The sequence below is a fragment of the Natrix helvetica genome (assembly GCF_964273705.1).
Source record: "Natrix helvetica genome assembly, chromosome: 1".
Taxonomy (NCBI): Eukaryota; Metazoa; Chordata; class Lepidosauria; order Squamata; family Natricidae; genus Natrix; species Natrix helvetica.
Genome location: NC_138548.1, coordinates 246,983,441 through 247,127,619, shown reverse-complemented (window position 1 = coordinate 247,127,619; position 144,179 = coordinate 246,983,441). Strand labels below are relative to the sequence as shown.

General features: G+C 42.0%; 4 protein-coding genes across 9 annotated transcripts in view; 3 read left to right on the top strand and 1 right to left on the bottom strand.

Annotated features, from left to right (window-relative positions):
- Window positions 1-11,313, bottom strand: part of TMEM94 (transmembrane protein 94) — an 82,462-nt gene extending 71,149 nt beyond the window's left edge. For 2 of the 4 annotated variants that reach the window (XM_081937843.1, XM_081937844.1), the window contains exon 1: window positions 11,020-11,313. In XM_081937843.1, coding sequence (XP_081793969.1) covers window positions 11,020-11,061 — 42 coding nt within the window. In that variant the 5' untranslated portion in view covers window positions 11,062-11,313. Of the gene's footprint in view, window positions 1-1,750; window positions 1,882-9,900; window positions 10,058-11,019 lie in introns of those variants that run through there. The other 2 variants (XM_081937845.1, XM_081937846.1) reach the window with 2 other exon arrangements.
- Window positions 11,314-36,665: 25,352 nt separating this feature from the next.
- GRB2 (growth factor receptor bound protein 2) lies at window positions 36,666-105,599 on the top strand. Its single transcript, XM_081968249.1, has 6 exons — window positions 36,666-36,782; window positions 36,887-37,155; window positions 89,527-89,624; window positions 97,809-97,931; window positions 98,682-98,850; window positions 103,511-105,599. The coding sequence occupies exons 1-6, from the start codon at window positions 36,710-36,712 to the stop codon at window positions 103,694-103,696; spliced, it is 918 nt and encodes a 305-aa protein (XP_081824375.1). The 5' UTR covers window positions 36,666-36,709; the 3' UTR covers window positions 103,697-105,599.
- Window positions 105,600-117,882: 12,283 nt separating this feature from the next.
- On the top strand, window positions 117,883-129,171 carry SLC25A19 (solute carrier family 25 member 19). Its single transcript, XM_081934769.1, has 7 exons — window positions 117,883-118,576; window positions 118,904-119,093; window positions 120,615-120,770; window positions 121,619-121,789; window positions 123,648-123,831; window positions 124,368-124,498; window positions 125,870-129,171. The coding sequence occupies exons 2-7, from the start codon at window positions 118,962-118,964 to the stop codon at window positions 126,068-126,070; spliced, it is 975 nt and encodes a 324-aa protein (XP_081790895.1). The 5' UTR covers window positions 117,883-118,576; window positions 118,904-118,961; the 3' UTR covers window positions 126,071-129,171.
- Window positions 129,172-131,567: 2,396 nt separating this feature from the next.
- Window positions 131,568-143,719, top strand: MIF4GD (MIF4G domain containing). 3 transcript variants are annotated; one of them, XM_081937899.1, is made up of 6 exons: window positions 131,568-131,719; window positions 137,583-137,719; window positions 138,197-138,306; window positions 139,875-140,030; window positions 140,398-140,490; window positions 142,046-143,719. In XM_081937899.1, the coding sequence occupies exons 2-6, from the start codon at window positions 137,638-137,640 to the stop codon at window positions 142,271-142,273; spliced, it is 669 nt and encodes a 222-aa protein (XP_081794025.1). In that variant the 5' UTR covers window positions 131,568-131,719; window positions 137,583-137,637; the 3' UTR covers window positions 142,274-143,719. The 3 variants fall into 3 exon arrangements, with proteins under 3 accessions (XP_081794025.1, XP_081794023.1, XP_081794024.1); XM_081937897.1 differs by having other exon boundaries at window positions 138,170-138,306; XM_081937898.1 differs by having other exon boundaries at window positions 131,568-132,047; window positions 138,170-138,306.
- Window positions 143,720-144,179: the final 460 nt, after the last annotated feature.

Genomic DNA, 144,179 nt, shown 5'->3' with positions numbered 1-144,179 from the left:
TTCCTGTACCCCTCCTCAACCTACCTAGCCACCTCTCTGAAGAAAGGAGACAAGAATATGCCACTCGTTGGAATTACATCCCCTTTGGTCCAACAAAGATCTCTCAACATTGCTTGTGACTCACGCTGAGGGAAGTGTTAGTGACAAGATTGTAATTTTTATTCTTGTCTCTCTTTGCCCAATTGTCTTGAGGCAATGTCTCATATTGCCAGGCATCAACTGCAGACAAACTTCTCATTAAATAAAGAAACAAACAATAAAACGGCAGGATGCTCAAACATGTTAGCAGTTCGATTTCCACTTTAATTGAGAATTAAAGTGGGCTGAGTGGGGGCAAATGAAGACTTTCCTGATAGGTCCAATGAAAAATTAAATCCGATTTATCCTGTTAGTAAGACGTTGCTATCATTCATAGGTGGTGCCTTCAGCTGACTCTTGCAACAGCAAGCCTTGAAATGGAAGTCAGCAACACAATATCAGTCAATCATACAATCGGTTTTATAAGCTGCCAGTCTCAGATTGATTTAAGATAGGGAATGTAGGAATATCAATTTCAAGTAGGAACAGCTTCATAGCTCTTCCTTCCTATCAGCATTCTGAGCAAATTAATTTGGAGAAGGATGCAGATTAAACAGCCATGGAAACTGAATTTACAACTAAGCTTATTTTTGATATATATTTCCCCAGCTTCCCTTTGCCTGACCTTAAAAGCTTATTTCTGGTTAGGGCTACCAGCTCCAGAGAGAAAAATATAGATTAAAATTAAGAGTTTTCCATATAGTTTTGCTGCCATTTTACGGTCATCCAGATTACTCAGTCACTAAATGACTCAAGTCACTAAATGGAGTTATCCGTATAGAAATCACTGTTTTAGGTTGTACATGATTCTGCCACCTTAGTGAACTTCATTCATTTTCCAGATTCTCTTCAATGGAAACTAAAATGATGAAAAATACCTAATTACTCAACTCTTTGCCCACTGAAATCTACTTAAAATACATCCAATTAACCACAAGTAAACCAATAGAGGTCAAAATATAAGGATAGGTCAGTGGAAAAATGCACAAGACTGATCAAGAGATTTCTATTCCATATATTTTAAGAGTAGTAGTAACAAAAAGGTGGTTTTTCCATATTAAATTAGAAATTAAAAATGCGGAAATTAAAAAGAGAAAATAGAAGTGGACTTTGGAATTGCACAACAAAATAAATTATGGTAGATCATGAGCCAAGAAGCATTTCATTACTTAACTAGACAACCCATGAGGTATTGAGTCATCGGTTCAGAGATATTTCCTTAAAGCAATTGTAGAGGGAGCAATTTCCAACTTCCTGTCAGCTTCTCCATTGACTTTCCTTGTAGAAAGCTGGTAGAAAGTATTGGAAATGATCTCCATGTCTGGCCACAACAATGAAGCAGTGTGGCAGCAATGAAAGAGCCAAATTTGTCAAATTTCAATCCTATGGGAACTGTTTTTTCTAGATTTGGGGCACATTTCTCAGCCTATTTGAGGTACATTGATTCAAAAATTGTTGCCCTGTATGATACGCTATTTTCCTCAATGGAACGTTACAATGAAATAAGCAGAAGAGTTTTAACCGTGTGTAGATGCTAATTGTATGCCTTTATTTTATCCTCCAAAGTTACTATGTCACACTTGATGGGCCTAAATTCTAATGAAACAAGTACTGAAGCTAAACGAGCATTAGATGTCATCCTACAGTAGATAAGCATGATCAGAAAACCTACCTGATGCTTCTCCTTGGAGTCCATGGTTACTCGGGGCACTGTACATACCCCGAAAACCACAGGAGCCACTCTAAGAGAGGTCCTCTTCCAAATAAAGTATGAGGTCGGCTAATGGATGCTTGTGACACCGTCTGAGGAAACAAATAGGGTAAGAATCTTTTTTTTTCTTTTGCATCTTTAAGGAAAATACTTTACACAATTTAAGATCAAACCGATATTCTGAAAGAAAAATATCACTCTGATTGTATTTTTTCAGCTCTTGATTGCATTTTCTAAAGCCATCGGTTAAATGGCTAAAAAAACAGCATAATGACTAGAATAAGGTCTCATGTAAAACATAATACGATGAACACCTTGGCACTTGAAAGATTTTCTTGATATATCTAGGAGAACTGCCAAATTCTGCCTCAGAACAAGAAGCCAGATTTCATCAGGTGCAGGAAGAATGGCAGGCTTTAAATGCCAGATAGGATAGAGCTGGCTATCATTAATGGCTATTTGTTTTGTCTTTTATTTTTTATCTCTAACCCAAATCTCTGCACAAATAATCTCTGCAGGAACAAATCTTTTTGAAAACAGACCCAAAACTTGTTTGTTAAATCTGAGGTATCATGAGCTAGACCTCAGGTTCTAAAAAAAAGGGGCCAGAAGATCATCAACATGCCATATTTTAAGCATGATTTGGACTATCAGTGTCTAGCTAGGAAGCTTCCTCTCCCAATTTGCATTTTTATACCTGTGGATCATGGTCTAGTCATAATCTGCACCTTAGCCTATTATTAGACCAGTGGTGGGTTCCATATCCCGTTGCAACCAGTACAGTTGCAACAGGGCCCCGGTATCCTCTACATGAAAACGCATGTGTCATACCTTCCAGCAACACCTCCATGACGCTCCAGCTGCTCGGCAGTGTCACGCAGGCGCTGTACGCACCATGTGTGTGTGCGGAAGCGCCAGAGGCTTTAAAGGACAGATAAGGCGCTCAGGCGGGCAGATGGGCCCTCCCGAGCACCATATCGGAATGATACCCGGTGCTCCAGGCAGGCTCCGGTACGCCCGTACCGGGGAGTACCACCTGCAACCCACCACTGTATTAGACGCTAAAGCATGATACAACTCTTTTGCCTTGGTATATAAAATGAACCCTAAGCTTTTAAAAAAAGTTTAATTCTGTATATATACCCCAGTATAGTTACAGATGCTACGTCCTACAAATAGCTACAATTCAAGTAATAATTATAGCAATAGCACTTAGACTTTGCAGCACTCTACATAGTTAGGTGAAATAATGCATTTAAGTTCTTTCTACTTTGCTATCTAATAAAGTATCTAGGAAAATACTTTAATACTATCAATAATAAATAAGTTACAATGGAGACATGTACATCTTCCACTGAAAATCCTATCAATGTCAACATTGTTATCACTGCTGAAAAAGGAGCATATCTAGAGAGCTAAAAGAGACAAAGTTAATATGCATTATTCAAGAATCTCCATACGTGATCTCAAAAATAGGATGAAAATGGAACGTTGCTAACCAGGATTCATTGTGGGCAGACCCTCTACCAAATAAATTACATAAAAGCAGAATAAATTAATAAAATAAATACTGTATATAAATGTTGATCTATGCGGTGTCTTAAAAGTTGCAGAATTTATTTATTTATAAGAATTTATAATATCACTGTGCATTTTTCTTTGTCCTTAACAAAGAAGGATCTTGCTGTATCCCCTAGTAATGCTTTTTGTTATATTCAGATGCCTTCATGCTGTCCAGTCTTCAAAATGGCCATCCATGTGAAAAACACATCATATATTCATTTTCGTTCTTGCAGCATAGCATCAATCAAAGTATTTTTGGCTTAGCTTCCTCCATCAGTCTAGTTAGAGAATAAAAAGCAGGAAGACCAAAGGAAGAAAATCAAACCAAACCAAAATTACTTTCAGGAGAAGTTGACTGTGTGGAGAATCTCCTCCTACAGTATCTCTATGCTACAAATTAGAAAGGGGCAAGGGCTTTTCCTGCCCACCATCTCCGTCATGGCCTATATGTTAAAGGACAACCTTTCTCTGGAAATTAATCTTGCTCTGAAATTCACACATTGATCTACTGTATAGGCGGCGCCTAGGAGTAGAGCCTTCTCTGTGGCGGGCCCAGCCCTGTGGAATGACCTCCCTCCGGATATTAGGAATACCTCTGACCTCCGCTCCTTCCATATTAAGCTTAAGACCCACCTATTCCAAGCAGCTGGCCTGGCTCAACTTTGATTTAACCATATCGCTCCTGACGGGTTTTTAACTGGGTATTTTAATTACATTTAATTTCTAGGGGTTTTAAATACAGTATTTTAATTGTTTTTATCAATCGATCTCCTCCTTATGTATGTGTGTATGTTTTAGTGTACCTTTGTTATATGTTTGTTTTGTTTACATATTTATTTCGAATGTTTCGTTGTACGCCGCCCCGAGTCCTTCGGGAGAGGGTGCGGCTAAGAAATAAATATATTATTATTATTATTATTATTATTAGATAATCACCATCAATCATCATCCTAGCTTTGTTCCCCCGCAGGTGCAAGGCCCGCTTTTCAGGTCAATATTATCAATATTATTATTCGTAATGCGTTTACTAATTAGATTGCTATACTGCTACAATCTTAAGACGTTTAGTGGCACTCAAAAACACAGCATAAAGCTTTCATATTAAAATAATTGATGATATAGTAAGTTAAATTTAAAAAAAAACACGCTTTCATTCTCAAACCAGAACGGCATACAATTTATCCGAGGGCGTTGCTTTGATAATTTATCTAAAAACATCTTCTGGAACAATCCTTTCTCATAACCACTCATAGGAACCAACCACTCTTACTATAGGTAGGCTATTAGATCCCTATCTAACACCCAGATGAATCTCTAAGCTCAAACAAAAGACAGGGCTCCACCATCTGCACTATGTATATCTAAAACACCAGGTATCTTGTTCTCCCTGCCACAACCAATGTATTTTTTTCTGAGTCTTAGTTGATAAGCTGACTTTTTCTACTAAGCCCCACTGAACCCACCTAGGAGAGGAAAATGCTAGTTGTTTATGGTTTCCCCGTCCCCCTCTTCATGTATCCCATCCAACCACAGATGGTATCACCCAATGTTACCACTTTTCTGGGCTGCTGTTTTTCTTAAGTGTCACTTCCATTGACTACACAAGAGAAGCTCTTCCCTGTCACACTTGCATCCCAATTTTGCACACAAGTACATAAGAGGCAGAACCTGCATCATTTTGTCATTTTCTCCCCTTGTCTCTTATGGATGCTCATAAGCAAACTCCTGTTGAGTCTGCTACTCTGTAACTAATTTGAAGTATAACTTTCTGGTAAAGAGACAAAACAAAAAGGAATTAGGGACATGATGGAATAAGAATGTGGTAAGAAGTTGCACATGGACATTCCATAGAGATCCAAACACCCTGATCAGACAAAAGCCTATTGCAAAGAAGCTGCCCATTGCTCAACAATTATGCAACAGGAGCTAAAAATTGAGCAAATTCAGCAGCTCCTGAGGAATAACCTATTACATATTTGCTACTACAGTTAGAATGTGCACTTAGGTTTTTTTTTTAGAATGGGGTCAATTCCATTGTCGAAGAAAAGAGTTGTATTGAAAACGCAGACTATTAGGAAGTGCACATTGTTTGGTGCGGCTTCAACCAATACTGTACCTTACATAAGTCAGAATTTTGCTAAAGACTAAAAGGGGAACCAGTCTGCCGATCTGATACCTTGGGTTTGAACATGAGAATCAAGAAAAATATTTTGGGGAGAATCCAAGTCACATCAATACTTTCTGTGGTAAATCACTGGGCAAACAAATCTATTTACCTTTTTTACAACAACAACAACAACAACCCCTAGGTATTTTAAATAAACTCAAACCTATCACTTCTGCAATCTCTGAGGAAAAATGCAGGTGAAAACCACAAAAAAAGTTATTAATTGGGGATTAAATCTACCAGTTGCCTTTGCAATTGTTACAAGGGAGGCATTAAATCTGCCGTTGGATAGCCATTGTCTTAGCTATTCTTCTGCTTTCTTTAATAAAGAATTATCCTGGATAATTGTTTGCAGTTTCAAGCCATCCTTAGAGTTGGGAAATCTTTTCTAACTTTCAATTGAAGTCTGCCCTCCTACAATTTAAATCCATTATTCTGTGCTCAACATCCTGGAATTAGAGATTAGGCCTTCTTCTTTATTAATACCGATATAGGTGAATGTCTATGGAGATTCTCAGTCATCCAGATCATGGTTGTCTCAAAGGTGCTTTTTTCAAGAGGCAACTGAATTGGGGGGGGGGGGGGTTGAAGATGTTTCGCTTCTCTTAGTTCTGAGCTAAAAAAGCTTCTTGGATGAGAAGCGAAGCATCTTCAAAGAAAAACCAGGAAGTCCAGTTGTCTCTTGAAAAAAGCACCTTTGGGGACCATATAGGTGTTTGAAAAATGCTATTGGATTCCCAATCAATCACTTTCTTCAAAGAAAAAAAATATCCAGATGCCTCAATCTCATAAAATCCCCTAATTATCTTGGGTTTTTTTCTGCATCTGTTCAAGCTTGCCTGAATCCTACTTAAACTGTGATATCCAAAATTGGACACTAATTGAAGGGGAGTATGACCAATGACAATTATAATGTAATTATAATTCCCTGTAATTTGGAAATAGTACTTCTGCTGATGTAGTCTACTGATTCTTCCATGCTAGACAGCTTTCTCTCCATTTCCAAGCCCCAATTTCTTAAAAATAAGGTTGAACCTAAATTTCAATCACCTTCACTTTCGTTGGCTTGTACTTAGAACTTGGTATGATAAAGGTATGATTAAGTTACAAAAAAAGGTCAACAGAAATAAGAATTGCCACAAGCCTCAGCTTTGCCAAAAGCAGAGTTCAGCTGTTCCATTTCCAGCTAAATTTGCATTTTAGAAAAATGCTGAATAAGCTCTTGAAATAAACCCGTTTTGAAGGACTGTCATGCCAGAACTGATGCAGAAGTAGCACAAAGTGTGTAAGTCCTTTTAGCAATCACATCATATTACTGAGCCATATTTAGCTTCAACTACTATGCCAGGTGTTGTATTACTATGTCAGAAGTCTCATGTTCTATAATTTGTTACATGATTTCTTTTTCTTCAATGAACTAGAATTACACAGATCTCTATTCAATATAAATTTCTTATTTACAATCCAGTTCTAAAAAGTTAATTCTGATTTTTTTTCTGCCTTCTAGGGCAGAGATTCTCAGACAGACTGGGGGTGGGGGGGTGCTGCAACCCACTCCCATTCTGGTCATAGACAAGCAGCTGGCATCAGACAAAATCACATGGGAGGCTTCCTGAGTGCTACCCAATACAATCCAGCCAGGATCGAAGTGCTTTTGCCAACTTATCTTCACCCTCTTTCAAGAGTGCCATGTTTCCCCAAAAATAAGACGGGGTCTTATTTTCTTTTGAACCCCGAAATAAGCACTTGGGCCTTATTTTCAGGGAGGTCTTATTATTTTAAGGTTCGGGAGGCAGCGAGTGTGGTCACTTTATGGCTGCTGCTGTGTTACAATATTTTCAGGAAGGGCTTATTTTTGGGGAGAGCTTAATTTAGCGCATGCTCTCAAAAGCCTGATTGGGCTTATTATCCAGGGAGGTCTTATTTTCAGGGAACAGGGTAGTTCTTCCCAGCTTCTTGAGAGCATCACCCTGGATCCTGATGCTGAGCTTCTGCACCCATTCCCAGGTGGGCCAAGTGCTACAGCCCTCCTATTTCTTGTAGGAGGGGATTGTCTTGCAGGAGATCAGTGGCGCATTAAAAAAAGGGGGAAGGCAAGATTAGCAAAAGCAATTTGATCCTAACAGGGCTACTTGGCGGCACTCAGAAGTGAGTTGCGCTTCCTGCTGAAGGCTGTTGCTACAAATGCAAAGGCTACTGACAGCAAGTCTTGGTTCTGGGGGCAAGTTCTAATGATTCTGTTTTGGGTGCAAACTCCTAGTTCCTGCTCTGCCTGGAATGGGGGATGTATTAATGTGAGGGTTATGGCCTCACAGAATTTGATAATTCACTTTAAGATATTCGTTATCCAAACATCTCCCTGGCCTTAGGTAGAGGGTAAGACTAGAAGACCTCCAAAGTGGGTTGCTGGGGGGGTCACATGGGTACGGCCGATCTTCTAACTAGGATTCTGCCCAGTTCAGTGAACCCCCAAATGCCACTCCTGGCTGGCCATGCCCGCCCCTCCCACCCCACCCCACCTGTCCCAGGAGTCTCCACACATCCTGTTTATCATGCCAGGTAAGTGCAGGGTGCGTGCGGAGACTTGAGGAGAGTGGGAAAATACCGGAGGTTCCGGAAGTCTGGAAACGGGCCTGTTTCCGGCCTCCTGGGGGTCTCTGGAGCCAGGGAGAAGCAGTTTTTGCCCTCCTGGAGGCTCAAGGAAAACCTCTGGAGCCTGGGAAGGGTGAAAAACGGGCCAACCAGAAGTTCCGGAAACTGGCCTGTTTCCTGCCTCGAGCCCAGGAAACAGTTTTTGCCCTCTCGGAAGCTCGAGGAAAGCCTCTGGAGCCCGGGGAGGGCAAAAAATCCCCCCCACTGTGATGCAGGAGACTGACTAGGCCCGTTGCTGCAATTTTTGAAGCCCACCCCTGCATATAGGTAATAGTTTCAAATGCATCCTCTCTGTTTCATTGCCATGTTCTTAATAGCAATATTTAAGAGTTTCCAGTCTCCAGCACCACTCCAGATTGTAGGAATAATATTGTGGGGTCCTCAATACTCTCCGAGTTTAGTTGTTTCTTGCAGACCTTTCATTATCAAATGAAGTCTATTGGGTTTTTTGGATAGTCTATTTAATCTTCTTTTAACTTTTATAATGTGTGTTTTTATGTTGTACGCCACCCTGAGTCCTTTGGGAGAAGGGCGGCATATAAGTCCAATAAACCACATCCACAAACCACAAGTCAGTGAGAAATAATATAAGCATTATTTTGATACTATTTTTGAACCAGGTATAGACTAGCAAATTAATAAAGTAGTGAAATATGGTCCAGAGACATTTCTGTTATTTGAATTGCCATAGTATTTGGGAATGATGTTGGAAGACACTGGGCATACCCCCAGTTTAGGCAACAGGTCTTCCTTCTGTCTTCCAAGGTCATTCTCACATACCATCACAATACTTCAATATTTTATTCATCAGAATATCTGAAGTACTTGTCTGTTGAAGATGTATTATATTTTTAGCATTCCAAGAATCTACTAAGGAAAATAATAGAATTAAAAAAATGAAATTATTAATCTGATAAAGACTTCACAGAATAACAGATTTTGAAGGGACCTTTGAGGTCTCCAACCCCCTGCTCAGACAGGAAACCCTACACCATTTCAGACAAATGGTTGCCCAATCGCTTCTTAAAAACCTTGTTGGAGCACCCACTTCTGGAGGAAAGTTGTCCGACTGATTAATTGTTCTGTCAGGAAATTCTCCTTAGTTCTAGGTAGGATCTCTCTTTCATTAGTTTCCATCCTGCCTTCAGATGCTTTGGAGGACAGATTGACTGCCTCTTCTTTGTGGCAGCCCTTCAAATACTGGAATACTGCTATCATGTTACCCCTTGTCCTTCTTTTTATTAAACTAGACATACCCAATTCCAGCAACTGTTCTTTATATGTTTTAGCCTCTAGTCCCCCTAATCATCTTTGTTGCTCTTCTCTGCACTCTTTCTAGAGTTTTATATTGTGGCGACCAAAACTGCATCTCCTGGAAAAATGGTAATATTGTTTAAATTATTTCACTCCAAATAAGATCAAATACAATCATTTGGCCAGAATAAAGTAAGGTGAGAAGAAAACTATAATTAACATACCATTTCCACCACTGATTCTTAAAATATATACAACATAGCATTGGGTGTCTATCCCAGGCAACACACAGACATGAAAAACTAAAGTAAACCACAGAGAGTTAGCATAGTGTTTAACTGTAATTTTGCTTACTACTCTGGTTATAGCCAGCAATTACATCTAGAAACACTAAACAATCCACTTGAAACAATTTACTAACTATACATTTTAAAACGCAAGTGCTAAACTAAACTTGGAGGGGAAAGAAGTATACCATTGACTGCAGTGCTGAGAATCGATTCTCATCATAAAGGCACATTTTAGGGATCCAACCTCTGCATTATTTAGTTTAAGAAGCCTTCTCTGAACGCATTCAGGTACTGAAACGATTGATTAAAGCAGATGTTCTTCAATTTAGGGGGGAAAGAGTTTTAAAAACCAGCCGGAAATCCAAATAAACACAGAGAGATTTGTTTACAAAAACTCTAAACCATAGTTTACTGAAGTAATCCAGATACCGAGTTTACACTAAGCCAGGGTGACATTTGAGTATGTTTCCATATGTAGAAAGCTGGAATCGCTCAACGAATACTTTGCGACAACGGAGACCCGAACTAGCCAACTAGGGAAACCCATCGCTGAAAGACACGGCAATTGTTCAGAACTTCCTGTAACAATTCCCACACGCACCGTAATGCGGCAATGCGGGTCGCCTATTTTATCCTATATAAACTCTCCGTTTGAGTTTACTAATTCGGAAATGTTAAGACTGAACTATGTCGAAAGCAGCCAGGCCTTTTTTTCTTTCTTCCAAGGGAAAAACAGGGGCCGGCGGTAGATAGCAAAGTCTGGAAACGCCAGCAATTTTTGCCGCTGCATCGCCGCCGGGTGGGGGGGGGGGTGGATGCAGCTGCGCCAGAGTCAAAGAACAACTCGGCTCCGACGCTTCTGCAGGGCACGTCTCAGACGTGCATAGTAGGCGGCGAGGATTTTGCAGCTGCAAGGGACCGCGTTGTGCGGGAACTTCCTATTGCTCCTGCAGTGACGTTCCGTCTCCGTTAGGCACGGCTTGAGCGGCGAGAACAGGATCCATCCGGCCTACCGTATATTTCACCCATATTTTGGGAGGCAGAAGCACAGTCCGTATATAAAGCAGCAGCAAGAACTTGATTCTTGGCTGTTTCTCCGGAAGGCTTCCTCGGCTTTGCGACGCCGTCTCACCCTAACGCTTGGCAAAGCCCCATTCAACCAAAGAGGGGGGCGTGTGGGGATGCTTCTTGGTGGGGTTGCTGTGTTAATTTGAACCCCACTGCAAAGACCAGGGCTAAAATCAAGGCGGTGGGTAGCGCGACCTTCCCCCTCGCTCTTTTTCGTGAAGGCTAAACTTACTCACCAGCTTAATCAGCGTTTTTTCCGTCCGTAGAGTGGCGGGCATATCCTGGGGAACCTTCTTCCCACTAACTCTTTCAAGAAGCCCCGAAGCAACCCTTCACTCCACCTCGTCCAACATCGCTAGCTCCGCCATTCTTACTACTGGCAAATAGCCCGCTTTTCCCTCCGGGGATTTATGTGTATGATTTCAAGTACAGTGAAGCAAACCTCGTCTGGATTGGCTGTGTTTGGCTAATATTTTAAGCGCTTTAGCGGTGGTAGGTTAAACTAGGGAAAGGATTGACGCTATTCTTCCGCCCTTCTTACCATTGCATTTGCGAACGGTCTATATAATATGCTCTAAATTTTAGCTCTAGTGGCTGGTTTAGGAATTGAAACAGGAGCTGGTTGTTGATCATAGATAGCAAGAGTTTCTTTAAGCAACAGATCTTTATATGATTTCTCACAACCTTGGCGCACAGGCTATTTCATATTGAAAGGGTTTAGCTTATGAGACAGTAGGTCCTCCTGTTAGATGCTATCATTATTTGTTTTAGCATCTCTTTCTTTATATCACTGAGATCCTATATTCACACAGGAACTTCTATCACAACTGGAAATACTGTATTGCTATCTTTTCATTGTTCATATTAAGAAAGCAGAAGTCACTATTTTCAGCATAGACAAAAGTCTAGAATCAAACCACCATATTTTTCAATACTGCGTGTAATATTGTGAATTTTCCTTTTCACAAGGTCTGGCAATTTATTTTCCTCTTCGTGTTTTTATTAAATGCATGATTACAAATTATATTGAAAAGCATATTTTAAAAATATTTAAAGTACAGTAATAAATAACAATAAATTAAAATAATAACCAAACAAAACCATCCATTTATAACATTGACAAAGGGAAGCCTTGGATGAACAAAGGAAGCATCAATAGGTCCCTAAAAGACAAAATACAGGTAATCTTAGATGTCAGGTGAGAAAGAATGGACCAGAGAAGAGGCCTATCTGTGACTAATGGCAAGATGACTCCAGGTTGTGTTTCATATAGGAGGCCTTCTGATATTTTAGCAGTTGTTCAGGTCTACAGGTCACAAAGCAGCCTGTGAAGATTCCTGTTCCCCTGTTGCCTTGTGAAACCATGATTGATTTGCATAATATGAATATTTGATACACTTTAGAAAAACCATGGTTTAGTGTGATCTGTAAATCTTATCTATAAATAAGAGTTAATGCACACATCAGATTGGGATGTAATGAAATTAGTTTGCATTTAATAGGTATTATGATTAATAAACAGTTAATGGCTTAACATGTACAGGGCAAGCCATGTTGGATTATTCAACAAACCATAATATTTAAAAAAAAGCATGGCTTAGTGTGGTATGGAGCCAGCCATTCTTTATTACATTGGGGCAAAAGGTATTTTGGTAACTTGTAGGTGCAACCTGTTCTGGATACAACATATCTCGCAACAAGTGGAAATCGTAAAAGAGAAAGTATACAATTTTCTAATGCTATTTTGTCTTGTTTGGTTTTTAGAACAAGACAGGACAATTCTTTGTAATAAAGGCCAATCTAGTTCTCACTTACCATAGCACCTTGATAAATACATAAATAGCTGTCTAACAGCTGCTGAAATTCCAAGCCTACTTATCCACTTTCCTATTGTTGCCAAGAGAATTACATGGATATCTGTTCATGGATGTGTAATCTTCGAGAATCCACCTTGTGTCTAGGGAGAAGGCTTTACTTCTTTTTTAATCTACAATGCTACAAATTTCGTTCTACTAATAAATATAGCCTGTTCGGGGATGGGTCCATTGTCGAACAGGAAAAATGATCAACATGCAGCATCTTCCATGCACATGCATACATACTTATGTTTTATACACACACAAACACACATATTAAGATGGACAGAGAAATAAATGAATCTTTTTATCAAGATAGCATGTAAACAGCAGATTCACATTTTACACTTTTATTGGTCTATTATTATCTTCAGATCCTGTTGTAAAGCAAAAGAAAGAATAACGTATTTGGGGTCTTCTTGTATCATGCTCCTTTGTTTTTTCATAATATTTTGAGCATTTCTGTATTGTCACAATTCCATTCTCTAGTCCTTCAAATTCAGAATGGTGGTCATGTGATTAAGGCATCAGGCTAGAAACCCAGAGATTGTGGGTTCTAGTCTCCATGCACACACATGCGCACACGCACATACACTCCTTCAAAAGTACTTTGAAGCAAAAACAAAAATGCTTAGAGCCAAGTCAACTTCTTTTGAGTAGTTGTCATTATTGCTGTTTTTTGCAGATATGGAAAGCACAAAAGAGAAACTTAATAACTAGTGATTATTTTTAGTTTATGTTGTATGCATCTATATGGTCAACTGTTAAAACTCTGAGCAGTTGCTAGGATGCAATGCTGAGTCTTATTTCCTCTTAAAAATTATGTGTGAAAATAACATGTCTAAGGGGAGGGGAGGATTAAACCAGAGGTGGTATTGAGGGGAGACTGTACACATGCTGAAGAATTAATGACCCAGAAGGTTTGCAAAGTTTCAACATTTCAAAAGAAATACAGTGTTATGGACCCAAAGTTCTGCCAAGCCTAATTTCTTAAATACTTTTGGAATTTTTTTCTTAATTGCTTTTTAACTATGAAGAACCTTCCAATCTTCAAGTCTGATAGTAGAGTAGATTTTGGGTGAATTGAGTTTAATCCCAGTGGTGGGGTTCATATTTTTTAATTACTGGTTATGTGGGCGTGGCTTGGTGGGTGTGACGGGAAGGATACTGTAAAATCTCCATTCCCTCCCCACTGCAGGTGAAGGTTACTACAAAATTCCCAGTCCCTCCTGATCAGCTGGGACTCGGGAGGCAGAGAATAGATGGGGGCAGGGCCAGTCAGAGGTGGTATTTACCAGTTCTCCAAACTACTCAAAATTTCCACTACCGGTTCCCCAGAAATGGTAAGAGCCTGCTGAATACCACCTCTGGTTTAATCCTTAGTGAAACATATATTAGAAGAGTTAGAAGTTTAAAGACACCAAAAAAAAAAAAAACACCCTCTTTTGGAATAAACAGTAAAAGTGTAATTAGAACATTAATTTTGGAAAGTTATAAACAGAGTAAGGGTGGATGGATGGATTTGAATAAGAGTTTAACATTAACTATAAGAATCTTTCCCATGGGAAAATGCTGTTGCTTTCAATTCCTAAAATAACACACAATAGGATAGGATTTAAAATGTTTGGCACTAGAGGGAACCCGAGGGGCTAAAGATTACAACTAAAGATTAAATTTGACTCACTCATACATGATAGAGTAAAATACTTTAACATTGGATATATCGGAGAATATTTTTAAACCATGCACGCAAGAGAGACTTCTTTTACAGATAGGTTATGTTTAAAAAGTGTCATGGAACACATTTTACCAGGCAAACTTAAGACTGATCTGCAAAGGGATTTAAAAATGACAAGCTATGAGAATGATATTAGCAAAAGATGCTACACTGGATTTACAAATAAAATAGCTGTTGTCTTAATAATTAAAAAGGATGTACAAATGGCAGACGAAAAGAATGACTTGGATAACTTTCTTATATTAGATCTACAAAAGAGACTTATTAAAGTTCTGAAGAGTTTTGTAAGAAGGGACAAAATAATTTAAATTAAAACATTATTTGAAGGGCATATTCTTGACAATTTGTGTCAGAGTTTTGTGGCGACTTTTCTTGTATGGGAGTACACTTTGTAGGGAAGCAAGCAAATTGAGGAAATTGTTATTTTCTTATGGTACTCCTCAAGGACATCCCTCCCTCTCAGGGAGAAAAATGACATAATTTAAGTGAGTGTGCATGAAAAAAAAGTATCACAAAATAATACAAACAGCAAAATAGGACTAATAAAGGAGAATATTTGTAGCTCAGGGTTGACATGAAGGGTCTTTGGAGCACTGATGATGTTACCTAGTTTGGGTAATGAAATATCTGCAAGGGAACAACAAGAAAGTTCAGAGAGCACCAAGTACCCTTCAGCAAAATAGGATGTGGTAAATCAGCAGAATGTTGTAGTAGTACCTGCAAATCCCACAACCGGAATCAGTATTGTTAAGTATTTGCCGATGACCTCTGAGCTCATCACCTTATCTCTCTTTGCTTGAGAAAAGCAAAGACCAATCCAGGAGCAAGGTAGAAAGACAGAAACCCCTTTCACAAGAGTTCTGTATGTACCACTAAGACAGGGGTGTCAAACTCGCGGCCCACGGGCCAGAAGCGTCATGCGCTGGCCACGCCCACCCTCGTTTTAGTGAAGAGGGGGAAATTTGTGATACTTCATATGACGACAACATGTCAGTGTGAGTTTGACACCTTTGCTCCAGTGGTGGAAATTTTTACTGCCAGTTCTGTGGGCGTGGCTTTGTGGGCCTGGTGTAGCTTTGTGGGCATGGCAGGGGAAGTATACTGCAAAATCCCCATTCCCTCCCCACCCCACTAACTTGCTTTCCCATTCCGTTCTCCTGTTCAGGGCAACAAAAGAAAATCAGTTGGGAGGTTGGGGGGCAGCAGGGGCAAGGCCAGCCGATTTGCCGTTTCTCTGAACTACTCAAAATTTCCACTAACAGTTCTCCAGAACTGGCTGCCCTCCTCTAAGGAAACCACTATCATTCAGAATCTATCAGGAGCATCTGCAGGATTAGAAACTTTTATGAAAGTGTTGCAGTGCCCTTTTTACATGTCTGTGCAATGTCACAATGCACATGCAAAATGGGTGTAGCTTTTCATTATAGCATACACAAGTAGAAGTGGAGATAAAGGAAATTGTTTTTCTAAGGCAGAAGTTCTAAAATGCAAGTCATCCCTTCTATTACGATGGGACATAGTAATGCATAAAATTGGTTTGTAATGCTGTAGCCCTAAGCATGCTTATTTAACGAATTCCATCATAGGGAAAAAACTAAATTGCTTTGAAATAAAGGTAGGATACGTGGATGATATTATAATGCTATAATCATACATGAATTTAACTGGACTGAAACTTACCAATGGTTCTTTTTCTCAAGAAACTTGTGTGATGTGAACAGTTTCGTAATAAGCAGAAATCTGCAAATACAAAATTTCCCGTCAGTGAAGATGCATTTTAGAAGTTTCAATTCCTAATTTGAAATTCTTATACTTAAAGCTGGTGAGGACATTGGAGGAAAAAAAAGTACCACCAGCCTATTCTCAGAATAAATATTTTATCTAATATTTATTTTAACTTTATCTGAGAAAATACAGGTCTCTTCAACATAACACCCAGATTTGCCTTCTTAGCAGTACTGTTCTGATCATCTTCATGCTATTGTAAGATGCTAAGCAACTGCCCCTACTTCCACACCCTATCACCAGGCAATGTAAGCAGCAGTAGAATCCAATGAAATTGAGTGGCTAATACATTTAAACAAACAAATAATAATCCATGACCCATTGCAAGCTTGAATTTTATATTCACTCCTTGTCTCCTTTGCAAGGCGAGAAGGGGCTATAAAAGCAAGCTTCAGGACTTATGGCAAAGCTGCTGCTCAGTTTGGTAGAAAAGGTTTAGGGGAGGGAAGATCTATGGCCGTGATGGCGAACCTATAGCATGTGTGCCACAGGTGGCACACAGAGTCCTCTCTGCGGGCATGCAAGCCATCGCCCCAGCTCAGTTCTGCCATGTATGCACATGTGCCTATCGTCAGCCAGCTGATTTTTGGGTCTCTGCCGTGCATGTGCAGGGGGGGGTTTCACGGTGGGGGGCACACACATATTGCATTATGGGTGTGTATGCACGTACATGCACTTTTGCACATGCGCACGCGCTTTCGGCACTTGGACATTGTTAGCCATCACTGATCTATGGTCTTAGCTTCTAAAGACTGAAAGTGTCATGGGAGAGACTACTCTCCCCAATAAAAACTCACCCCATCTCATATCTCTGAGGAAACAGCATGAAATCTGGTGCAGCATTTCCTCTAACATAAGACCCAAGTTTGTTAAGTTGTGGAATTAATTGGCTTAGTTTTCCTAAAACAGCTGAAAACCACAGTGCAGGGAAGTGCAAGAATAGCACTAATCCCAGATTGCCACAGCCCTTATGCGTGGAAGGGAGCCTAGATGGCCAATATAATTTACAGATTACTTCTGGGACACAAAGAGGGAGGGAATGTCTCTGAAGCTAATGAGATTTGCTTCTGAGTAAACATACATAGATTCCTCTAAACCCATGATGGCGAACCTATGGCACACGTGCCAGAGGTGGCATGCAGAGCAGGGTGGGTTTCAGCCAGTATGGGCGTACTGGTTGGTGAAATTTAGTGTGCCTTCCTGTACCTCATCTTCCGGAGGCCCCATACCGGAACACTCCCTCCCCTGGCCTGCCCTCCCCAGTCACTCTCCCCGCCCGCCTGCCTGGTCACCGCTCACTCGCTTGCTTGCCCTGCCCGACCACACCATGTTTGCCCTGCCCACTCACTTCCTTTGCCCGCCCAGCCAAGACTCTGAAGCTGCAGGCAGCCGGGGAGGTGGGGGGGATGCTTCCCAACTGCCTGCCCCTTCCAGAAGCAACAGGGCAGGCCCGGGGATGATCAGCAACCAAGGGCTACTGCCACGTGAACGCTAGTGGGCGCAGCACCTGCCCAGACACGGCTGTAGCTGGCAACAGGACGCAAAGGAGAGGCCATTCAGCAGAGTGTTCCGAGGTCAGTGGGTTGGCGGGGAGGTTGCGTGATGCTGGGGGCGGCAAGGAGGTGGGACATTGAAGCCACCCTGTGTGCCTGCAACAGGACACGGCAGCTGCTGGGTGGCTGCTCCATTGTGCCCCATTGCTGGCAGCAGTTGGCTTTCTCCTGCCAATCCTTCCTCTCTGGGCATCCAGGCAGGCCCTGGATCGGTCAGCAGCCTGCGTGCCACCACCATGTGACCGCTCTGGGGGCGCAGCCAGGAAGGATCGCTAGGAGAATGCCAACTGCATCCAGGAGTGTCCCCAGGTTGGTGGAGTGGTGGGAAGATTGCGTGGGGCTGGACTGGAGGCGGCAGGTAGGTAGGGGTCAAGGTTACACCCCCGTACTGGCAAAAAAAAAAGAATATCCCATCGACCCGGAACTGCGTCGCAAGGTAAGGGAAGCAGGTCTTGGGCGAGACCTTCCCTCCCCTTTCAGAGAGCCTGTGTGGGAGAGAGGAGGCAGCCTGGTTTGAATGTGGGCAGGGAGCAGCAGTGCCTCCTTTGCTTGTTCAGGCGGGCAGAGAAAGGAAAGGAACGCGAGAGCTCCTTCGCACTTGGCTAGCGCATGACTCCTTTCTTTCTCTGCCTGCCCAAACGAGTGAAGGAAGCAGAGGGAGAAAGAAAGGAGGCGCAAGAGAAAGGAGGCGTGAGAGAAAGCACCCCCGCCACCAAAGGTGAAGGAGAGCTCCTGCGCCCTCGGCTATTGCACGCCTTCTTTCTTTCTCCACCTGCCCAAACTAGTGAAGGAGGCACTCACTGGCCACTAAACCGCTCGTTCACCCACATTCAAACCACCCTGCTCCCTCTCTCCCAGCATGGGCTCTCTGGAGGTGGAGGGATGATTCTTTCCAAAGACCAGTTTCTTTCCTTCCCTCCTACGGCTGGCAAAATAGATATTTTCACAGCAGCAGCTGACAATATTGTGCAGGCAAGCTTTCGGCATGGGCTCTCTGAAGTGGGAGGGAAAATCCCTCTCAAGACTTCCCTTGTCCTGGTGGCACCCCAGCGATAGCAGCTGACAAGGGAAGGAGGAATTCTGGGAGTTGAAGTCCACAAGCCTTAAAACTGTCCAAGTTTGAACATTCCTGGGGTTTTTTTTGTAAAGGGTTAGGGGTGCAAGGGTCTTGTAACTTGACAGCTTTAAGACTTGCATGCTTCAAATGCCAGAGTTCCAGAGCCAACATTCTGGTTGCTAAGCAAGAGCGTTGTTAAGTGAGTTTCACCACATTTTACAAGTTGTCCACACCCACCCGGTCACTGAGCCACTCCCACAAAACAGGCCACACCTACAGAATAGGTTCTAAAAAATTTTGAAACCCACCACTGATGCAGAGCCCTCTCTGTGGACATGCATGTCATCGTCAGCTGCTCTTCTGGTTTCTGGTCCACATGCACGCTGGCCAGCTAGTCTTCGCAGCTGCAGGAGCACAGGAAAACACCCTGAAAACAGTCCCCAAATGCCCCAAAACTAGGCTGTTTTTTGGGCCCATTTTCAGGCTGTTTTTCGGGCCAAAAATGGCCTGAAAAACAGCCTGAAAAGCACTCTGGTGTGCACACATGCACACGCATGCATGCACATTTCGGTTTGGGCACTCAGTGCCAAAAAGGATTGCCATCACTGCTCTCAACTGTCTGTGAACCTTTTAGTAACCTATGGGAGTGAGGGGGGGTACTATATATTACATCAATTCAGAATCAAAGGGTAGAATTATCAGGGATGTGCATTGGCACACATGTAGCATTGATCAGGAGCACTTTAAATCAAATGTATTATTTCTACAGATCACATGCCAGCTGCAGAAAATGTGAGCTCATGAAAAGGGGCAGCTGCTTTAAAGTGATCATGAAAGCTACTCTGAATCACACCTTGTCTTACTGGGTGGGGCTTTGGCAATATTTGCTGTATATAAGATATTTCCACCCATTGCGGGGGGGGGGGAGTGCATATGATGCACCGAAAAATACGGTTTATGTACATGCACAGGGACATATAAACAACACATGTAAATAACAAAATAATTTTGAAAGGAAAAAAGTCACAACGTGCAAACAGTCACCAAATCTATGTCTATGGAGATTATCAGTCATCCAGGTCATAGCTGTTCAGGCCACTAAATCTATATTAGTGCAGTACAGACTGATAGGGATCAATAAAACTTCAAAGGAAGTCTGATATTTAACCCAATCAAGTCTGTGCTAAGCAAAATAAGTTTCAGTGTAAGTAAACTGTCACAAAGACAAACTCTGTTTATGCTAAAATGCTGCAAATCCAAAACAATTACAGTGCAGAGAAAATGTCTTTTATTTTTTGCACATACAAATACTATGTACAGGTTTCTATGAAATTGCAAGACAGCAGCTTTTAACAACTCTGGAAGCTTCAGAAAGTGTCATCCAAAGGACTTATCCAGGCATAGGCAAAGTATGTTTTTTCACCGTGGTTTATTGATTATACCACAACAGTAATGTCCACACAACATGCAAAAACAAAATCAAAACCACACCACATTGCAGTTTAGCATGATGAACCCAGTCACTGTTGATACAGATGTTGCGTTTGTGAGGATGAAATAGAGACTCCACTAACATCTGATTTTCCCTAGTATTTTATTTATTGTCAGCCTGTAAAATTGCTAATTAATTTCTTCATTTCTTGGACATGATACCAGGGTAACTTTCTCCTACGCTATTAGGACTGCTAGTTTTCAAATGTTATGCTAATACAGGTAGTCCTCAGCTTATGACCACAATTGAGCCCAACATTTATGTTGCTAAGTGAGAAATTTGTTAAGTGAGTTTTGCCCCATTTTACGACTTTTCTTGCCACATTTGTTAAGTGAGTCACTGCAGTCGTTAAATTAGTAACATGGTTGTTAAGTGAATTTGGTTTCCCCATTGAATTTGCCTGCCAGAAAGTTGTAAAAAGTGATCACATGATCCTGGGATACTGCAACCATCATAAATGTGAGTCAGTTCTCAAGCGTCCAAATATAAATCATGTGACCATGGGGATGCTGCAATGGTCATTAGTGTGAAAAATGGTCATAAGCCATTTTTTTCAGTGCCATTGATGCTTTGAATGGTCACTAAGTGAATTGTTGTAAATCGAGGACTATCTGTACTGGCATATGTCCTATGGAACAATTTTAGAGAGGAGTGGCTATTTAGAGCCACATGCATAGACATTTAGGATGACTATATTTGCAATTGCTGCATATATGCAAACCTGTAATATACATGTAATTGTGTGCAATTTGAAAATATTTATATGCTTTTTGCACCTTGAATTACACTTAATTTTATGGACAAAATTGATTAAATTATGCTTACATACAGTACGGCCAAATTTGTATATTTAAGTCTTGATTATCTCTGTAAGTTAGGACTTGGTTTGGCTAAAAGGGTGTTCCCTGTTCAAAATGTTCAACAACCCAATTTTTCATAGAATATTGCCAATAAATGAAATACACATTGAATGATAATGGTAGGTTTAAACTGATCACCTTAATAGGTAAATAATCAAAACCTTTTAAATACATACATACAAATACTTTGCCTTCTGGAAAAAAAGGGAATCCTGGAAAATACAAAGAGATGTTAGGATTACTTATTTCTTGTATTGTTTGGGTACTTTCCTAACTACTATTAACTTTCCCGTGATAGCAGATGCATCCTTATCTAGGCAATTTTATTGCTTAGCCTGTCAGCATTCCTGATAACAACAAAATCAGTAGTCCAATGTATGCTAGGCTAGACTATGCTGGGAATTAATCTGAGTTCAGTCTCCAGTGGCAGAGCCAGGTAAGATTGCGTCTAAAGAGATCAAACTACTGTATTATTCGGTATTAAACTTCATAGATCCAGATAGTTTATCTTTAACTATGCCCCTCGCCCTTCATCCCTGCCCATTCACCCAGACACCATTTGACCTGGGTCTTTGGCTGCACAGCACAAGAAGCCACCAGCCAATGGGGGAGCAATCGGTGGCGGGCGGGCGGGCGGGCTATGGAAGAGGGCAGCGTGCCATCATGGGGGCCGTCAGGAGTGCGCCAGGCAACTGGCAGTGGTGGTGTCTTGCAAAAGTTACTTTCTGCAACTACATTAAAACTTAGTTCTTGTTATGTATTGTACAAAACCATTAAGACTATTTCTATAGGATAAGGGCAGGATAAGGTATATAATATGTGTCAAAGGGGCTTCCGGTTCCGGCGGCTGACGGCAACAGGCAAGTCCCTTGCCCGCTCCGGCTCACCGGTGGGCTCTCCCACTTCTTGGGGGGCACAGGACACCCCGGAGAGGCGTCCTGCCAAAGGAGCGGCTTCGCGGGGGATTCTGGCATCGGCGGCGGCTGGTGGGGGCCCCCCCGCTTCGCTCTAGGCATCGGTGAGCAGTTTCAGAGGGCGCTTCGCGTCTTCGCAACAGGCTGATCGGACGAAACAATAGAAGGAAGCAGCAGCGGTGTGGTGAGGCGCTTCCCCCCTTCATTCCCTTTTTGGACTTAAAGGACTTTTCAGCACTCTATAACTTTAACTTTCGGATTTCCTTGGAGGCGCGGCTGGAGGGAGGGGGATTTCTCCCCCCCCTTGGACAAGCGGCTTGAAATAATTCTGCTCTCAGCCCCAGGGGAAGGAGGAGGGGGGAGAGCCAACCAATGATGCCTCATCCCTGCAAAAGTGATTTTTCACTGAATTTAGCTCCATAATTTATGGATGATCTGAGAACTTTGGGAACTTTTTAAAACTTTGTTATGCCTCTGAGCCCGAAGCTGGCAGGGCAAGATGGCACACTTCCGTTGTCTTCATAAACTCTGAAACCTGACTCCACCTTTAAAATTCAGGCTTCCGGTCTTTGTCTCCGTGCCACCCAGAAGAATCTCCTGTGGATTGTTATTCTTTGAACTCTCTGGGGGAAAAATTTTTCTCTATTGCCAGACTGACTAGAGAAATTCTCCTCTGCCTGGTTCTTCTGCCTCCTGGACTCATCTGGCTGCTCTGCTTCTCCAGCTGTCCATTCTCCATACTGACTGATCTCTTTATCTTATAAACTATGTCTCCTAAAAGACCACCCCCTGGAAAACCTGGCTTTGCTACTTCTGCCCCGACATCTGCAACATCCAGTCCTGCCACACAATCAAAGATCACAGACCTGATGCAACCTAAGAGCACAGAGATGGATTTGCAACAAATGCTGCAGCAACTTATACAGGGCCAGGAAGAAATCAAGAAACAATTAAAGGAAATGAAGGAAGAAATTAAAGAGAACCAAGTCCAAATCTACAAGAACTCACAGAGACTGGACCTTGTGGAGGGTGGGGTGGCGGAGGTGAGGGGGGGGGTTGAAGCGGTGCAGAGGGGAAACAAGGAACTTGATATCCAGCAAATGAAAACAGAGTTTGAGAGAATGTCCTTTTATCTTAGATTTCAAAATGTTATAGAAGCAGATGGGGAAAATATAAGGGACATTATGACTAACATCTTGGCTGAATACATCCACAAAGAAAAACAACAGATGGAATGGGAGATAAATCTGGTTTATAGAGTGAACTCTGCTTATGCCAGAACACACAATGTACCCAGGGAGGTCCATATTAAATTCCTTAGAAAAAGCACAAGAGATGAAATTCTGGGTGTACAAAGGGGGCAGGCACTAACATACCACGACAGGGAGATAACCATCCTGAAGCAGATCCCCAAGAAAATTAGGGAAAAAAGGAAAAGTTATTCGCAATTGGCGAATAAATTATACCAGAAGTGGGTGTGGTTTAGATGGTTGATGCCTGAAGGTATGCTGATATTCTGGGAGGAGACAAGAATTAGAATTAACACACCGATAGAGGCACAGGCCTTTATGGAAAAAAACAAAACAAACCTAGAAAAAACAGAAGATCCCACAACGGACATGCAGGACACGGGAGGGGCCGGAGCTCTGCCAGCGGGGAGAGAAGGGGCAATACCAAGAAAGCTCAGATCACAAAAATAAACAAGAAAATTTCATATCATAAACTGACCGAAAGTAGTAATGGAATTATATGTGGAATATATACTACAATGTGTAAACTGATTGAAAATATTAATAGAACTAACATGCTGATTATATATGATTATGTATCAATGTTTTATACTTAGATGTATTCTATGAGTTTGGAGGGGGGGGTGCCTGCCACACTTTGCAACTGCCAAAATTTGTATACCTTTCCATTTACCTTTTCCCTTATAAATGTTAAAAAAACCAATAAAATTCTTTTCAAAAAAAAATGTGTCAAAGGTATACCAAAGCCAACCTCTTTGCATATTTTGACAACTGTTAGCAAGGTATAGGATGATATCTTAGTTCTTTCCACATTTTAGGTAAAGGAAGTTACAAGCTTCTAAGGAAGGGGGGGAAATGCCATAAAGCTCTCTTCTCTAATAATAATGCTTTTCATTTTATTCAGAACTATTTCTATGCTATGTTATAATTATTATTTGGATTTTTATTGGTTATTTTGGGGGGGAAATCCATATTATAAAAAAACTAGTCTCTGTAGCAGTCTGTTTAAAATAACTATCCATGTTACATGTAAATGCAGAATATTCAGTCCTGAAAGAGAAGAAGAAGAAGAAGAAGAAGAGGAAGAGGAAGAGGAAGAGGAGGAGGAGGAGGAGGAGGAGGAGGAGGAGGAGACTATTTGTAAGCCTTGACTAGTGGAACAAGGAGGAAGTGAACTATTGTTTCTGCTGCTAAAGATTTTGCATACTGAGATTAATCTGGTTCCATGGAAAAATATGATTAACTTTACTGCCCTGTTCCTAAGTTAAGACCTGTTCTCCCTGCAGTATTTTGTAAAATATGGTGGATGGTACAGGAAGTTTAACAATGAAAAGTATTTGCTTAATCGAGGTCTATCTTTTTCAGTTGAATAAGAGGATGATAATATTTTACTACCTAATACAGTTTCTTGTTTTGGTCATCTGTTAAAATTAGTTAAAATATGAGCATCCTAAGTGCAAAGCGAGTGTATTGCAATAGCCATCAATTTAACCAGCTTTGAATAGGTAAGAATTTTATCCAAGTAAGAGAATTGGCTGCCAAATGTGGAATAGATCTTCTGACACTCTCCTAGTCTGTGAGGGACATAGAGAAGGTTATTTGCCCACCTTCTCATCACGTTCTTGTACAGCCATTTGTACAAAAATTAAGTAGGCTGCCAGCAGAGAAACAAATTGTCCTCTCTTACTGTAGCCCATTGTCATGCTGTTCTGGGCATGCAAAAGGAAAAGCCCAACTTATTTGGCCAGCATAGAAATTACTAGAACAGCAGCAAAAGCATGGAGCTTCATTCTCCAGTAGCACATAGTGTTTTTATACTAGGTAATTCTTTTATGCCTATGTATCAGTGTTCCTAGAAACATTTACTGTTTTTTTTCTTGTTTGATCTATACACTACTATTTATTCAGAAGCTATATATTGATTAGATCTCGTTTCTTCCGCAGTATCAACCCTGTGAGGTAGATTGGCACTGTCCAAAGTTATCTAGTGAAGGTCTATGGTTGAACCTGAATTTCTTCAGTGTCAGTTCAACATCATCATAGAGATGTAATGAAAAAATCTATTTGAGTGAAGAAGGCTAACATGTGATGATTGTCAAAGCTTGAAACAGTGATATACAGTATTTAGAAGATAGAGTTTTAGGTTTACTGTGTATGGATAACTCATAATCCTCTAATGCTCAGTGCTAAATAATAAATGCACTGAAAATTACATCATCAAAGGAAAGCAATATTATGGTTAAACGACTGTTGTTTAATCATGAATCTACATACATATACACAAGAGAAAATGGTTTAATTGAAAAAAATATTTGGGGATGAAGAAATAATTTGCTATTCAATATTTATAAAGAATGTATAAATATTTATAAAACACTTTTGTAGCCATGAGCATCATTTTGTAGATAAATGTATTTCTATTTATACATATCTCACCTTTCTTTTTCTTTTTCTTTTTTTTACAAATAACTCAAGATGATGAACATATCCAACACACCTTCCTCCTATTTTCCCCACAACAACAGCTGCGAGGTGAGTTGGGCTGAAAGAGAATGAATGGCACAAAGTCACCTAGTTGGCTTTCATGGATAAGATAGGACTTGAACACAATCTCCCGCTTTCTAGCCTGGTCCTTAACTACTAGACCAAACGGACTCCCATAATGGTATGGCACTAGTACGTGTGATTTATAGTGCGTGAACTACCAAAGTAGTATCCAAACCTTGCTGATAAAGTACGGCCGGACCATTTGACATAGACCAGGTCATAGTTGTCATAGACATAGACAACTATGATCTGGATGACTGAGAATCTCCACAGACATTACCAAACTGGTAATTTACTAGTCTTATGCAGGATTAAAGATGCTTCAGTTAGCAATACCTAAAGCCTTTCTAGATCAGACAAGTGAAAGAGACCTTTCTACTCCTATAATCGCCAGTCAGAATCCCACAGTAACTAACTAGCTTGTCGTGCTAGTAACTTCTAATTTATGAATAAAATTTATATTCCTAGGAATTTTAACCTTGGAATTGGAAATTATGGTCCGAGCTAGTACCCTTTAGCAATGTTCTGAATAAATTTGTCTATTTTTAAAAAAGTCTTATAAACTGTTATCATTACATACTGTGGTATCAGACTCTCTAAACTGGCGATTCTCAACCTGTGGGTTGGGACCTCTTTGGGGGTAGAACGACCCTTTCACAGGGATCGGCTAAGACCATTGGAAAACTCATATTTTCAATGTTCTTAGGAACCAAGACACCAATTTTATGGTTGGGGGTCATTACAACATGGGCAACTGTATTAAAGGCATTGGGAAGGTTGAGAACCACTAAACTGTTAAAAAAAAAACAATTGGTTTTGTCTGCCTTTTATTCCCCACTTTTTAGCCTCATTGGATAAGTCTGAATTTTGTTATTATGAAATGGGAAGAAAAAATGGATTTCTATCTGTTTTCTCCACCATTACTGTCCTGTGCCCCCCCCCCCCCCACAAACTTTTTGAATGTATTCTTAATTATGTACCATGGGACTTATCCTTTTTATAATTGCTTGTACATGCGCATCTGGCTAGTTTCCATATATATCACTAATAACTGAGGTAATGAGTTCAAAATAACTTCCTTCTGCATTATTTATTTCTCCTATTAACTCACATTGAATTTACCAAAAATGCAGTTTGGAAACTGAGTCATGTGCAAGTAGAGGAAATTGTACGCATTTCCTTTACAGATCATTTTGTAATATGCATTCCTGCAATGACTTGGGCAAAAGGTTTGCTCTTCAGAGTTTCATATTCACTGCCTATACTCTATATCCGTCTATACTCTATATTCAAACAAATTAAGTGACAGGGTGAAAAATGTCGTATTAAATCATGTCAGCAATTTCCTGATGAGTCTAGCTTTCCTTACTATTGTTTTGTGTTTAATATGTTATGCCTCATTTATGCTTGTAAAGTGAAATTATATTGTAAAATATCTATCCAAATAAGACTGGAAGTTTTGTAAATTGTTTTGCTCAATAAACATTCTTGCCTTCATTCTTATCCCATTGTTCTCTCAATGTTTTTATATGTCTGCTTGCTGTTGTTTTTAGTGTAATGCTAAAATCTCTGAATAGTTTGATTCTTGGAAGCCCATTCAAGACAAAACAGTCCAGCTGTTCTTTATTGAAAACATTCTGGCTCAGGTAGACAATGAACTGTCTTGGTATTGTATTACTGTTTGCACAACAATAATAAAATTTAGATTTGTAGATCTGGTTTTTAAGCATTATACTATTGTAATTAATGTATTAATGCCAGCAGGTACCAACTACAAATCCATCAAGCAACCACTAATGCATTTTGTGTAGTAGAAAGTGAAAAAAAGAATTATCAGCTGAGTGTCCTCAAAGTTTTTAGAATATCAGAAAAAGAGGAGTTTCTGCCTTGCTAGAGAGGAAAAAAATCATAACCTTCTCCCAGGTTTCTGTTATGCAAGTAGGAGGAAAGAAAAAGAGCTGTATCTAACCTGGCATAAGTATTTTGATTGGATTCTCACATTGCATTAAACCATAAAGTATTTTGGGTTAGCTTGATGAGTGAATCAATTCACAAGAAGCAGGATGATAGAATGGATATTTTATACAACACAATAAAGTATATTGGGGTTGGATCTAAGAATGATGTCTGTGACTGAATTTCTTTCCACCTTATTTACAGTTTGCAGCTGTGACTTGTTTTAAGTTAGTTTCTCAGAGTCTAGTCTACTCTGCAGTTTTTAATCAGGTAAGAAATAGCAGGAAAGTAGCAGGAACACTCTTAGAAGCTTTGCAATTTGCATGAAACTATATATGTTCCTTCGTTTAATGAAACTGTAACTCCAGCTACTGTGATTTAGAAACCGTAGACTGTATTTTACTATTTGTGATTCAACAAACAAACAACCATTTAGAAGAATGATTTACAGTTAAAACGTGTGTTTGCTTGAATTGTAGTGATAAAGAATAGTGTTGGGATTGTACAATTTTCCCCAATTCTGGTTTGGAAAAATATTATATAACTAATCACAATTTATATCCAATTTGTAATATATATAATCACAAATATGTTTTTATCCTAGGTTTATATTCCAGATTATGTGTGCTTTTACATAGAATGATTAGTTCTAATTGTAGTTCTAATTCTAGCAACCTATGGAAATTGCTTATAAACATGACTAAGACCATAGATTTATCATATTTATGTGTGTGCCAGACTTTACTTAATGTATTTTAAAATATATGCAATTTGGCACAGGAATTAAAATCCTCTGTTAGATATATATTTGATTGTTATGATTCCATGTCTAGATTATAGACAGATTGCGGTTTCCTTTGTGACTTTGCTATTAATTAGACTAAAATGTTTAATGGATTCATTACCATAGTATATATTTTATACATTTAACATATGTAAAATATGTCGGCTAAATTTGTCTTATTTGAGTCAAAGAATGAGAACCTTCAGGTACTAGTCATTCCATCAGCCCTCAGTAATTTTAGACCAATATTCTCTTTCAGCCTTGCCTACCTCATAGAGTGGACATTGTGGAAAAAATAAGCAGGAACAATAGGTATGTTGCCTTTCTGAACAAAAGGCACGTTATAAATAAAATTTATAAAATAAATACTGAAGGGAAAATGCTAGTACTGTAAAATGCCTGTTACTTGCAACTTTATCCTGAAATTGGGTATTTTCTCTTCCTACGCTTAATTCTTTGAACTTTGAACCAGGCGCTCTTACTTCAAAGTTATTTTGTCTCTACTTCATGGAGATTAAAACAACAAATACATTGAATATATACATAAATGCATACATCTATTATTTGATAGAATGCTAGACAGTGGTGAAATTCAATTTTTTTTACTACCGGTTCTGTGGGTGTGGCTTGGTGGACATGGCAGGGGAAGGATACTGGAAAATCTCCATTCCCACCCCACTCTGGGGCCAACCAGAGGTGGTATTTGCCAGTTCTCCAAACTACTCAAAATTTCCGCTACCGGTTCTCCAGAACATGTCAGAACCTGCTGAATTTCATCCCTGATGCTAGACCTATTTGTCATTGTGGAAAAATGATAGAAGCAGCAGTAAGATTTCAATTATAAAAATCCTATGAAATGTTTTGAAATGCTGTTTGACTTCCCTGCACTATAGTCTGGACTAGAGGACTTTGAACATCCCTGGATGAGTCATGTCCACTGGATGTAGTATGACTTTATTCACAGTAAAAATGGATAGCAGTGGGAGGTTAGTTGAATAGATCAGTCCTGAGACAGAGTTGAGCTGAGGCAGAGTTGGGATGGGTTTCCGCTACCTGATGAACAGCGGAGACATGGATGGGAGTCACTAGCAAGACAATGATCTGTGACTTTACCTTTACATATGTTTTTTTTAATTAACAAGTTTTATTGGTTTTTACAAATTTTTTCAAGGAAAAGGGGTTAAAAAGGGTATAGAAAATTTTGACAGCTACATCGTGCGGGGGAAAGCAGTCCCCCCAAATCTCGCAACTTTTACAGAAAAGAATAGAAAAACATCAACATTTGAATAGATATTAGCAGTTTTGAATTTAACACTAAGTCATCAATATATTTCAATCATTTTTTTATATCATTTCCGTAAAGGTACATTATAACAACAATTGCAATAATGTTTCAAATCACTTTTGTGACCTGAGTCTTCTGGTTGTTGCATCCTCCCCCCCGTCTACTGGCAGAGCCTCAGCCCCTCCCTCCTTCGTCTCTTGTGTACCATCCCCCATTTCATCTAGGAGAGCATTATGTTTTTTAGTGAAAGCCTCCGCCTCCACGACTGTGTTAATTCTAATTCTGCTGCCCTCTCAGAAAATCAACATGCCTTCTGGTAATAACCACCTAAACCAGACTCCTTTATTATATAATTTTTTTGCTAAAGAGGAATATTTCTTCCTCTTGTCTCTTACTTTCTTTGGAATCTGTTTAAGAATGGTTATTTCTTTATCTTTATATTTTAATGGTCCTCCCCTTTGAACTCCTAGAACCTCATCTCTTGTGGTCTTTCTGAGAAATTTAACATGAACTTCCCTTGTGTGTTCTTGCATATGCTGAATTAATCCTATAAATCAAGTCAATATCCCACCAGAGCTGTTGTTTATCTCTATTGATGTATTCTGCTAGTATTGTGGTCATAATCTCCTTAAGATCTTCGTTCTCAACTTCTGGCCGATTTTGGAACCTAAGGAAAAAAGACATCCTTTCGAATTCCATTTTTATCATGTGGTTTTCAAATTCTACGTTCCCCCTTTGGATTGTCTTAACCTCCTCCCTCATCCCAACCACACCCTCCTCCAGTACACCTATTCTCTGTTCATTTCGTGTGGCTTGTTGCGTTTCTCTGAGCTGATCATTTAAGTCTTGTCAGTTGTTTTTTCAGTTTGTCCTGTCCCTTTAAGAGAGATTGAAGCATCTGGTGAATAGATAAGTCCTTTGAACTCTCTTCGGGGGCTTTAGGTTGTAGAAATGACCATGTTAGCATTCTAAATACCATGCAGAAATAAATCATTGTCCAAGGCAAAATCATCCTTAAAGGTCTGATTTATTCGTACAGGCAAGTTAGCACATCTATGGAATTCCAACACTGATTTTCTTCTTGGAATTCCACCCAGTTGAAATTTCATGATCTATCCCCACACCCCATAATCCATCACATGTTCCAATCATCATCTTCCACGCTGGCATCTACACCCCTCTGCTTCCGGTCAGGTGTGGAGGTGCAGAGACAAAAGATGACCTTGGCTTCTATAAAAGAATGACAACATACATTCCACAATCCTACTCCTTTCTATTCCCCCCTCCCAAAGGTCCTAAAAAGAACATAACTACAGGCCTGACAGACCCCAATTGTGACTGATGAGTAATCGGACTAGATGTAGAAGATGTCGGGGCCGATGAGGCCTTGCCAGGCGGTAATTTTTTTGGACCCATCATGAAGCTCAGAGATAGTTATAAATCTGTGCAAAGAAATGGCATCTGTGGGAAAGCACAGCTGGTAGAGATCACAAGTCAGGCAAATCCAAAAGAGAATAAATCTTCTAATGCAGCACCAGATCAAATAGATGAATCAAAATATTCCAAATCCAAGGGAAAAGCGTATTTAGAGAGGCTCCTGGAGATCTCTGGGATGGAGACTAATTCAGAGCCATAAAATCTTCCAAGGGAGGAATCTCATTCATAAAGACAAAGAAGAAGGAGGAAGTTGGCCATCTTGGCTCAGCCTTTACAGGTGGTCAGGAAACAAGTCCAAAGTTCCCATACATAGTTTAGAGAAGAGTCAGTTGAACCATCCTTTCTCTCGCAATTGTGGTCAAAAATTATTCTTCCATTGTTTAGAGGAAGTGAAAGTAAGTTTTTTAACTCTCTCTCTCCTATGAGAGGGAGAGATTTTGCAAGTGCCGCTTTTCCAAGGGGGGTGGAAATTCCCCACCTCCAATCTTAGCTCTTCCAGAGGTTGAAACAAAGTTCCAAGAAAACTGCAGTTCATCAATTGAGTAAAACAGTAAGAGACTTGGGGAGACTTCCCACCTCACTGTACTTCAGCTGTGTCCTTCTAATTGATCGTTTCCTTCCAGGCTCCGCTCGGCGAAGATGCGTGGCGGCATGCAGCGCCGCCGCACACCCCCACGCTTCCCGGCTCCTGGGGCAAAGCTGGAGACCCCCCTGCGGCCGCTGCCGTTCCAGGGGGTCCCAGCAAGCCACCCCTACAGCAGGGCGCCCCTCCAAGGCACCCTGTGCTCCCTCTAAGCTTAAGGGGAGCCCACCAAAAAGGCGAGCAGCGGACGCGCATGTCCGGACTGGAAGTCGTCTCACCTTCACATATGTTTATGGAGGCAACCAAGAAGCAGCAGATAAAGAAATTCAGTATGCCATATTTCAAGAGCTAAGTATTATTAAAATGGTAGGAAGTAATGAAAAAAGTCTGCCTTTTTTCTATGAACAGCCTCAGCCTGCCTCCTGTTTTTTAGCATTTGAGCTTAATTCTACAAAGCTGGGAGAACTTCAGTGTTCCGCTTAGTAAAACCAAAGTTGCTATGACTTGTTTTCCTGAAAATAAGACCTCCCTGGATAATAAGCCAATCAGGCTCTTGAGCGCATGCATTAAAATAAGCCCTCCCCCCAAAATAAGCCCTTCCCAAAAATATTGCAACACAGCAAAAGCCCCTGAGGTGACCACACTCACCGCCTCCTGCACCTCAAAAATAATAAGACCTCCCCAAAAATGAGGCCAAGTGCTTATTTCGGGGGGAGGGGGGGGAATAAGACCGTCTTATTTTTGGAGAAACACAGTAGTACTGCTGAGATAGGTATTTCTCGTCACTCAGATCCAGCAGAGGATTTGATTGGCTTCAAATTTATTGAATAGTATAACAATTAATGTAAAAAGTAAGGCTCTTTCTGAAACACTATGGAGTTGATTATGCATTCTTTAAAATGAACCATTTGTTTGAAGTGGTGTGTCTGTAAAAGTTTATGCAGTAATGAATGGGTTAGTTTGTAAGCTGCCACTATATAGTTATGGTTTATGTTTATCATATTTGAATATTTTGTTTTTCATCTTGTGCAATAAATTCAAGGATGTTTTTTAATTGTTTGAACATCAGATTTCAAACAGAACTATGCTAAAGTCTGTCTGGTAAATTTTTAAAAGTAACTGGGCAATTCAACCCATGCTTTTCTTTTCAAAATATCCTCTTCTTTACAGTATGGCCCTTTTTAAAGTTCTGGCACCGCTGTTCTTTTTCTCAAAGGATACTATAAGCAAGACCCGTTGCGGCTCTGGAAGGTTGGGAACAATATTTTCTCCTACCAGTGGAGGAATAGTGTGGTAGAGGCCAATAGCATAGGGGGAAAGTTTCATTTCGCCTCTTTTTGAAAGAAAGCTTTTTCCCACCTGAAAACTTGTCATAACATGTTTGTAGTTTACTATGTGAAAACTGAGCATGATCCTGTGTTTCACTTGAAAATAAATGGATTCGACTTTCCCCTCACATTTCCAACCCTGCATTTTTGGACAATTCTATTCAGGACTGTCAAGTCCTCGGACTTACGATCAGCGCAAGTTTAATACTTCTGGGACTGTTCCCATTGGCTGCGGCGCATCTGTTTTCAGGCGGGAGAATCGCAGCCTTTTGATTGGTTGCTCGCCTGACAGCCTCCATATAAATAGCTGTCAGGCACCTCCTGTCAGTTGTTCTGTTACCAGAGTTGTTAGTTAATAAAGCATCTTTAGAACCACGTTGAGATCTCGTCATTGCTTCATAGAACAATGCACTGGCGACCAGGATGGCGACTTTCTCCACCGCTTGAATGTTCGCCAAATTCTGCCCTGAAAGGGAATCTTGGGAAGCGTTTCTTGAACGCTTCGAGTGTTTCTTTCAGGCACAAGATTTTGTGGAGCTGTCCACTGACAGGAAGAGGGAATTCTTCCTTAGCTCGTGCGGGCTGGAGATGTTCGCTACGGCTCGAGTTCTGGTAGCACCAACCCCTGTTCATGCCGAGCAGTGGGACATATTGTTGACAAAGCTTAAAGGGCACTACATCCTCACACCGTCCTGTTTTGCCCGCAGGCATTCCTTCCGCCAATGCACACAGAGGGAGGACCAGACTGTCAACCAATATATTGCATCTCTGAGGGCATCGGCGGTGAATTGCGAATTCCCTGACCTAGAAGAGGCGTTGTTGGAGCAGTTCATCTATGGAGTTCCGTGATATGAGACTCCAATGCAGGCTGTTAGCCCGGTCAGAACTTTCCCTCAAGTTGGCCGTAGATGAGGCTTGGGCTACTGAGATGACAGAGCACACCACATCTGTGCTTCAAAAGTACCAACAAAATACCGCCGCCTTTTCGGCCCTTTCCTCTGTTCATCATCAAGATGGGGAAGACTACCAGGACTCTGAGGGGGGTGATGAAATCAGTCGCCTCAGAATGGCTAACAACCGAGGCAGCTATTCTGTCGCCCAAGGGAAAAGTTGCCTGAGCTGCGGGGGAAAACATCTCCGCTCTCAATATAAATTTAAGTTCGTGGTCTGCTGACGCTGTGGCAGAAAAGGACATTTAGCCCAAGTGTGCCACGTGCCTCTGCCATTCCAGGCTCCTGCCGACGATAAAACCAGTGGCTGCCATCGTGATCGCACCTACAAGCCTCGTGAAGACTGCTTCGCCGTTTCTGACGGAGACAGTGTTTTCGGTGAATGGTCTGTCAGCTCGGCCATGACCAGCCACCATGACGGGTCTAAAATTCACCTCAATGTGACCATTGAACGACTGCACTGTCTAATGGAGTTGGACACAGAATCGACTAAGTCCATCGTTTCCTGGGACACGCTCCGCAAAATCCTACCTTCAGTCAATAGTCTTAAGGACTATCAGGGCAACTCAATTCCTATTATTGGCTGTGGGCACTTTAAGGGGACACACCTTGCTTGTAGTCGTAGACGCCGTATCTAAATGGATTGAAGTGTTCCCTATGATCTCTACCACCGCCGACACCACTATTCGGGTGCTCTCAACTTTGTTTGCCACACATGATCTATCAGATATGGTAGTATCTGATAACGGGGCTCAATTAGCTTCTGCCACGTTCCAAACTTTTCTTGCCACCCTGGGCATGAGGCATGCCCTCGTGGCTCCCTATCATCCTGCAGGGAATGGCTTTGCCGAGCGGGCTGTGCGTTCAGTGAAAGAGGCTATAGGCCATTTAGACAAAGGAAATCTGCAATCTAAATTAGCTTCCTATCTCTTAGTGCAGGATACCACCCCATGCCAGGCCACGGGGAAAAGCCCGGCAGAGATCCTCCTGGGCCGCCGGTTGCGCACCACATTGGACAGATTACACCCTTTGTATGTGGCAGTGGACCCCCAGGCTGGGACTGGTCTACTTAGGTCTTTCCAGATTGGGGACCGGGTATTTGTTCAGAGCTTTACAGGCAACCCTAAGTGGGTGCTGCGGCAAGTGACTCAAATAACCGGACCCTGTTCCTATAGGATCCAGCTCGATGACGGATGACTATGGTGGTGCCATGTGAACCATTTGCGCCCCCACCTGCTGGACGAAGGCCAGAGTATTCCGACCAGAATTGACGCCAGTGTGACTCCTGACGCCGCCTACCGGCACACCACTTCTCCACTTCCAGACATGCCGGCACCAACACCCGAGGCGATCTCGGCAGAGAACTTACCTGGACGGGCAGCTTTGGTCTCGGGGGCAGAGTTTCCAGTTGACGTTGATTCACCAGAGTTGATTCAACCGCCGGTTAGTGGGGCACTCCTCCTCCTGCGACAACCACTCAGGAACTGCGGAGGTCTTGGCGGTGCACCGTCGCCCCACCTATTTAGCAGACTACACATGCATGCTTCGGGGGAAAGGAGTGTCAAGTCCTCAGACTTACGACCAGCGCAAGTTGGTCTGTTCCCATTGGCTGCGGTGCCCCTGTTTTCAGGTGGGAGAATCACAGCTTTTTGATTGGTTGCTCGCCTGACAGCCTCCATATAAATAGCTGTCAGGCACATCCTGTCAGTTGTTCTGTTACCAGAGTTGTTAGTTAATAAAGCATCTTTAGAACCACACTGTGATCTCGTCATTGCTTCATAGAACAAAGCAAGGACGTACCCTTGGCCTTTAAATAGAAAAGGGAACGCCATGTCCCGTTACAGCAGGAGGGCAGGAATAAGACCACGGGAGGCGCTTGATTTTTGAATTAATTCTGCAAAGCTAGACTTTTGGTGGAGAGTTGGAATCTCTTCAGAACAGGAGAATACGTGGGTGACTTCAGGGTTTCCCCTTAGAAACCTCTATTTATTTTATTTATTTATTTAGTTTGTCACACAAGTACAACAGGAATGCAAATAAACATGAAATAAGAACACAGGAAATGGGTACAAATAAATGGGGACAGTAGGACGGGAACAGTAGGCAGGCCGGTGCGCTTATGCACGCCCCCTTTACGGACCTCTGGGGTGAGGTCCACAGTAGACAGTTTAAGGTTGAAGTTATGGGGGTTTGAGGATGTAACAACAGAGTCGGGTAGTGCATCCACATGTGTGTGTTTGTGTAAACTTCACATCTATCTCTTCAAAGAGAACTTCCGGTGTCTGCATTCAAGGCAGGGAGTCGCTTTTTTCGCTGCCCGGTGCTCTCTGCTCTAAAGAAGCGTCCCTTCAGCGAGAGAAGCCCGGCTTTATGCGTCGGCTCCACTTTGGCGGGCGGGCAGCACCAGCTGCTTGCAGAGCGAGGAGGAGGAGGGGCTTGAGCAGGCCCGATTTCTTTCCCTATCCTGTTCTGTGGCTGGAGGGAAGGGGAGGGTTAGGGGGGGGGGAGTCTGGGCCCGTCCCCTCGGAAGGGCTGCTATTGGCCGTAGTGGATGCCAATCGACGCTTCCTGCCTGCGCCGGGAGCCGAAGAGAGAGAGAGAGAGGTTGCAAGAAAGAGGAAGCGGTAAAGCCGAGCGGAGTCGAGAGGAGGGAAGAGGTGCAGGGCGCGGTCCCTGTCATTGATCCGGGCTACTTCCCTCAATGTTCCCTCTCTTCCTTCCCTCTTAGGGCGGATTGGCCCTCGCTTCTTTCCCTTGTCTATGCGAAAAACCGAGCCGGAAGTCGGGCAGAAAGGGCGGCGCGGACGAGAGGCAAAGCTTAAACCGGGCGTTCCCGGAGAGAAGAGGGCTTTCGAGGGAGGGAGAGAGAGAGGGAAAAGCGCCTTTTCCTCTTCGTGGCCACCCGAGAGCGACCCCAGCATGGAAGCTGTCGCCAAATATGACTTCAAAGCCACCGCGGACGATGAGCTCAGTTTCAAACGGGGAGATATTCTGAAGGTAAGTAAGGTTCGGCAGGCAGGGGTAGGTGGTGGCACAAAGAAGCCGAGGTTGCCCTCTTCAGGCTTTCCCCGAAATGGGCTTCGCCTCCAGAAACTCCGTCACATCGTTTCCGAGACCTCCCTTGCTTGGTGTCGCGCTACCCCGCCTCCCACACGTTGAATTTGGCTTTGTTCAAAGTTGATGTAGAAATTGCCTTTCAGGTGGTTGGCTTGGACTGATTTTCGTGTCAAGGTCGGGGGTGGGGGTAGTGGGGGTGGTCGAGCTGCGCTAAGGTTTATATATATAGATACGGCTTGCTGTGTGATACTGCAAGGTTTGGGTAGTTGTCAGTTATTTCCTTCCCATTTTAAATGTCTGTTTCCTCCTCGCTTTGGGTAGTGTCAGATTCCCTGCTACTAAGTTGTGTGAGCTCCAGGGAGGGCGAACAACAGCAGTTTGACTTTGCGCTGTTATCACAGGGTTGATTGGAAATATTCTGCTGCTGCTGCTCCCCGTGCTACCCACATTCTTCTGGCGATGTTATTTTATTCACACTGTGGTTTCTTATGTGTATGTTGTACGCCTATCAACCGGAGGTCACATTAATGCGTCTTGGAAAAGAAAGCTTTGTGGATGGACTTCAACTCCCAGAATTCCCCAACAAGGGTTGTTGTAGTTAAAAGATTTTGAGAATTGAAGGCCTCCTACAGATTGGGAAGTTGCCCTAGCTGGGAAACACTGCCACAGTTCATGGAAAGTAATAGTGTCCTCTCCTACTGCTGTTTTTTTTACTAGTAATATACCCCAGAAACACATTGCAGCTTTCCTTATATTTTTCTTAATCTGTTTTCTTAGAATTACTGAGGAAAGAAGGGATCTTGGAGATCTTTGTTTAAAAAAAAGATACTCTGTTTTTCTTCTGTGTTTCCTCTCAAAGAAAATAAGACAGAAACAGCTTATAAATTCAGTTAATAAAGTAAAGGGATACGTTATTTGCTGTACAAACCTCATCGTCAATTTATTTTGCTAAGCTAATAAAACAATGATAGTTGTTGAGCACCCTGGTACATTTAGAATATAGTACGTTTAATCTTTTCTGGAATATAGTTCATAGTTTTTAAAGGTATATAAAGTCTTGGAACAGTTTGTAGTTAACAAAATACAACTTTAATTATGCAGCAGGACAATAAAGTAGTTTTAATTTAAAATATGTGTATTCTATCTAGACACTACAGGTTGACTAAAAATAAATGGATATGTATTTAAAAAGTTAAATCAGGCCTGCTTAAACTCTAGGATGGGAGATTTATAATGGCAAACTATAAATGTCTTTAGTCCTTCTTTGTATTAGCAAAAGATAAAACTCAGATGCCATATTCCAGGAGCAAAAAAAGAGGCTGGAGGGCTTAAAGAAATCAAATAGCCTTATTTTTCCTGGGTTCATGTTGGATTGAATTGTAAATATTAATGTGAATAGTTTAGTCACTAATTATATTTGGAACTTCCTTATTTTTTTTAACTGATGACATATTTATAGATATATGATCCTGACATTAAGACTCAATGGTTTTCAATGTTAATCATGTGGTACATCTAATATAGGTGAGGTGGGGAAGGGAAACTAATATTCATAGATTCCTTCCAATATGGCTAACATTTAGTAAGGGGATCAAATCATAGGGAAACCCCGACTGTGCCTTGAAGAATGGTATTCCTTTCAAGTTCCTATTTAAAATGATCCTTGCCTGCAAAGTTGGATGTAGCAGCACAGTTGTTGAATCATTTAAAAAAAATATGCATCGAAGCCTTACTTCATCTCATATTGCATTGCTTCCTTGGTTTCATCCAACACTTGGATCCAAAAATAGGTGTTATATGATTTATAAAACTGGTATTGAAAATAATTAATTCTACTGAATTAATTAAATTTCAGTTTCTAATTCAGCCATGATCTAATTTCACAATACATATTAAAAATAACTTGGTTCAAACTATACAGTTAGTTTTATAGCCTGATAACTGAATTAGCAAAGTTCTATTTTCATTAGTACTTCAAAAGAGAAATATTTTATTGCTGTTAGGTTTTGATGTGTTTTCTGTATCACAATTGGAAAATATAACATTTGTTCATCAGTACTAAGTGGGAGCATAATTGAAACCTAGATATTTTTGTCTGATATGCAGTCAAGTTTTTTTTTTTTTAACTTTCATCAATTCTTGAAGAAGAAAATGTTCTGAAATATGAATGGATAGATTGAGGTCAAAATCAATAAAATATTAGTGAAACCCTTCTCTGAATTGGTTCTAAAGTTAGTTGTACTTATTTCCTATTAGAATTAATATCTGATAATTTAATAATTTTGACTGGGTCCAACACATTTATCATTATGCTTCACAGTTCTTGTTGGGTAATATAAATCAATGAACCTTTCTGTTTCAGATCAGGATTTAGGCAAGAGGTTTGGAATCTAGCAAGTAATTACATATGTTGTGATATTGTTCTCCACTCCATCAATCTTTTATTAAACATGTCTTGGTGGGAATTGACAATAAGATACATTCAATTTCATTAATTCTTATTATGCATATGTGCATAATGATTTCCAAGTAAACATATTTAGATTTTGGTATTTATTAAATTTATTTTAATATTAAATATGCTGTACTTTTTAACCAATCTATTGTCTTTTTGCTTTTGCTATTAACTAATAAAATATATCTATAAAACATTGGAATTATAAAAACAAGGGCATAGAAGTTAACAATATGTTTCGATTTGCATTCTTGCTAAATTATCCTTTTATTTCTCATATAGCCACACTGAAGAATATTGATGAATATATATAGGTAGTCCTCAAGTGAAAACAGTTATTTTAGTGACCGTTCAAAATTACAAGGACACTGAAAAAAATGACTTGTGACCATTTTTCACACTTCTGATCATTGCAGCATCCCCATGGTCACATGATTTACATTTGGATGCTTGATAGCTGGTTCATATTTATGATGGTTGCAGTGTCCCAGAGTCATGTGATCAGCTTTTACAAACTTCTGACAGGCAAAGTCTATGGGGAAGCCAGATTCACTTAACAATTGCAGTGATTCACTTAACAAGTGTGGCAAGAAAAGTTGTAGAATGGGACAAAACTCACTTAACAAATTTCTCACTTAGGAACATAAATTCTGGGCTCAATTGTGGTCATAAGTTGAGGCCTACCTGTATTAACTATATCCACATTATTTTAATTATAATGCGCCATTGTCAGTACGTGTTCAAAATGGAACCTTCAAAAGAAATAGGTTTGTATTGCTCTTCAATACTTCCATGAATAAAAATATCCTTCCATAGTCTTGGGGAAGAAAACAAAATCCATGTTCTTGGACAGATTTTAAGTAAGCCCTCTTTAAAAATGTTATTTGTAAGTATTGTCACTGCATAAAATGCACATATTCAGTTCTTGGCTGTTACTTGTACTGCAACTGTTACCGTGTGGTTATGTTCTGAAAGCAAATGAACTTTTGATTGAAAATTGTGTAAATTTGTTCAGTTCTATGTTTGTGTGTGTGAGAGTATAGTATGATCGATTTTGCTTCTCACTTTGAAAATAGGGAAATTTGTCTATTTTCAATCAACTGTCACAATATAGTGCTATCTGGCAAAGAAAACAGGTTTTCTTTTAATTTGCCTTACAAAATGTTAGAGACCATTTTTGTATTGTTCAGATGGCATGTTTTATACTTCTCCCAAGCGACATTAAACTAGGCATGTTGTTTTACATAATTTGTTGTACTTATAAACAACATCTGCCAACTAGGCATATAGGTCAATACATAATAAAATCAAGAAAAGAGGAAAAATAATTAAGTATACCATATAATTTGAGAACAGCCTTAAAATGAGACAGTGACAAAAATCATATATTAAAAGCCAGAGTAGGAGCTCGGAACAAAACATCCTGTGTTTGTCTTATGTGAGAACTCGAAACTAGTAATTGTTCCTGTTTTTGTCCTTAGGCCACAAAATATATAACCAGTATCTTAAATTGAACAAAGGAACTGATGATCAATACTTTAAGAATAAAGAAATGTACTTTTGATTTATAAGAAGATGGGCTGCAACATTTTTGTCACATCTAAAACTCAAGTATGTTCTGGATCATTTCAAGACCCCAAAATGCATGGAATGTGAATTGTGGATCATAACCTCTAGGATTACATTTAATCCCCAACCTGTCTGCCTTTAGAAGAGATGGCAAGATACATATCAGATGATATGTTCCTAGTTGCTTCCCTTAAATATTGCCACCTTATGGGAGCTAGAAAGCATGTCTTTTCCATGTCTCTTCCCCACCCTATGGAACACTCTTGCTTCTACCCTCCTAGCCTAAGCTCTGAGATGGGAGGAGGTGACTACTAAGATTTTTAATGTTGGTATTTTAACTGTATAATGTTTCATTCTGTGGTCTATAAATGTTAACCTCTCTTCAATATTCTTTTGAGTAGAAAGGATGTCAATTGAATTAAAAATAATTTAAAATTTTTGATATGTTAATATTATGCAAGTTCTGCATTCCTAAGAAATGGTGAAACCTCCAAATTTGATACAAAACATGTTCATGACTTGTATCTGCCGATATAATGTTCAATGCAGGAATTGAAAACTAGAAATACACAGTTTTTTATCAGGGCAACCTGGTCTACCCAAATATGGGATGGAGCATAGTGCTTCCGCTTTTGCCTTTCAGCCTCAATCCAGGAGCCTTCGCAGGCAGTCACTTTCTTTCACAAGAAACTATTTTTGTGTTAAATTTATATTTACTGACAAGAAATAAGGGGAGACTAGTATAGATCTATTTCAAGCTATTTGCTAACTTGAAATAGATCTATACTAGTCTCCCTTTATTTCTTGTCGGTAAATATAAATGGAACACAAAAATAGTTTGTCACGAAAGCGACTGCCTGTGAAGTCTTCTGTTAACACATCTACCTAATATGTAAGTAGCTTGGGTTTGAATCCCAGAAGGGTATGGCCAGCTGACGAGAGCTAAATAGCTTGAAATACATCTATACTAGTCTCCCTTTATTTCTTTGCCGGTAAATATAAATTTAACATAGAAATAAAGTGCTTTAGTACATTATAAATACATTCATTTTAAAATGTGACATTCATTTCCTGTGTATCTTGGATATTGTTGTATTTTAGAGATGAAAATAGCAGAATGCATATTCAGGTGTTTGTTTGGTCAATTTTTAACCATGTTGTCTTATTAGTTTGTAACTAGTATGTAGGCTATTTTCATGATGCTTCTTTGGTAATACTTTAGCTTCTGTAGGCTGCAACTCAGAAGACCAATAGGCTACCCGGTATTATTGCTTAAAACCTAATGTGCTTCTGGCAAATAAATTCTTACTCTGTTGGGATCTCTGCCAGCTGGCAACTGTTCAGATATAAAGTGCATCGATGCATACTGCTTATGGTTTGGCACATGGTGGAGAAAGGATAGATGTCCATATTTCCCCTGGTTGATAATGAAATGAAGTCCAACCTTCATCTTGATTTAATATACTGTAGCACATCATAAGAATAGGCATCAGCTTATTTTCTAGGGATAAATGCCCTGTGTTTTCACTACTTAGACAATATCAGTAGGAATAGAAAACATTGTGTAAAGTGCTCAGTGGGCTGCTAATATTGGAGATGTTGAAAATCCATGATTGTTATGTTGACAAATCTGAGCAAGAAAATGCATTGTCATCTAACTGAAGATATGTTGCTTGTTTTTTTAAAAAATATCAACAAATATCAGTTGGGTTGTTGTTGTTTTTGCAAAGGGCATGCATGTTAATGTTCACATTTCTAAATGCCATTCACATTATTATTTTTCAATATGCTTGTTCTGTTTCTTTTAAAACAGAAGTCAAATAGAATTGTATGTTTCCAAAGAGTTATTGCTGATCTTGCATTTTCAGTTCTCGCATAAAAACAGTTTTGAAGTTCACTGTATAAGGAACATATTTGTGTAACATAAGATGAATGAGGTCAGCAAGTAATAATAGGGTTTCTTACCTAGGCTTCCTTTTCCATTTCACAGTGTGATAGTTGTTATTTGCTGCAGAGTCATGTTGAGGTTGGCAGTCTGATAAAAGCTCACTTCTAAAAACAGCAAATTAAATACATCTCTTGTGTTTGCTAGATGGAAACCTACACATAGTAACCTGATTGTGGTGGATTGCTTAGTCATGTTTCTTAATGTCAAACATTCTCTGTACCTGGCAAATTAACACCATGGAAATTAATTTAGCTTTTTCTCTTAAATGTTTTTGACCCAAAAGTTGCTATGTGATCTGCCTTATCATTTAAAATGTGGGAAATAATATCTTAAAACCTTTTTTGAAAATGCTTTCCCAACATAGCGATGGCATCTTTATTAATATTTGAAACTAATGAGCTGTGTTACCCCAAACCATGATTTATTTAACCACAGTTTATTGAATATATCATATTGGTTAAGCCAGAAGCCATGATTTACAACAAGTGAATAGGTTCGTGCAACATTCTAAACTTGAAACAATTTTTAAAAGAATCTTATATGAATCTATCACAATTACTTCTTGAATGCATATCTGTAGTTATTGATTAAATGGTGAAGCATTTAGTTAAATGTATGGTTTCTTATAAATTTCACATCTCCATATTCCATGGTCTCCGTGGATTCATGTTTATATACTGTATATTCATTTCTGAATCACAAAGTAATAAAAACTGAATTGTCATTAAAAGTTTCTGTAATGCCATATTGTTGAGTTAGAAATGAATAATGGAGTTAATAATTAGGGTTCCACAGAGGTCTAGATTCAAAGAGCAAAACTTGATTTTGAATGTATAAGCATGTTGCACTTCTCAGGAACACCTGAAAGCAGTTCTGTCTCTTCCTGAGATTGAGCAGCTGCCGTGCAATCTGGGGGCATGAGAAATTTATATAGTTAAAGGCCTTTCTGGTTGGTGCTACATGAATTCTGAATGACATTTCACCATTTAAATTCAGTTCATGTTTTTGAAGGAATAACCATTCTAGGAAATAAGAAAAAATTGTATTAATTGGGGACATAAGAGAGCCACTACTGTAATTGTAAGGAAGCATAAAATTAGTGAAAAATCTGCACCTATTTTCAAAAGAATTAACAGAATTTAATGTATTATAATTATAATTTAATGTATTTATAATAAAATTATTGGGAGAAAAAGATAATGTACTTATGTTATAGGTATAGGACATTATTTCTCAACTTTGGTATTCATACCCTTGATAGTATGCAAACATAACTCTAGGATTTACTATCTCCCCAGATAAGGTATGAAGATAGACAGATTACAACAGACAGATTACAATCTGACTGTTTCTGGGAGTCCATAATTGTAGGAGACCTAGGGACGATATTGCCAAGAGGAGCAGATTGGCTTGCTGGTCATAGGAATGACATTGAAGAGAATTACTTAATTTTGAATGAAACAATGTGTTATTGCATTATTATTTCAAATGCAGTGTAGTATCTCTTAAAGAAAAATTTGAAATATTACATCAGATTCAGTTGGTTTTTCATTATTTTAGGAGCGCAATGGCTCAATGGTTAAAGACAGTAATCTTGTCAGCCGGAAAGCTGACTGCCTGGGTTCGAGATCTGAGTGCTGCATGACTGGTTGAGCTCCTGTTACTCGTCCCAGCTCTTGCTCACCTACCAGTTTGAAAGCATGCAAATGCGATAGATAAATAGGCACCACTTCGGTGGGAAGGTAACAGCGTTCTGTGCACCTCAGCGTATAGTCATGCTGGCCACATGACCATGGAAATGTCTTCGGACAATGCTGGCTCCCTCAGCTAAGAAACCGAAATGAGCATCACCTCCTAAGGTCAGACACAACTACACAAGGGAATTTTTGGATTAATTTGGGGAGCTTTGCTATGGAGCATTTTTTTATTTTATTTTGCATTATTAGCAAGCTGGCATTATTTGTGTGCAGTTGTTGGGTTGGAGGAGCAGAACCGGTAAGTATTAATCTAATGCCTATGAATATAATCTCTATTTTCTCTGGTGGTCCCCTATCTGTATGCAGCTCAGCCTATCTCTGCCTCGCTTTTGAAACGGTTTGCTAGTGATGAACTGTAGCTGAGCAGCATAGTTTAATTGTAGTTTTTCCCCTTCTCACATGATGCAGATGAAATGGATGGATGTTGTAAACATCCCTGTATGTTAGAATTCTTAATGTCTTTTTAACATGCTGCTCCTGGAGCTGATCAGTGACTGATCAGAGAGACAAAATGCCATTCTTGACAACAACTGCACATCCTTTTAATAATGTTGTAAGCTGGTAACAGCCCCCACCCCAATCTTGTGAGCCTAATAATTATACACAGTCTCACTTGGCATTTTTTTTTTATTTTAATCTTCTCTTCCATTCCTTTTACTGTATTTCTCCAGGGATCAAAATGGTGATGCGGTACAACAGTGGGCCATCCATTTTATGGCGTGTCTGCTTATAGTGGTCTTTATTTTTAGGGGTGGGGGGACTGTTTTGTAGCCGTGCTCACAATGCCTCCTTGACCTGCCAAGAACAGACCCCACCTACTGGTCCCACTGCATGAGGCCTATTACTTCCACCTGTATTTCAGATCACCTTGCAGCCAGAGCAGCTAAAATATGGTTTCTCATGCTTCCCCATTGTAGCAGTGATTTCCAGATGATCTTAACTCAAGAATCTGCATGTAAGTAATATAGGACTCATTAGTGCATATGGGGGGTGGTAGCCTGAGATGATAGCTTGTGACTATTGTGGTTCAATTGGCTGATTTCCTGTGGGACCATTTCCTTCCATCCTCTGCCTGCCTCTCCCACCTCTCAATCCTCTATAAGGAAGATTAGATTTCTAGGTTTCACGGTTACTTTTCTTTTCCTGTTGATTAACAGGGTGCTATCCAGGCAGCTGATATACTTAAAAACTGGGTTGATAAATACATTGGAAATTGTAAATGAACTGTGTAGTGTAAAAACTTGGCCCTGTTCTGTGGCTGCCTGGTATTTGGTGACATGTCACGTGGTAAACTATTTTTTATTGCCCCAAACACAGGTGGGGCTGGGCTGCTGTTGCTTTCCTTATTATATTCCTGAACATAACAGTTCAGTTTGAGAGGGGGGTCAGTAGGTATATCTGTAGTCACATTCTGGTGATACTGGCTATATGGCTATGTGGGATTGAATGACTTGCCATCTTTTAGTCACTTTATGGTGGCATGATGCTTTATAAAATAGTTGAAGCAGTTGAAAGCAATAATGTGCTAAATGTTTAGCAATTGTTTTAATGGAATTAAATGCTTTAGGAATTGATTGATTGTTCATTTACAAAGGTGGTATAATTGACAGCCCTATGGAGCAAAAAATAAAAATAAAATAAATGGCAGAACTGCAAGGTGGAATTTGGTGGTGGCTTTGCAAACAATTGGTTATGTGAGCTGGAACTGGGCATCGAATTGCCAATTACTGACCTTGGATTTTGGGCCAATAAAGCAAAGTAGGCAGTAATAAATACACAGCAGATCCCTTCTGGCTATGTAACAAAAGCACACTTTGGAGGCAGTCTGATTTAAGGCCTCATGGTTTTTCCACCAGCATCATCACAGGGTGAAATAAAGGTGGTGTGGTTTGTGTGGATTTGGTTTGTAGCTAGCAAGGTGAAACAGTCAGATATAAACATGAAAGCAAGCCCTGGCTCTGCCAGTTGGCTTGGGGCACCAAAGGAGGGGCTTGATGTTGGAGGTGGCTTATAGATTAATATCAGATCTCACTCCCCCTCCCCCATCTTGGTGCCATCCTCTTTTAGCTATCGTATTTTGAATTTTATATTTTGCATTTTTATACCTTTGTAGCATTTTATTTATATAATTCTATTTTTTAATATTGTAAGCCGCTCTGTGGTAAGATTGACAGCCAATGAATGAGAGATAGATGGGGGAGGGAGAGAGAGAGGGAACCTGTCAGATTCATTTGCAGTTTCTTTTTAACAGCAACATGAAGAATTTCACTCAAAAACTATATTAATGATGAAAGTAATTATTTAGCTAGGAAAAACCTGCTGCATTATAAATGCACAAATATAGCTTCTATATTTGGAAACACTGTTTCTTAAATTTTCTAATAACATCTTGGTTACCATAGCCCTTGTTTAATTTGCATGTATATTTAAAGTAGACTAAAATGACTCATAAAGTGCCTGTAGAACATTAGAATCATTACATAAAATCAAGCATCTGACTTCTTAAAGTAATTGTAATTGCATTTCTTTTAGTATAGCTCAGCCTTTCACATTTTATATTCCTGTAATCATTTCAACAAAGAACCTGGGTTTCACCAGGTCCTGACACACAAAACTGACACACAAAAAGTCCAAAATCCTATATTTACAGGCATTCTGCTACCATATTTATCATTCAATAATTTTTTTATTTGTCATATTTGTATAGCTGCCCAAATCACGTATGATTCTGGAGAGCATACAGCACTCAAATAAAATAAATCCATAAATACATTTTAAAAAAACTATCAAAAGACACACAAAATAGGAGAGGATGATACTAACCACAGTAAGGGAACCATGACAAAATATCTCCGGTTCCCTGAGACCTGCAGCCTGATAGGATAGAGGGACTAGCACAGATTTGGAAGGGATGGAGCTAATCTCACTTCCGGTGGACACCATGGCAAAGAAGGCCCACCTCCAGTGATTCACCCAATACAATTTCCTGTAGCATGTCTTCTCTGTCAAACAGATGGGTTGGGCAGATGGTAATTCGGCACAGGCAGAAAACTGCCCCATGCCATAAAGAGCTTTAAAGATCAGAACCAGCACCTTGAATTGGACCTGGAAACAAGCAGAGGTATACCACTTTAGGGGCACACATAACTTTACTTTTGCAATTTGCACCATCTGAAGCTTCTGTATACTCTTCCATGGCAGCCCCATGCAGAGTCCTTACTCTATAATAATAGAGTAGCAGCAGAGTAAGGCTTCAGCTATGCATGCACTTGCAAGGCTGTAGGCTCCCCTAAAACCTAGGTTTATTTCTGAGAATGTATGAACTGAAACTTAGCTGGTTTCCAAGGGGCACTCCCCACCCCCACCAGTCTGCAGAGAAATAACTGAATGTCTTATTGCTTGAAAAGCCCAAAAGTAATGCAAGAGGAAGGCTTTAAAAAGGCAGAGGAGAAATCATATTGCTATCGTGGGTTTAGAAAAGGAGCTAAAAACTTCAAAGATATTATTCCGTGATCCCCTATGGTTTGGTGATTTGTAGACAAGGACTGCTTCAGGAAGGGGGAGGGGGAGGAAGCAGGCACAAAAGCCCAGGAAGGAGGTAGCTGACAGACCAACCACACTACCTGCCCTATGTTGTGGATTGCTAGGGAGTTGTAGTATTCTATCTGAATTGCCATGCTTGTGTGTGTTGATGAAAACAAACTATTTCAATAGGGTTCCAGCAGTGCTGCTGGTTCTTAAAATGAACAGCGTGTTTATAGAGAAAAAACAAAGTATGCTGGAATTATTGCAACAACTAATTGTGGAGAAAAACTTTCAGTTGACTTACATTACAATTGTATCATTATATTCTCCATAGTGAGGGGAGGAGTATCCAGGATGGGTTGACCTTGTCCTCTCTTGAGTGGACTGAGTCAGATAAGCTCTTTTAGCACGCCTTGGTCACCAGGCTCAACCCAGTTATCTACTCAGTCCATCAACGTACGGCTGTGTTCATCCTGAGATCCTGAAGAAACTTAAAGGAAAAATTTTAAATTGCTGCAAAAGCGATCGAAATTGCCTCTACGCTGCCTGATCAATCACTAGAGGCTGAGGAAACCCCCAGCGGGGGTAGAAAGCCCGCACAGCAACTGCTAAGGCGGCGCGCAGCCCAGGTCACAGAGCGAGACCCAGGGCACTAAGTGAGAACTCTCACCAAAGACAGGCAAGCGAGCTCCGCAGAGGCCTCTGCAGCAAGGGCAATGCCCAAGAAGGCTCTAAGGGTGCCGGAGTGCTCCATCGCTCCCCTCAGGGGTTGAGCGACGAACCGTGGTGTTTTAAAACGCCCCAGAGCGTTTTAAAACTGGCAGCGATCGCCAAAGAACAAGGTGAGAGCCGGAGAGGCTCAGAAAGAGCTGCGGGAGGAAGGGGGAGGCAAGAGAGAGCCCCCAGCGGTAGCGGAAGCTGCGCGGCGGCCTGCAAAGGCACAAGCCGCTTCCACGTGCTCCAGCAAAGAGGAGCTTTTTGAATTTGGAGCCGGGAGCCATTTTGAAACCACGTGGTCTAAGATGATGGCCCCCAGCAGCTCAGAGGAACTCAGAGAAGGCCGGCAGGAGCCAAGCACTCAGCCAAACCCTCGGCCCTCAGTGGCTCCAGTTGACTGCTTGGCGCTTGAGCGGAGCATCCTGAGGGAAGATCACTTCTCCCCTAGGGTTATTCAGACTATCCAGGCAGGTCACAGACCCTCCACGGAGCACATTTACGGTGCTACAGGGCAGGCTTTTTCAACATGGTGCATCTCTAGGGACCACGATCCGGTCCGGGCCACTGTTGCACAAGTTCTGGACTTCCTTCAGGCAGGGCTGGACAGAGGGTTAGCTCCCAACATGATTAGGAGACAGATCTCGGCCATTTCATCGGTACTCCTATGCGGTAGATCTCAGACACTGACTCACCATCTGATGGTCAGGCAGTTCTTCAAGGGGGTCTCCAATCTTAAACCACCCACGGTGCACAGGTACCCTTCCTGGGACTTACACAAGGTGTTGGACGCTCTGACAGGTCCTCTGTTCGAACCATTACGTACTGTCTCTCTGAAGTTCCTGACACTTAAGATGGCCTTTTTGGTGGACATCACCTCCGCCAGGAGGATATCCGAACTGCAGGCTCTGTCTACCAGGGAAGATCTCTGCATGTTCCACCAGGACAGGGTAGTGCTAAGATTGGACCCCTCCCTCACACCCAAGGTGTGTTCTTGCTTCCATCGCTCGCAGGAGCTGATATTGCCCAATTTCTGCCCGGAACCTTGTCACCCATTAGAGAGGAAGTGGCACACCTTGGACGTGAGGAGGACTCTGAGGGTTTACCTCAGAAGAACCAGGCCAAACAGGAAGCCGGACGCGCTTTTTGTTTCCTTCTAGCCGGAGTCCCTGAGGAACAAGGTGATTTCCACCACCATAGGCATGTGGTTTAGAACCTGTATTGCTTCTGCCTATCAGGCACGGGGTCTGCAAACACCAAGTTCTATCACAGCGCATTCTACACAAAGCGCGACCATTTTGGTGGCCTGGGCCACGCAGGCCTCACTATCTGAGATCTGTAGGGCAGCCACAGGGTCTTCCCCCTCACCATTCGTGAGGAATTACAAGTTGGACTCTTTTGCTTCTGTGGAAGCCTCATTCGGACGTAGGGTGTTGCAGGCTGTTCACAAGGTGGGGGAGAGGTCTCACCAGGCATAAGTTTGGGCATATACTCAAATGTGTAACCCTCCCTAGGGACGTGTAGGCTTTGGTACGTCCCATCCTGGTTACTCCTCCCCTCACTATGGAGAAAGGGCTTTGGTACTTACCTGATACGCCTCTTCTCATAGTGGGGGAGGAGTATCCAGCCCCTCCCTGATATGGGTATGTTGTGAAATTGTTAATGTTGTTTGTTGAACTGTTCTGTTGAAGTAATAAATAAAGGTTTGAAACTAAAATAAAGTCTAGAGTGGATGACACAGCGAGTCAGATAGAGTTCTTCGCCGATAACTGGGTGGCCAAGGCATGGCTAAAAGAGCATATCTGACTCAGTCCAATCGTCAACCCATCCTGGATGCTCCTCCCCCACTATGAGAAGAGGCGTATCAGGTAAGTACCAACGCTGTTTCCCAGACATTTAATTAATGTCTGTAGATTCAGTTTTGTGTGGGTCTGCAGGATACTTTTCTTATATTTGTACCATAATGTTTCTGGATTGTATATGAGAGTTTGCCCACTCATGCAATTTACTTTCGGAGGTGAAAGATTACTCTTGAGTTATTGCTGAGTTAGCAGTTGTAATAGACAATCCTAGTATGTCTGACTAAATCAACTTTAATTTTTCACGATAGCAGTGTTAGTTTGAGAACTCAGTTCTTACATTGTTCTCGGAAGCAGTATGGGTAAACCTGGGTAATAGAACACTGCTTGATTATGCTTTTAGACCTTTTCAAGTATACCAGGAATTAATAAAATAGTACACCTGGGTTACATAAAGCTGGTTCTTTTTTTTTTATATCGAGGGAGTTGATAAGCTAGGAGTTAGATAGGACACCTAAGCAGTCAATGCAGGTTAGGGTTCTGCAGGAATTCAGACTTGAATGCAAAAAAGGGTTTCGGAGCATTCAGGAGAACTCAGGTAATGCCTGCCAAACACACTTTTAAAGTGGCTGTGTGGGATTTGGGGGCATCAGATTGCAGGCACAGAAGGCAGCCACAAAACCAAAGGAAAATAGAGACGTCTTTAAAGAGCTGCAGACAGGTTTTACATAAGAGGTTCCATGCACTCTGAAACACCTTCATGCACTTGAGTCCAAAGTGCTGCCCAGCCCTCATACAAATAACGTCTGGTAGTTTGCCAATATATCAGTAGCACCAACAAAATGGAAAGTATGAGGTAAGGTTGGCTAGGTACATAAACCTGGAACAGACGGTTAAGCAATTACAGCTACATTTTGAAAGACTGCAATTATATTCAAGTTATTTTGTTTGTATTAAACACATCTGAGAGACGATTATCTTCCCCAGATTCTTACATCTAAATGAAGGCTAGTATTTACTTAATTCTGTTGCATTATTAATTAACTTCATTTGTAATTATCTGTGCAATATAAAAGGAGTACAAACATGTTGATCCAAAAATAGAATCATAACATCAAAAGCAACACAAAGTCATTTTTTAATAATTTGATTTTTATCCTGCCTTTCTTCCAGAATGGTATGTACTCAAGACAGCATATATTGCATTCCCTACTCCATTCCTCCCCCCCAACAACAACAACAACAAATTGTTAGGTGGATTAGGCTGGGAAAGAGCGGTCAAGTCCAAAGTTAACCCAGCGTGCTTTCATGATATTGATGGACATGGAACATTGGTTTTTCCAGCCTTAATTACACACCTTATCTTGGCCTTTCAATCTTTTTACTCTTGTAGAATCCTTGACATAATTTTTGGATATTAGGGAAACCCTGCATAAAGATATAGCAAAATATACAAAGATTACACTGTGCATAACTCTACAATACAATCCACATGCAATGTTTATACCAATAGCAAAGCAATAGACTTGGTGCGTAAAAATGTCCATCGTAGTGAGTACTATAGGGTGGGCAAAGTTAAAAATTTCACGGAACTCCAGTTGAGAAAGTTTGCCTTATCTATTACAGCTACTTCTCGACTTACGTCCACAATTGAGCCCAAAATTTCTGTTGTTAAGTGAGACATTTGCTAAGTGAGTTTTGCCCCATCTTATGATATTTCTTGCCCTAGTTGATAAGTGAATCACTGAAGTTAAATTAGTAACACGGTTGTTAAATGTATCTGGCTTCTCTATTGACACTGCAACCATCATAAATATGAACCAGTTGCAAGCATCTGAATTTTGATCATGTGACCATGGGAATGCTGCAACAGTCATAAGTGTGAAAAATGGCCTGCCACTTTTTTCAGTGCTGTTGTAACTTTGAACAGTCACTAAATGAACTGTTGGACAACCCCTACTTCAGTTTGGATCCACCACAGCTGCATTAAAAGCATTGATGTAATCCTTTGAGGCCTAATTGCATACCTTACATAAACCAAAGCCTTTTCATTGAACGCTGGAAGGACCACATGACACCCAACGCATATAAAATGGCTTCCAATTCAGTCTCCTAAATCTTATATGTAATCTTTGACCTATCTTAAAATCATGACTCATTTTCCAGTAGAGTGGAGGGAGGGGTCACAGCAGGGTTTAACACAGCCTGATTGGTCCATTTGACTGAGAGAAAACTTCTTAACCTTCGCCTTCTCCCGTTGGTTCCCAGTTTCCTCTCAGTCAAGGTCCAAGACACAGGTTTGGTTCCTAGTAGTAGAGTTTTAGTGGGTTTTATTAGTCAGTGTTAGTGTTGTTGGCACCTTGAATTTGGAGTTTTTTATTTAAAAATTTTTTTCTAATGGTCCGCCTTGCAGGGCTGTTGTTCGACTGCCCTCAGGAGGCTGAGATAGTCAGTGGGGGGGGCGCTTCCTCCCCCTCTCTTAAGGGATCGCTCCGGACTGATGCCTGGGGTCTCGGGTGTGCCGGGCGATCCTACGTGCTTTAATTTGTCTTCTTAAAGCTTTCCGGTGAGGCTCGCAGCGCGCTGGGGCTTTTCGGCGCGAAAGCGGCTTTTCGGCTTCTAATTTGAACCGCTAGCTTCCCGGGCCGGTTACAGCCCACGGCAGCAGCGCGGAATCGTTTTTCTTGGTTTGGAAGGCTCCTAGGGGCTTAGGAGCTCAGCGGTGATTTAGAGAGTGTTTTGGGAAAGCGAGCTTGCAGCTGCAGGCATTGGCAATAAGGGCGAGGTGAGCGGCCATTTTTAGGCGCGCTTTTGAATGCACCGCCCAAAAGAAGCCGGCGGCCATTTTGAGTCACGTGTTTGGGGCTTGCAACACGGAGAGGCTGTGAAAAACGTGGCTGTGCTGTTTGCAACTTTACCGGAGGCCCGGAGCAGGCGATTCTCACCAGCTGAAGGGCAATTCCTACCAAAAACCTCGTTCTGGAGCACGTGAGTGGGGATGGCTGATAGAACTGAGTCCCAGCAGGCCGCGCCAGCTCAGGCAGGCGAAGATCAGGTTGAGCCCACTCCCCCAGTTAGGCCTCGGGTTTCTAGGCCTTCAGCTGAGGACAGGCCTTCGAGAGCTCTGCAAAGGGATGAGCTCAGGCGATCCAGGGCCATCGAGAAGGTCATTGAAAGGGCTGAGAAGAGACAGGCCAGGGATCCTAGGCCCAGATCCAGATCCCCACACGTGGCGGCTTCATGCCCTCCCCCACCGGTGGCTAGGGGGTTCAGCCCTTCCTCTTCCTCTTCCCCTGCTTCCCCATGCAGATCTGTTAGGAGTCAGGAGCGGGGGGCGCCTCGCTCTCCTTCTGCTTTCCCGGGGATTAGGGAAGAAGATAGGGGGGATCCATTGGAAGGTACCTCTGCAGGTACAGTTAGGGGTAGGAGATCCAGCAGGGCCTATGTGGCACCAGACTATGATTCAGAAGGAGATGAGGAGGATCTCGAAAACCTCCCTGAGAATCTCAAAAGGCTTATTTCTGCAGCCATTTCTAGGGGCATTTCCCAAAGGGACAGACCTTACCACCACAGTCGAGTTACTCCCTTTAGTAGGTCCAGATCTAGGGCTTCTTCGCCTTCCCTCATGAGTGAGGTCTCCTCTAGGGGGGAGGCACGGAGGGACGATTGGGGGTTCTCTGAGGAGGAGGATGCGGCTCCTGAGCCGCCTCGCTCTTCCAATCTTTTCCTCCAGGCCATGTTCAAACCATTGCTTAAGAAGGCTAGGAGGACCACAAAGGTGGGCACGGGGGACCCCACGGTCCCACCGCCCACGGATCCGGACATGGTCATGTTCTCAGCGACGGCCACCAATAAGGAGGAGATTCCTGCCCCTCCTCTTTTCTTAGAGGTAGCTACTAGCCAATGGGCCCGTCCTTCTAACTTTTCCCCACCTGGCAGCAACGACCGTCGCGCCTACAACATGGAAAAGTCTTTTGTGCAGGCTATTCAGCTTCCAGTTATAGATCAGCCCATAGCAGCTTTAGTCTCCTCCTCTCCAGTAGTTTCGGGGGACGCGGCTGACAAACTTAAGGCAGAGGACAAGAGGGCGGAGCTCACTTTACGTAAAAATTTTAAAGCCTCAGCATGGGCGGTGCGGGCAGCGGCTGCTGCCTCGTACTTTAACCGTACTACGGTCATGTGGCTCCGCCGGCTCCAGGAGCGCACTCCGATCCAGGAGGAGCGCGCACACCAGGATTTGGCTAAAATAATGGCAGCGTGTCAGTATTCGGCTGATGCGACCCTAGACGCAGTTAGATTTGGTTCAAGTGCTTTGGCCACCTCTGTGGCCTCTCGTAGACTTTTGTGGCTCAGGAACTGGCAGATGGACTATAAAGCCAAGTGGGACCTAGTAGCTGCCCCTTTTGAGGGTCCAAATTTGTTCGGGGCTTCCTTAGACCCGATTTTGGTGGAAAACAAAGATAAAAAGAAAGTTATGCCTACATCCACCAAGAAGGCGGAGTCCCGTAGTCATCCCTATCGCAGGCCCCAGTTCAAGTCTTATGACAGGGATCAGGACCAGCGATACCAACCGTACAGGCAGGACAGGTCATTTCATAGACAGAGTTTTCAGGACCGTTCTAGATATCAACCGCAGTCCAAGCGGCCCTTTCGTGGGGGGGGCGGCCGCCCCTTCCGCAGAGGGAAATGACTCGAACCCGAGTCATCCCATCGGAGGCCGCCTGGCGCTGTATGCGGACGAGTGGGATCGGATCACGTCAGACGGTTGGGTCAGGGCGACCGTTCGCCACGGCCTAAGGTTAGAATTCCTCTCCAAACCCCCAAGTTTTTTCAAAGTTTTTCCCCCGGCTCGGGACCCGAAGCGGCGTCGTCTCATGGACCTCGCGGTCGCCCATCTTCTAGAAATCAGGGCAGTGGAGGTCGTTCCGGAGCCGGAGAGGGGTCTGGGCTACTACTCCCATCTGTTCGTAGTTCCAAAATCCTCGGGGGGTTGGAGGGCAATCCTCAACCTGAAACGCCTAAACCGCTACCTAGTATACAGGCGGTTCAAGATGGCGTCCCTGAAATCCATTCTGCAGGGCATTCGGAAGGGGGATTACATGGCCTCAGTAGATTTGACGGAGGCCTACCTCCACGTCCCCATCCTTCAGTCTCACCGGTGTTATCTCAGGTTCTCTCACCGGGGCAGGCATTACCAGTACCGGGCTCTCCCGTTTGGTCTGGCCTCAGCTCCGCGGACGTTCACCAAGGTCCTGGCAGCACTGGCGGCTTACCTGCGTTCCATTCCGGTGAGACTTCAGTGCTACTTGGACGACGTCCTCGTTCAGGCAGGGTCCCTCCCCAGGGCCAAGTCGGATCTTCGGCTGACGATCCGTTGGCTTCAGGCGTTGGGGTTTTCAGTGAACTTTCCCAAGAGCCACCTGTCCCCATCCAGGCAGATTCTACACCTAGGGACAGTGATAGACTCCGAGTCAGGGAGGGTCCGTCTGTCTCCAGAGCGCTTGTCCAGCCTTCGCCAGCTGGTCTCCTCTGTACAAAAAAGACGGTCTGTTTCCATCCTGACCTTGTCTCAACTTCTGGGGAAGATGGTCTCTTGCATAGGGATAGTGCCCTGGGCCCGGCTCCACCTGCGACCTCTCCAGTGGGCCTTGATCCCGGTCCAGAGAAGGATGATGAGCAACTCCTTGCGTCCAGTTCCTCTACCGGTGGAGGTGAGACTCTCGTTTCGGTGGTGGTTGTCCCCAGCACTGCAACAGGGGGCTTGTTTTTGGGAGCCCGAGAGAGTCACAGTGACGACGGATGCCAGCCTCTTCGGCTGGGGGGCCGTGATGGACTCCGACATGACCCAGGGACGTTGGTCTGCCTCGGATCTCCGCCACAACATCAATTGGCTGGAGCTAAAAGCCGCGCGGCTTGCCCTAAGGACTTTTCGTCATCACCTGCGGGGGCGCCATGTCCTCCTGCTTACGGACAATGTGGCGACGAAGGCCCATGTCAATCGCCAGGGGGGCACCCACTCACGTTCTCTCTGGCGAGAGGCGCAGTCGTTGGGCTTGTGGGCGGAGAGACACTTGGCCTCCATAGTGGCGGAGCACATCTCAGGAGTGTCCAATCTTCAGGCGGATTGGCTGAGTCGCACAACCCTAGACGATGGCGAGTGGCAACTGGGCCCGGAGTTGTTTCGGAAGATATGCAGCAGGTTCGGCACACCTCGGGTGGATCTGTTCGCCTCCCCCGACAACGCTCAGCTGCCCCGGTTCTTTACCCGGTTCCAGTCTCCGTCGGCGGAAGGAGCGGATGCTCTCAGGAGCCGATGGCCCCCGGGTCTCCTTTATGCCTTTCCTCCCCTTCCCCTCGTTCCCCGTACGATAGGGAAGATAATCACAGAGAGGGCTCTCGTTATTCTGTTAGCACCATACTGGCCGAGGAGGCCCTGGTTCGCGGACCTGGTCCAGCTGTCGGTAACAGACCCCTGGAGGATTCCCCCGGGGGAGGTCGTTCTGAGTCAGGGGGCTTTGCATCACCCAGGGCCTCAGTGGCTCCATCTGACCGCCTGGCTCTTGAACGGAGGATCCTGAGGGGGCAGAGACTTTCGTCAGGAGTCATAGCCACCTTAGAGGCGTCTAGGAGGCCGTCCACGGTTAGAATTTACAATGCCACATGGCAAGCGTTTGCGAAGTGGTGCATTCCTTTGGGGTTGGATCCTTCTAGGGCTACCGTCCCAAACGTGTTGGAGTTCCTCCAGAAGGGGTTGGAGGATGGCTTGTCGCATAATACGCTCCGGCGTCAAGTGGCGGCTTTGGCCACCATTCTGGGGGGGGAGGGTTCCCCCGTCCTTTCCCGGTCTCCACTGATTAAGCGTTTTCTGAAGGGGGCGGCTAACATCCGTCCGCCTCCGGTTCATAGGTTTCCAACCTGGGATCTGACCCTGGTTCTCCAGGCTCTGACGAGCTCCCCGTTCGAACCACTTAGGACGGTACACATGCGTCTGCTTACCCTTAAGGTGGTGTTTTTAGTGGCCATTACATCGGCCAGGCGCATTTCAGAGTTGGGGGCCCTTTCTTCACGCAGTGACCTGTGTGTAATACACCAGGACAGGGTGGTCCTTCGCTTGGATCCTTCGTTCATTCCGAAGGTGAATTCACAGTTTCACAGGGCCCAGGAGGTCGTGCTCCCGAATTTTTGTCCCAATCCCTCGAGAGAGCGGGAGTTGGTGTGGCATAAGCTGGACGTTCGCCGGGCTGTTCGCATTTACCTAAAGCGAACTGAGGGCATTAGGAGGACGGAAGCGTTATTTGTTTCCTTTCGTCCAGACTCGTTAGGATGTAAGGTGTCTTCTTCCACCATCGGACGATGGATTAGGTTGGCCATAGTTGAGGCTTACGGGGCTTCTGGGAAGACTCCCCCATCGGGGATCACTGCGCACTCCACCCGCAGTGCGGCTACTTCGGCGGCTTGGGCCACCAGGGCACCTTTCGAAGATATTTGTAGGGCGGCGGCCTGGGCTTCCCCTACACCTTTTATTAGGCACTATCGTTTGGATACTTATGCCTCGGCTGAGGCATCCTTTGGCCGGAGGGTCCTTCAGAGGGTGGTGGCCGATTCTTCACCTGGGACCCAGTCGGCCCGCCCGGGGACGTAGCGTGGGTATGTCCCTGCTGTGACCCCTCCCTCCACTCTACTGGAAAAAGAACGTTGGTCTTACCTGAACGTTTTTTTCTGGAGTAGTGGAGGGAGGGGTCACATTTCCCGCCCTAGTTAGTTAGTTAGACAGGGTCCGGGAGGTGTAGAATCGGGGGCCCCCGGGGGGGGCTTGTTCTTGTTTGTGTTTGACTTGCAGTTGTTGGCCGTGACATCGCGGAAACTGGGAACCAACGGGAGAAGGCGAAGGTTAAGAAGTTTTCTCTCAGTCAAATGGACCAATCAGGCTGTGTTAAACCCTGCTGTGACCCCTCCCTCCACTACTCCAGAAAAAAACGTTCAGGTAAGACCAACGTTCTTTTTCAGAAATACATGTAAATGCTCAATCACAAACTCAATATTAAAATATTAAGTTAGTAAAATGAATGTGTTTATTGTATTTTTCAGAGGTAAGTTGGTCTGTCACATTGGAAAGTTGCATGCAACAATCTTAATTAAATTTAATTTTACACTTCAGCCTATGAGAAAAGAAATTATATTCCCTCCTTAATTCCCATAATGCTGTATCAACCAGCTTTTAAAACTTTTCAAATTTGGCCCCTGTTTAAAAGTTACTTTTTCTTCTAGCATGCCAACAAAGATCTTACACGGCATATGAATTATGAAATCAGTGTGGTGTATTAAACAACAGTTTTAAAAATGTATTTCCATTATCAGCTGTTTGTAAACATTAGAATCTGCATAGAGATTTCAAGATCTCCCTGTTCTAAAATTTATGGACATGGAGCATTATGTTAAATACAACTATGGATTGATATTACTAATATTTTTTTAAAAAATTATATATTTAAGCATGTCAGCAAGGTCACTTCACTAACACACCTAACCCTATGTTCTGTCTTAAAGCTTATTTTCCACTTAATATAGTTATGAAAAAGAATTAAGGATGGTTTCATGGGAGTGATCAGTTTCCAAATATTTTTCTGCATTTAATTTAATCGAATAGCTGTAATTTTGATGAGGTTTATAGCTTTGTTAGTAATGTTGCTACTGCTTTTTTAGAGTCAGCTGCTATCTTGTCGTGTATTAAATTGAGTATCAACATTTTAGTTAAACTAAAAATTACAGAGGCATGATTTTTGCTTTCAAAAGATACTAAGTTCTTATATTCACCTCTGATTTGTTAGAATTTAAATTATTTCTAACAACATAGCAAATACAAATGTAAGTGAAATATATTTCATTTATGTTGATATTGAGATTTATAGTAGCTTGTTGGCTATCCAACTATCATTTAGTGAATTAAGTTTAAGCAGTAAAAGCTTTGTTCTTTGCTTTTGTATTATTCACTTGTGAGTTAAGATTACATCTAATTTGTAGGCGTTCAAGGATCATAAGATTTCTAAGAAGCGTCTGTAGCTATTTGAACTACAATTTGTAGGCCTTTTTGCTCTGTTTTAAATCTTGGAGAAAATAAGAATGAGAAGATGTTCTCTCACTGGGCTCTTCTACTACAACAATAATGATGCTACTGGCCATAGGTGTTTTCAAATCTTGCTTAATCATATGTAGGATTAGATAGCCCTTTATTGATCTTGTGGGTTTAATATTTATATTACTATAGTCAACAAGATTTGGGTGCTACGTTGCTGGCCCTTGAAAAGTGCAACAGACCTGTAGAAAGCAGACTAGGTTATTTTGCCAATTTCTAAAGTCTTTGTTTTAATGGCTCTTAAAATTGTATGGCATGGAAGCTGTACCTCTTGGAAATGTTTTTTTTTTAAATTTGCTTCTTAAAGCCTAAGTCATAATGTGTATTGATTTATGTAATTGCTGTCTGTAGTCATTGTTTTATGAAGATGAAATCCCTATTATATGGTTTGTCTATCTTTTCTCCAAAGTCTGCTGTAAGAAAAAAGGATCTCTTCAGAACTTTTTTTTTTGTTTAATATGAGGTGTGGCCACTTCGTAATATTCAAATAATTTTCATAGAGGTGTTTTACATTGCACACTCATTTTTTTGGAGAACGTTATCTCTAATCATAGCTGTTAAAACAACTGAGCAACCATATTATAGGAAGAACCTTTCAAATTATTTTAGCATGAAGTCTGCAACAATTTTCTAAGTGATGGGCACTCATTATCCCTTTGTCTGAACTATTCTTTGAAAATGAGTAAGAGCTTCATGAGTCTGGTTGCCCAAACTCATTAGAAAAGGGAGTGCACAACTTTTTTTTCTTTTTTTTTTTTTTGCTCAAGGGCTCTACAGGGCTTTATGTGGCATGCTGAGGCTACACTTCAATGGGGAATAAACTTTTATTTGCACATGTGTTTTATGTAAGCATTATAGCAACTCATCCCTCCTAATGAAATATACTTTTTTTTTTAATTGTGGAAAATTTTGGGAAATCCTTCTTTCAGTGTATGGAAATGAAGATTTAGCAAAGTCCCCCAGATTCCTCAAAATTTTTGTTAGGATAACTTACAAAACGTAGTGATTAATTCAGAAGGGTGGTATGTGAAGAAATGCTAGCTGCAAAAGCAGCTTCTCAATAATTAGTATCATTTATAGAAAAAAGAGTTTCTGATGAGTAATTTTTACAGATGCTGACGTGCCAAGTATTAACAGTTGAGCCTTTGTGAGATCTACCTAGATTATAAAAGCCTTTAAATGTTACGAAAACCAAGAGAGGAACAATATCTACTATTTGGCTTTTGTTTCTGATAGCATCTCTTTTGCCGTAATTTTGCATCTTCAAGCTATTATCTTGCCTAGATATTTTATCTAGACATGCTTTCCTTTGGCTCAGATTGCTTTGCTTAGTTTGCTTACTTTGCTTTTTTTAAATTGTTCCTTTCATCTTTCCGTAGCTATCTTGCAATCCTGAATCAGAATCAAAGTGATGTGTCAGAATCAAACAGTGTAGAATGTTTTTGCACACATATTCAGATGCTTTCATGGGTAAGCAAGCTACCCTGTTTCCCTGAAAATAAGCCCTCCCTGGATAATAAGCCCAATTGGGCTTTTGAGCATGTGCACAAAAATAGGCCTCCCCCGAAAATAAGCCCACCCCGAAAATATTGCAACACAGCAGTAGCCATGAGGTGATCATGCTTGCCGCCTCCTGTACCTCAAAAATAATAAGACCTCCCCAAAAATAAAGTTAAACGCTTAATTTGGGGGTCAAAAGAAAATAAGACCCTGTCTTATTTTGAGGGGAAACACGGTATTAGGTAAGCAAACCTAATAGTTGTAAGGATGTGCTGTATACTTTTTAGCAGCTCAATCTTTTTCTTAACATTGACGTCTTCCTATGATTTTGCAGAAAAGAGATGAAGGATTATTACTATCGTTTTTTAAATTCTGTAAGAAAGCATCCAAATATTTGTGAAAACTGAAACTTGTTGCCTAAATATTTGTGTATCATGAAAGTTTTTGCAGCAGGAATGGCAAGGTGAGATGCTGTGCTTGAAAATTGGAAATTTATTAGACGGGTGTGCGCGCGCGTGCGCAGGATCTATGGTATTTTTGTGCGTGAAAAAGATCATGGCTGTGAAAGATACATGTAGGCAGAGTAGGGGGAAAAATGAAGAAACTCTTTAGAAGCACCTTGTGTTCTGCACATAAATAGACCAGAGATAATATATGTAGGCCGAATAGAATGAATTCCATAAAGGAGGGGTGTCTTTTAGATTCTGGAGGAGAGAAGCAACTTAGAACTGAGGAGAAACTTCCTGACAGTTAGAATAATTAATCAGTGGAACAGCTTGCCTCCAGAAGTTGTGAATGTCCCAACACTGGAAGTCTTTAAGAAGATGTTGGATAGCCATTTGTCTGAAACGGTATAGGGTTTCCTGCCTAGGCAGGGCGTTGGACTAGAAGACCTCCAAGGTCCCTTCCAACTCTGCTATTGCATTGTATTGTATATAGGAGAGTTGTGTTCGATATCATACATTGATATGATCACATAAAATGGGGATGGGTCTGGTAGCATTTTTCCCTATTAATAAACTATACTAAAAAGCATATGCTTTCATTAGCTGCAGCTCATTTCATTATAAAATTATAGTTTTATAACTGGTCGCTTAGTGATCTTCAAAATTGCAACAGACCCTAAAAATCGGACTTATGACCCGACTTAGAAGTTCTGCCCCATGTCCCTGCAGTCATGTGACTACAATTTAGGCACTCGACTACTGGCCTGCATTTAAGGCTGGTTGACACATCCCACAGTCATGTACCTGTGATATACAACTCCCTCCCCCCGAAACTGACATTTACTTCTGGTTTCCTATGAAAACTACTTCATAGCAAACAATAGATTCCCTTAATGACTACCTCAGAAAAGGTCATAAAATCAGGTCCAGTCATGAGGTGATCCTCTTTACAACCATCACAATTTATGACTGAAATTGGGGACTCAGTTATGGTCATAACCTGAGAACTACCTGTATGCACAGAGTGTGAAAAACAGCCAGATTACAGCCCATGAGGAAGAGAGGAGACCAGACCAGAGGAACAGGAGACCTGGATGATCCATGACTTAAAGAGTATGAAGCAGCGAAAGCAGTGACGTGCAGTCTGGGGAGGCAGGGAAGGCAGAGCCTCACTGCTCTCGTCACGAAAAGAAAAAAAATTCCCCTTTTCTCTTTCATCTCTTTCTTGCGTGTGCAAGCAAAATACCCCAGGATCACGGTGGCGGGGACAGCAACTCCTGCTGCTGCGCTGCTGAGAAGAGCCACAGGAAGGAGGGGAATGGGACCACGTGTGCAGGAGGCAGCCCTTCATGTTGGCTCAGGAAGGAGGGGAATGGGACCACGTGTGCAGGAGAAGGGGACCACGGCTCGTGCTGATCTGAGGCTGGCGCTGAGGAGCCTCCTGCACACGTCCCATTCCCCTCCTTCCTGTGGCTGTTCTCCGCAGCGCAGCGGAAGGAGTTGCTGTCCCGGCCACCGTTATCCTGGGGTATTTTGCTTGCACGCTTTGCAAAGATCAAAGTTGTCACAGTCCTCCCTTCATGATGATAATTTGATGACGTCACCAGCCTCACCAGCCCTAAACCTCACCGCACGTCACTGAGCTAAAGGGACCCTGCACCAAATGGGGCGAAAAGGATTGAAACCAGGACTTGAACTGAGTACCCTTGCAAGGCGAAACCCAGATAGTTCAGTTAATTTGGGTGAAGTGGAAATAATTTATCTTTGCTCTTTTGCAAAAGCAGAAATAGACAAGGTAGCAAACGAACACGATTAACTTTCCAAAAGTTGTAAATAAGTAGTTGGAGGGGGTGGAATGGGGTGGGTGGTAGGTGAAAAAAGTTAGCTGGCAAAGAACTAGTAAGGTATTATCGAGGATGTCATTTTCGCATTTTGCATGTAAACTATGACCATATTACTGTAAGCAGCTGTATATAAGGATAAACAGAAGTGATATTTGTCTGCTGACTCTATATGTGTCTGCATTGTTCTCTGTCCTCGCTTTCCTCCAACGGCAGATGAATGCAGTGTGAAAGGATTGTTGGGTGTAGTATATGTAAAAATAGAGAATTATAGGTAGTGAAAATTATCTAAAGGAAATGATTTCTAAGTAAATAATAATTGTGCAGTTATGTAAAAAGTACTCCCTCATAAGTATCTGATGAAATTATTGTGAGCAGTGTTGCTTAAGTAATAATGAGTTGGTTAGTATATTAGTCAGGATTTGGAATTCTTTGTACTTGGACAACAATATTGATCAGTTATTTTGCCTTCTTTAAGTTTTGAATGTCATAAATGTTCTCTTAGAAATGCATAATTGGTCTTGAAGCTTCAGATTTTGTGTTGGGTTGCATGTTCAGTGAGAAAAACAATAGACAATAACAAGATAGAGAAAGCATGCAGAGCATGGCTTCTGAAATTCTTTCCTTAAAAATGGAATTGCTCTACACATCATGACTGGGAATGATGAAGAATGGGGGCTTATAATGGAGAGCTCCACAACTTATAACAAGCAGTAGCTTTATTATACAACGTTTGTCAAGATTGGCATGTGGCTGTGGTCACTTTGGTCCATGCTTAATGGCATCCTTTTTTGACTTATGCATTCTGTCTAATTTTCCTACAGCTGGTTGCATGCAGACCAGCTATGTTGGTGGTGTAGGTAGGAGTCTTATAAAATACTACTCCGCTAGATTTATGGAAAAAGAAATAATAGTAGTAACTATTTTCCAAGAAAGATAAAACAGGGGGTTCCTGATTTATTTTTCTCAACAATTATTTCCTTGTTCAGTCTGCATGTTGGTTACTTGCTTTAATTTCATCCATAGGCTACAGAGAATGATGATAAAAAATTATTACAAAATAAATGTGAATATGATGATTGCACAACCGATCTCATAACTCAGCTTTTAGGAGGGCTAGAAATTTCTTAGGATTTGAAAGTTGTAGTTTATTGTAATATAAAGTGTGGTAAATTGATTAATATGTTGAAAAACAGAAAATTGTGCTTGGGACTCCAAGCCTGCTGGTTCATCTCTGTTTGGGAACTATTATAGTCCTGAGAAAACTAGTTTTATGCAATAGTTGTATACAGTAACATGCCTTTTCACACCCACCCTTTCTTTCCACTGGTTAAATGTGAGCTTAATACAATACAATACAACACAACACAACCCGAGTTGGAAGGGACCTTGGAGGTCTTCTTGTCCAACCCCCTGCCTAGGCAGGAAACCCTATACCGTTTCAGACAAATGGCTATCCAACATCTTCTTAAAGACTTCCAGTGTTGGGGCATTCACAACTTCTGGAGGCAAGCTGTTCCACTGATTAATTGTTCTCACTGTCAGGAAATTTCTTTTCAGTTCCAGTTTGTTTGTCTCCTTGATTAGTTTCCATCCATTGCTTCTTGTTCTACCCTCAGGTGCCTTGGAGAATAGTTTGATTCCCTCTTCTTTGTGGCAACCCCTGAGATATTGGAACACTGCTATCATGTCTCCCCTAATCCTTCTTTTCATTAAACTAGACATACCCAGTTCCTGCAACCGTTCTTCATATGTTTTAGTCTCCAGTCCCCTAATCATCTTTGTTGCTCTTCTCTGCACTCTTTCTAGAGTCTCCATATCTTTTCTACATTGTGGCGACCAAAACTGAATACAGTATTTCAAGTGTGGCCTTACCGAAGCATTATAAAGTGGTATTAACACTTCACGTGATCTTGATTTTATCCCTCTGTTTATGTAGCCTAGGACTGTGTTGGCTTTTTTGGCAGCTGCTGCACACTGCTGGCTCATATTTAAATGATTGTCCACTAGGACTCCAAGATCCCATTCACAGTTACTACTATTGAGCAAGGTACCACCTATACTGTACCTATGCATTTCGGTTTTTTTTTGCCTAAATGTAGAACCTTACTCTTTTCACCATTGAATTTCATTTTATTAGATAGTGCCCAATGTTTAAGTTTGTCAAGATCCTTCTGTATCTTAAGCCTATCTTCTGGAGTGTTGGCTATTCCTGCCAGCTTGGTGTCATCTGCAAATTTGATGAGTTCCCCATTTATTCCCTCATCCAAATCATTGATGAAGATGTTGAAGAGTATTGGGCCTAAAACAGAGCCTTGGGGTTCTCCATTGCATACTTCCCTCCATGTAGATGCAGTTCCATTGAGGACTACATGTTGAGTGCGGATGGTCAGCCAGTTACGAATCCATTTGGTGGTGATGCTGTCTAACCCACATTCTTCTACTTTATCTAGTAGTAGGTTATGGTCTACCTTATCAAATGCCTTACTGAAGTCCAAGTAAACTATATCGACTGCATTCCTCTGGTTCACTAATTTTGTCAGTTTGTCAAAGAATGCAATAAGATTAGTCTGGCATGATCTGTTTTTGACAAACCCATGTTGGCTTTTGGCTATTACTTTGTTTACTTCTAGGTGTTCGCTAATTCGTTGCTTGATTATCTTTTCCAGAATCTTTCCTGGTATTGAGGTCAGGCTGATAAGTGTGTAGTTTCCTGGATCTGGGTTTTTTTCCTTTTTTGAAGATGGGAACCACATCAGCTCTTTTCCAGTCCTCTGGTAGTTTCCCGATACTCCAGGATCTCTGAAAGATATAGTTCAGTGGTTCTGAGATCTCGTCTGCCAGTTCCTTCAGAACCCTGGGGTGTAATCCGTCTGGTCCTGGTGATTTGAACTCGTCTAGGGTAGACAGGTGCTCAGTTACCATTTTCTTCCCTATTTCAACTTGTGTTCCTAATCTGATTTTTATGGTGCTGTTTTTAATAGGTTGCACTGTTTTATCCCTTTGTGTAAAGACAGATGCAAAACATGAGTTAAATAGTTCTGCTTTCTCCCTGTTGCTTGTCACTTTCTGGCCACTTTCTCCCAGCTTAGATAATGTAGTAGGGAAAACTATTGTTCCTGGACAAGAGGTAGTTTGCTTCAGATCTCCATTTAAACAGGCAAAGTTTAGAGAAGAATAACCGTCTTTTACTATATCTCACAAAGTGACTCTGGGGTAAAAAGAAAATCCTATAAAGTGGGACAAAGCACATTTATACCTTTGGAAGCAGAGGAGGGAGGTATACAAATTTAAACAAAATAATTGCTATGTTAAGCATTCATCTACAGATTTATTTGCATTCTATTTCTGTAACTTCCTCATGTTTGAAAGGCCATTACAAAAAAAAAAGTGCCTCAATATAATTGTGGAATACATTTCTCCCCCATCTTCCTGCCTATGTATGAAAATGCAGTAACCGAAGACATGTGACCCTGATTGTTGACTACTTGTTTAATTTCTATCAGGAAGTAAAAAAATGATTGCATCAGTTTTTCTATGACAAATAGATCACCAAACCTCCTAGTTAATGAATAGAAAGAAGCTGTTTACATGGCAGAGAAGTTCCTTATTATTGATAACAATTGTTTTGTTTCTTAATTAAAATTAAAATAATTTTAATATGCTACTCTAATAAATAAATCTCAGAGTACCAGTCAGGGCTAATAAAAGCAGTGACGTCAAATCTTTTCAAAGCTGATCTCAAATTCTAATAGTTTCCTAGAAACATCCATATAGCTTTCTTGGCAGTATTACAGGAATTGTTTGCCATTTCCATTTTCCAGCCTAGAGCGCTAAAATTTTTCTAAAAAGAAAGAACACTGCAGAAGACAAGCATAATGGCAAAAGCCAATGAATGGAATTTGGATTGGTGACAAAACTTGGATTGGATGGATAAAAGGGAATTGTGTGTGCAGAGATTATTACAAAGTTAGTAATATCCATATACATGAAATGTAATAAAATATATTTTAACTATTACATTAGATAGGAAAAGAGTTAGGGTATTGGTGAAGAGACATGCTCTACTTAAACATCCAAGTATAAAAGTCAATTTTATGTCAGCATCTGGACTGTATCTTGAATTTCCAGATTCTACCTTTTACAGAGGTAAAGTATATATATATCACCTCAAGAGAAGACATTTGTAATTTGTGGTTCACTTGTTTTTCTGTCTTCGTACCTATTGAAGCTGTGATAGCATGTACTTCGAATTCTAAACAGGTGTAGACAAGTTGATGCTTCCAAATATTTTTAGCTATCATAGCCACAGTCCTTTACTTCTGGTCCTGCTGCTTGGGGATTAGGTGTGTCATAATTCAAAGCAACTGGAAGCCTCTAGGTTGCCAACCTCTACTTCAGAAGAATAATTGTGTATTTATTTAGGGGATTGATTTCTGACATCACTCGGCTATAGTGCTAAAATTGGCTGAATAATTTCTTTGGACTGTGATTTATGGTAGAGCCATTAAACCTTTTACCACGGTTCATTTACTGTATTTTTCAGAGTATAAGATGCACCTTTGCCCCCCTCCCCCCCCCCCGAGAGTGAAAATCTGGGTGCATCTTATACAATAAATACAGCATTTTTGACCTCCGGAAACCCCGCCTCCTTCACAAAAATGTACATGCAGAGGGTTTGGGAGGCCTGCAAAGTGCTCCTGGGGGCTGGGAAGGGCAAAAATGAGCTGAAAATGGGCCATTTTTTGCTCATTTTTGCCTCCCCCCAGCCCCCAGGCGCACTTTGCAGGCCTCTCAAACTCTCTCCATGCCCTGTTTTTCCCAAAAAATGAGGCATGCAGAGGGTTTGGGAGGTCTGCAGAGTGCAAAAACTTTTTTAAAAAATTTACCTCTTCAAAATCTTGGTGCATCTTATACTCCGGTGCGTCTTATACTTCGAAAAATACAGTAGTTTGTAAATCCCTAAACCAGGCCACTGTAGATATAGCTAAAAGAAAAAAAGTAGCAAGCTTATTTTTCTGCAATCTTCTTGACTCATGTCATCATCTTTATCCTTGTCTTCCTTCTATCTGAATTTTTATGATAGGCGTCTTAGGACAGGAGCCACTCTTTATGTTTACTAAGTGATAACCCGGGGTTGCCCAGATATTCATTTAAAGGGGGGAAATGTCCGGACCAAATGTAATTACCAGAAGGAATCCCCTTGTGGAGTACTGTGAAGCCATTACTATGGCAGCTCCACTGCGCTGTACAGTAGAAGCCATTTTAAGGCACAACAGGCTGTATCATAACAGAACACCCCCCCCCCCCCAAGGGATGTCTTACCTCCACAGTATTTGTTTCCAGAGAGTAAGTCAGCTGTGTACCAAGTTTGGTTCAAATTGCTCGAGGCATTCCAGAGTTATGCTGGAACATACACACATACAAACAGCCATTTATACACACACACACACACACACACACACACAGAGTAACTTTACTGTGCTGTCTACAGTGAAGACATGGTATAAAAATAATATTCTGCAGTGCAGACTTTGCTTGATAAAACTACCTCCTTTGGTTCCTATGTTGCTTTCTTTCAACATATTTTGTTGCATCATCACCATCAATTTCCTTGGTGATGCTCTCAGTTGACTAGGAGCAGCCTATGTTGAAGCTGTAAAATCATAAACCTGGAATCCAGCATGGCCCTCAGCCTAACAGTAAGAGTATATGGCAATAGCAATAGCACTTAGACTTATATACCACTTCACGGTGCTTTATAGCCCTCTACGTAGTTTACAGAGTCAGCATATTGCCCCCAACAATCTGGGTCCTCATTGTATGGACTTCAGAAGGATCAGTATTGTTACTTTAAGAGAAACTTATATTGTGATTGTTGGGAGGAGAGGGGGTACAATATGTGAACAAGTAATTTACTTTAAGACGGGGGGAGGGGAGGGAGTAAAGTATTTGGTATAATATTTGAATGAGAATTTTGGGGGGGGGGCTGGGGGGAGGGGAGGGGGCATAGTATCTGTATGTGATTTATACTGTATGGGGGGGGGGTTAAAAGGGGGAAAATTTGTCTGTATAAAACTTTTTCAATTAAAAAAAAAGAAGGATCAGTGATTTTGGAACTCGGCAATGAAAAGATATGCGGACTTCAACTCCTGGAATTCTGGAAATTGAAATCCATACCTCTTAAAGTTGCAGGGTTTGAAAAACAAACTGCTATGGATTTCTGTGGAAAGTGAGTTTTTCTTCCCTTGGAATTCCCTTGCCCTACTGTGTGACACGTAGGAGTGGTGGAGGAAAGTTGAGGAAATGACAAAAAAGGGTACATCAAGATTGAAGATTGAAAACGAGTGGCTGGTCTCATCCAGGAGTGTGTGATTATGACCCTTGCTTCCCTTGGCTTCAATCTCATTCGTTTTTGGCATGCAGCAAAGTTGCCAACAAAGTCCTCTTTCAAGAATGTGGTCCTTGCCAAAAGATTATCCACATGTTAGACCCAGGGCGTTTTCAGTGGTTTGTCAAAACTACTCAACAGGCTCCATGGAATGTTGTTGGAAATCACTGTGTAAATCAGAAATAAGCAGACTTGTATCTTTCATGTGTTCTATATGAATTTCCCCAAATCAGAATACAGATAGCCCTTATTTAACAACCATAATTGGGAACCAGCAACTTGGTCATTAAGCAAAGCAGTCACTGAATGAAATCATGATTATGATTATGCTCTTACTTCAGCTTATCTTTGCTTTACAGAACTTGCAGAAGTCCCAAATGCGAGGACTGGTCGCAAAGTTACTTTTTATCATTGTTTTAATTGAATGGCTGGTAAAGAAGGCAATTCAATGAGGACCATCTGTATTTTGTGGCTCCAGCAGTGGGGGTGGTAAACTTCCTCACATTGATGATGATGATGATTGCATTACTAGCCTAGTAATAAAATTACCGCAAGAAGAACAAAGTTCAAAAAACAAGAACCTAACAGAATAGGCCATGTAATCGTTCTTCTGCAGTGGCAATATGCTATCTGTAACCCAAGTTATTGGAGCCTGGAAAGACATTTTCAGAAAGCTTTTAAGTCTGTGGCGATTTCCATGAACTGTCAAAAGTACATCAAATTTTGCAAAAAAAACAAACCAAAACCCGAGGTTCTCTTGGCATCAGCACATGGATTATAAGATTTTTGCTTCCATCATTTATAACCAATAATAAATTATTCATCTGAAGAGTAATAAATTATTCATTAGGACTACTGATAGGAAAAGTCTAGAGAAAATCAGATCATCGGTATGAGCAATGGGGAAAACCTTGCCTGCTAATTGCTCCCTAGTTCTGCTTGCAATTTGCATTTGAAAAGCTACATCTTAGATGCAAATGTCCCTTTCATCTCTAAACCATCCTGGCTTGTTCTATTGCTTGGATGGAGGACTGCCTTGAAGCCATACCTGAAATACAGAGATGGGGATTTTCAAGCCGCGTCCCGGCTTCCTCCCTCACAGTGCAAGCCCTAAGGATGCTCTTAGCTGCATAGTTTTTCATACAGTGGCGGCTAGAAAACATTATCTCCCATCTGCTGCTGCTGCCGCCGCCAGTGTGGATAGAAGAGGAGAGATCACAACTGCAATTTTTCACTTCGGGATGCCTTAGGGCTCAACATTCTCCCCGCTCCTGTTTAACTTCTACATAAAACTGGTAGATGAAGTCCTCTGTCAGTTGAATCCTGGTATTATCAATGTGCAGATGGTCACCAATTATACACCTCAACCCTAGCCTATGAAAACGAAGCTACCAACATAGGGTAGCTAGCAGAGGTTGGGTGGGGAGGAAGAGACACTGGTCCAATCCTAACAAGACTGAATGGCTGTAGCTATTTGGGCCTCTGGGTCTGGGTCACTTTTGGTCTTGGATGGGATTTAACTTTTCCAACTTTGAGAACCCACTCCTCCACTCCCCCAGCTACCCGTAGCAGCAGTGGCTGGGGAACTTCTACACACGTTCACCTTGTGTGTCAATTCTATCCTTTCTTCACTTTGGAGGTTGTTTTGACGGTTATTCATGCCTCAGTACTGCATAATTAGACCATTGCAACGCACCCTGCATGGGGTGGGTACCCTTGAAAACTACCATATTTTTCGGAGTATAAGACACACCTGAGTATAAGACGAACCTTAATTGGGAGAGGGGGGAGGGAATCAGGAAAAAAATCTGTCTGCCTCTTTCCCAGCAGCATCCATCAGTATTCATCTGGCTAATATCTTTGCTGCCTCGGTTGGAGCCCGATTCCCGAAGCTGCCTGGAGAACTGCAATGAAAGCCTTTTCGATGAAAGCATTTTTGGGCTGCAGGGTCCCCTCCCCGATTCCAAAAAGGGCGCATGCAGAGGCCAAACAAGTGCATCGTCTTTCAGGTGGCAGGCAGTTCCAGAACGTGCTGCCAACTGAAAATGCTTTCCTTCCCAGTTCCCCAGTGCACATCGCAGAGCCATGCGCCCTCCTCCTCCTCTACAGAATCACCTCCTGTTTTTTCCTGGCCAGCACCGTCGGCTGGGGGAGACAGGGAGAAAAGCAAGAGGGAAGCGCAGTCAGGCAAAGGCGCAGGAGCCAAGGGCGGACACAGGGCAGGCAGATTAGAGGCAGCCGGCTGATTGCCGGCTTGGCTGCTGGCCATCTGGACTGTGCAGGCAGCAAAGGAAACCCGTGTCGTGGCTCTATTAAGATGCGCATTTCGCAGTGGGGCACAATTTGGGGGTGGCAGGTGGGGCAGGGAATGGGGTGCCCTGGCAGCTGCTCCTTGGAGCCCACTGCCCACGCCCTTAAGTGTCACTGCCAACAACCACGGTTTCGTGCCCCCTCTCCCAGATAACAGCTGACAGGAGAGGAGAGGCAGTGTGCCGGGCGAAGTTTCACCACCCTTGCCCCAACGAGTGAGGGGAGGGGAGAGTCCAGCAGCCCCCAGGGCACTTCTTCGCCACTGGCAGGAATGCCAGCACCCCATTACCTGCCCCACCTGCCAGCCCCAAATTGTGCCCCACCACGAAATGTGCATCTTAATACAGTCTGGAAGCTCCATTGCATCTCTCGGCTGGTCTTTGCAGGGAAAACCTTGCACAGTAAATAAAAAACTTCATGAGAAGTTTTTCTTTACTGTGCAAGAGGTTTCTCTGCACAGAGCAGCTGAGAGAGAGAAGTGGTGGAGCTGCCAGACTTGAATAAGATGCATGTCCCCACCCCGCCCCATCCCCTGCCCCACCTACCACTCCCAAATTCTGCCTGAACATCTTTCTTGAATCTGGGAGCTCCACCACTTCTCTCTCTTGGCTATTCTGTGCAGGGAAACATCTCGCTGCTGCTGCTCGGCCTCCTTGAGGCACGTAGGCAGGAGGCAGCGGCGGCCACGACGTGGGTTTCCTTTGCTGCCTGCAAACTCTGAGTGGCCAGCAGCCAAGCCAGCAATCGGTCAGCTGCCTCTAATCTTCCTGCCCTGTGACTGTGCCCGGCTCCTGCGCCCTCGCCTGACTGCACTGCCCTCTCGCTTTTCTCCCTGCCTCCCCCAGCCAACGGTGCTGGCCAGGAGAAAAAAGGCGGTGAGTCTGTAGAGGAGGAGGAGGGCATGTGGTTCTGCGATGTACACCGGGGAACTGGGAAGGAAAGCATTTGCAGCGCATGCTGGAACCACTTGCCACCTGAAACATGATGCACTTGTTTGGCCTCTGCATGCGCCCTTTTTGGAATCAGGGAGGGGACCCTACAGCCCAAAAATGCTTTCATTGAGAAGGCTTTCATCGCAGTCCCCTAGGCAGCTTCGGGAATCAGGCGCCATGTGAAAGTGAGGATCCCTGCCGCATGGAGCCCCCCCTGAAAATGCAATGTGTGGAGCGGGTGGGTGGAGCTACATTCAGAGTATAAGACGCACCCAGATTTTCACCCTCTTTTGGGGGGTAAAAAGGTGTGCCTTATACTCTGAAAAATACGGTATGTGAAAGCTACAGCTGATCCAAACTGCAGTGGCAGGGACAGCAATAGGCATTCCTTGCTAGGTCCATGTTTTAATCTTACCGGTTACTATAATTTTCCACATGCAATTCAAAGTGCCGGTTGTCACCTATAAAACCCTTCACAATATATAGAGCCCTGGTTATTTTAGGAACTTGCCTGTCTCCAACTGTTTCTGCCTATCTGGTCTGCTCAGACACAGAGGGTGTGCGTTATTCCCTTCACTTAACTGTTGCCATCTAGCAGCTGGGCAAAGAAACTTGCCTTTTCTATTGCAATTCCTGTCCTCTGGATGTTTTCCACACTTGTAAGCATTCTACAAGTATGTAAAAATCTGGAATTGTTACCAGACTAGAGAGGTTAAGATTTTTATGGAGACCCTCTTTTTTTTTTTTTACTATGTGTGTGTGTGCGCGCGCACGTGTAAGAGAGGGAGGGAGGGAATGGTCATATTTCTTTAAATGGTGTGTTCCTAATTATTGTAAGCCTCAGCCTTTTTGATATTAAACAGGCTCAAAATCTGAATAACTAAATACTTGCATGCACACAGAAAAAAGGCATTCTGAGAAGTTAGAATCAACATGTTCTAGGAAGTATGTGTTTATAGGAATAAAATTGTAGCAAAGAAGCTTCTGTGTCAACCCTAAATCTTATTACTAGCAAAAACAGAGCTGCGTTGTTTCAGGCATAAACCAAGCACACATTTGTTCCAGGGAAAAGTGTATTTGAGCACTCTTGTTTTGTTTTAATTGCTGTGTCTTATTCTTTGCGGTTGGGGTATTATCTTTTGCATGGCTCCTGTTTGGGCCAGTATGGTAGGAGAGGACTTCACTGCTTTGACTGATGTTTGTGTGATTTGAATGACATTTTGGAGTGAAGCACCAAGCTTATAGGAATACATGGCACCAAAGGAGGACTCATTCTGGTCTAACTGCCATTAGAAAAATATGTGGAGAGAGAGTTTCAGAGGAAGAAATTCCTGTGTGGGTCCACTGGACACAATCCTAAACTGTTACTTTTACTGGAGTCTGCGGTAAATGGTAAAATAGTGATAAATAGTATTGTTTCAGTTGGGCAACTTCCATAGCCTTTTATTTTGCTTTATAATTTGTTTCTATTAGGTATACTGGGGGCAGGGGGGAATTTGGGAGAGAAAGGAATAAAGATTCCCTTGCTCTTTCCTGTACCTTTACTTTCCAAGTTGAAAAGACCACTCCCACCCCCTCCAAAAATGTCCTACCTCCAAATAAGGCCAATTTGGGGAGGTTTAATTCTTCTGATTCATTTTGCCTGTGTGAACTGGCACCGATAGCATTGGTGCTTCCTAGAAACATGCGCAAAGAAATTTTTAAAATGTTTTTTTTTTTTTAACTGCTTTAAAAAGAGGCTTGCCTTTAAGGCTTCTTGCAAACATGCGCCCATTCTACTATTTAGGGTTAGCTAGGCACATTAGCCAAACTCCACACACACACACCTTGTCAAATTCCTACTGTATAAACTATGAATGGGCATGTTAGAGGGCCAGCCAGAGAGAAAGTAGTCCTAGGGCTTGCTAGTCTAGAAGGTAGAGAGTTGATGTAAAGAGGCTCGATTTAGGACTATGTCCTCTCCTCTTGAAGGCAACGGTGGTGTCACCAGTTAGTATGGTGATGGGTTCAGACAAGAGTTTAATGCTGGAAGAGAAGCTTTCTTCCTCCTCCACTCCAATGCAAGTGGTAGTGGTGGTGGTGGCGATGCATGCCCCTCCATTAGCATATATCTGAATGACCATTTGATGGCAATGAAGAGTGGTGTTTGCTGAGTCCGTGCCTGCTATAAAGTGGTTCAGATTTTAGTAGCTTGCTATAAATTTAGTGTTCCTAGGACGAAACCAAATGAAAGTCTCTTTCCTTTTGTTCCTGTTGAAGCAGAGCAGGCAAATTGTTTGGGATTTTTGTCCCTGCCAGCCCATGATCAACTTAGAAGAGATTGGCAGAATTTCTGAAACACAGCTGCTTCAAAGCTAAACAACTTTCCTTTTCATGCACATCCCTACTATTTATATACACCGTACAGAGGATAAAAAGAGATGGAATTTTGTTTTTGGAATTGCTGGTACGAAAGCATCGGTAACTATAAATCTGTGGCATGTATGCTTATTTTTAGCATAATGTAGACCGAATTACTCAACTACCCACTAAATTAGTCATCATTATTTCTATTTATTTGGGGGATTAAAAAACGACATACAGATCTTATTGTATGCATAGCAGTTTTGTATTTTGTGAGTCATGGACTTCCAACATTCTGGGCAAAAAATAGTCGTGTATAATGTTCATATGTATTTTAATAGTAAATCTGTCATTGGTGTAATATTTTCAGTAAAAATTGACCCTATTTGTTTTAAAGCTTCAAGCAAGGAGTGAAATGTTTTTCTCACATACTCTCAGTTATGTTGTCATGGTATTTGTTTGGTGTAGAGAATAAAAAAGGAACTCACTGGGGAAAATCATTGGAAAATAAGAGACTGAGCAACAAAATCAGTTAACAGGATGAAGAATTCGTAAGCTTTGGCATCCTAGCTTTTAAAAATGAAATTATATTACTTTTTCATATATTTGACAGGATCAAAGCTCTTTAGGGATAAATGTAGAGAAAGTAGAAGAAAATATAAACAAAAGTACTGTATATTTCGCACTATAAGACGCACTGGACCATAAGAGGCACATTAGAGGAGGAAAGCAAGAAAAAAAATCTGCCTCTGCCTCCCAGCATCCATCTGGTATTCATCTGGATAGTGTCCTTGCAGCGAACAGCCTGGTAAGCTTCAGCATATTATCGAAACCCCAGCATGTGACTCATCAGGGCTCCGCTCCGTTGTGCCAACCACTGGTTAACTGAGATGAGCTGCTGCTTGGAACACTGGACCCTTCGCTGGCAAGCAGCTGATTGGTGGTTGGATCGGCCCCCTGGAATACTGCCGATCAGCTGTTCTGGGTGGCAGGGATCGCTGCCACCTACTGCTGCTCGCTGCCGCCTATAGCTGCCACCACGCCTAGAAAAGCTGGTCCGTGGTATTCCAACAGGCCCATCCAACCACCGATCAGCTCGGCAGCAAAGGCTCCAGCTTTCCCCGTGGCGGCAAATGGTGGCAGCGGTGACAGGCAGTGGCGACGAACGCCACCGCATCAACCCCCTTCCCCCCACCGTAATATTCACTGTAAAAGACACATAGACATATCCATCCACTTTGGGGGGGGGAGTATGTCTTATAGTGCAAAAAATACAGTACATCTTACATAATATTAAAAACATGAGAGCAATAGAAACTAGTAAAAATACTTTGAAGCATTTTTATTTTAAATAGTTTTTATTACCCTATATATATATAATAAGTACATTCAAAGAAAAAGATAAAAATAAATCAAGCATTATAGAATATCTCTTTGTGTTGCCTACATTTCCAACATATTTTTTTTTTTTATCTGGGTCATTAAGGTTACAATTTACACGATTTGGTCTCCCTGCAATGTACTTTTCATTGGCATGATTTCTAGGGCTATGTGTACATAAATAAGTATGCATCATAGTTGAATTAAGAAGGACGAGTCATAGATTCCTCTAAAAAAATTCCTTCATTTACTTCTAAAATTAATTTGATTTGTAAGTCACTTAATTGACTCTGGGAGCTCACGATAATTAAAGAGCAACAACCAAATAGAAAAAACTTTACAAACATAAAAATATCAATAAAATCACATTTTTTAAAAAAATTGACCATAACCAGCAACTTTTGTAGAATCTCTCCATGGCTACCAGACCCCTACCCTACTCCACCCCCACCCCCACCCCCCACATACACCAGGATTCGGACCCATCTAAGGTTCAGTGGAATCAGGTATCAAATGATGGGTATGATGGCATTAATGATCTTCTCCTGGGTCCTCCCAGGTAACACTCTTTGTAGAGACAACCCATAACATGCCCCTCCTGCTGAATGGGACAGGTAGATGTCACGGGGGAGGCAATCCCTTAGGTGAAGTTTATCTTTTATTTGGATAAATGAATTTTAAAAAATTTCACGCAAAGAGAAGGTCAGTGATACAACAAAAAATGCACAAATACTTATTTGCAGAGATAATTGTTCTTAAAATACACTTTAAGATCTTTCATGCCATTTGGATTGGTTGATCGGTACTACATCATATAATTAAGGTCTTTATTTTACAGGCTGCGATCTGTTCCTCCATAGTGTTAGCCACATGAAATTATAGTCTGGCAGCTTGCAAAGTTAACTCTTTAATTCATTTAGTGATTGGAGTTTGTTTAAAATTCATTTTCTCATGCTTATTTGATGCATTTATTTTTTTACATTATGAAGGGATGGATTCTACTAGAAATTCTCCCAATTATTTTTTAGTAGTCTATATTTTCCAATAGTATTGAATTGTAGATTTAGCTATATTAACTGTTGTTTTAGATTTTAGTGAGGAGTTAAAGTCTAAGACCATGGAGGAAATGTTCAGAAAATGAGCGTATCAGGCAAGGACCAAGGACCATTTTTTACGATTAACATGTTTTATATAAAAGGGCACAAGCTTTTGTGAGCTACCGCTCACCATCAGATGCAATTCTATTTCTCAATAGCATTTCTGAGAAATAGTAATATGAGATCATCCATTTCCTTCTGATGACGTGAGCTGCAGCTCACAAAAGCTTATGCCTTGTAATAACATTGTTAGCCAGGAAAGATGCTACCAGGCTTTTTTTGACTTACTCTACCTAGCTAGTGAAAGATTTCTCTTCGTGTGCAATTGAAAACTTCCTAATTCATAATTTTGGACAGATCAGAATTGAAGGAGCTGGCAAAACAGGTTGACTGACTTCAGTAATTATGGTGGGAGTAAACTTGCGGTGCTGTTTTTTCTAAGAAATTGCCCCATTATCTGTGTTGTGCTTCTTTTGTCGTGAATGGAATGATTAGATAGAACTCTGGCTGTATATGGGTGAGGCAGATTGCAGTTATCTCATTATTCTGATCTCATTACATTAACTGTTGGTTGGAAGAACTTCTTACAAAATCCTTTATCCAATGGGTCACAAAACTAGTTGCACTGTAGCACATTCTTAGCTTTCCTCCCGCTAAATGTTATTAAGTTTTGGCAAAGGATAAAAAATAAAAAAGCAAAAAAGGGGATAAAGAAAAAAAGACAGGTTAAAGAAAAAGCAAAATCAGGAGTGCAAAGAGAAAGGAAAAGAGGGGAAAAGTGTAATTTCCAACACTGTTTGGTAAAATACAGATATACATTAACCTCTTACTCTAAAATCATTAATACGTGTTATTTCTATAACCATAAACATTTCTAACTGACAGATCCCAAAATTAAATGTTCATTTCTTTCCATTTCTAGCAAGAAGCCCAAGTTTGTTTCCAAATAGAAACAAAGTTAAACAAAGTCTTTTTTTTAAAGCATAGTAGGACTTTCTTAGATTTTAAATACATATACATACACTTTGGTAAATTTCCTTCTGGATTTGCAGATTCATTTTTTGCTGTATATGGATTGTTTGTGTTAATCATAAAACAGTTTATAGATAAACATATCTTTTCTATCTAGCCTTTGAATCTTTAATGCCCTTTGGAGCATTTTTAGACCAACACATCTTTTTAAACTTCATAAATTTGTTGTTTAGAATCATATTTAAAGTTAACTTATTTGCCTGCTTTCATATCCTTGTAAAGGAAGATTACAAACGAACTACAAACATTGAATTTAATTGCAACAAGCAGCAAATAATGGAGGATTATACAAAAGACCTATAATTAGTGGATCATTGACTTTCCCTCTGGTGACGATTGGTGAAAAGTACTGTGTTATGTAAAAGGGACTAAAGAGAGACAGAATATAATGAATGTTTGTTACAATTGTGTCAGAAAGGTTATCACTCACTTATCCTAACATTCTGGGGAGTTGTACAAGGCTGATTGGTTTAAATTTAAAAGGTCCACAGTGCACTACTAAAACGTCCAGTGCACTTAAATTAAGAAATAAGAACATTAAAATTATTAGTTACTAAACATTAAACTTAAACATTAATTTCCCAAAACTATTTCAACATTAAAATGAGGGTTTGAAGAATTTATAACATATTGAGAGATTTTTGTGGAGAATGCTTGGAACAAAAAACAACAACAACCCATTGCTGACCTTTCAAGTCACTTTTATTGACATGGCAAAATAGTCATAATTTGCCAAGGCATAGAAAGAGTACAGTTATCTGAGTAAATGCTATGTGCCCATGGAAATGTCTTTGTTACTTGGTTTCCTATACTCATGCTTGAGTGTATTGTTGTAAGTATACAGTGTTGTAGGTATAATCAGTGATGTAGTTACCATAAGTACAGGTGATATACACATACTCCTAATTTTTTTTAAAAAATCTTTTCATTACTAGGAGAAAGAAGAGAGGATGGAAGTATTCTGACTTGCAAATATTGACATAATATAAAATTAAAGAAATCTGTGCATTTGAAATTTAAAGACCAGTTTGAGAAGCCCTACAGCAAGAAAAGACTTCTATAGGGGGAAATTGTTTCAACACATAAAATAAGAAATTTACTTTTTGTTCACTTCCATCCACTTACTTGAAGGATTTGCACTTAATGTAGTTGATAAACTAGTATTCCCGAGATACTATTTTTAGAATAGAATAGAATTCTTTATTAGCCAAGTGTGATTGGACACAAAAGGAATTTGTCTTTGGTGCATATGCTCTCAGGGTATATAAAATATCTTTTGTATTAATTTATTACTTCTTCCATGAAGGATTAACTGACCAAAGCAATTTTTTAAAATTAATATTTTTTTAAAAAAAAATAAACCTGATGTAAAGCATAGAAGAAATTAAATAAAGGGTATGTATGGGATATAACTAATTAGAGACTTCTTTGTACTGTTCCCTATATAAACACAGTATTCCTTGTTGCTGCTATTAAATGAAGATTGAGTTTGAAATAAGGAAGGATGTACTGTCTTCTGTTTCCGAGATAAAATCCCAAATGCTAGAGTTAGTTATAAACTGCTATTGCCTTAGACTTCACACAGAAAACCCACTTCTCTGTCAAAGAGATCTGTTTCCTCTTTTTAAGAAGCTGTTTATGGGGAAGTTCTTGGAATTTAACTTGCAGCTATGGGGAAGATTGAACTTTTAGAGTCAGCTTGAAGAAAAAAAATATAAAATAAACTTTCAACTATGTATGAAAAGAGGAAAAAAAGGATATCCAATAAATGGCTTACTTGCTTTATTTATAATATTCATGACAATTCAGGACTCTAGAAAAATAATTGAAAATAAACTAGTATTCCCATTTTCCTTTTATAACAATTTCCAGTGCATAATCTGCTACTTGTTTGCGACAAACTGCCTTTCATCTTGTTTTAAAGATCTGTACATCAATAAGAAAAAGTATTAAGGTTGCTAAATGATTTTGTCTCTAGACTTGCTTTGAACTGTTGTGAAATAATGATACTACCAATATAAATACAACTCATAATTCCGCTGTCATGTTAAGTACTACTACTATAGAAAAGAATTGCTTCCTGGAAGCTTTTAAGTTGTTTTATTATCAGCATTGGTGATATTTCCACTTAGGGTGCTAATGAGAAGTGAGAGGGTCTTTTAACCCGCTAGAATAGGGCTGTCAAACTCGATTGTGCCGCGGGCCAGATCATGACGTATTGCGATGTTTTTTGCCTTTGCGGAGCTGGGGTGGCCGTGGCCTGCTCTTGAGTAAAAATATTTCCTCATTGTTAATCATGCCTCGTAAAGAAATTCAAGTATTAGTTTAGTATGAGCATGTGTGTATACACACATGCGCACACACACACACACATGCCTGTTGTAATGTGAGACAGGATGAGCCAGGTTCAGGGTCCCATTCAACCAGGAAATGTCGATGTCTCAGGGTTCTCTGCAACAAATGGTTGCAAGGACAAAATTGGAAGATATGTTGCCCAGCTAGGTGGAACTCATGGCCATCCTTGGCTGATCTTGAAAAGCTAAGCAGGTTCAGGTCTGGTTATGCCCAAAGGGATGACCACCAAAGAATACAAAGCACATATCATAGAAATTGAAAAAAACACAACAATTAACATATAGAAGAGAGTAGTGATGAAGTGCTTGCATCTTGTTCGAAAGAAAATTATACAGATATATTCATGAGATCCTCAGATGTCCCTTCCCTGCCTCTTCATGTATTCCACCCTGAAGTGGCATATAAAAGTGTCAGATAAATAATGTTCCCTTGAACCCTCAGATTTACAGCTGGTCTGTGTGCTAGGTCAACAAGTTGAATTTCAATGGACATGGACCTCAGCTATCGTCGACAGTCAGGAAACATGGTTCCAAAAAGTCTTTGATGAATAAAACGTAGAAATAGAAATGTTCTGCCCATGAAAAAAAGGAAGCTGTATTTGAAGTCATTCCAAAGCTCAACTCTGCATTCATTTTCCATAAGGTAGTATTTAGTCCAACGCATGCTGCAATTTGACATAGGAGGTATATCAACTTTGTTTTATTGTCTAAATTTGATATATTTTTTGTTGTAGCTGAATCTCTTATAGCTTGTATTAAACTTTTGTTATGGTGTATAAAAGGCCTAGGTCAGCGATGGCGAACCTTTTTTGGCTCGCATGCCATAAGTGGGGGGAAGCGCAGGGGGGTCGTGTGCGGGCGTGCCGCACCCATAATGCAATGCGTGACCCCCAGTGCACATGCGTGCACTACAGGAGTGGACCCCCCCATTTTTACATGCTTTTTTCGCCCTCCCCAGGCTCCAGAGGCTTTATAGGAGCCTGGGGAGTGCAAACCAGCCTCCCCCGGACGCCCTCCGGAGGCATCAGGGAAGCCTCCGGACGGTCCCTGAAGCCTTCAGAGCGCTTCCGGTTTGCTTGGAGGGTCGTTTTGAGCGCTCCGAAGGCTGACAGGGCAGCGCCTCGCGTGCCCTGACAAATCCATAGGTTCGCCATCACTGGCCTAGGTTTTCCTCAGGGAAGCATAATGCACCATTTCCAGCTTCAAGAAAGCATAGTCTCCTGGCTTGGTTTCACCAGATGAGGAGTTCCATTGCCTTTCCTAGCTGATCCTACCTTGCAAAGATCATGAAGCTTTTTTTGAAGATCTTAATCTAAGCATGCGATGATTCCTTTTTATTTTAACATTCCCCTCCATTTTTAGCTAGAAGACCACAGCATGGAAGAATAATGTACAGAAGCAAATAATGTACAGTTATACAAAACCAATTGTGTCCAGAAATGGAATCTTACTCCAATTATTCCTTTTCTGCCCCTGATCACACAGATCTGAATATTCTAAGGATGGTCCTCAATTATTTGAAAATTAATCTTCTGAATTGGAAGCATTTTCTATTACTTCAGACAAAATTCTGTTCCAGCATTATACCAGATTCAGAGCACAATGAACCAGTTTGATTTGTTGGATTAAGTTCTAAAAGTTTGCCTGACCACTCCCCGAATAAAATGTAGGCTGGGGAATTTTGGAAGGAAATATATAATGTTTTGTTAACATATACGTATCCAAACTACCTCAGAATATCCAACTGTGAGAGAAAGCCGAAGTGTAGTCTTTTGAAATCTGGAGGGCATACAAATTAGGGAAGGTGCCCCATTAAATTTTTCTTGTGTTTTGGGGAAAGAATTCTTGGTCTTCACTGTACAGTGGCTTGCTTATTTGAGATAATCTTCAGTTTTCTTTGTCAGGAAAAGGAACATTTTCCAGAAACAATGAAAGGGATAAAGATATTTTAAGTGACTACTATAAATACAGAATGAAAGTGATTGAGCAGTGAATGCTGGCATTTTCTCAGTATATAAATGTGTGGACCAAATTCCAAATCTCATCCTCTTAGTAACACCTTCCGATATGAATTGTGTCTGCCATTCTTAGATCTTGGAAATTTCTGAAGTTCAGAGTCATTGGATAATTAGTTCTGGGAGGACATTGTCTAGGATCATAGATAGCTAACAGTCTTCCATCCACATGATTCAAGAGCATATTTACAGAAATCTCTCTCTTCCCCTCCCTCCCTCCCTCCCTCTGTGTGTGTGTGTGTGTGTGTGTAAGAGAGGGAGGGATCAAGTAAGGAACATTTGTGGAGAAGTAGAATGTGTTATATAAATCTGATGTAATTGCACATTGGATCATATAGTAGATAATCAGAGGTGGGGTTTGTAGACTTCATTCTTACAAGTCAAAATAATAAGAAGTAGATAATTGCTAAGTTCAAGATTACAAAACTGGGAACTGACAAAACTGCCGCTGACAAAGTTCATAATCATCAGCAGTGATAACACTGTATCAATATGTCTATCATAGGCCTCTATGTGAAATTTCCCATAGTTTGCTTTAATTCAGAGATATAGCGTATTGGGAACGATTATACATGAAGGACTATATTAAAATTAAAATGAGTGAGTTATTAGACCTTAGAGGATTAATGCTACAACTTAATATAAATATACTTGCAGAGGCCTGCAGAGAGTAGGGTGGTTTTTATTTATAGTCTTATATAATGCAGACACAGAATAAAGTAATAATTGAAACAATTATAATCTTATAATGTAAAATAAGTCTTTGAACATGTGAACAGTGAGGAGTCTTCTTATACTCTTATGTTTATTGAATGTTTTGTGCCAAAATAAGAAACACAAACCAAACACTGTGGTTCAATAGAGCAGAATATTTGTAGCTGTAGGGTTGAACTGTGGGGTCCTTGGTGCTCTCCGAGCTTGGTTGTTTTCTTGAAAATGTTTCATTACCCAATTAGGTGACATCATCTTATTTTCTCCATGAAATAACAAAAAGTTTAAGGGATTTCTACCAGGATTCTTGCTCAGTGATAAAGAACTGGTCCAAAAGCAGTGACCAAAAGCTGTTGCTTTTAAAAGTAAAAACAAGAATCATTGATTGCACACATATGTATCATACTTATCAGAACATCCAAATTTCTTAGGGTATTAATTTTAAGATTGCCTTTTCTTACAACCATGGGAAGAGAAAGCCATGTCTTGATGAGAATGACGGTCTTACCTGAACTGTTGTTTTAGGAGGCTTTGCAGGATTAGCCAAGATTGGGTGTTGTGATGTCCAATTGGCCTCGAGACAGAGTTAAAATTGAAGACCCACCTCTGTGCTCCTTGCTTCTGGTTCCCAGTTTCAACGAGTCAAGACTACTTCAAAACACCTGAAAACAAGTCATAAGGGAAAACACCCTACCCTCTGAACTCCCCCAACCCCTGGACCAACGCTAGAGCGGGAACCTGGCTAATCCTGCAAAACCTCCTCAAACAACAGTTCAGGTAAGACCAACTGTCATTTTCTGGAGGAATTTTGCAGGATTAGCCAAGATTGGAACATACCCAAGTTATTTATTTATTTATTATTTTATTTATTTTATTGAACTTATTAGTCGCCCCCTCTCCCCACAGGGACTCGGGGCGACGTACAGAGCAATAATCAAGATAGCACCATAAAATCGTGCAGAGGAGGTAAAAATAAGTCCATAAATAAGCATACTTACAAAGTTTAAAACCCCAAAAATATTAAAAACAAAACAGTTAACATCTGTCAGGGGGGGCACTATTGGTCCTGGGCTCCTCATGCGCTACCACCTATTGTAACACCCTATGACCAAACACCGCATCAGCCGATGTAAACGCATCTAACCTGTAGTGTCTGATAAAGGGAGACGGGGACACCCATGTGGCAGCCTTGCAAATCTCCACAATAGACGCCTCTGTGACCTAGGCTGCTGAGGTAGCTACACTCCTGGTGGAGTGTGCTGTGATGCCCTGGGGCACCAGAAGGTGCTGAACATCATAGGCCAATGCGATGGCCAGTTTGATCCACCTCCCTATAGCCGAGGAAGACACCCTCTTCCCCAGGGAAGACAGATAAAAGGAAACAAAGAGCGCCTCAGATTTCCTGAGGCTCTCTGTATGCCTCAGGTAAATGCGCAATGCACGCCTGACATCCAGCCAGTGCCAAAGGCGCTCCCTATCATGAGACAGTTCCGGACAAAAATCCAGTAATACCACTGCCTGTGATCTGTGGAAAAGGGAATTAACCTTGGGAATAAAGGTCGGATCCAGTTGCAGGATGACCCAATTATTGTGGAAAGTACAAAGATCCGACCTGGCGGACAACGCCCCCAGTTCAGAGATGCGACAGGCTGCCACAAGGAACACTATCTTAAAGGTTATGAACTTCAGGTCAACCATCCTCAGAGGTTCAAATGGTGCTCCTGCCATAGCTTGGAGAACCGTAGTGAGGCTCTGTGTTGGAAACCTGTGGACTACCGGGGGACGGAGATTCTCTTAATTAGAGGAACCTGGGAAAGTGGAAGGAGCTCCTCTCCTCGAACGATTGTGGAGAGGGCCGCCACCTGTCACTTAAAATGTGACATGTCTACTTCTCTCTGAACCTGATCCCCCGCCATGGAACCTTTACTAGCTAGAGAAGGAGAAACAGGCCAGTGTACCTCCAAGGGAGAAGGCCTCAACCTGGCCTGAGCAGTGGCACCCCTCCCCCCCCGGGACCTTTGCCACCACTGTGGGTCGCACAGACCCCTTTTGTAACCCAGCAGAAATTCCATGTGAAATTGCAGAGGAGATAAACCTCTGAACGCTTTCTGGAAGCTGCTCCATGTCTCTAACGAAGGAATCCTCCTCCTCCTCTTGTGCACAGTCATCAGGGTGTGGAGCCAATGATGGCCTGATGGGAAAAGAATCCCTTAGGTAGGGGCCCTGTTCCACCATGGAGAGTGGGGGGGGGAAGGTGAAATGTCCCTGAGATTCACTGGGGAATCCCCCCTGTGAGGAGACCTAGACCTGGATCTAATAGGCGACCTAGACCGAAGGGGAGAACTAGGCCTACCCCTCTGTTCAGCCCTGGACACCTGCTTTTCCAGGGCCCTGTGCCTCCTTTCCTCATCCTTCTGCAAGGCCTTGGAGGATTTTCCAGCTGCTGCAGTCTTTCGCAGTCTCACAGAGGCTGTGGGCCTCACTCGGGCCCCACTGGAGGTCCCCTCCTCAGGGGACAATGGGGGGGAATCTGGGCTCTCCTCTGCATCTGCCGTGGCACCAGATCAGGGCTCCACCAGGCTCAGCCCACCCGAACAGCAGCGACCAAAAAAACAGCTTTCCCTAATCACTCACGGCCTCCATGCGACGAAATCAGCCTCCGGTAGACCTTTCCAGCCCCTTTTGCAAGCTGCGTGTCTGCCGGCAGCGCCACATGGCGTGCCACGCAGTCCTCGCTGTTCCCCGCCGCTCCGGGCCTCCTGGTGTCGATCGAGCCCTGCAGGGCCTTGCCGCTGCCGCCGCTGTAGAAGGAATGGCCACATCAGGAAGGCAGGGATGAAAACAAGGCTCCGTAATAGCCTCTGCCCCAGCCCATGCGGCCCGCAGGAATTTGAGGCCCCAAAATGGCTGCCGTAATGGCATCCTGCCTCTAGCCTCAAGAAGTAACTTTTAAAGCCCTTACTGGCGGCCGTGAGCAGGGCACACCAAGGAGAGGCTTCCAGGTATCAGATGAAGGCAAGGGGAAGAAGGCAGGGAGGAGGAAATTGCAGGATGGCACTGGATTGCTTTTGGAAGAATCAGGAACCAAAAGCAACTCCTCTTTCTTCAGCCAGACAGAGTTGAAACTGGGAATCAGAAGCAAGGAGCACAGAGGCATGGCTTCAATTTTAACTCTGTCTCGAGGCCAATTGGACATCACAATACCCAATCCTGGCTAATCCTGCAAAATTCCTCTGGAAAAATTTCTTGCCCAGCTCAGAACCTGAAGACTTAAGAGTCCTAAGCAATTTCATCATTGCTGTACACATAACTCAAATGTAACTGCTGAAACTAGCCTAATTGGCAATCTTCCAACATAAAAAAATTGCTTCACTTCCCCAATAATTTGGTTAGATTTAATTAGTGAGTTTTGCTCCATTAGAAGACGTGTTGCTGACTTTCAGTGATAGCCATACACCATCTTGCATGTATGACACACAAAGCATTCTTGAGATCCTGCAGCTGTGCACTTTTTAAAAAGGACAAGTTTACTTTCTAGTATTCTCGTTTTAGGATACTTGTTGTATGGGGCATGTCTATACTATGTAAAAGTTAATAGGAAATTGAAAGTATTAATAAGTAACTATAGAGAGTTATTTTTGGTACATTTTATAAGTGGAGATAGAGATAAAAGTTCTGACCTATGACATATTTAGAGCTTTTATCTTCATTGTTTACAGTCTCTCATTTTCCCTCAATATATTATAAAACTTTGTTCTACAAAGAACTCATGTTAAATTTTCAGTCAAGTATCAACTCTCCATAAACCTATATTCTGTATTTAGTAAGAGATTTTAATAAGAAAGAAAGACGCACTATCTTTGGGAGTTAGTACACATATAAGCATTAATGTACCACTATACTACACTACAAACATTAGTGTAGAATGGGATCCCCAACCCCTGGTCTATGGACCGGCACCGGTCCATGGGATGCCAGAAACCGGATCGCACAAACAAGCTAAGCCCCATTTGCAGGGTGCAGGCAGCAGACGAAACCACGCCCCCTCCGGTCCATGGAAAAAGCTTTCTCCACGGAACTGGTCCCTAATATCCAAAAGGCTGGGAGCCACTTCTATAGAAGAAGAGCAGGCAGAGCTGGGTGAGTTAAGCATGTCATCAAGTTAGAGTTTTTGCATTCCCACAAGTGCTCCAGGTCAAACCCCCTCCTGAGTTCTTTTGATCCTTAATTAGGACCAATTTAGTATTGACCTTTAGTTGAGCAGATTCTTGTGTACAAGCTTGGATAAATGTTCCGTTTTACATTGCCCTGATTATTTGCCTCTGACATTATCCTGGTTTTCAAACCTACACTTGAGAGTATCTTTGAATTATTGTACAATAAGTTTTATTCTTTACTAGAATAAAAGTAAAGTACAAAACACAATCTCTATTTTACTTGTATAATGATTTTTATATTTATATAATTTTGACTTCTGTATAAATTAACATTTTTTTTCTTCTCAATGCTTAATAGAAACTGTTAAAAGGTGTTACGGTTTTATGTAGACTTTTTACTGGTTAAAAAAAATCCCATGGTGGGGGATAAGGATAATATGTGTGGGTGGAATTCTTACTCTTTTCAATTAGCAAGACACGCATTTACAATATCCCTTTGGGCCATGTAGTAAAAATAAGTGAATTGCTTTGTCATTTGAAAATACTCTGTGAACGTTTTAGGCAAGGGTAGAGGGAAGACACTAGGCTTGAAAGAATAAAGTTTGACATTTAAACATCTGATTTACTTTAACCAAACTCCTAAATGGTGAAGCTGAAAGACTAAATATGGAACTGGCAAATTGGGCTATACTTGTTTGGAATGTACCTATTTATCCCATAAATACAATCTTAGAAAGTTAGGTTATTTTTTCTCCTTTACTTCTCCTTTACTTCTGCCCATTTCAATAATTAAATTTTCTTTGAAACTAGCTGGCTGTTAGCAAAATAAACCTGAAATGATGTATTGTTTGTTCGCATGTTATCCAGAAATAGAACCTGTCTTCCTTTCCCCTTTTTTCCAGGTTTTGAATGAAGAATGTGATCAAAATTGGTACAAGGCAGAACTCAATGGCAAAGATGGCTTCATTCCCAAAAATTATATAGAAATGAAACCACATCCGTAAGTAAAGTATTACTGTTTCCTCAATTATTTGGCACACTTACTGACTGAGCTGTGGTCAAAGGAATAAAATTCTTTATTAAATTACAATGCAGAGAGCAATATAAAAGCAATTTTGTTAGTAAATAAATGCATCGTTGCTTATAAATCTGAGACAAGACTGACCAATGTACAGGTAGTCCTTGACTTACAACCACAATTGAGCCCAAAATTTCTATTGCTAAGTGAGACATTTGTTAAGTGAGTTTTGCCCCATTTCATGAGCTTTTTTTGCCACAAGTGCTAAGCAAATTCATTATAGTTTTTAAGTTAGTAAAAATTTACTGTTAAGCTGTTAAGTGAATCTGGCTTCCTCATTGACTTTACTTGTCAGACGGTTATAAAGAAGATCACATGATCCCAGGACACTGCATAAGTATGAGTCAGTTGCCGAGCCTCTGAATTTTGATCATGTGACCATGGGGATGCTGCAGTGGTCAGAAGTGTAAAAAACAGTCATAAATTACTTTTCGGTTCAGCAACTTAGAATGGTCACTAAATGAACTGTTTTAAGTCAAGGACTGCTTGCAGTGGAGTAATTATTGTTTTATAAATCATATAGTTCAGTTACTTTGCCACAAACTTTGGATCTACATTTAACATAGATAAGCAACAACGCCCTGAAAACATTTTGAACTGCGACTCTTCTTAATAACTGGTCACTTGCCATGCTTGCTGTGACTCATGGAAATTCTAATCTAGGAGGGAATCTGATTTTCTACCATTAAAGCATAAGATTTAGGTGATAACTCCAGCCAAAAATTCATTTGAAAACACTCTTTAAGTTAAAATGTATATCTAAAGAAAAACATCTTCAGTCTCGTGAGAAACATCATGATCTAATGTACTACACAATTTTTGAATAGCAGGTACCATCAAGCTGAAGAGCGAAGCTAGTAGCAGAGTTGGTTGTTTACATTGGCAGCAGAGAAGTAGATCATGTGAACCTGAGTTCCTTGTTAGTGCATTCATAGCTAGTATTGCAGAATCAGCAGTTAAGGCCAGGTTGTTTGCTTTTGCTGCAGTTATGGCTATTCAACCAGTACAATATTTGATTCTGGTCTAGTGACGGTGGTGATGTATTCAAAAGAGAAAGCTGGGGTCGGTGGGGGGTGGAAACACATTTTTGAACTAAAATTCTTTCCTGTGCTGATTTCTTTCCTTCATCAGTGACAACATTATTTTTGGTATGCCTACACAAAGCCTACAGAAAATCTTAGTTTCTCAAAAAGTTTGTGTAACACGTCAGCAGTAGCAAAAGCATAGGGCGTTTTGTCTTGATGTGAGTAGTGCAATGTAAGCATGGCCCTGGTCTCTGTACTGAAAAATTCTAATAGCAGCTTCACACTCATTAAACTGTTAATAGAAATTGCATCATTACGGAAAAAAATTAAACATATAACCTGCCTACAAAAATGATGCAGTAAACATTTCAAAGCTTTCAGTGAAAAATGATTCCAGGGGAGAGTTAATATTGAACACTCTGCTTTTCATGTTTGTTCTTACTGCCTATATTTTGCAACTTTTGTTCATTCTCATCTCTAATTCTCTTAAGTTTTAGGGTGCCCATTGTCCTGCTTTCCCTGCTACCATTTTTCCACTCATTTCTGGTGTCACAAGTATTGATTACTCTAAGAAATACTGTACAATAACAACACCCAGAAATTATCTGTTATTGAAGATGGAATAAATTGTAGCAATTGATATTTAAAATTTCTGTGATTAATATTTCTTATTTGTGGAAAGCTGTTTCTTAATTCATATGTAAAATGAAATCAAAACAATATTAAATCAGAACTAGGCATCTTTTTTTCTATATTTTTTCTTCAGAGGTAAAATACAGAAGAATACAGAGCAATCAATGAAATTATTCTCTTTCCTTTTGTTTTTGCCATCTTCAGCCTTTCATGCTCTACAACCCGTATTCTCCTGAAACAATATTTTTGGAGGAGGGTTGCTTTCAAATCGACTCCAGGTGATTGCCTGCAACTAATCCCTGCAATTATTTGGCAAGGTTTTTTTCTGGGGGGGGGAGAGGTTTGCCATTGCCTCCTTCCTTAGGATGGGAAAGTGGGTGACTGGCCCAGGGTCACCCAGCTGGTTTCCTGCCTAAGGCGATACTACAACTTGGGGTCTCCCAGTTTCTAGCCTGGTGCCTTACACCACTCGCTCTCTAAGTTATCTCCCCCCTTCCAAAAAAAACCCACTAATACCTCAGTGATCCAAAATGTAATAGCTCTACTCTAAAATCATATGTCATCTAAATCCAAGTCTTCTCAAAGATAAGAATAGCTTTTTGGCAGTGGATCAAAGAAGGTGGTAAACTCCACCCACTCGTTGCACCTGTTCAGGCAGAGCCCTCTGTCTATCTGGTTTAATTTGGATTACTGTACTAAATGGAGAATGGGGATTGAGCTAACTAGCCCCTTCCAACTATCTGATTCAGTCCTACAGAAGAATAAGTCCAGACTAATATGCCCCCTCCTCAAAATATCTGTCAGTGTAACCCCAGAGCCTGAAAATCAAGAAAGAAAGAAAAATACTGCCGTCACAGAGCTTGAAAGAAACAATTTAGTTGCACAGAAACGTGAAGCAAATATCCCCTGGTCTTACAGGTAGTCCTCAACTTATGACCTCAATTGGGCCCAAAATTTCTATTGTTAATTGAGAAGTTAAGTGAATTTTGCCCCATTTTACGACCTTTCATGCCACAGTCATTAAGTGAATCACTGCAGCTGTTAAGTCAGTAACACCGTTATTAAGTGAATCTGGCTCCTCCATTGGCTTTGCTTGTGAGAAGGTCACGAAAGGTGATCACGTGACCTTGGGCCACAGCAAGCATCATAAATAGGAGTACAGTTGCCAAGCATACCGAATTTTGATCATGTGACCATCGGGATGCTGCAACGGTCATAAGTATGAAAAGCGGTCATATGTCACTTTTTTCCAGTCCCGTCGTAACTTTGAACGGTTACAACTAAATGAAGCGGTTGTAAGTCGAGGGCTACCTGTATTTTTATTTTTCATCTTTCCCTTTTCAGATTAGTCCAACCAGAGAAGAAGCTTTTGTAGGCATAAGAATAAAGCTAGAGGTAGGGTCCTCTCTTCATTTCTGAAACGGGAACATGCTGGCTGGGGTTGATGGGAATTGGGAGCTTGGGAACACCCAAAGAGCTACAAATTCTCTATCTCCGGGTTAGAATTTTGCTTCCCTTGTCAAGGAGAACGAGGGGCCAAGAAAGGGCAGATAGAAAAGGAAAGGGGATATTTTCCAGTCCTGTGAGCAAAAGGGAGACTGACGAACCACTCCACCACACTCCAGAATGATTGTCTACATCCCATATTCAGTAAACAATTGGAATGGCAGGGAATAGGAAAAGGAAATTGTAGCCACTTCTACTTCTAAACATCTTGTCCCAGGCAATCTCTCGGGATGGTACACAAGCACATGCATGCACATTCTTCTATTAAAGAAAGATTTTCTCAGAAGCAACAGGCAGTTCTTGGAAAGCTGGGTCAGAGAGATTGCTCAGATTTGTTCCAGGGCCCAAAGTGGAAGAGGGGCTAGGCTTGAAAGGAGAGACTGGGCCAAAGGAGAAATATTGCTGGCCAAATATGGCCAGCAGGCCAACATTTCCAGTTATCAATTTTAGCTCTTTCTCAGATGATTCAGGAGGTGATTGCAAAGCACAAGAAATGGTGAGGTTAACAGAGGCAAACTACATTGAAATTAGGTTATAAAGGGCCAGTATCTGTAGGGTGCCATACTATCATTGTTAGCTAATTAAGCACTTGTTTTATGGCTTTAACAGCCATTAATTTGTTAAATGTTTATGCCACCCAAAGCTTAAATGTACATTACTTCAGACGTCAAAGTTCTGTAATTTTAAAAAGTATAAACTTCATAATTATATATATATAATTTTTATCCTTTCCCAGTAATGCATTAGAGTAAAATATATACAGAGGTAGTCCTCACTTAGCAACCACAATTGGGACCGACAACTCAGTCTTTAAGCAAAGTGGTTGCTAAGGGAAACTATGACAGTGCTTTTGATCTTACTTCAGCTTTCCTTTGCTTTACAAACCTGTGAAGGTCATAAATGCAAAGAATTGAATGCAAAATTACTTTTTCATCACTGTCATGGTTGCAAGCAATCACTGTCCAAGGCTGTTGTTAAATGAGGAATACCTGTACTCTTAATATTTTTTTTTTAAAAAAATTGTTTCCTCCTTTCTAATTCTGACTTCTAAAATACATATTCAAAATGCCTCTCAACTGACTGATTTTCTTCTGCCGCCAATCATTCTGGAAAACTATAGTTCTAAAGTACAGTTGGATAGGTCTTGTTTTACCTAGGATAAAAATAAAGCAAAGTGCTATTTATAGATGCCTCTTTTTAGCCAAGGTTGAAAATAATTGTAGGTGCATTAAAAACCCCAAGATATAAATACGTTCTTGATTTGCTTAATTCCAAAATTCCAACAAAAAGGAAGAGCTCCCAAAAGGTAGAGACTTTTTTTTTCTTAATAAGCTTTGAGCAACTCCTACATTTTATCCTGGGTTAAAATTTGATATGAGGAAAAATCGATTTTAGGCACCACTATAAAAATGCTGAATGGATCATAAACTCGGCATCTTTTTATTGAATGCAGTTAAATTGCAATGAGTAATTCTTGGCTTTCAGTTAGTTTGCTTTGCTCATTGGTGAAATAGTGTGGTGTGGTTTTGAATTGGCTGACTCTAGTAATAAATAGCATGCCTAAAATTACATTCTATTGACATGCTTCACATGCTGAATGTGAAGCAAATTGAGCCCTGCATAATGTGGCACCGTAGTGACTGACCACAAACAGATTCAGAGGTTCTTTGGTGGTGATAGGAATAAATAATAATTGCTACATTTAGGAGCCAAAAACTTAGGTCAGTGTGCATGCTGAAACATATATTTTTTGTGCTATAACTGCAAATACCCAATATGCCCTTTGGTTTGCTTAAACAACAGATCACACAATAAAGTTTATATATTTGCCAAATTATTTGATGGTTATTTGAAGGATCATCTTCAAGAGTGGGGGGGGGGGGGGGGGATTCTGTGGTTCCACTCCCTTAAAGATGTACTTCTAGTGGGACTAAGAAGAGCCTTCTCTATGGTAGCTCTCCTCCCCCCTGTGATCCATGGATCATCCTATGGAGATAAGATTGGCTCCCACTTTCATACTCTTTCACAAGTTTTGCCAGCGGGCCAAGGAACACAGAGTGGATGGAGCCCATTAAGTGGCTTATTTGATTGACCGTTGTTAGGGTGAGGGGCAGTAGTTGCCACTTTTTATTTTTATTTCATATGACATTGTTATTTTTGTAAGCTGCCTGAAGTCACTGAGAGTGAGCCATGTAAACTTTTAAAATAAAATAAAGTAAAATAAAATAAACAATACATTTATTTATTCATTTGGGGGACCTATATATCACAGTTCTATTTTGTTTGTTATATATTTGCAAGAGACAAACTTTTTTGCAAGGACATTTATAAGGAAACTCAGTTTATTTCTGAAAAAAGTAAGCTATTGTATGGAGCAGATATGAAAATAAACCCAGCTTTTTTGACAATTCCTACAGTAAACAGAATGAACAAATGCAGTTCTCTTGATGAGATAATGTTGGGAAGTAATCCACTAAATGTGTATTTTTGTTTATATCCAATAAGATCCAGGTTTTTGTAATTCTTAAATCTCTTCTGACAGAAGGCAGCAGCATTTCCTATGGACATAATAATTTTTCAGCTATTAGGGTGCAACACATATCTTCCCTAATTGCGGTCCCTAAAGTAAACCTGCAAGCTAGTCTTAATATCACCCTGTTAGAGATAGGAAGGGACAGAAGCTTCAGGGTATAAAGAATTTATGATACAATTCATACTGGAGACTTTCTGATTTGTAGCTCAATCATTTCAATTGCGATGATAACCCAAATTAGGTTAACCACTTATAGCTCAATACAGCAAGTGATGATTAGAGTCATTGAGTCATAGTGTTGGAAGGGACCATTTAAACCATCAAGTCCAAATATCTCCTCAGTTTGAGAATTCAGCTGAAAGCACCACAGGCAGATGGATATCTAACCTCTCCTGTTACACATTAAGTGAAACAAACCACAGTCTCACAGGACTATTGATTCCTAATCAAACTGCTCTTGCTGTTCAGGATTTTTCCCTAATAATCAGGATCCGCTTTCCTCTATTTAAAATCCCATGCCTTGTACTCTAAAACAAGAGAAAGCAGCTCTTGATCATTTTCTGTGGGACATCCCAAGTATTGGAAAAGTGCTATCAATCAGACTGCCCTCCTTTGCAGTTTGGACTGGAAACAGTTAATCCCAAAACTAGCCTGTCAGAGCTCTTATTGTCCAAAGGAAGGTTATGTTGAAGTACAAGCATTTCAGTGAACACTGTACTTCAATTGTTGATCTTAAAAAGCAGAAGCTATCTACCACTTCAAAATCTTCCCTGTTTGTTTTACCTGTTGTCATTAGTTTTGTCATCTTTATACTTAACTAGCTGATAGCCCAGTGTTGTCTGGGTATTTCTCTATAGCAGGAAAATGTCCGGACCAAACGTAATTTCTAATGTTGGGTTTTTCCCCTTGTGGGGTATTGTGAAGCCATTACCATGGCAACTCCACTGCGTTGTACAGTAGAAGCCATTTTATGGCAGTATAGTAGAAGCCATTTGAAGGCGCAACAGGCTGTATCGTAACAAAAGACACACACCAAGGGGTGTTAGGAGTGTCTTACATCCATTGTATTTGTTTCCAGAGAGTAAGTCATCTGTGTACCAGGTTTGGCTGAAATTGTTCAAGGTGTTCCAGAGTTATGCTGGAACACACACACACACACACACACACACACACACACACACTTTTATATACATAGATTTTGGATCCATTTTTTTCATTGTGCTCCTTCACTTTTATTACTAGATTTTGTAAATTATTTGCATTTTTCACAATCAGGGTACTGTTATCAGCACAATGCAGAATATTGATGTTTCTTCCTCCAGTTTCTTTCATCGTTTTCCAATCCAACTTCCCTCAGTATAGTATATATTGAGTATATAGGTTGAATAAATAAGGGGACAGTATACTGCTTGTCTCATTCTTTTGCCAACTTGGAGCCAATCTGCTTTTCCATGTTGGTCTGTACTATGGCATCCTGATCAGTATATAGGTTTTAATCAGTGAAATGTGAGATTTCCATTTTCTTAATTACCTTCAACATCTTGACATAATGAACACAACCCAATGAATCAATGAAACATATTCTAACTTCTTTCTGGTATTCTTTGCCTTTCTCAATTATCCAATGTCCACCAACCATAATGTTTTGTCTTCCTTCACTTTTTCTAAAGCCAGATTGAAAACCTGTCATCTCCTTTTCCATGTAAAGTCTAGCCTGCATTGGATGAGCCTAAGAATTATTTTGTTAGTGTTTAAATTAATAAATAGTGTACAATAGTTTGCACAACCTATTAAGTCTCCTTTGTTTGTTACTGATATATAGATTGACCTCTTCCAATCTGTGGTCAACTGTACCATTCTCCAGATTTGCTGTCATTGCTTGGTTAGGACGTTTACTGATTCTCTTCCTTGCCATATGTCTGTAGATTTTCCATTATTTCCTACAATGCTGATCTGATCATCACTGGACTCTTGATATTACTTCATCAACAAAACTGATAAGATAGAGTTTGTTGCAGAATTGAAAACATTTATTAAAACCAAGTATTATACTGCAACTAGGCAAGAATCTTTCATATCCTTATAATTCCATTTTTCTCAACTTTCAAAGTATAGCTAAGGATTTTCTGTTAACAAATTAAGGTTCCATTTGCCTGTCATAAGTTGATTCAACGTTGCCAGAATTTGTAAGGATACTAGATGATGAATTCTGAAAATAGCAGCATGTTATATATGCTCAACTATTCCAACATTTCTCAAATCAAACAGTTATATGGCCTGTACGCCCATTCCAGAAAGAGTTTAGCTGGTGTTGTTTGTCAGATTGTTACTCTGGGAACAAGCCTGTCCAAACTTGTTCTTTCCACGTAATTTGAATTGGGCTTAATTTTCAGTTCTGTGTTTGCGCAGGTGGTTTTTTGGGAAGATTCCTCGAGCAAGGGCTGAGGAGATGCTGGGTAAACAAAGGCATGATGGTGCCTTCCTCATCAGGGAGAGTGAAAGTGCTCCCGGTGATTTCTCCCTCTCAGTCAAGTGAGTATTACTTTTGGATTGATTTGACCTGATTTGAACGGTTCCCTGGCTTCCAGTCCAAAGTGATACATGATCACACGCATTGGAAAGTTTAAAAAAGTTATCCATAGCTACTCACCTGTTTCTAATTCAAGTGCATTATCTACCAAAAGAGAATATGTGTTGTTTTTTTGCTCCCAGTCTTGTACCCTGACAGAAAAATAAAGTACTTTGCTGAATCATCGTTGTGTCATGCAATGTTTTAAAATATAAAAAGAAGGCATGGGGGCCCTTCTTTTAATATCCAGGCTTAATAGCCTGATCGTGCTTTTGTTTATCCACATTTAGAGCTTGCCTAACTCCTTAGCCACTATGGATGGCTAAGATAACAGAGATAAAAGTTTTTTATTTTATTTTAAAAAGGACCTTGGTCAACCAGACTGGACTCATTCTTGGATTTAACTTTAGGTACCGCTATTCAGTTTTTGCTAAGCACAGATAATAAATGTGCGGTAGTAATGAGAATTTCAAGACTTGCAAAAATTAATAGAGCTTTCATTTCACACAATTTATATGCACTTATTTCCTTGACTTGTGACATTGACTGCTGGCTTGTACTGCCACCTCATGTTTAGAAATCCTCAAAACCCCAATGTGCATTTCCCTTGGCTGAAGATTAACCCTGTAGATGTGCAAGAAAAGAATATTCCTTTCCTGGGAGAAATGTTAAAGCAGTGAGTACATCTGGAATGTTCTTCCCCTTCTTTTTAGATTTGGAAATGATGTGCAGCACTTCAAGGTGCTTCGAGACGGTGCTGGCAAGTATTTCCTCTGGGTGGTAAAATTCAATTCTCTGAATGAGCTGGTAGACTATCACAGATCAACCTCTGTCTCCAGGAACCAACAGATATTCCTCCGAGACATTGAGCAAGTGCCTCAGGTAAGAAAATCTTTGGAGTTTTCCTAATCACAATATTACTTTTATTCTTTACTAGCCAATAACGTGGCATTGCCTGGGTATTTATTTATAGGGGGAAAATGTCCGGACCAAATGTAATTTCTAATGTTGGATTTTCCCCCTTACCAGAGGGAGCCCTCTTGTGGAGTACTGAGAAGCCATTACAATAGCAACTCCACTGTGTTGTACAGCAGAAGCCAGTATGGCACAACAGGCTGTATCTTAACAGAAAACACATCCCGAGTGGTGTTAGGGGTGTCTTACCCCCACAGTATTTGTTTCCAGAGAGTAAGTCATCTTGGTACACAGATGACTTACTTTCTCAAGTAAGAAATTGCTCAAGACGTTCCAGAGTTATGCTGGAATACACACACACACAGCCATTTTTATATAAATAGATGCATACCTGTAGGAATGTCTTTTTTTAGTTTGCGTGTGGAGGTGTTTCCATGAAGGATAAGTAAAACCTTGATGACTTATGAGGACAAATTGTGTTAGGCTCTATTCTGCTTTCAATAATGACACTATTTTTAAAAGATATATAAACCCATTCCTTACGCCAGACTCTCAAGGATTTCTAAAAATTATACAATAAAAAAGTACAACAGAACACTCTGTTTCTGAAGTAGCTGATAAGCTTTTGAGACATGCATGAAGCTGCCGAAGAGAAAAGCAGAGAGATCCCTAGCACTATCTGAATGCACTATTTCTGTGATGTTAACAGGATGCAGCTCAACATGCTTAAATGCCTGGACAATTAAAAAAAAACATTGCCAAATGCCAAGGAGTTACTAAACTTGACAATGTTTGTGGAGGAGAGCTTTCTACCTGGGGGGGTGGGGGGAGCTGAGCGGTACTGCAGGTCAGCTGTTTTTGTCTCATCTGATTAGCAGAGCAAAGTTGGCTCCGGAGTCCAGTCGCAGAGGAGGAGATGCAGGGAGGCAATCACTTGGCTTCTGCCCTCCTTTCTGAGATTGCCCTGGGAAAATTAGAGGTTGCGGAATCTGGGGCATTGCAACAAGGTAGTGTGGAAATGATGACAACATGTAGGCAAGTAAGGCCCTTGTGGTAGAGGACTTTGACAGCTAATTGATTGCAGAAGTTGAAGCAAGTAAGCAACTTTGTAGGAAAGTCATCCAGTATTTGGTGACTGTCTCACATCCAATCAGTCTGTAACAAAGCTTCCCTCATCCAAACTCACCTGTTTCGATTAGCTGGCCTGGCATAATTATAAATGTTACAACTGCTAACTCCTGGAAGTATACCCTCAACTGGTTATTTTAAGGGTAGTGTTTTAATTCTAACTGATTTTAGGGCTTTTAGAGCCATATTTATTCTTCTGTACAGTGCTCTTAATTTTAACCTCCTCCATATATATATGTATATTTATATTTATATTTATATTTGTATTTTTATCTGTTATTTGTTGTGTGAACTGTACACCGCCCCAAGTCCCTTTTTGGGAGAGGGGGCGGTTTAGAAATGCGAAGAATAAATAAATAAATAAATAACTTGACTGTGGATGAGGGGGCTGACTCAGTCTGCAGCACCAAGTATGGTTGTATTATTTGTAACGCTGATAGCTGCTAGGGACATTGGCCCAGTTGTGAGACCCTCTGTGTGGGGCTGGTGTCAGTGAGGATTGTTGTTCACTTACCTTCCTCATTGCAGTATTAACATCCCTGCTTTGGCTCTTGAACTCTGTATCTAGGTTGGTGGAGACGTTCCGTAAGCTTACGGTTTTGAGGGACTTCACTCTTCCTTTCCTGGGCCCAGGGTCTGAGGTAGCACAGGAGTTCAGGGCAGCCATGGACCTGGGCTATCATTCATGGCCCAAATCATACAAGGGGCCACACGTTAAATCTGGTTTTTCCTTGGGCCAGTGACATTTTGATCAGGACTTAAGAGATGCTAATATCGGTTCCTTGTAATGGATGGATAATCCCCTGTTGGGCCTACTGTCCTCTGAAGCTGCTCCTTCTACAAGAAAGTGGGGCCTATTAGATCAACCCACCGTAGGGACCTGATGGACCCAGTGCAGTTTCAGAGGGAGCTTGGAGTTTTTCCTGAAACTCTAGCACGTGATTTTACCAGTGCCAACATGCAGCTTGGAATGAGCAGTTGACAGTGGTGCTAGAGCAAATTGGACCTCTATAGATTCGGTGCACGTGAATTCCGTAGAGCGTCAAGGTTTATCAAACAGCTCTGAGACATGAAGTAACACAAGACAAAGTGGGATAGGTTCGGGCTGGAGTACAGCACTAAGATAGCATTGCTGTCCTACTTGCTGATGATCTTTGGAGGACTTGAGCTGAGAGTGGACCATTCATCCCAGATGAATCTGGCCGTCCTGAATCTCTTAGCGTCTTTCAGTACCATGGACCATGACAACCTTCTGAGCCAGCTTTAGGGACTGAGACTTATGTACTATGTTTTATCTTACACCAATCTCAAGGTTGCTAGTATATGGATATTTGTTGTCAGACTGCCTTTGTCCAACAGATCTATAGTTATAGGCAACCGCTAGGAAAAAGCAGAAGGCATTGTATGCCATTTGGGCCTCAAATGATAACAATGTTCTGTCAGCCACCCTCTTAACCTTGAGTCGGGTTATTTAGATAAAATGCAAGAATAGTTGGAATAACAATTTCTGGTTAGATGAATCACTTGCTAAAAGAAAGATTTGTTGCTGTCATAGCTAGTCTGAATCCCTACAGCCCATTATTGATTGCAGACATTAGTTGAGCATTTCTGCTGGCTTCGCTGAATCTGATCAAAGGCAGAGCTGGAGTTATTTGTGATTTGTACATAGTTAACCCATCATGTTCCAGAGCCATGATGGCAAACCTATGGCACGTGTGCCATGGGGGGGGGGGGCGCGGAGCCCTCTGCCAGCATGTGAGCCATCACCCCACCTGAGCTCTACCACGCATGCGCATGCGCCTTCTACCTCCCAGCTGATTTTTGGGTCTCTGCAGCATGTGTTGCTTAATCAAAATGCAGTTAAAACACTATACAAGACATCGAGAATATAACTATATACATCCAACAGAAGTGCCTCACAGGAGCAGGTAGAGGTAAATCCTAGAGAGGCAGGAAATGCATCACTGAACAATGGAGGTGAATACTAGAGAAGAACAATCTGCATAGAAGGCAGACATAACACCTTTAACAGGGTCGGCATGCATGGGGGGCGGGGGCACCCCCCTTTTGGTCCGAGGAGGCTTCAGGGAGGCCTGTTAGGACCAAAACGGGGAGCGACAGGAGCGAGTAAGGGGGAGCGGGCACACATGTTCAGGAGGCAGGGCGCGAGGGGAGGAGGTCGCAGACACATTGTGTTATAGGTATGTGCGCACATGCGCGCTTTCACCACACAAGGACAAAAAGGTTAGCCATCACTGTTCTACAGTTTATTAGATGAACTACTTGTGGAAAAAGACTTCATCTCTCATATTCTTGTCTGCTAGAATAAAACCACAAATAACCTTTTATTCATTTTGTCTATGAATCTCACATACGAAGTTCCTCATCAAGCTATAAAAGAAGGAAGGAAATAGAGGGAGAAGTGGATTCATGAAGATGCAAAAATGAATTTTATTTTGACAGCTTAAATTTACATTAGTGTAGCAGATTTGTGGCACTCCAGTTTTTTATTATATTATCTAATTGCTTACAGATATCATAGTCAGTGGTAACTGATGCAGGGAGTTGCCATTCAGTAACATCTGGAAAGGCATAGTTTTCTCATCTCTGGATTACATAAATCCTCCTGTCACCATTAAAATTTTACTTGTGCAGGTTGTCTTTGACATATTACCACAATTGGGACCAGAATTTAGATTGCTAAGAAGGCAGTTGTTAAGTGAACCACACTAATTTTATGAACTATTTTTTTGCCACCGTTGTTAATTGAATCACTGCAGCTGTTAAGTGAATCATGCAGTCATTAGGCCAATTCAACTTCCTCCATTGACTTTGCTTGTCGGAAGCAAAGTGGGAAGGTTGCAAATAGTGATCCCATGATCGCAGGACGTAGCAATCGTCATAAAAAATGCCACTTCCCAAAGTTGCCCAAGTTTTGATCATGACATTGCGACATAATTGTGAAGACTGGTTGTGAGTCTTTTTTTTTTTCAGTGCCATTATAACTTTAAACCACCATTAAACAAATGGTTATAAGTTGAGGACTACCTGTATAAATGAGTTCTTTGGATAGCCTTTGTTGTTAAAGCAGCCTCATGGGTATCAAAATCACATCTGCGCAGTAAGATGATAAAGAGTTAATAATACTTCACTGCCCAATGTTTGTAGATCTATTTCATATGTTAGATACAACCTCAAGGATTTGAAAATGCTGCTCACTTTTCATCACAAGACTTTTTAAAGCTGCCGTTGGTTATAAAATTCAGGTCTTCACATTTCATGTATATCAGAATAAGCGCAATATAGAAGTAAGACTTGCTGCTGTTTCTATGACTGAACGAATTAACTCGCAAACCAAAATGCCATTTGTTGTCATCTTTCAGTCTCAACAGCTTCAGATGTGCTGACCGTAGGCGAGAGACCATAGTTGGTGCCACAGAAAGAAAAATGAGCGATTTGGAGGCCTCAATAAATTAATCCCCTCTTCTCTTCTTTACAGCAACCATCATACGTACAGGCTCTTTTTGATTTCGACCCTCAGGAGGAGGGAGAGCTGGGCTTTCGCCGCGGAGACTTTATCCAGGTCCTTGACAATTCTGACCCCAACTGGTGGAAAGGAGCCTGCCACGGACAAACAGGCATGTTTCCACGCAACTACGTTACTCCCGTCAACCGGAACATCTAGAGCAGATGGCTAAAGATTATTTAAGGAAAGAGGAAAAAACAGTACAGTCCGCATTCAGAACCTAACAGCAGCCAGAGATCTCCAGTCATCAGGCCATAAAACCGAGTCCCCTCAGGTCTGCATGAGGGGGAACACTTTTTTTCACTCAGAATGGAACTTTGTGGGGAGGGGACAGGAGAAGGGTCCAACTTTATGCACCAAAACTTTTCTTTAAATTAAAATGGATATTAACAGATTTCTTTGGTTATTTCTGGGGTGGCCCTTTTTGTTCACTGGTCCTTTTTCTCCCCTACACCAGTGCATCAGTGTATGAAGTGTTACTGCTATATGAAGTCCATGCTATGCCAGGAAGAGAGGAAGCTCTGTTGGTATCTGCTATTCAGGCATACGGTCTTCGGGAAGGGACTGGGAGAGGAAGCCAAATACATTAGCCAGTTTAAAACACACACACACACACCAATTATGCTTCTACCTTCAGTGTTTTGCCTAAGATAAGGTCTTAATTTTTTTTTTTTCCTCACTGCTTTTCAGTCTGAAATTTGTTCGGCTGTGGAGCAGAGGGGAAGATGGTAAATAGGTTGTAGGATTTTTCTGAGAAAACCTGCATTACAACCAGATCATGTTTTCATTAATCGTGACAGCTTTTAATTTTCTTTTTAATCATGTGACTTTAAGCACGTTCTTCTGTTTTTTAATTAGTGCCTTTTCCCTTGTTTAACAAAAAAAAAAAGTTCACAATTTTCAGTTTGTTTCTGTTTTTATGTAAATATTTAAGGAATCGAATGAGAGGAATGTAACTTTATTACATAAAAAGATCTCCATTTACCAGATGGAGCTTTAAAATATGTATAAGCATTTGATATTTTTCATACTAGTTGGGAAAAAAGGCATATAATGTCCCAAAATTCGCAGCCTGGGGTTCTTGCGCAAGACAGAGAAAATACCCCCAGTTTTGGGGGGGGGGGGGAAATTGGCATATTTTACAAAGCCTAGAGTGAAATTCCAAATTATTTTCCCCAAAGACAGTAAGGCCTCAAGAAATTGGACTTAATTATAGCCAATGGTTGACCCTAATGCTTGGGGAGGAGCAGTCCAGTCCCCTCTCGAGTTGGCTTGACTCACAGTTGCAATCGGTGACTATCTTCCAGTAGTTCCCCTTTTTTCTACACCAGTATTACAGTAGCTGGAAGAATCATCTTTCTTACTCACAAATCCCAGAAGGGAGATTGTATTCAACTTTTTATTCTGATAAAACTCATAGGTGCCATGCATAATATTATGAATGACTTAGACTTTTAAGACCAGGGAGAGCAACCTGCAGAGCTCCTGTGCCAACCAGTTACCTTATTTCCTTTTGCTGAGCCGCATACCTGGAACTTCTCTACCTTAGTAACAGACCCCAAAACTACCACAGAGACCTTCCCTTACAGAAAAGCGCTGTTCTGCCCAGATTGGGGTAGGGGGGGACCCTGTGTTGGTGGTTGCCTTTTTATACTAAGTGTTACAGGTATTATTCCTGAGATGGACTCTGCCTTATATTTCCATTTCTCTCAGCAGGTGAAAAAAGAAAGAAAGCTACCCTGTAGCATATTAATTTCTCATGTTTTTCTTGCTAGCTGTCTTTCTCTCCATTCTCCCCATCCCCACTTTCTTTTTTTAAAATTATTGGAAAAGGAATTATGGCATTCTACATTTGGACCATTTGATTGTTTTTTTTTTCTTATTTTGGAATTGGTGTATATCATGCAGCCTTGCAGACATAATGTCTTGTGTGTATATATATATATTAAATCAGTGTTTAAATAAAACAGGCCTATGTACGTAATCCGTTAACGCAGCAGCAGCATTTGGTAGATAGTAATTAACTGTGAATAATAAATATACAACAAATTCTTCACTTGAATATCAGTGTCTTCTTTATTAACACTTACAATTAAATAACACATTTAAGGAATCAGTGCGGGTTTGGTTATAGTAACGTGCTTTCAGAAATGGGAAGGAGCAGGTAAAAACTTAACTCTGATTTAAATTAAAATTATTACTCTTAACTTCCCTTTGGAGCACATAAAGCAGGGAAAGCCTGCTGGGCATATCTCCTTGATAAGCAAGAGTTGTTAAATGAGTTTTGCTTCATCTTACGATCTTTCTTGCCATAAGTGAAACACTCTTATTAAGTTAGCAACACGGCTAAGTGAATTTGGCTTTCCCATTGACTTTGTCAGAAGGTTGCAAAAGGTGGTATGTGACACTACTGCAGCCATCATAAATACATGCCAGTTGCCAAGTGTCTGAATTTTGATCTTGTGACCATGGGGATACTACAACGATCATAAGTGGGGAAAACTTATGACAAAGTCCTTTTTTTTAGTGCCATTGCAACTTCAAGCGGTCACTAAAAGAATGGTTGTAATCTGCACTTTCTCACCAGGGATAATTAGGGCCTGGGTGTATATGGGTATTTGTTTATCTGATCAGGGTACAAAATTAGCGTCACTATTTGTTATCTTCTACTTTTAGTGTTCAGTTCCACAGCTTTGTGTGCTTTAATCCAGAATGATTCCTTGCTGCACACAGCTATCCCTAGGTTTCTCATAAGTTTTGGAAGTGGCTTTTCTAGAAAGAAGAGGCACTTTAGCAGTTTTATTGAATGCATTGCAGAGGGCTTTCTATCCTGAGAGAAATTTGTTATATCTAAGGACCAGTTTTAGAGGACAGAGGCATCATCTATTATGGACCTTTACGAAAGCATGTACTGTGTCTTTCAACCTGGGGACTGCTTTTTTTCAGTTAATCTTGTATTGAATGCTTTAATCTCACTACTATGATTTTAACAGAACGACTCAAAAAATAAAAGCACACCTTTCTTATGGATTTTCCTATTTTTATCCAATTAAGATTGTTGTTTATTCCCCAAATAAGCAAGTATTACACAGTATATAGTATGGTCTTTCAATATGTTTAATTATACTATTTGTGATTTTACCAGCTTTTTAACTAAACATTTTCCAGATTCAAAAAAATGATTTTGAGTTCAAGAAATCAGATTATAACCTTGGGTACCAGCTTCTGTAATTCCAAGGTAAATGAAATATTTTAGTTTGGATGACCAAATAGCTGTGTATGTACATGACATGCTGAATTGTAAATTAGCCAATCACATTTTATCCAATGTGTTTTGCGCACTCGGCCCATGTACTTAGTTTGTTGATCAGTTGCAATGATGTCAATTGAGTAAATCACACTTTCCAAAATTCAGATGGGCCCATTAGACAAACAAATTGGAGAGACTGGTTGTCTGCTTGATTTCAAATTTTTAAAAAGTGCTTAATTTTGCATTGTTACAGAATGAGATTTATATATATTTTTTATACTTTACCTCACCCCAATTTGAGATATGCTGCAGGGAAATTAAAAGACAAGAGCAAAACTGTTTTGAAACAGTTCTTTAAGGTTCACTTGAATAACCTGTTACCAATGTGATCTTTGCTGAGTTCTGCTTGCAAATTATGTTCCATTCTGCATGCAAAATGTATTTTAGGCAAATATCATCTCTCTAGATGACATATTCATCCAAGCTTATATTTAAAAAGGAAAAACATGCACTTACCTGTTACTTAAATTGTTAGCTGTACAGCAGAAGGCATATGGCTGACATTTAAATCTTGGCTGCTCGTGGGCCTATGCTTCTACTACTCTAAATAGACACTAAGTAACCACAGCAACAACAAACTTGCAATATAGGAGTTCAGGCAGAGTCAGTCTTCTCCAAATCCCATCACTTCAATTTGTCATCTTATGGTACAATAGAAGCATGCCTTCTTTCTGGCAGCCTCCTCCGCTCTCCTCGCTTTCTAGAAGTCTCTTAGACTGGCTGTGGTCCCAGGTCTGGAGCAGAGTTAGGGAGTGTCATTTTGGTCCAGGCAGTTCTGAGGTTTTTAGTAGTGTTTTTAATATATGTATTGGACTGGCTGTATACTTGCAGAGTTGGATGGCCTTACCAAATCCAGGGTTTGCAGGATGGTCCAGTGATGGTATTCTCACAGCCAATTGGCCTCGAGACTGGGTTGAATCTGAAGCCATGCCTCTGGGCTCTTCTCCTCTGACTTCAGTTTCAATCCAGTCTGGCCAGCATAGAGACTAAAAAAAGCTTTGACTCCTGAAAAAAAATCCATTACTGGACCCTCCTCAAACCAGTGCAGCTTCCTGCCTTCCAGGGACCCCACCTCCTCCTTTTCGTAAGTTCCCCATCAGTGGCTGCGGTTTTCCAGCTGTCTGGGGCTTGATTTTTTTCAAATTTGGGAGGCTTCGGTGGCTAGGTCGCTACTCCGGTGGCCATTTTAGCCGGCAAACACTTGGATACCGGAGGCCTCATGATCGGCACCGGAAGGGGCTAATGGGCTCTGGTTTCCAGCCTGACAACCCCCAAAGTCTGATCGAAGTGCCTGCGAGCAGAGGGAGCGCGGAGAAGAAGGTTTCCAGCCTGACAGCCCCCAAAGCCTGATCGAAGTGCCTGCAAGCAGAGGGAGCGCGGAGAAGAGCGCAAAGCCCTCGGTGCCAGGGAAAGCCACGGAAGTGACTGGAAAGGCACGCAGTGGCAGCACAGCCTCTTGTCGGAAGCTGCGGCAGCCTCGGAGGGCACAAACGTGGCAAATTCAAAAGGGAGAACTGCGAGGGAAGAGAGACCGGCTGTTGCGACTGAAGACGAGGTGAGGGATGGATCGGGCAGAAGCGCGAGGAGTGGCCATAAGTAGAAGCACGATGGCGGACAGGGCCCCTTCATCCCCTATGTCCCTGGGGGAGGGTACCTCTTCCAGGCAGCAGCCCACTGCCTCCTCCAGGAGGCTTAAGGCCTCAGCAGACTCTCGCCCCTCCCGTGCCTGCCAGAAGGACAAGGATAGGAGGCACAGGGCTTTATTAAGGACCTTTTCCAGGGCAGAGAGATTGCGGGCCCTGAAGGGTAGGATCAGCCCTTCCCCTTCCATATCCAGGTACAGGTCACCCCTGAGGGGCCCTTCTAGGCAGGACTCTCCCTCCAGGTCCCCAGATTCCCTGAGGGGGTGCAGTGGGGGGGGGGCTACCCATTCCCCTCCCCTTTCCATGGAGAATCTTGACCAGGTAGATAGCCAGCCTGAGTTTCTATCCCTAGAGACACAGTTGGGAGGTAGAGATCTGTCCAGGCCAACCCTGGCACCTATCCCCAGCCATAGTCAGGTGCCAGTGGGATTAGCTGAGATACCTTAGATATGGAGGACCTGCTTGCGGGTCTTCAGAACCTCATTGAAAGAGCCATTGCCTCAGGTGTGGCTGCAGGTATGCAGCGCCAGGTGCCTTGCTCTGTACCTCAGGGTGAAGTCACGGTCCCAAGTTCTTGATCATCCCAGCCACGGGGTCCCTCCCAGCCAGTCTGTCCCCCTGGGTCCCCTTCCTTGGCAAGTCCTGGGGGACAAGGCGCAGTGTGACCCAGATCTCTCTGAGGATGAGGAGGACCTGGAACCTGACCCCCCTGCCTTCACGGGATTGTTACCCTCCTACCTTGTTCCAGTCCCTCCTACGCAAATCGTGTGCCACTGCTCAGCTGGGGGGAGGCAGGTGGCAAAGGAAGGGGAGCCAGCAAGGAAGCTCCAGAGCACGGTCTATTCCGAGCCCAAAATGGTTAAGGAGGAGATCCCTGATCCCGACCTATTTCTGGAAGTATTTAAGAGGCAGTGGGAGACACCTGGAGCCTTCCCTACCCCAGGCAGCAATGACAGATGGTTCTATAACATCAAACCAGATTTCTCCCAAGCATTGCCGATGCCCTCTGTGGATCCATCGGTGGTGGCTTTGGCTGCCCCAGCCTCGCTGGTACCCAAGGATGTGGCAGACAACCGGAAGGCAGAGGACAGGAAGGTGGAGATGATCCTCAGGAAGACCTTCCAGTCATCGGCTTGCGCCATTAAGGCAGCGGCCTCCGCCTCGTTTATCAACCATACGGCCATCCTTTGGATGCAGCAGATTGAGGCGCGCATTCCACCGGAGGACGTCCGCCTACACCAGGATATCAACAAGTTAGTGGTGGTCGCTCAGTTCTCGGCTGACGCAACCTTTAACACCATGAAGTTTCCTACCAGGGCTATGGCATTGTCCGTCGCGTCGCGTCGCCTCCTGTGGCTCCGGGGCTGGCAGGCGGACAACAAGGCGAAGTGGCAACTAGTGACAGCGGCCTACACAGGTGGTTCCCTCTTCGGGACTTCCCTTGATCCCATCCTGGTGGAGGATAAGAACAAGAAGAAGATGCTTCTGACATTAACCAAGAAGGCAGAGCAGAGGACCACGCCCTATTATTTCAGGTCAGTACAGCGACCACAGGAACAGGAAACCCACCAGAGCAGATACCCAGCGGGCAGGGCGGGTAGGCCATCCGACAGGGGATTCAATCGGGACAGATCCCGCTTCCAGCCCCAGGGCAAACAGCCCTTTCAAGGGGGGATGGTCGCCCCTTCCACCAGGGCAAGTAGGTCTCCCGTGACCCCACCCATTGGTAGCCGCCTAGCTCTGTTCACAGACGCCTGGACGGAGATATCCACGGATGCCTGGGTCCTCAGTACAGTGATCCATGATCTCTGCCTGGAATTCCTTTCCCTTCCCCCTATTTGTTTCCGGGTGTTCCCCCCGGCCAAGAACATTGACAAGTGCCAGCAGATGTGGCAGGCCATCCAGCACCTGCTCAACATTGCGGCCATAGAGTGAGTCCCTGCGGACCAGGCGAGCAAGGGGTTCTATTCAAACCTGTTCCTAGTGCCAAAATCATCGGAGGGATGGAGAGCCATTTTAGACCTAAAGCTCCTAAACCAATTCTTACTTTATAGACGTTTTAAAATGGCATCCCTCAAGTCCATCCTGGCATCCATTGATCTCACGGAGGCTTATCTGCACATCACCATCTTCCCCGCGTTTTTTACGCTTTTCCTACTTAGGGCTTCACTACCAGTACAGGGCTCTACCGTTTGGGTTTGCTTCTGCCCCCAGGGCCTTTACCAAGGTGTTAGCGGTAGCTGCTGCCTATCTGAGGAAGATTCCCATCAGGCTCTTTTGCTACCTGGATGACATCCTAGTACAGGGGGCGTCTCCTGCTCAGACTAGGTCAGATCTTCAGCAGATCATTGACACCCTCCAAGGCTTAGGGTTCTCGATTAACTTCGAGAAGAGTACTCTCTCCCCATCTACCCGAATCCTACACCTGGGGACGGTGATTGATTCCTGGTTGGGTAAAGTGTTTCTTTCCCCGGATTGCAGGTCCAGCTTGTTGAAAAGAATCAAGCAGATCCGGAAGAATCGTTGTGTTCCCATAGCCTTTCTTTCCAGCTTGCTGGGGAAGTTCATCTCATGCATCAAGGTGGTCTCCTGGGCGTGGCTGCATGCCAGGATGCTCCAGTGGAGACTGCTGCCATATCAGAGGCCCGATTCCAGCAATTCGACGATCAAGGTACTAGCGACGCCGCAGGTGCTGATGTCTCTCAAGTGGTGGATGTCCCAGTAATTGCTCAAGGGCTGCGAATTCAGGGAGCAGGAGCGCCTCATATTGACAATAGACGCCAGCCTGTTCAGTTGGGGAGCAACCCTAGACTCCCAGCTGGCACAGGGACGGTGGTCAAAGAACAACCTTCAACACAACATAACATCCGGGCAGTCCATCTCGCTCTACGACAGTTCCAAACCTCAGTAGAAGGTCACGACGTCCTCGCCTTAACAGACAACGTTGCAGCGAAGGCATACATCAATCGACGGGGGCACATGATCCAGAGCGTTGCACACCAAGGCAATGTCGCTGGGATACTGGGCGGAGAAACACCTGTGCTCCATCTGAGCGGAACACATCACTGGCATCGAAAACCAACAGGCGGACTGGCTGAGCCAGGAGACGGTAGACAACGGAGAGTGGAGTCTGTCCAAGGTGCTCTTCAAGAAGATCTGCCAGAGGTTCGGGAAACCAGTGGTGGACCCGTTCGCCACTCCGTCCAACGCTCAGCTGCGGGGTTCTTCTCTCGGTTCCCAGCTTGGGGAACGGAGGGGGTCAACGCCCTTCACTCCAGGTGGCTGGTCGGGCTGCTGTATGCTTCCCCCCCACCTTTCCTTCCTGGGGTCATCCAGAAGGTAGTCAGAGAGCCGGGGGAAGTAATCCTAGTGGCACCCTACTGGCCCAGGAGGGCCTGGTTCGCGGACCTGCTGAGTCTGTCAGCAGGGAGACCATGGAGGATTCCCCAGGGGGAGGTGAGATTGCTACAGGAGAAGTTGGTCCATCCAGATCCACATGGCTCCAACTGGTCATGTGGAGATTGAGCGGGAGTGCCTGAGAGGCGCCCTCCTGTCCCAGAAAGTGATCAGAACCATCGAGGCCTCCCACAGACAGTCAACCAACCGGATTTATGATTCCATCTGGGTGACGTTTGTTTCCTGGTGCCAGGCTGCCCGTGTGACCCCTTCCAGGGCCACAGCCCCTCATGTATTGGAATTCCTCCAGGAGGATCTGGACAACGGCCTGTCCCCAGCCACCGTTAGGAGACAGTTGGAGGCACTGGCCACGGTGCTCCCTGGGGAGGGCCCCACTCCGCTACCTCATTTACCCTTAGTTAAGAGGTTCCTCAAGGGGGCAGCTCACCTTCATCCACCGCCAGCCCACAGGTTTCCTGTGTGGCACCTTCCCACGGTGCTACGGGCCCTTATGGCCAAGCCTTTTGAACCGCTCCGGATGGTCAGCCGGAAGCTACTCACTTGTAAGGTTATGTTCCTGGTGGCAATCACCTCGGCTAGGCGAGTATCGGAGCTGGGGCTCTCTCCTCCAGGGAGGATCTATGCATGTTTCACAACAACAGGGTAGTGCTATGCCTGGACCCGGCATTCCTGCCCAAGGTAAACAGGGTCTTCTACTGGGCCCAGTAGGTGGTTCTCCCGGACCTATGCCCATACCCGGCCAGGGAGCGTGAGCACAGGTAGCACTGCCTAGATGTAAGAAGGGCCTTACGGATCTACCAAAGGCAGACGGCGGAATTCCGAAGGTCTGAGGCTCTGTTTGTATCGCTCCAACCCTCGTCGCTAGAAAAGAGAGTTTCCCCATCCACCATTAGCTGGTAGATCTGTCTGGCCATTGCCCTCGCCCATGAGGCGCAAAACTAACCGGTTCCGGCCAGTATCATGGCCCATTCCACTAGGAGCACAGCCACCTCAGCGGCCTGGGCCTCTCAGGCCCCTATAGAAGACATCTGCAGGGCAGCGACGTGGGCCTCCCCGTCGCCCTTCATCTGGCACTAGAGGCTGGATGCTTTCGTATCTTCTGATGCAACGTTCGGCCGCAGGGTCTTGCAGCAGGTCCTGCCGCAACAGTGAGGGCCCATTCTATGGGACGGAACTTGGGTATGTCCCGTCACTGGACCATCCTGCAAACCCACTCTGGAAAATGACAGTTGGTCTTACCTGAACTGTTATTTTAAGAGGTGTTTGCAGGATGGGCCAGTTCCCACCCTAGGTTAGATAGATAGTATTGGGGATGGAGGTGTCTCCTTTGTGACTTGTTTTCAGGATCTCGGGAGCGCATACTGCATTGAAACTGGAGTCAGAGGAGAGGAGCCCAGAGGCATGGCTTCAGATTCAACCCAGTCTCGAGGCCAATTGGCTGTGAAAATACCATCACTGGCCCATCCTGCAAACACCTCTTAAAATAACAGTACAGGTAAGACCAACTGTAACTTTTTTTTAAAAAATCCTCATTCAATGTTAGAAAAATGTGACACACTTTGATTAGATATGTGTATGGGGACAATGATTGCAAGCACCCAATCCTTGGGGATTCAGCCATGGTCGTCTATGCAAGCAAAAAGGGAGCCCAGAGTGGGAGTCCAGAAGTTCAAGTTATTTTTAATGGCCCCTTCAGTGATCAGGTCTTCTGTGGTCTTTTCCTGGTCTTCATTGAACAATAAGATTCTTGATCTCTCTCACTGACACTGGTCCCCACATTGCCGGATTTTCTATAGTTTGGCTAGGACTTTCACTTTTCACAGAGTGTCCAAGTATAGTTCCTGAAAATGTGCCTCCCAAGTCCACCATGGATGGACCATTACTTTGGAGCCGAGGTGGTGCAGTGGTTAGAGTGCAGTACTGTAGGCTACTTCAGCTGACTGCTAGCTGCAGTTTGGCAGTTCGAATCTCACCAGGCTCAAGGTTGACTCAGCTTTCCATCCTTCTGAGGTGGGTAAAATGAGGACCCAGATTGTTGGGGCAATACGCTGACTCTGTAAACCACTTAGAGAGGGCTGTAAAAACACTGTGAAGCGTTATATAAGTCTAAGTGCTATTGTTATTGATGTCATGAGATGGAATTGAGTCTTTGGGTTTGACCTCCTAATTGAGATGTGCCCGGTTGTTTCTCATGGCTTCCTTTTTCTTGCATGTCAGCAGTGTTTTATAGTGTTTGTTCTGTTGGAGGAAATCCTGTACAATTAATGCTGTGTTGGATAATCAAGCCCGGTAAGTGGTAGTGAGAGGGTTGTTGTTGTTGTTTTGCCACTAACACAGTCCTAGTCAAACCATGATTTGGAGTGGCATTGTTGTTGTGTTCAGGGTGCGCTATTACCATGGGTTAGATGTTGGTGGATCTCTTAGATATGGGCATTATAATTTTCTAAAAGTGCATCAGGAGGCTCAGCCGATGTCAGGGCAGACTGTAGGCACCGTCAGTGATCTGAAGCCCATAGCTCAGTTATTTGGTTTAAATATGGGGTTCACTTAGCCCGATGGTAAATTCTTCCTGATGGCATTAATAAGGGTTGGTAGCAACCCTTATTGCTCAGGATTTATTTAAATCTTTTCAGTCAAGGAACTCGGTATGCGTTCCTTGAGTGAAAACATTTAAATAAAGCAAAATTGGGAGATGACCACTATCAAACTTAGGAATAACTCCTAGGGCTTGACAAAAGAGAAAAAGACCCTAGAAACAATTATATAATAAATTGCACTCTTTCTGGAACCAGATAGATAGGTCCATTTGGCTAGATGGTCAAAGGCCCCATTTAGAATGTGGTGAACTTAAAGACTGTTTAAGCCACTCAGAGATCTGCAATGTTTGATTGGTGATTCTTTGACCTATGTCTGAGGAGAAATCTGTTTTCTTCAGGATTGGGAGGGTGTCGTTTCTGCTTTGTGTAGAGCAAGGGTGTCAAACTCGATGTCATTGAGGGCCGCATCAGGGTTGTGTTTGACCTCAGGAGGTGGTGTTTGCATTGGCCAGGGTGGGTGTGGCCAGCTCAACATCACTTGTGTCGGGCGCCTGTAGTGGCCCGAGCGCTCTTTTAGCGAAAACGGGCTCCCAAGCTCCGTTTTTGGCTGCCATGGCCTCCTGCAACCCTCTGCCAGAGAAAATGCAGCTCAGGAGGGTCGCGTGCTGCCCTCCCAAGCTCCGTTTTCACTGGCAGAAGCACCGTGGGCCAGTCCTTCACTGTTTCCAGGGTGGCCCCAGGGGCCAGATCTAAGTACCACGAGGCTTTGATCTGAGGTGTCTTGTCTCATTCAGAGAATATAAGTATTTATTATCTACAAGACACCATGATAAAATTGCATTAATCCTGCCATGATCTGAAGGGGAGGTCTAATAGAACTGATCCAGCATGAGTGCCCTTCTCATCTGATGCAGTCTCCAGGGGTCTCCAATCATAAACATGCCAATAGAGGTAGTCCTCAACGTACAACATTTAGTAATGGTTTGAAGTTACAATGGCACTGAAAAAAGTGACATGACCATTTTCCACAGTTACGACCATTGCTATATCTCAGGGGTGTCAAACTGGAGGCCCACGGGCTAGACACATCATGCACAGGCCATGCCCACTCCAGCTCCATGAAGGGAAAAAACATCGCGGAACATCATGTATTGGCAATGTGACATCACAAGTTTGACACCCATGCCATAGCTGGTCATGTGATCAAAATTCAGACACTTGGCAACTGAGTCATAGTTATGACAGTTGAGGTGCCTTTTGCAATCTTCTGATAAAGTCAATGGGGAAGCCAAATTCCCTTAACTGTATTACTAATTTTACTGAAATGATTCCCTTAATCACTGTGGCAGGAAAGGTCATAAAATGAGGCAAAATTCACTTAACAACCATCTCACCTAGCAGCAGAAATTTTGAGTTGAAATTGTAGTCATAAGTCAAGGACTACCTGTACTTTAATTCAAGCAATGCAAGCATCTTGCCTGAAGTCCTTCAGCTGATGTCATGGAGATACAGGGAATTGTACTTACATATTCTCTATCCTGGTTAGTTCATCTGAACTCTTGGTTACAATTAATACTGTTGAGAAAGGATTTCTCAATCCAGGCTGGCCTGGAAAGATGAAGTTTCCTTTCACTAACAAAAACAAGGTTTGTGAATGGTATTTAATCTAGGCTTGTGGTTCAATGTTCAAGTTCAAGTGACTATGGTAAGCCATAAGGTGGTTTTGATTTTTGCCTTAGTGTATGCTATTATATAAAGCTAGCCACATTGTTCTGTATATCACAGCTTATGGCTCCATGGAGATGGCAAAGTTTATATATGGGATTTTTTTGGCTTCTGAAGGCTTCAGAGATTTCTGGGTTGTAAGGTAAATAGACTGAATAGGACATATAGTATATTTTTTGGGCCTCTCTATGTATGAGAACAGTGGATAAATTTCTTCTTATAATGCCCAGAATCATTGGGGGGGTCAGCAGCACACAAATGCCACACACATAGGTAAACATACACCCCAGATTCTCTCTCCATCTTAGGGATTTTTCTTGCCATTCATGATTCTGCCCATCCAGTCTGAATTCCAAAGGAGCTACTAAGAATATTTCTGTAACAAAGTTGTCAGCCAGAAGGCAGACTTTTCCAAGGGAAGCCCCAACATTATGGAACTTGCTTCCTCCGATGAGATGCCAGGCTCCAGCTCTCCTTTGCATCCTGGAAGTCTCTTAAAAACATTAAAGTGAACCTTTGGTTTATGATGTGATTATGGACAGGCATCTGAGCATGCTACGGCTTCTTTATTAAACTTATCGTTTATTATGAATATTTTCAGATTTTGTTTTTTCCCTGTTGTGCATTGTCCAGTCTTTTCTGATTGAAATGGTTTACAAATATTGTATACTTCTGAATTTTTTTTACCTCATCTCACAAATCTGTTTGCTATTTTATTTCAATGGTATGATGTGATGATATTTAGGGACTGCTCAAAATGGCACAGTTTATTGGCAAGTCACAGCTTCCCCCTTTCCTCTTCTTCAAAGCAGTCTGCTATGCGATTGCACAATGTCTTTGAAACAGTACAATTTCTATACTATGTTCAGAGTAAACCTATGGTACATTGTTAGCTAGATTGCCAAAATAGCTCACGGATTCCAGATTGTCTATGAAGGATGTAGCTGCCACACCAGCATTACCTGGTAAAAGAGGCCAAGTTCATATATTACCCTGATTTACTTAATAATGGTTTGATGAGTGAAACACAAAAGTCTGGATGGATTTCTAATTATCCTAAGCTAGTTTGTTTAACCATACCTTATTGAATAATGTATTAATATAACACATCACTTCACAAACTGATAATTTTGTACTAGCTTAGTTTGATGTGTGAATTCAGCCATGTGGTGATTTTGATTTGCACTTTCCCCCAAACTTGGCATCTTCAGATGGCATTGGATTTCAACTCTTTCTTATAACATCAGCTCTTATTAAAATCAAACACAGTTGCAGAGTACCAGGTTCAACTACACAAATTATGCATAGCTATATACTATTTTTTTTTGTACCTAACCTGGAGTTAGGAATAAAAACTCAAACCCTAATAGGATAAGATTGGAACTGCGTGTTGAAGTAGCTTCACCAGGTAATACAAACAACAGGTTTCGGTTCATCCTCTGAACAGATGTTATCCTTTGATAGAAATCGGAGAAAATTATGCGTGCAAACTATAAAATATAAACGGTGGCTCAGTGGCTAAGACGAAGAACTTGTCAATCAGAAAGGTGGGCAATTTGGTGGTTCGAATCCCGTTACTTATCCCAGCTTCTGCCAACCTAGTAGTTGGAAAGCAATAAAAATGCAAGTAGAAAAAATAGGGACCACTTTTGGTGGGAGGCTAATAGCGTTCTGTGCAACTTCGGTATTTAGTAATGCCGGCCACATGACCACAGAGACTTTTTTGGACAGTGCTGGCTCTTTGGCTTTGAAATGGAGATGAGCACCGCCCCCTAGAGTCGGGAACAACTAGCACATATGTGCGAGGGGAACCTTTACCTTTATGTGGGGTGAGGGCAGGGGAAAAGTGTCTTCAAAAAGTTGTTCATACTGCCACGCCTTAATAAAAAGCGCACAAGAAACAGGGAATTTTACACACCTCCCTTCTTTCCCATCCCTGCAACTAGAACATCGGAAAGGTGTTGCTGTGCCGTCCCACGTACAGATGTTTCCAGAGAAATTCGAGACTTCTTTACCGAAGATCGTCGAAGAGAATAAATGACCGGGGAGTGGCGTCCAGCAGGATCTGTATTTTAGTTCTTCTCCGGGTTGTGCGGTTTCTTTGGCTATTTTTAAAGAAATCTATCCCGGTCCACTTAAAATGCGTCCGCCTGTGCCCGTTCATCAGAGCCTTATTAAAAGAAAAACCTTCGCTTCCCCCTTTTCTCCCGCCTCGCTCCTCAGGGAAATGTAGTCAGCATCGCAGACTACATTTCCCAGAGAGCCCGGCGGCTACCATCCCGAGCGAGAGCCGCGTGAGGTCGTCCTTCAAGACCTGCCGCCTGGTCCTCGGGCGGAGTCGGCTTGAATCCTCGCCAAGCCTCCGATTGGTCGCCGCGTTCCGTTGCCGTGGGAAGCCGCGCTCTGGGTGAGCCTCGCTGAAGCCGAAGGAGGGTCTCGGGGAGGAAGGGTCGCGAATGCCCGGGGAGGGTCACAGAGGGGAAACGTGGGCCGTGCCTACTTCCCAAGGCAGCCACAAAATTAGCCGCCGAGCAGGCTGATGGAGGAGAGGACGCGTGCTTGGTTCACGGCCACGCAGAGTCGGCGCGGGGCTCTTCAGTGCTGCAAGGAATGCAACTTTAACCATGCTCAGAGGCACTGTTTTCTCTTTGTAAAGACAAACACCCCGCCCCTCGGGGTCTCAGCTGTAGCTTAAGCTCTTCCCCCCCCCCCTTTTTTTTTTCTTTGCCTCCAGTGTTGGTGCCCGCAGGGAGACTCGTGCATGGAGAGCAAGGTCCGTAAACCTGGTAGGGATGGTTGGCTATGATCCGGATTCCGAGTGTAGCTCCCTGTCGACTCTGAAAGTAGCAGCGGCAGGATCCGCTTCCGGATTGGTCACTCGGGCAATGATCGGCCCTTTTGATGTGCTGAAGATTCGATTTCAGGTATTCTCTTTATGACTCTGGACCATCCAGAGGAAGGTGGTTGAAGGTGGACCCTCCGTTCTTCTGTCTAAGGAGCTGATTTGGCCATTAGCTTTGCATTTCCAGAGGTTATATAATTTAACGACAGAGCCTGCTATTTTTCCCCCTCTGCTGCTTGCATAATGTTTGCTTCAAGACGGAAACGCAGCTGAAGATTTTTTTAAAAATTTCATTACGCATGGGTTATAGATATAAGTATAATCATGATTATGAATACAGGAAGTGGATACGAATACAAGGAAATATTAGGACAGGGACGGTAGGCACCTGGTGCGCTTATGCACACCCCTTAAAGACCTCTTAGGAATGGGGTGAGGTCGAAGGTAGAGAGTCTAAAGTTAAAGTTTTAGGGGTTTGGGGAAGAAACCAGGTAGTCAGGTAGTCCCCCCCCCCCTTTAAAGGAACAGAAGCTATCCAGAGCTACTATGGTAGTTCTGATAGTTGTATGGAATCAGAGGCAGGTGGCTTCTAGGAGAAGGTGGAAGGCAGTCTTTCCTGATGTATCTGGCTTTTGAGATGGACTTCCACCAGCATCTGAGGAGTGTCTTCCCGCCTGATCTAGCACAGCTGCTTCTCTGCTTGGATTGTGCAACTTAGTGTAGCGGTTTTCCTTGGGTGTTGCAGCTTTGGCAAGGAAGCCCGATTACCTGGGCTGTTTGAAGGTTTGCTTTTTTTACTCCAGTTTTTTTTTGAAAAAAATATATGTTGGCCCCTTTAAAAGATGATTAACTTTTTTTTTCTATATATTCTAAGCTTTTGGGAAGATGTTGTAGTCTAATATTTTCCCTTTCTAATTGGTGCAACATTTGGGATGAGCCTTCTGAAAATTGGAGGCCAGTGTTGTGTGTTCGACCTTCCAGGTGATAGAAGTTTCTGGAAGGCTAGGTTGGGTCTATGCCTATTCTAAAGTAGCAAAGTAATTGCAGGTCCTCAACTTACTACCCCAGTTGAGGGCAGAATTTATGTTGCTAAGTGAGAAATTTGCTAAGAGAGGTTTTGCCCCATTTTATGACTTTTCTTGCCACATTTGTTAAGTGAATCGGTGCAACTGTTAAATTAGTAACACAGTTATTAAGTGAATCTGGCTTCCCCATTGACTTTGCTTGTTAGAAGGTCAAAAAAGATGATCACATGACATCTGGACACTGCAACTTTCATAAAATGAACCAGTTGTCAAGCATCTGACTATAAATGACAATTTTGCTGCAGCAGTCATAAGTGTAAATAATAAAGTCACTTTTATCAGTGCCCTTGTAACTTTAAACAGTCTTTAAATGAACTGTTGTAAGTCAAGGACTACCTGTATTTATATATTTCCTGCCAGGATAAATAGTGATTATTTCCAGATAAGTAAGTATATATCAGACAATATTGTAGCCTAAGGCACACTTTCTGATGATAAATATAATGGTCCTAAAATATTTTGGAGACTTAAATTTTCCACATAAGAATTAGAAATTTACTCATGCTGTCATTTTTCAGCTTCAGATAGAGCAGCTTTCCTCCAAAAATCCACATGCGAAGTATCATGGTATCTGGCAGGCTGCTGGTAAGATTTTTCAGGAGGAAGGGGTCACTGCATTTTGGAAAGGTCATGTCCCTGCTCAACTTCTTTCTATCACATATGGGGCTGTCCAGGTGAGAATAAAACAATATTTTATCTATTCAGCCTGAAAACTGACAATTTTCTTAACTTCCAGAGTGATCTGTTTACCTGCCTTCTTATGTTTCTTTTCAAAAACTGACTTTTAAAAAAATTAACATGACACAATTGAGTTGTTAATATGGAATGTTATGACTCTGGGACTAAAGTTTTGTTCTTAGCAAAACTTGGGATTTCATATTAACTTTTCTTTGTGTACTTTCTGTTCAGGTAATGAGTTAATTTAAATAATTTTAAATACTAATTCAGAATCTCCATGTTTTCACAAAAGTAATATCCTATTTTCTTTTGTCCAGTCTTTCTACTCTGTCAATCCCTCTCTTAGCGCCCAAAAAACTCTTTGCTGTATTTTTCCTGCTACAACTTTTCATCCCAGATTCTGAAATGCAAAATAAAATCTGTTGATTTTTGCCAAATGATGAGAAGCACAGCAGCTGCCTCTTCTTGTTTTGATTAAATTATGTTGGATACTAGTTTGTAAAGTGGTGTATTTCTGAGGAGTTTAAGTTCTTTGTCAAATGTTGGATATGTTCACGTAGAATGTTAACATATATATTGAGGCAGGGTTTGCCCAATTATTAAGGTTCAGATTTTTGCACTTTCAGAAATACCCACCATCCTAAATCCTATAAATGAAAATAAGTAAAAAAATGATTCAGGCGTAATAAATAGTAATTAACGAATTACTTCAGAGATGTAAAACCTGAATTTTTGAACCACATGCATTAACAGAAATTATTCTTTGAAAAAAATCCTTGTGTGATTGGTGGCTCTCCTAAATCAAATATGTACATTTCTGATTGTTTTGGTTTTCTTTTTCTAGTTTGTCAGTTTTGAATTTCTGACCAAGCTGGTGCACCATGGCACAACGTATGATGCCCGTGACTTCACTGTGCACTTTATCTGTGGCGGTCTGTCTGCTTGTGCTGCTACTGTGACAGTTCAGCCTCTTGACACGTTGCGTACTCGCTTGGCTGCCCAAGGAGAACCGAAGGTAAGAGATGGATGAAAGATTTACCACCCAGATTAATTCTGCTCTTGCTACTTGGAGAATATTCTGGTTCCTTACTTTACACCAACAGTATTTATTTAATGAAATGACGCCATTCTGACCGGTTTCCAACTTACTTAGAGTCTTAGGGCAACTTGGAGATTAATGCATTTATTATGGCACAAGCTTTCATAGGAGGGACTGTCCTCTTTATGTGTCACAAGATTCTTGGTTGATCTGTCAGGGAACTGACAGGCAAGGCTAAGAGGAGTGCTTGGGGCTGAGGAAGAAATAAGTATGCAGAGTCCCAAAGGGTGAAGGCCACGTGATAGGAACGAGTGAGGGGAAGACATTGATAAACAGCTGCATCTTGAGAAAAGCTATAATCCTGATAGGGAAGTAACCTAACAAATAGGCAACCACCATCCATCAAGATTTACAGTATGTGGGAATTAGATCAATATGACTTGTTTACCAAATGAGAGTTATTTTGGCTTAATATGTTTGAAACCAGCCATTTTAGTGTGCAGTATTCAGATGCAAAGTGGGAGAGGTGTCAAGGTCTCTTTATCTGTCAACAGCTCTGTAGAAGAAGTCACTGTTCACCCAAGAAAATAAGTGTTTTAACTTAAGAAGCTCCTTATTCTAAAACATGTTAAATTTCCGCTCAGACGTTAAGTTTCCTGTGGGAACAGTCTTTACTTCTCTTTCACAAATTTGAAATTCTGTACTCAGAAATGCTTACTTCTGCACAGAAAAAGTATTATGCATGCAGAATAAGCTATGCAAGTCTATATATTGTTGTGCAGGTAGGCATCATAGAAACCGTTCTTTGCATAATAGATCATTTTGCTTTTCAGTACCCCGTTGAGAAGGCAGCTGTGTGGGAGGAGCAAAGTGTAGCCTTGGCATTGTCTGGTCATGACAAAAAGTCGCAGGGCCTCTGCTGCCAGAGATCTATGCCTGGCACGTGGGAGAGGGGCTTCCCTGAGATCAGTCTTTAGGAAATCCATAGGGATGCTTCTCTCTCTCTCTCTCTCTCTCATTAAGCTTTTAACTGGTTAATTGCTTTTAGTAATGATTTTATTGTGATGTGTTTTTGAAGCTTTATATTCTTTTAAAAAAAATCTTAGTCAACTTGAGTGCTCTTCAGAGCAGAAAAATGAATAATAATAGCCATACTGCTAGGATCTTCCAATATATTAAAACGTCCCATGTTCTTGGGAAGAACTCAATGAGTATGAAGGCCAACAGCAGCTAATGCAGGGGTGAGATTCAGCAGGTTCTGACAGGTTCTGCAGAACCAGTAGCGGAAATTTTGAGTAGTTCGGCGAACCGGCAAATACCACCTCTAGCTAGTCCCAGAGTGCGGTGGGAATGGAGATTTTGCAATGTCCTTCCCCCAGGTTGGGGAGGGAGTGGGGATTTTGCAGTATCCTTCCCCTGCCATGCCCACCAAGCCACGCCCACCAAGCCATACCACGCCCACCAAGCCACGCCCACAGAACTGGTAGTAAAAAAAAATGAATTTCACCACTAAGCTAATGAACTGATAGCTGTGATTTCACATGTTGTGCCTATGATAATAACACCTTTAAGAACATCAAACAACAACATCTGCCTATCTCGGGTCCTTGGGAAGGATTCAATAGGTGGAGAAAAATGCCAAATCCAGTCTAATCATCTAATGATGACCAAAAGTGTTAAGGGGCAGATAGATAGCCAGTTTGGGTAACTGGCAGGAGTGGCACCTCTTAATAGTTTGGAGCTTTTTGACAGCAGAGCTGAAATCTGGCTTCCCTACCGAGAGCAAAATTTGCATCGTGGTCAAAGAAAGATGCTCCTCCTTAAATTGTTTTAGATTTACAGGAACCTTCGCCATGCTGTGGTCAGCATGTACCAGAAGGAAGGGCTGCTGACTTTCTATAGGGGACTGACCCCAACCATCATTGCCATTGTTCCTTATGCCGGCTTCCAGTTTTCCTTCTACAGTCTCCTGAAAAGGGCGTACAACTGGATTGCTCCAAGAGAAGAGATGAAGAAAGGTTGGTGTCAATGGTGGGGCTGGGCAGGGATAAGGGGGAAGGTCTAAGCTGGCCTTAGAAAGTTTGCTGCCTCAAGGTTGGAAATCAGTTGGGCGGCAAAACTGTAAGTTTGAAATCAGTAAGCAAATAGGAACCCATTGAGAGCCTTTTCATAAAGATAATCCTACCCCTGCAGGGCCGGATTTAGATGAAAAGAGGCCCTAGGCTATTCCACTTTTGGGGCCCTTTCACCTCCCATTTTTAAGTTTGTAAATTACATGAGAGATAATAAAATACATCATTACTGTGATATATATATCAATATATTAAATGAAACATGTTGGTACTAACCTTTATAAAAATGTGGCACAGATAAATAAAAGGCCTCTCTTGATCTTGAGGCCCTAGGCTGAGGCCTAGTTAGCCTATAGGAAAATCCGGCCCTGTACCCCTGTGACTTGTGCTTCTCCTGTGTTGACCAGTCCAGGGCTTTGGAGGGCAGGATCAGTGTTAGCTTTGGAGTGCTTCCCTCTACTTCTAACCTCTTGGTTTTTCAGGTAATATTAAAAACTTGGTGTGCGGCAGCTGTGCTGGTGTCCTCAGCAAAACCCTGACCTATCCCTTTGACCTGTTCAAGAAGCGACTGCAAGTGGGTGGCTTTGAACAAGCCAGGGCGGCCTTTGGGCAGGTGAGAGGGGATCTGGCTTGTGGAAATCTTTCTCGTTCCCCTTCCTCTTTTTCTGTGCCAAGTATATCAGGCAGTAGGGTGTATCTCCTGAAACAACCAGACTTTCTCCTTTTATGCAACATCTGAATGAGGAGTTCTGCCTCACCTGCTCTCCTCCCCTTGTTTTAGTCTTTCTCAACCATGGCAATGTCCAGGTGTGTGGACTTCAACTCCCAGAATTCTCCTCAATGGCCATGTGGGCTGTGGGATTCTGGGAGTCGAAGTCCCACCCACCTGGAAGTTGCTATGGTTGGGAAACACTGCCTTTGATGAAGACATTACTAGAAGTATGTTCTGCCCACCACTGAGAACTTGTAGCTTTGATGCTTGTGGCCTCCAAGTTAATGCTGGATGCATTGCTTGTAATGGAGCCATTGCTGCCCCCACCCCCCTTGACCATTTCTAGATGAGAACCTGGAACCGATGCTTTCCCTCCTCCCCCTTTTTCCTGCTCCATGCAGAATGATGGAGTTTATCACATTGTGTTTTTGCTCGGCTTACAGTTGAATGAGCTACAGTTTGTGCAAACCACAGTTGACATAGATTGCTTTGTTATACACAGAGCCTAGTAGTTTTAAATTGTGTGTGAAGAAGAGAGGAAGAGGCAGTGGGAGCACCTCAACTCAAGGCTTTTCACATCTTGTTCATGTAATAACAAGGCACAACTTATATTTGCCTTTAGTTGGTGCCCCCTTATTCAATCACCTTCTTTCAAAGTATTGCACATACACCATTTCACAATAAAACTGTGTTATAAATGTTTGTGCTGAGTTTCTTTTTTGTTCAACTAGCCAGTTTTTGGTGGCTTTTTTTCCCTAAATCTCAATCCATAGCTCTTAAGTATACTGCTCCTGATTCTTTTTCTCATTTTCTGTCTGGCGACCAATATGCATAATCGGGCTGTGCGGTGCTTCAGTTTCCATGAGAGAGCACGGACATAAACACTTCTTGCCATGATTTCCCTCCACAATTACATGAGACTGAATCATTGGTGGGTTCCTACTGGTTCAGACCAGTTTGGACAAACCGGTAGTGGTTTGGCGGCCTGGCTCGTTGGAACTGGCAGCGACCCAGGCCTGCCATGCCCCCAAAATGATTCCCCTGTTGGCGCCATTGGCGCCACCATCTTGTTTTTCAGTTCTGAGCATGCACAGAACAATTGTAATTGCACTGGGCATACGTGCACGCAAAGCGTCCACACGAGCAAACCGGCAGTAGTGCCAGCCGGAACCCACCCCTGGACTGAATCCAATGTCCTGTTATGTCTAGGAGAAAAGACTTTGTACCCAGCCTGAATCTCTGCTCTGGCTCACTCACTTCTTGTGTCTGCAGGTTCGAACATACACTAGCATCATGGACTGTGCCCGACAGATAATCATTGATGAGGGGCCCAGGGGATTCTTCAAGGGCCTCTCCCCAAGCTTGCTGAAGGCTGCTTTCTCCACTGGCTTCACCTTTTTCTGGTATGAGCTCTTTTGCAATCTTCTGCTAACAATGCAAAACTCCGGTGGTTCCAAGAAGCAAGAAGGCTAATGTAAGCAAGGGTTGCTGCCTGCCTCCAGTGGATGTTCTTGGTGTGTAATTCTGGCAGCTGCAGTCATCATCATCGGAGACTGAAGAGTGGGGCAGGGCATATGGGATTGGAGAATCGAGACAAGTGACTCTTTGCCCAAGCCCACGATGCACATCGCTTGTTGGTTTGGTTCAAAACAGAAATGGTGGCTCACCTCAACACTTGCTCAGGTTGTCTCTTTAGTCTGCAGCTGCAGCATTTGTGAGTCTTGATGAGGTTCATCATCAAGGGCTCCGAAGATCTTTGTTGCAAAGGTGTGTCTACTTTCTCTATTGTTTCATAACGGAGGGTTTGAATCAGAGCCCGATTCACATATCAAAAACCCCTTTTGTGACCCTGGAAACTTGGTCCCCTTAAACCGAACCATATATTGACTACTGGATGGCCAGACTCCTCCGGCATGGGCATTTTGCGAAGTCTGTGATAAGCTGGAGGTCCGGCCATTCAGTAGTGTCAATGGGACATTTTCTTAATAGACAACACCTGCCTTGGCCATTCAGCCCCGGCAGTAAAAATGCAATTAGCTGTTTTGTCAGGTCATTTCCCCTAATCCCTTGTCCCTTGGCCGAGGTTCTTGCAGGCCTTGTGATTTTGCAGTGTTTCATTAATGAGTCTGTGGAAATTATCTGTTGCCAAAATCCTAAAGAAAGTAGAGGAAGCTCTGCATGCATAGCTTTCCCTTCTGTGTTAGCAGGGCAATTAGTGTTCATGATTCCTCTTGCCCTGCCCATGCATAAATATATTTTGCCACTATTCCAAATTAAAAATAGAGGGCAAGCATACAAGGGGCCTGTAAATTAAGACACTTATAGTTTTGCACTATCAACGTCTCCCTTCTTCCTAAAACACACATGCTGGATCTAAAGTCTTAAGAAGTTTTCATTTTAAACTTTTCCATTTTGAATCAGACTGATGAAAAAATAGTGTTGACTATACAATTATTCAGTTTCATTTTGTGATAGGATACATCTTTTAAATTATTGTAATGATTTTCTTAAGCAATGTTATCCCCTGATATCCCCCCCCCCACCGAAAAAGCCCTGGAATGACAATGGATTCTTTTTTTCAGCAAACTCTTAACATTTAGTGAAAAAGAAGAGGACCATTTACCTGGCTGAATTTGGCCAATTTTAAAGCTATAAAGGAAATTAATTGATTGGTGCGATCTTGTCAAAGTTTACTCAGAAATAAATCCCACTATGCACATTTAGAATTGTAGCCTTTACTTTCCAAGTCATTGATAGATTTCTCAATTTCATGGTACATGCTCTGTATTTTCATTAAAAAGTTCACAGCAATTAGATAAGTAAATTTGCTTTAAGGCGTTGTCCTCCAAGCTGAATATTCTTGGACTAATTCAGTTTTGCCTGATATAAAATATATGAGTTGTCATAGTCCCAGTTTCACACACAGGCAGAAGCTGATTCTCTATTCCCTGCCCATTTTCTATGCACTTATCTGTAAAATGTAAATGTTAAAAGCATACAAATAATATATATTTATTTATTTAGATATTTTTTGTACTCTATAACCTTTGCATGGTATCTCGGGAAAAAGCAACCTGATGGGATAAGAAGAGTTGGGAAATCACCAATTTTCTTACAACAATGAAATTGATTTCCACTCCATGACCTCCTTTCAGCATAGGACAATCCACATTCAGATATACTACTAAGTTGAAGGTACTGTAGTAATACACAAGAACACTGCAGTTTGATATATACCTGATAGATATATAAGCAAAGCTTCTGAAAAGAGCGAGGTTTAAAAAAATAGATTTGTTTCCAGCAGGATCTGCAAATTCTTTTTATAAAACTTCCAATACTGGCAGGATGGATTTTAATTCTTTTGGTATCAAATCATGCTGAATCAGTAGAATCAGAACCGTTGGTGTTTGGAAGCACAGAGACAGCAAACAGGAAAGTTTCAAGTTACTTTCTTTTGCTTACCTACTGGGTCAGGTTGTTCCCTATACTCTTATCTGTATTTATTTTCATAAGAGCTGTGAAAGTCACATTCCAGCTACATTGCAAACCATTGGAATGGCCCTGATTTATGCAAACTTTGCTTTATCTACCCTAAGAACAAAGGTTGCTTGTATTTCTCTGAAATGTTTGTTTTGGACAGGTGGGTTCTCTTCTCAAAGTGTTCATAGGCCTTTCCTTCTTTTGTTGTCTAAGATTGGAATTGCTGATTCAGATTCTTTCTAAAGTGCACTTGGGAAGGATTGGTCAAAAGGCAAACAACAGGTTCGCCAGAAACGCAGCAACAATTGTCCTTGACATGTTTTTTACTTATTATTTTATCAAATTTTGAGGCCATTGGCTCCTTAATGAATCTGGATAGGTTGCAGACAAAAAAGTAATAAATATGAATAAGAACACTACTGATTAGACAAGTGCTTCTCAACCTTGATAACTTTAAAATGGGTGAACTTCAACTCCCATAATCCCCCAGCCAGCTTTCTCCCAGAATTTCACCCCTGCCCCAGCATGTTGGTTGAGGAATTATGGGAGTTGAAGTCCACCCATCTTAAAATTGTCAGGGTTGAGAATCACTGGACTAGAAGAACAGAACGCCGGTTATCAACCAACCATAACTAAAAGGAGTTCCACAATCACCCTGCCCTCAAGGGCTCTTGTGTTTTTCCCACCAATACAATAGAGGCATTACCTCATGAACCTGCCTTTCTGTCAGAATTACCCTCTTTTTAAGCACGCAAACTAGCAAGCTTCAAAGGCAAGCATGAAGTCACAGCCTTCCAAAGAAAGAAAGAAAACACTTCACATTTGTAGTCTCCAAATATAAGCTAGGTCACTTATCTTTCAGTTCTCTTCTATCCTTTAGTGCCTCCTTCAATCTGCTTCCTCAAATATGTTAATTTTAAGATATTGTGCCTTATGACAGTGCCAAAATCAGTGTATACTTTAATACTTCAGTGTTTACAAGACAACATAACATTGACAGATCAGCAGTCAGCAGGTCTCTTCCCACACCTCCAAAATCGTTGATGGTTATTAGCTGGGCACCTATGCCAATGAGAACCCAGTACAGAGTTGTACTCCTAATGAGAACCCAGTACAGAGTTGTACTCCTAGTACTGTAATCTAAATGATCTTTGTTGACATCTAGGGTTGTGCAAGGTTTTCAGATTCCATTACTGAGATTTTTGTTCACTCCCTGTGTTTAACATGAATGCTTAATCTATAACACTGTATCTGTATTTTTCATATAAATAGTTTTTGTGTGTGGCTGAGACAGTTTGGACCATCCAGTTTTCTAGACCATAGAACATGTGTCTATCTTGAAAGAAAAATAAATATATAAATATATTTATCATAAATTTGTGGATTCTTTTTGTAATCACAACACACTTCTTCTGAGAATTCAATGGAGGAACAGCATGTAAACATCCCTTTTCATTGTACTGCACCTAAACAGTACCTAAGAAGGACTTGGGGAAGGCAGCTGGGGTTTGGCAAGGAAAGACTATTAATGCTTTTTATAAACAGTGCCCTTAATGTCTGGTTATTGTATTTGGGAGTCTGTTACAAATAAAAAGATATCATTTGAGAGGCTGTTGGTGTTGGAAACCTGAAGGGGAGGAAGAGGCCAAGTTCAACATTGATAAGACTGGATGGCTGCGTGGTTTTGTGCCCCTCCTCCAGAAATAGGGATCTTATCTTCAGTACTGGACTAGGTTGCACTTGCTTATTCCGGGTTTGTGCATAGCTTTATGAACGGACAGCTTCTGTTTGTGGCTGAATATTTTTCACACAAATCCAATCTGTGTCTCAGTTGTACCCCTCTCTTTTAGAAGCCACTCATGCTTTAGTCACCTAACACCTGGGCTACTGCAATGTGATGGGCATGGAGTTGCCATTCAACTACAGCTGGATATGAATGCAGTGACAAAGGCAATTATGGGCGTGGCACATGTTGCTCATATATCACCTTTGCTCTATGAGCTGCACTGAATATTGACAGGTTTCCAGAGATAATTCAAGGTGTTGGTTATGACTTATAAAGCTTTGATGACCTGGTTATCTAAAAGACTATCTCTCTTCCACAGTTTCAGCTCAACTAGTACAATTGGGCAGAGCAGGCAGGCAGGCAGGCATGTTCCACCTGCTTGTGTTCCATTTCCGATGTATCCTTTTGCAGATTTTTTTTTTAAATTGGGATATTATCTCCATAGAAAGGGAATTCTGATGTCCAATGACAGGTATAATGTAGTGTTCCTTCTAAATTCAGGTACTGTAATGTAGAGGAGGCGGTCCCTGGCCTCTGGTGATTCAAGAAAAGCATTTGCGAATATGCAGCAGTAGCATTAGTGGAGATGTGGTGATATGGGAGAAGATTTTAAAAAGGACTTTGAAAGTATTGTGCGTGTAATGAATATATGTATAATATTTATATATTTTGAGAGAGAAGTAATCTACCCATTTATATTTAGTTTTAATTATGGTGGTCTCTAGTACCTGAATTTCTGACAGAATTTCTCCATGTTATATTACAACTCCCATTAATCCTCAAAACTTATATCTATGTTGGTTTGAATTTATGAAAGTTAAATAAAGTCTACATATTGCCAATCTGTAATTATTTCAGTTAGTATATATCACTCACAAGGCATCGGTAATTGGCTGTTGGACCAGCAATAATACAGAAAGGCAACAAAGCAGATTAACTCTTGCAGGATCCAATCTGGATCGGTCACTGGGACCAGATAGTTAGTACTTCTGAGCCTTCAGACTCATGCTGGAGCTCATCCTGAAGCCCTCTGGTCCTGGGGACCGACCCAGATTGGATCGAGACACATAATATTTTGCCTTCATTCCAAGTGTGGTAAGGCCACACTTGGAATCCTGCATTCAGTTTTGGTCATCACAATGTAAAAAAGATGTGGAGACTCTAGAAAGGGTGCAGAGAAGAGCAACAAAGATGATTAGGGGACTGGAGACTAAAACATATGAGGAACAGTTGCAGGAACTGGGTATGTCTAGCTTAAGAGAAAGAAGGACTAGGGGAGACATGATAGCAGTGTTCCAATATCTCAGGGGTTGCCACAAAGAAGAGGGAGTCAAGCTATTCTCCAAAACATCTGAGGGCAGAACAAGAAGCAATGGGTGGAAACTAATCAAGGAGAGAAGCAACCTAGAACTAAGGAGAAATTTCCTGACAGTGGACAATTAATCAGTGAAACAACTTGCCTCCAGAAGTTGTGAGCGCTTCAACAGTCTTTAAGAAGAGATTGGACAACCATTTGTCTGGTGGTGTAGGGTTTCCTGCCTGAGCAGGGGGGTTGGACTAGAAGGCCTCCACGGTCCCTTCCAACTCTGTTATTCTATCTACTCTATTCGTCAGGTTAACTCTTGCAAGCCTCTTCAGAACCTTGGTTTAAAGGAGGGTACCTCCATTTGCCAGCAGGAGGCGCTGCTTGCCGGTATACTGTCACCGTCTTCCTCCCTCCTTCCACTCACCCTGTCGAGGAAATGACCTAAGAGGAAGCCTCCGGCTGTGCAAACAAACAAGGGGGAAGGTTTGGTGTGGGGGGGAACGCACCCCACTCAGCAGCTGAGTTTTAGGAGTTGCCGTCGGACCCCAAAGTGAGTGAAAAGCCAGGGCGGCCTGCCTGCCGGTAGGACGCGCGGTGGCTGCTCGGGTCGGGTCAGCTGGGCGCTTCTGCCGGTGCCGGGGGTGGGGGCCGCCGGTGCCAATACCCGAACGATGCCCATCCTGCACTTGCACTCCATGCTTGAGCTGCTGCCTTTCTTGCTGCTGCTGCTGCTCTTTTTGGTGGTGGGCTTTTTTCTGATATACCTCCAGCGACCCGAGCCGGACCCCAAAAAGGTTTAGGGGTCCCCGAGGGCGTTTTCCCGCGGCAAGATGCCGGCGTGCCCCTGCTGACACCGGAGGCGTGAAAGGCGAGAGCAGGTGGGTGTCCTTCCGACTTCTCCTTCTCGCTTTCTTGGGTCTGCCTGCCAGAGAAACTCGGGGTGCGGGAAACCAATTTACACCCCCTCCCCTTGATACATTGGCTTCCCTGTTGGAAAAACTGGGTTTAAAAGCCCAGGTAATCCTTGATTTAACCACCACAATGGAGCCCAAAATGTATGTTTGCTAAGTGAGGTTAGTTAAGTGAGTTTTTGCCCCATTTCACCACCTTTCTTGCCACACTTGTTAAGCGAATCCCTGCGGTTAAGTTAGTAACGCAGTTGCTAAGTGAATCTGGTTTCCCCAGTGACTTTGTTTGTCAGAAGATCTCAAAAGGTGATCATGTGATTTCGGGATACGGCAGCAACCTTCATAAATATGAATCACTTGCCAAACTATTTAATTTTGATCATGTGACAGTAGAAAGGCTCCAATCTTTGTTAAGTGTGAAAATGCTCCTAAGTTACTTTTTTTCAGTTCCGTTATAACTTTGAATGGTCACTGTTGTAAGGATGGCCTGTAGAGCCATCCACCCACACTCAAAGTCATTGTGGTTGCTTTGCTGGATTGGGTCAGCCAAATAGACATGAAAAAGAAATGAAGAGTTTCTCTGATTTTGCTCCTTTCCAAGGACTTGGTGAACATCTGTGTCATATCCTGGGCAGCAATATTGAAGTGGTTTGCCTTTAGGTTTCTTTTTCTTTTACTCCAAAAATTACTTTCAGGAGTTGGCATAGAACCACATTTATCATATGTTTAATCTGTGTGGGCACGGATTTCAAATACATAATTCTAAGAGTGACTTAAAATGTTAAAACGAATATATATATATGTATGTATGTATGTATGTATGTATGTATGTATGTATGTATGTATGTATGTATGTATGTATATATATATATATATATATATATATATATATATATATATATATATATATATATATATATATATATATATATATATATATATATATATATATATATATATATATATATATATATATAAACACAGCTGGGAAAATAATAAAAAGACATTAACATGAGAAGGAGCCAGGCACAGAAAGGTCTGTCCGATCCTCAGGGATGATTCACACCCTGGTCAGCACTTTTTTACTCTCCTACTATCAGGCAGGAGATATAGAAGCATAGCCAGCCAAATGAATAGGCTGAAAAAATAGCTTTTATCCGTGAGCTGTCAGACTTCTGAACGCAACATAACACTACGATTTGGTTTAATGTGATAGACTTGCAAGGCCAGCGCAACGTGCAACATGTTCATGCAAATGTAATATAATATAATGTTACATCCATATAGGTACTGTATTTTCCAGCGTATAAGATGACTTTTTAACCCCAAAAAATTATTTCAAAAATTGGGAGTCGTCTTATACTGCGGGTATACCCAAAAACCAACACAAAAGAAAAAGCAACGCCGCCACCAGTGCAGACGCTGGCCTTTCAATCGATATCCTCGGCGCTCCTCGTCTGGGCATGTGGATGGATGAGCGCTGGGATGGCTTAGTAAGGTCTGGCTGGAGGTCTGGAGGAGGAAGGCGCTGAGTTCAAACTACGAAAGCCCGGCAGCGTGGAGGCCTTCAGCCGGCTTGCGGGTGCCTGAAAGTAGGGGGTCGTCTTATCCGCCCAGTCGCCTTATACGGCGAAATATATGGTGTATGGAAATGTGTTACTTATTATTTGAGTTTAGGGCAGGGGTGAGCTCCGGCAGAGACTACTGCTGGTTTGCTCAGGGCAGTGATGGGTTTCAAATTTTTTTAGAACCTCTTCTGTAGGTGTGGCCTGCTTTGTGGGAGTGACTTGCTGGCCATGTGACCGGGTGGGAGTGGCTTGCCAGCCATGTGACTGGGTGGGCATGGCCAATTTGTAAAATGTGATGAAACTCGCTTAACAACGCTCTTGCTTAGCAACCAAAATGTTGGCTCAGAAACTCTGGCATTTGAAGCACGCAAGTCTTAAAGCTGTCAAGTTACAAGACCCTTGCACCCCTAACCCTTTGGAAAGAAAACACCCAGGGGTGTTCAAACTTGACACCTTTAAGACTTGTGGACTTCAGCTCCCAGAATTCCTCCTCTCGCTCTTCATCTTGATGATGTGCAGACGGGCGGGGGGGGGGGAGCTGGAACCGGTTCTAAACGGCACTGTAGATTTGTGGAACCTCTTCTATAGAAGAGGTTAGAACTGGCAGGAACCTACCCCTGGCTCAGGGCTGTGCCACACACACGTGTGCATATGCGCAGTACAATTAAAATTTCTCTGTGCATGCGCAGAAGCAAAAAAACAAGATGGTGGCGCCATAGGCACCGCCGGGAGAACCGGTTCAAGGGCATGGCTGCTGGCTCCAGCGACTCAGGCCACCAAGCTACTACTGGTTCACCGAACCGGACCTGGCCAGTAGGAACTCACCATTGGTTTAGGAATTCTATTTCTTTCATTTTTTGAGTTATTGAGATGCATTTTGTGTTTCCGGGGATAGGGGTGGGGGGAACTACACCAAGGAGAGGCTCATTCAATTTCATTGTACACCCGTTGTGCATTGACAATAAAGGTTTGATTTAATTTGAGGTCTTCAAGGCTTTGTGAAACGCTAGTAGGGTTGGGGCCAGCCTGATCTCTGGAGGGATGGATGTTCCAGAGGTCGGGCATCAGGCAACAGTTTCTATACATGTCAGAACAATCACAGAACAATCAGCAGCCATACTGACTGCTATGCAGAGAAGTAATTTCTCTTGAAACCTACCTAGAGGTCGCTTGCTCTGAATAGGAGGAAGATTGGTATGACTGCTCTGGTATGTGTTGAAACTGACATCAGTTGGGAATTCTCCATGCAATAACAAAGCTGGCTGTGCTCTCCTATTAATAGCATTGCTGTGTAATGACAGCAGTTGTCGTAAAAAGGGAGTTGTCATACCCTTAGTAAGTTCATGGCAGTGCATATTGATTGACTGTACATCAGGGCTGTCAAACTCAGGGCCCATGGGCCGGATGCGTCACGTGCTGGCCACGCCCATGCCCAGTTTAGCGAAGGGGGGGGAGAGTCCTGATACGTCATGCGTCACCGCCGTGATGATGCGAGTTTGACACCCCTGCTGTACATGGAGGCTTCTGTACTTCTGGCCAGTTCGCTCATTTTACACAGGTAAATTTTTTTATTTTATCTTTTGTTTGATTGATTTCCTGCCTTTTTATTCAAGCAATACACCAAACAACTGCTAGGTGTCACACTAGACTCTACACACCTAAACTCCGTAACAGTAAAGCAACAGATTCCTGAGAGAGAGACTGCCTTCTGTAAAGTAAAAAATGAAGCAAGCCCCAAATCCACTCAGCAGCTCAATTCAGGGCACTAGTTTGAAGATCTCCATGGTCCTGTCTCCTTATGCATTTCTTTATATATTGACAAGTGTCCCTTCATGGACTCTCAAAAATAGAGATCTCCATAAGAATGCCTCAGTTACAGAAAGCTTTCTGAGGCAGAAAGGTTTGGTGTCTCTGATTATATCTTGTGATATTTTAAGATTATATCTTAAGATATGATTTCTTAAGGAAGATTTTAATTTCTTAAACCTTTGGATTTTTAAAACTCGTATCTGTTTTATCTTTGCTAAGGAATTGCTTTTCGTCTATTTCAAATGATGACTTTTTAAAATTGTGGACTTTTTTGGGGGTGGGGGGGGAAGCCATGTGAAAAATGGTTTGTTTATCATAATTCAGTATAATTATATATGATCAATAATAGCTGCTATGAAGCATAAAAACTAGAGAATATTAACAACAGCGCTTTTTGAAATAATTGTTGTGTTTTGATGATACCATAATGTTATCCAAAAGCAGGCCTTTGAATGCTGCCTCCAACTATTCCTTTTTGGAATTGAGTTCACTGAATTAGGCCATAATTTGTTTCATTCATATTTTGAATACGTTCCTTTTATCTAAGTTTCATGCAACATACTAAACCAGATCTAAACCACCCATATCGTGGCTTAGTGTAGTGTGTGTCTTCCTGTGCTAAAGTATCTCCCTATTTTTCTCAATTCACTGGTAGCAAACCTCTTGCAGGATTTTCTTATCGCATTACTGCAAATCAAGAGGGATCAAGTAGAACATCACATCCTATGAAGCTGTGAACTCCTGGGCAAATCTGGGGGAGATTACATACTTTGTCTTTTTTAGGCTTGCACAAGAAAATGCTTTTCTAGACAGAATACAGGTGTGATCGGAAAAACTTCCAGCTTTGCACATATCACTCTATCTCCAATGGATGGCAGGGGTTTACTTTTCCCCAGTGCTTTGTTTCCTTGAAGAGGGGCTTGGTGGGCAAGGAGTGATCAAAGTTATAGGTATGAAAAAGAGGAAATACTCACTCACCTTTTTTCTCTCATTTTCTCTCTTCCCTTAGCCCAACTGGAAAAAGTCAGGGAGCAGGCCGGGCAAGGAATACTCCAGTTGTTCCACATTTGTATTTAGTAGAAAGAGCTGTATATGTTCAATTAGTATGATAGTAGTGGAAATAAGTACATATATAGATTGCCTGTCAGCCTTTTGAGGGCGCTGACCCCAGCGTTCCTCCCTCTTAGCCAGACAGGCTGGAGCTGCTGATAGTTGCAGTTTTGCAGCTTCTGAAAGATTACACAGATCCATTTATTGTTTTAGGGAGTCATGATACCAGAATGATCGGGAATTCCTGATATCCTACCCTAACTCAAAAATGTTAAATGGGAACGGCAGTGGTTAGGTAGCAGAAGAGATACAAGCAAGAGTTCCCTTAAGTTAAAGGAGAAGAATTCAAGACAAAGGAACATATTGATGGATGGATTTCAAGAATGGTACTTTACAAAGAATTGTTAACCTTTGGGGAGGAAAAGTGAACAAATGAACAGACGAAATTGAACAAGGAAAGTGAATCAGAGATGCTGTAACTGGGGGCTTAGAGATGTAGGGACCAAAAAGTAGAACGCTCAGGATTCCCCAGTACTAGATGTTAACTGGGAAGTTAATAGAATATTAACACAACTGCTCTTCTTTGAACATACCTTCCAACCTCTATTCTTTGAGTAGATTCCAGATCTCCAAAATGTTTTCCACGGATTCCTGTCATGTCTTGACAACTCACTTTTGCATGACTGAGCAAAAACTGAGGAATTTTGATGACTGAGCAGTCTGCTTGGCCCTGGATTCAGAAACTCTGCATTTGGCTTACTGGAGTAGGGGAGCCAATGGTGTTAGATTGTTTTGCGCACTAAAGCACTTTATTTTCAAATAATATGAGGAAGGCGAGATAGCTTTACAGGAACAGCAATTATTCAATTGGAGTACTAGCTGCCTGTGTTGGAAGAGAATCTTCCACAGGTTTGTTTTTTTTCTTCATTTGTTATCCAAGGGTTTTATTTCCTTTTATCAACTCTAGTAGTACTCTTTTTCTCTTCGCACGGATTATAGAGCCTATCTAGGGAAGAACCAATGCACATCTATCCCTGGTCCAAAGAAACACTCTATATGATCTCTCCTCTCTCCACAGGTCCTGCTAACTCAGCAGCTTCCCTGACCTAATAGCACTTGAAAGAGGGAAAGGGATGGAGGAGACAAGCAAAGAGGACTATAAAATATATTCATTTGATTCAGAGATTCAGCAGTTACTGAAAACAGCACTCAAAGGTGAGTAGCTCTTTCTCTCTCCCCTCACTTTGCCTTTCCATTTCTTCCACGGCCCCCAAGCACACAAACTTTAGAGCTTATAGACAAAGGAAGAGATTGTCTGCTGCCATGAAAATCTTCTGATTCCTTAAACTCTGCCCCAGAGGCTCTTTCTTCAGGAACTAAGGAGGGCACACACATGTGTAAGACTTTTTCTGCAGTTGCACCCAATTATTGACTAATATAATCCAAAATACACACTTGGCATTTATTTTATTGAACTATTGGACAATGTGTTCTTCAGCACACTTGTAGGGCATGCAAGGAGGAAAAAACTGCCATATCCCAGTTCCTATTTTGCCCACTGAACATTTTGGTGCATGTGTCCCAAAATGTTCACTCGGAATTGTATTTTATGTGGCACTGCTGATGTAATTTCTGTCAAATGGATTTACATTTCTTTTGATCTAGAATTGAGTGTTGCCTCCTCTTCTGTAGATCCCAGCAGCGTGGATCTGGAGAAAGTGGCCAATATAATTGTGGACCAGTCCTTAAAAGATTGTATATTCAGTAAAGAGGCAGGACGCATCTGTTATGCCATCACTCAGGTGAGAGACCGAATAGTCCCTCTTCTGAGACTTAGTAAGAGTCCCTTCGGGGAGAGGGGGCGGTCTATAAATCAAATAAAACTTAAACTTAAACTTAATGGCATTTTCCACATTCAACTACGGTATACTTTGGATTCTGTTTGTTGAAACTCAGCGTTATTTCATGCCTATGAATGGGTGGAATGTTGTCCCCATTTCCAGTTTGAGATAGATAACAATACAATAATGCTATCCTCCTCTCATATTATGATATATACTATAATAATATAACACCCACGCAGGGTAACTAATTCATTCCATATAAAGGAGCCTGTAGGTGGCATTAAAGCAGGGTTCTGGGCATGCCTGTCATTCAGCAGCCATGCTTCCTTTCCACAGATGGAGCTTGGCTTGACCTGACCCGCAGAACATGCTTGGCATCCAGCCCAGAGGAGAGGATAGATGCTGAATCTATCCCTTCAACTACAGCCCCTGACTTGGTGAGCAAAACTCATTAAATAACCCATTTAAGTTTTGCCTCCCTCCACATTTTGTGCCCTAGAGGCTCCTGCTTCTTCAGGCACATTTTGTCTTCCTATGGATGGGGTTTAGACAGAGTGGGTGAGAGAGGGAAATGGAGGTAGAGCACAGATCTCCTTTCCAAGCCCAGTAGAACTAAAATAGCAAAAATCCAGCAGATTTCTAGTGTATTCCAGTACATGGGACAGGATTGCATTATAATATCAAATGTGTTTTGTCACTTGCCTTTTCCTCACCACTATACAAATGCCTACAAGATAAAAATCCTGTGCTACCACCAATGTTCCCCATGACTAGGAAGCAGATGTGCAAGATTATACAATATATGAGCCGAGGTGGCTCAGTGGTTAGAATGCAGTACTGCAGGCTACTTCAACTGACTGCTAGCTGCAGTTCAGCAGTTCAAATCTCACCGGCTCAAGGTTGACTCAGCCTTCCATCCTTCCGAGGTTGTTAAAATAAGGACCCAGATTGTTGGGGGAAATAGGCTGACTCTGCAAAGCCACTTAGAGAGGGCAGTAAAAGCACTGTGAAGCAGTATATAAGTCTAAGTGCTATTGCTATCTACTGGCTATGAGGAAGTTTATAGGAAATTTTGCCGAGTAACTTTAACCTTTAATCTTCTTTTCCAGTCTCCTAATTTCACGACTTACAGGCATAGGAAAAATACTGGATTCTTCCTCTACGCCTGGGCCTATTAAGCTGGGAGATAGTCCAAGCAAATCAAGGACAATAACTTCAGAGGCCCCAATTGTACATGTCGGGTGCTTTCACATTTCCGTTCCAATAGGAATGGAGATGCATCTGGTGCATGTCACTCTCTTTTGACAGCTGGGGATCACTAGTTCCCTTCACCACCCCTTTCTTCACTGATCCCTTTCTTGGTCTCTGTTTGTGTTCGCAGACTGTCTGGGTCAGAGTTGTGCGCAACAACTGCTGCGATGGTGTCCATGTGAGCAATGTAAAGGGAACACGGACATCAATTTCTTTTGATTGCATATAGCTTATATAGCTTTCCCTTGGGCTTAACGGCTTGGTGTTTATCACAGGTGGAAAGCAAACAAACAGGACAAAGTATCTTCCGGCGGTGCCTTCTCAACCGACTGCAGCAAGAGTATAAGGACCGTGATGAGTTGCGAGCCCATTCCCTCCAAGCCTGGATCTGCTATGTCACTTTTATCTGTAACGTCTTTGACTACCTGAGGGTAAGGGGATCCTATTGAGAATACCCAAATGCCTCAGAGCAACATTCAGAGTTGGCCTGGTATGGATTCATGCCGAGTCCACAACCTATCACCACAACTGAGTTCAGAATTTCAGTCATAAGTCGTTGCAACCGTAAGCCAAGGCATCATATGACCAGAGCCGTTTTTTTACACTTTTTGTTGTGATCTAAATCAGTGAAAAATACCATGAGCTTTTTTTTCTGCACTGCTTTTAGTTAAAAATACATTTACTTGCTTAGTTTTTTTTTAAATCTCCAAGTGGTAATAAGAAGTTGAAGGTTGGGGGGGTGAGGGTTAAACATTCCAAAATGCTTATGGATATGACAAGTCCACAATCTGTTAACAGGTCAACAATATGCCCATGATGGCATTGGTGAATCCTGTTTATGACTGCCTCTTCCGATTGGCACAGCCTGATAGTCTGCAGAAAGAGGAAGAGGTGAGTTTTCTTGGAACAAACCGTGGATAACATGGACTCTGTTAAATCACAGCTTGGGTGAATTTAAAGAAAAAAGAAAGGTGGAATAAACATAAATGAAGAAAGTCTTATCTTATGTAGTGGAATTGGGGATTACATGCAAGGAAGTCAAGGTGTAAGGTAGTTATGAATCAAGAGGTTACAGTGTATGTTAGAAAGTATGAATTGGTGTCAAGTAGGTGGCTGTGGGGGCATATGAAAGAAGGGATCAATTCAGAGGTGGTATTCAGCAGGTTCTGACCAGTTCTGGAGAACCGGTAGCGGAAATTTTGAGTAGCTCGGAGAACCGGTAAATACCACCTCTGACTGGCCCCGCTCTCATCTATTCTCTGCCTCCCGAGTCCCAGCTGATGAGGAAGAAATAGGGATTTTGCAATAACCTTCTGAAGTGGGATGGGAATGGAGATTTTATAGTATTCTTCCCCTGCAATGGCCGCCATGCCACGCCCACCAAGCCACGTCCACAATCCCACCACTGGATCAATTGGTTAGTGTCAGATGCATGTTACAGAGCGGCCACTGCCGAAAGACTCGGGTTGGAAGCTGCGGAAAAAGCCAGGCTGGGATGGCGGCAGCGGAGGTGTCCTGGCTTTGTAATGAGAGCTGGGCCATGCATTGTGAAGCTGGGAGGCGGGTGAGCGAGAGTGGAACAGCCACTCGTGCAACCCCCCCCCTCTCCAGCCGTGCAGAGCGCCATTCACTGGCATTTGGAAGGTGCCAAGCCGCAGGAGCCAGCGAACAGGTGCTCATGTGACTTGGCGATACCCCTAGGTCTGAATGGCGCTGTGCCCGGCTGCAAAGGGGGTTTGCCGGGTGGCTGCTCGTGAGCGTGGTTGCTTCATGGCTGTTGTGTTGCGCTGCTGCGACAGCACAACACAGCCATTCGCTCATGAGGCTGTGCAAGGCTCTTGGGGAGCCCGCTCGCAAGAGAGCAGCTGCCCGGCAACCCCCCTCTTCAGCTGGGCATAGCGCTGCTCACCAACCTAGCAATATCCCAAAGGCGCCAAGCAACACGATCACCTTTGTCTCCCAGGTTCCCGCGGCTTGACATCTTCGGGATACTGCTAGGTTGGTGAGCGGTGCTCTGCCTCACCAGAGGTGGAGGGTTGTCCAGGGAGCTTATATGCGCAGGAGGGAGGGGCTTATATTTTTGCCCACCAGAAAAATGTGGCATGGCTGTATTATGAGGACATGTCGTATTTTCGGGAAAACACGGTACTGAAAAAAGTTATTGAACCATTCAGAGTCTCAAGAAGGAATGAGAATGGGTATTGTTTAATGAGAGAGAATATGTTTAGAAGTACATACTTTAAGTATAAAACTATTCCTATATGCACCCGGAAAAGAAACAATTTGCCATAATCCTTAGCCGGAATGGCCACATCTGGATGGCACTACTAGTTTGAGGACAGGTGAGGTAGCCCTTGAACTGTATTTATTTTTGTCAGTGGGTAATGGTCTGGAAGAGGAGCCTCAAGGACATGTGTGGTAATACATGTTGCTTTCTTGCCTTAAGGTGGACTGCCTGGTGCTGCAGCTGCACCGCATTGGTGAACAGCTGGAAAAGATGAACAGTCAGAGGATGGATGAGCTCTTTTCCCTTCTGCGTGATGGATTCCTTCTGCAGGAGGGTCTCAGTTCCCTGTCCCAATTGCTACTCCTGGAGATCATTGAGTTCCGGGCCACTGATTGGAAAATGACAGAAGCAGCCCAGACGTATTATTACAGTGAGGTCACAGACTGAACACTTGAACCACCAGCAAAGCCTGCATTCTCACCATTTCCACCAGCAAACTTTACACCAAAGCTGCAACTTGTATAATGTTTTTTTTTTTATTACTATTCCTAAACCTTTTGTTATTGAACATGTGCCCTGCTCCTTTGTGCCAGGGAGCTGCTGCCTAAAACTGAGGAGCTGAGAGAACACTTAAAAAAGGAAAAAAGTAGCAGATACTTGGCCACTGCTGCTCCTGTTGTATTGCACTAACTACTGGCTTTTTATTATGTCTTTTTGCAGGCTGGGCTGGTATTTTACGCAGGGACGTTTTCTCTCCCTTACTTTCAATTTAGCAACATAAATGGCAGGTTTTAAAAACCAGCCTAGGGAATCATTTCACATAAACGTCAAAAAAATAGCAACTCTTTCTGGCCTGTATCGGTAAGCTTTTGTTTTGCTTAATATTTGATAACTGGCTTCAGTTTATTCCTTTTTTGAAAAAGGGAAAAAAATTCTGTGATCAAAGCTCAAGCGTTATTTGCTTCTTTGTAACCAAGCTTTCTCCAATGGAACTATTAATCACTCTGGAAACCAAGCAGTGCCTAGACAGGACTAGTATGAAATCAAAATGTTTTCTCCTCAACTATAGGAAACTAGTCTCACAGGGAGAGGATAATATTGCATAATAAGGGAGATTTTGATGGATAATCTTATCACTTCCAACCAGCATATAAAATGGCATAATCCAGAAGGGCTACTTTGATAGTTAATCCTTACCTACTTAAATGCAAAATCTATCACAATACAAAAGGCTTATTTTAGGGAGGGGGAGAGATGAGAAAAGAGACAGCTTTTTTCTCCTTTTCCCCCTTAAAGCAAAACAACCGTGGTAATTAAACAGGTAATTTAGGTTCCTTAAAGGCTACAGACCTCTCTCCTTGAATAAAGGGACAAATCTTTTTATTAACGTGGGTTTCTTCAACACAATGCCTTCCATGTATGAATTTTAACCCTAAGGAAGTTCAAATCCAAAGCACCAGATTGTGGAAATCCATCAGAGTATAGTATACCCTAGAAAGCTACTGCCCAGCAATGCTTGAGGCTTTAGAAGGATAGCTCTGGTTTCTAACTGACCCTGCAACAGCACTTTTTTTTTTAAAAAAAAGAGTATGATTGGGTACTTTGATCTTTCTTCAAGTGTAGAAAAATACTATGCAAATATTTTCCACTTGCAGCCTTCAGCTATCTTCCAAGCTAGGTCGGATTTTAGCTAAGGTGGCATCTTCTGCCTCCAGAAGATGCAAAGCCACAGACTTTTACAAAGCCACAGCAGAATTAGCCCTTTTGGGGAATAGGTAACAATTCATTTTATAACATTTCTCTCCCACAATACTTTAAACCAATGTACTGTAAATTTATCTTAAAGAGACTTGGTTCTGTTTGGAACTTTTATAAAATATTTTACACTTCTGACTCTACTCCTTTTTATTATTATTATTCTAGACCAAATTAAATCAGGGAATAATCATTCAGCTAGAGGCACGAGATGACCTTTCATCAGACAGAAACCATAAATGGTATCCTATATGGAATCAGCACCTGAAGTGCTGCTTATTCAAGATTTAAGCCTTTCAGTTTATTCATTTTGTCTTTCTACTCGATCATGAAGGTTTCTCCAAGAAGACTATACTTACAAAGAGGTTAACTGACAACTCATATATAGTGGTATGTCAACCTTACCTACTATTCTTTGGAAAGTAGTCAGTAGTTTTGCCATGGAAGCACTTGATATAAGGGTATCAGTATGTAGAACAACATTTATCAATTCACTAATTTTATAATCTTTTATCATTCTCAAAGCATCATACAACAACTCATCCTCACCCTGTTCTATATGTGGAAAAATTAAAGGATCAGAAAGTATCCAATTAAT

Excerpts from the sequence above, each read along its gene's own strand:
- GRB2 (XM_081968249.1), top strand. The coding sequence starts at position 36,710 with ATGCCAATCGACGCTTCCTGCCTGCGCCGGGAGCCGAAGAGAGAGAGA. Across the intron at positions 37,156-89,526 it reads AACGGGGAGATATTCTGAAG|GTTTTGAATGAAGAATGTGA; the intron begins GTAAGTAAGGTT and ends CCTTTTTTCCAG. Across the intron at positions 89,625-97,808 it reads ATAGAAATGAAACCACATCC|GTGGTTTTTTGGGAAGATTC; the intron begins GTAAGTAAAGTA and ends GTGTTTGCGCAG.
- SLC25A19 (XM_081934769.1), top strand. The coding sequence starts at position 118,962 with ATGGTTGGCTATGATCCGGATTCCGAGTGTAGCTCCCTGTCGACTCTG. Across the intron at positions 119,094-120,614 it reads TGCTGAAGATTCGATTTCAG|CTTCAGATAGAGCAGCTTTC; the intron begins GTATTCTCTTTA and ends GTCATTTTTCAG. Across the intron at positions 120,771-121,618 it reads TCACATATGGGGCTGTCCAG|TTTGTCAGTTTTGAATTTCT; the intron begins GTGAGAATAAAA and ends TTCTTTTTCTAG.
- MIF4GD (XM_081937897.1), top strand. The coding sequence starts at position 137,638 with ATGGAGGAGACAAGCAAAGAGGACTATAAAATATATTCATTTGATTCA. Across the intron at positions 140,031-140,397 it reads ACGTCTTTGACTACCTGAGG|GTCAACAATATGCCCATGAT; the intron begins GTAAGGGGATCC and ends ATCTGTTAACAG. Across the intron at positions 140,491-142,045 it reads GTCTGCAGAAAGAGGAAGAG|GTGGACTGCCTGGTGCTGCA; the intron begins GTGAGTTTTCTT and ends TCTTGCCTTAAG.